This window comes from Diospyros lotus, chromosome 4 (assembly GCF_014633365.1).
Source record: "Diospyros lotus cultivar Yz01 chromosome 4, ASM1463336v1, whole genome shotgun sequence".
NCBI lineage: Eukaryota > Viridiplantae > Streptophyta > Magnoliopsida > Ericales > Ebenaceae > Diospyros > Diospyros lotus.
In genome coordinates this window covers 5,888,659-6,032,390 of record NC_068341.1, presented here as the reverse complement: position 1 = coordinate 6,032,390, position 143,732 = coordinate 5,888,659, and the positions used below count along the sequence as shown (strand labels likewise).

The 143,732-nt window shown below is 37.0% G+C and overlaps 11 protein-coding genes and 2 non-coding genes across 16 annotated transcripts; 5 read left to right on the top strand and 8 right to left on the bottom strand.

Moving 5' to 3' along the window:
- Positions 1-6,843: 6,843 nt before the first annotated feature.
- LOC127800465 (xyloglucan 6-xylosyltransferase 2-like) lies at positions 6,844-8,832 on the bottom strand. The gene has a single exon (XM_052335082.1). It carries the CDS (start codon positions 8,457-8,459, stop codon positions 7,083-7,085), a length of 1,377 nt encoding a protein of 458 aa, XP_052191042.1. The 5' UTR covers positions 8,460-8,832; the 3' UTR covers positions 6,844-7,082.
- Positions 8,833-9,940: 1,108 nt separating this feature from the next.
- Positions 9,941-10,558, bottom strand: LOC127800676 (translocator protein homolog). The gene has a single exon (XM_052335424.1). It carries the CDS (start codon positions 10,494-10,496, stop codon positions 10,026-10,028), a length of 471 nt encoding a protein of 156 aa, XP_052191384.1. The 5' UTR covers positions 10,497-10,558; the 3' UTR covers positions 9,941-10,025.
- A 4,835-nt stretch (positions 10,559-15,393) lies between these two features.
- On the top strand, positions 15,394-33,943 carry LOC127800823 (heat shock factor-binding protein-like). 2 transcript variants are annotated; one of them, XM_052335659.1, is made up of 5 exons: positions 15,394-15,494; positions 32,366-32,419; positions 32,905-32,928; positions 33,027-33,069; positions 33,632-33,943. In XM_052335659.1, the coding sequence occupies exons 1-5, from the start codon at positions 15,492-15,494 to the stop codon at positions 33,772-33,774; spliced, it is 267 nt and encodes an 88-aa protein (XP_052191619.1). In that variant the 5' UTR covers positions 15,394-15,491; the 3' UTR covers positions 33,775-33,943. The 2 variants fall into 2 exon arrangements, with proteins under 2 accessions (XP_052191619.1, XP_052191617.1); XM_052335657.1 differs by having other exon boundaries at positions 15,410-15,494; positions 32,363-32,419.
- A 1,519-nt stretch (positions 33,944-35,462) lies between these two features.
- LOC127798921 (rapid alkalinization factor-like) lies at positions 35,463-36,206 on the bottom strand. Its single transcript, XM_052332569.1, has one exon. It carries the CDS (start codon positions 36,117-36,119, stop codon positions 35,730-35,732), a length of 390 nt encoding a protein of 129 aa, XP_052188529.1. The 5' UTR covers positions 36,120-36,206; the 3' UTR covers positions 35,463-35,729.
- A 10,655-nt stretch (positions 36,207-46,861) lies between these two features.
- LOC127800158 (monothiol glutaredoxin-S10-like) lies at positions 46,862-47,548 on the bottom strand. Its single transcript, XM_052334614.1, has one exon. The coding sequence runs from the start codon at positions 47,376-47,378 to the stop codon at positions 47,070-47,072; it is 309 nt and encodes a 102-aa protein (XP_052190574.1). The 5' UTR covers positions 47,379-47,548; the 3' UTR covers positions 46,862-47,069.
- A 7,012-nt stretch (positions 47,549-54,560) lies between these two features.
- LOC127800171 (monothiol glutaredoxin-S2) lies at positions 54,561-55,309 on the top strand. Its single transcript, XM_052334627.1, has one exon. It carries the CDS (start codon positions 54,716-54,718, stop codon positions 55,022-55,024), a length of 309 nt encoding a protein of 102 aa, XP_052190587.1. The 5' UTR covers positions 54,561-54,715; the 3' UTR covers positions 55,025-55,309.
- Positions 55,310-56,677: 1,368 nt separating this feature from the next.
- Positions 56,678-68,929, top strand: LOC127799399 (acyl-CoA-binding domain-containing protein 4). Of its 2 annotated transcripts, XM_052333400.1 has the most exons (18): positions 56,686-56,812; positions 56,900-57,049; positions 57,192-57,264; positions 58,116-58,194; positions 58,269-58,418; positions 58,521-58,598; positions 58,818-58,922; positions 60,405-60,471; positions 60,567-60,628; positions 61,113-61,252; positions 61,429-61,555; positions 61,682-61,796; positions 62,589-62,677; positions 66,914-66,997; positions 67,094-67,420; positions 67,910-68,434; positions 68,528-68,587; positions 68,721-68,929. In XM_052333400.1, exons 3-18 carry the CDS (start codon positions 57,227-57,229, stop codon positions 68,799-68,801), a joined length of 2,127 nt encoding a protein of 708 aa, XP_052189360.1. In that variant the 5' UTR covers positions 56,686-56,812; positions 56,900-57,049; positions 57,192-57,226; the 3' UTR covers positions 68,802-68,929. The 2 variants fall into 2 exon arrangements, with proteins under 2 accessions (XP_052189359.1, XP_052189360.1); XM_052333399.1 differs by having other exon boundaries at positions 56,678-57,049.
- A 477-nt stretch (positions 68,930-69,406) lies between these two features.
- On the bottom strand, positions 69,407-89,284 carry LOC127799398 (anaphase-promoting complex subunit 7). The gene is made up of 18 exons (XM_052333398.1): positions 89,103-89,284; positions 88,899-88,967; positions 88,766-88,816; positions 86,746-86,880; positions 86,551-86,613; positions 86,142-86,257; positions 84,153-84,237; positions 74,461-74,520; positions 73,784-73,829; positions 72,941-73,014; positions 72,187-72,237; positions 71,914-72,114; positions 71,787-71,831; positions 71,554-71,647; positions 71,240-71,385; positions 70,388-70,617; positions 70,148-70,208; positions 69,407-69,967 (listed from the first exon to the last, which is right to left on the bottom strand). The coding sequence occupies exons 1-18, from the start codon at positions 89,169-89,171 to the stop codon at positions 69,881-69,883; spliced, it is 1,683 nt and encodes a 560-aa protein (XP_052189358.1). The 5' UTR covers positions 89,172-89,284; the 3' UTR covers positions 69,407-69,880.
- A 3,096-nt stretch (positions 89,285-92,380) lies between these two features.
- Positions 92,381-99,685, top strand: LOC127799148 (uncharacterized). Of its 2 annotated transcripts, none has more exons than XM_052332898.1 (5): positions 92,381-92,782; positions 97,735-97,872; positions 98,076-98,133; positions 98,907-99,160; positions 99,338-99,685. In XM_052332898.1, the coding sequence occupies exons 1-5, from the start codon at positions 92,409-92,411 to the stop codon at positions 99,363-99,365; spliced, it is 852 nt and encodes a 283-aa protein (XP_052188858.1). In that variant the 5' UTR covers positions 92,381-92,408; the 3' UTR covers positions 99,366-99,685. The 2 variants fall into 2 exon arrangements, with proteins under 2 accessions (XP_052188858.1, XP_052188857.1); XM_052332897.1 differs by having other exon boundaries at positions 92,382-92,782; positions 99,327-99,685.
- Positions 99,686-100,066: 381 nt separating this feature from the next.
- LOC127799146 (probable serine/threonine-protein phosphatase 2A regulatory subunit B'' subunit TON2) lies at positions 100,067-125,964 on the bottom strand. The gene is made up of 12 exons (XM_052332896.1): positions 125,474-125,964; positions 120,172-120,263; positions 119,814-119,876; positions 119,366-119,464; positions 118,853-119,011; positions 116,492-116,563; positions 116,231-116,363; positions 114,258-114,322; positions 113,884-113,959; positions 102,115-102,216; positions 101,134-101,326; positions 100,067-100,528 (listed from the first exon to the last, which is right to left on the bottom strand). Exons 1-12 carry the CDS (start codon positions 125,613-125,615, stop codon positions 100,291-100,293), a joined length of 1,434 nt encoding a protein of 477 aa, XP_052188856.1. The 5' UTR covers positions 125,616-125,964; the 3' UTR covers positions 100,067-100,290.
- Positions 100,679-100,796, bottom strand: LOC127800876 (small nucleolar RNA snoR104). Its single transcript, XR_008022894.1, has one exon. It is a non-coding gene; the product is annotated as a small nucleolar RNA snoR104 (small nucleolar RNA).
- Positions 125,965-127,438: 1,474 nt separating the features above from the next.
- Positions 127,439-141,693, top strand: LOC127800736 (GTP-binding protein OBGC, chloroplastic). Its single transcript, XM_052335523.1, has 7 exons — positions 127,439-128,799; positions 130,534-130,807; positions 131,069-131,357; positions 138,812-138,971; positions 140,454-140,562; positions 141,002-141,187; positions 141,347-141,693. Exons 1-6 carry the CDS (start codon positions 127,799-127,801, stop codon positions 141,092-141,094), a joined length of 1,926 nt encoding a protein of 641 aa, XP_052191483.1. The 5' UTR covers positions 127,439-127,798; the 3' UTR covers positions 141,095-141,187; positions 141,347-141,693.
- LOC127800925 (U12 minor spliceosomal RNA) lies at positions 127,441-127,594 on the bottom strand. Its single transcript, XR_008022910.1, has one exon. It is a non-coding gene; the product is annotated as a U12 minor spliceosomal RNA (small nuclear RNA).
- Positions 141,694-143,732: the final 2,039 nt, after the last annotated feature.

Here is a 143,732-nt window from a genome sequence, read left to right as displayed (position 1 = left end):
TCAACACAATTAAATGAGATGGAGATGTGGCGCCTCACCCTCCCTCGAAACCAACATGGATAGAAAGAACATATCTGTATGTATTAAATTATTTAAGTTTGTAAGAAGTCAGTTTTTGCAAATTTAGAAAATTTATTCATGCGGTACAAGATGAAAACAAGTGACGATACTAGGGGGTTTAGTTGTGAATCAAGTTTGGAGAACACTAAAATTAATTTTTTTTAACTTCAATTCAATTTGCAATGAATGAATTTTACAAAATTTTGTTGAATGTACTTATAATTTTTTAACTTTTTATGTTTTAAATAATATATATATATATATATAGAGAGAGAGAGAGAGAGTTAAACACTACTTAGTCAAATTCCATCCAGATAGATGATAAAATTTAAAAATAAATTATACCTTGAAGGGGTTTGGAGTGTCGTGGCCTCCTGGGCCCTAACATAGGTACAACATTCGTGGACGGTAGCTTTGCACAAATGCATGCATGAAATATCACAATTCTCACACGGTTGAAGCATAGTAATTGACCCCAGGGAGGAGGTTTAAACCTCCTTTGGCGAGGCTACACGTATGATGTGCTTACCAGAACAAGGGAGAGAATATATATATATATAGCGCAGGTACATAGATCTAAAATTTTGTCATCTGTAAGGAAAGAATTGCATGGAACATGGCAATTATCATATACCTAAAAGAGCACAAAACACCTTGCTCAAGCACATACTTGCGAAGCTTAATCTAAATTTTGATGAAATCAAGGTCCATAGGCATGCTTCATGCCATCTCATTTCAGGCATTCTGAGTGGATTTCTCAGAGCTATGTATCAAAGTTCACAGAATCAATAGCATCGGATGTATGCCAATGTTGCTGGACCACGCTGGTACAATAAAATGCTTTTGAGGTTGGCATTTCTAATACCGAGTTGTATGCATTGGAAGGGGATGAAAGACACAATGGCAATGGCACAGAAAGAGCAGGTTTAAGGCAGGATCCCCGTTAAATGAATTTCTCTAGCCAAAAAAAAAGGCATGATTCGTTTATCAAGTAGAGTCTGATGACAGGGAATCTAATAAGTAAATCAACCTGACATATAAGTTGTTAAGTAACACGCTCTCAAAAAATAAGAAAAATCCCCAATATTTAAGTCTGAAGCTCTCTGTGTATTAAACAGAATAATTGAGCTCTCTACATTGGTGAAAAAAATAAATACTCCTACCCCCCTATTTATACAAAGGGTCATCTAGGTCTATCAGATTGATGCAAAATAATTTAAATAACCAAATAAATAACTTTAAATTATCTGAAGTTAAATCTATCCAATATTTCACATCTATCTGAGATTCTGATCCATCCCAACTTAACTGTTGTCTCCATCTTCGCATAAATATATATAGTTTTTATCTCACTAATCTGATTTATCCCTAAAAAAAACCAGCTTGATAAATTTAACATAAGCGCCCTCAGCACTCCTATCAAGCTCTCAGTTTTACCTGGCATTACTTAGAATGTTTTGGTACCCTTAGCCCAAGATCCAATCCAAGTATATGGGGCTGTTGTTTTTTTTCCCAATTAGGCCCAAGGCTATGACGAATTTTTTCGAGTTTATCTTCATAGGCTTCGGCCCTGGATTGAAATATCGTCCATAGTTCGTATCACCCATTGGCAGCCCATTAAAAAAGTCGGGCCATAAGCCCTTTATTTTGGAGGAGAAATGGGTTAAGCCCATTTGCTCAAGGCTTAAGGAAGCCCAAGCCCAAGCCAAATTGCTCCCCAACCGTGCCCTAGTTGTGTCATATAAAAGGGTGCTTACCTCTTCTGGTTGCCCTTATTGTCGGCTAATTCTCTCTCTCTCTCTTTACTCACCCGATAGCTTCCATGTATGAGTGATTCGATGTGTTCCCTTTTCTTTCTCGGTCTAATCCTTCTTTCCTTGCTGATGTTCGCGTCTTTCCTTGTAAATGACTTGGACGATCCTCGAATGTCCCGTGTAGTGACAAGTGAGCTAGGGCCGCTGCATCGGCGCCCGGATGTAGTGATAAATGAGCAAGGGTTCCCACATTTGCTTGGACGGATGTAGATAAAGAAGCTAGTCCAAAATCAAAATCAAAAACAAAATCAAATTCAAAGTCAAGGCCAAAAACAAAATCAAATCCAAAGTCAAGGCCAAAAACAAAATCATAGATTAAGAATTGGGTCATGGAACATAGGAAGAACATTAACAGGCAAAGCTATGGAAGTGGTGGATGTGATCATTAGGAGAAAAATTAATATTATGTGCCTTCAAGAGACGAGATGGGTAGGGAAAAAAGCAAAAATTTTATCAGAAACTGGATATAAAATATGGCACACAAGAACTGATCGAGCGAAAAATGGAGTGGGGATTATTATGGATAAAAGCTTAATAGATGAGGTAGTGGATGTAAAGAGAATAGGGGATAGAATTATTATGGTGAAGATTAGTCTAGGAAGAATGACTATGAATATCTTTAGTACATATGAACCACAAGCAAGGTTAGGTGATGAGATAAAAGCAAAATTTTGGGAGGACCTAGAGGGACTCATACAAATGATACCAAGAGGAGAGAAAGTGATTATAGGAGGTGACTTAAATGGGCACGTGGGTAGAGACGGAAACGGATATAGAGAGGTACACGGAGGGTATGGATTCGGGAAAATTAATAATGAGAGTAAATCTATCCTAGATTTTGCTATGGCATATGGGCTCATTATAACCAATACTAGGTTCAAAAAACGGGACTAACACTTAATCAAATATAAAAATATCACCTCAAGCACCCAAATAGATTACTTCCTCATGAGACAAGAGGATCGGTTATATTGTAGGAATTGTAAGGTGATACCGGGAGAGTGTTTGACTACTCAACATAGACTTCTAATACTTGACGTCCAAGTAAGAAATTGGAAGAGAAAAAATCACATAAAACAAAATCCAAGAATCAGGTGGTGGAATTTAAAAGGGGAAAAACAACTAATCTTCAAAGAAAAATTAAGGGGTAGAAGGGAATGGAATGGAGAAAGACAGACAAACCAAATGTGGAAAGAAATAGCTAATGCTCTGAGAAGCACGGCAAAAATAGTCCTTGGAGAGACAAATGGTAGAGCCCCTAACCTTAAGGAGTCTTGGTGGTGGAATGAAGAGGTACAATTGAAAATTAAAAATAAGAAAACTTGCTATAAGGCGATATATCAATGCAACAATGAAGAAAATCAAAAAAATTATAAAGAAACAAAAAAGGCAGCAAAAAAAGCTGTTAGTGAAGCAAGGTCAAAAGCATACGAGAATCTATATAAACGACTTGATACAAAAGATGGAGAAAGGGATATATATAAATTAGCTAAAGCAAAAGAAAGAAAAACACGAGATTTAAATCAAGTGAAATGCATAAAAGATGACAATCAAAATGTTTTAGTAAATGAGGGAACAATTAAGGAGAGATGGAAGGAGTATTTCACAAAATTATTCAATGATGGTGGTGACACAAGAGTTAGGTTCGGACATCTTAGTATCTCCGAAGGGAATGTGAGCTACACATTCTATCGACGCATAAGTTCAAATGAAATAAGGCAAGCTTTAAAAAAGATGAAAAATCATAAGGCAGTGGGACCAGATAATATACCAATAGAAGCATGGAAATACATGGGAGAAGAGGGCATCTCCTGGCTAACGCAACTATTTAACGCCATCCTTAAATCAAAAAAGATGCCAGATGAGTGGAGGAAGAGTACTTTGGTTCCTATATACAAGAACAAATGAGATGTTCAAAACTGTGAAAATTATAGAGGAATTAAGTTAATGAGTCATACCATGAAACTCTGGGAGAGAGTAATAGAACAGAGGCTCAGAAAGGAAACAAAGGTGTCAGAAAATCAGTTTGGTTTCATGCCTGGTAGGTCCACAATGGAAGCTATATATTTACTGAGATGTCTAATGGAAAGGTATCGAGATCATCAGAAGGACCTACATATGGTGTTTATAGATCTAGAAAAGGCCTATGATAGGGTCCCTAGAGAAGTATTATGGAGGGTTTTAGAGAAGAAATGAGTCAAAATAGCCTATATACAAGCCCTTAAGGACATGTATCATGGTGTAGAGACAAGGGTCAGAACATGTGGAGGGGATACTGAACCATTTACAACTACAATAGGACTGCATCAAGGTTCTGCACTAAGTCCATACTTATTTGCCCTAGTAATGGATGAACTCACTAAAGATATTCAGACATATGTGCCATGGTGTATGCTATTTGCAGACGACATAGTGTTGGTGGATGAAACAAAAGAATGAGTTAACAGTAAGCTTGAGTTATGGAGAAACAATTTAGAATCTAAGGGATTTAAATTAAGTAGAAAGAAAACAGAATATATGGAATGCAAATTTAGTAAAAATGCAAGAGTGGATGATGTTATAATAAAATTAGAAGACCAAATCTTACAAAGAAAAGACCATTTTCGATATTTGGAATCAGTGATTCAAAAAGATGGAGAAATCCATGAGGATGTCGCACATAGAATTAAGACAGATTGGCTAAAATGGATAAATGCATCGGGGGTGTTATGTGATGGTAAAATCCCATTAAAATTGAAAGAAAAATTTTATAGAACAGCTATAAGACGAGTCATGCTGTATGGCTCAGAATGTTGGGCAGTCAAATACCAGCATGAGCAAAAGACGAGTGTAGCGGAGATGAGGATGTTAAGATGGATGTGCGGACATACAAGAAATGATAAAATTAGAAATGAAGTTATTCGTAATAAGGTAGGAGTAGTGCCAATCGAGGAGAAGATGAGAGAAACTAGACTAAGATGGTTTGGTCATGTGAGAAGGAGACTAAGAGATGCTCCTGTGAGGAGAGTTGATGAAATGGAACAATTAGTCACAAAAAGAGGTAGAGGTAGACCCAAGAAGACTTTGGGAGAGACATTAAAATTTGATATGAAATATATGAATCTAAATGAGGATATGACAAAAGACAGAAATACATGGAAGTCTAGAATTCATGTAGCCGACCCCACATAGTGGGATAAAGGCTGGATATGCTGTTGTTGTTGTTGATGGTCTCCCTCAGAAGTAAGCTTTCGATCACTGCTATTTGACCTATATCTTAGTGATTGCTCTTATTCCTTGATGGATCTTGTTGTGAGCGTAACCAGTGTGGTTTGGGTAAGAGAGTTTGCATTCTGGCCGAGAGGGTTTGGGGGTCCGATTTGGGGGTTCTCTTAGCTTGGTTCTTGTGTGTTTTCGTGAGGCTTGGTGTCCCTATTCCTTGGAGTTACCTAGGTGGTACACACTAGACAGATATCTGAGCCTTGAAAAGATATTTTATAAGGAGTTCTCTTTGTTTACTCTTTTGTGATCTTGATTGTTTCAATATTTCTTTTGTTTTGCTTATATTTTGTTCTAACCCTCTATTTTGATAAGTGTTCTTCCGCAAGAAGGGCTAGGTTGGCTGTTTATTAGCATGCAACCCTCTCATATAGTGCTCTTACAAAGAAAACAACCATAGATAGAGATGACTGGGAAGCTAAAATCCATATAATTAACGCTTCCACAAAATTTGGTCGTAGATAGAGTCAAATGGTGAGACATAATCGATATACCTAATCCCATTTAGTGTGATAAAGGTTTGATATATTGTAATTGTTAAAGGAAAGTGTATTTAATTGATTGAGATATGACAATTTATATCCACTACATTAAGCAGGTTTAATAAGAGGTCAACACAATCACCAGTGATTTGTTAGCAGTTGTTTCTATCATCTTTAATATTTATTTCAGGCAAATCATAGGTCAACGGGATTGGATCCACCAATAACCTCTTTGCACAACAAACTAACAGTTAACCTTTTCCTATTGTCCAACTGTAATAATAAGAACTAGATCTCCCAAGATTCTACAAGTAGCTCACTCTGTCATTATGACTCAATAAATCCATTCAACTGAAAAAAGGACCATGCAAAAAGTCAGTCAACAATCTAAACTGCAAGTAACATAAATGCATATCCTGAATGACAAGAAAGAACTTTCAAATGTTCTCTCTCCATGGAACCCAATTTCTCTATAATGACCTCCAAACAGAAGATGAAACGTGTAGCATCTAGTGGAAACTGCTCCTCAAGGATTGCAATTAAATGGATTCTGGATATGTTACACCTCACACTATCAGAGACCAACTAATTCTTAAGAAGGGGTTGAGTTGTCTGCCTTTTCATAGGTAACGTTGAAAAACAGTACTGAATCTAATTAGAGCTGCAAAAGAGTATCAATGCGGGTAAGGGTAACACTTGATCATTCTTCAGTTCCGCCCACCCACTCCCTAAAATAGAAATGAAACCGGGAAAAGTGACTCAGTTCCTCATTCCCTAAAATTAAAAGGCTAACCAACGGTGCTTAGTACCATTACTGCAGGGATTGCAATTTTTATGGTGAAATAAATGCATCTTAACAAATAAAAGCTGCACCCGCAAGGAGGACTGAGCAGTTTTGACAAATTTCTATAATAATTAAAACAAGAAGAGGGCGTAATGTATAGTTCAACACTCTCCTCTCTATGTTTGGCCTCTCTTTTAATTGGGGTTGCCACCTAATTAAATCAAATATTGAAAAGCAGACATTAAACTGGAACAAAAACAATTTCATGCTAGTCTCTCAAGGGCACCCTATGGATTTAGGCTGCAATATGCTGATAAATAGACTCAACTATGAGTCAATTAAGAAACCAAAAAGAAAACGATAAAAGAAAAGGGCATACCTATTGGCATTGCAACAGACAAAGTATGTTAATAATCAAGAATTAACAATTTGGAAAAACCCAACAAAAATGAAACCTTGCCTTCCATTCAAAACAGATTTTCTTTTTTGTTTAGTCAAAAATAAATATTATTCAAAGACTAGTAACACAAAAGGATTGGGATAAGTGAGATATAAATAACAAGGGCTATCACAAATTACAAGTAGTACCAAAATATAAAGTAACACGTATATAAGTGCACAAAAGAATCTTAATGTGGAAGAGTGTCTCAAACTTGATTTGAAGTTAATCACCTTCACGTGTCCTCAAGAAGATGACACCTGTTCAGCTTTGAATTCTGGGTGAAGCAAACCCAGCTCGTCCTTGACTTCAAGAGGATTGCCGGTCTCATTTCTTGTCCTCTTGACCCTCCTGCTTGCCAGCGACTTGTGTGTAAACCCATAAATCTGCAGAACCTGATTGTCCCCAAAGTTGAATGCACGGTCCATCTGTTTCAAGCATCTCTCTACTGGATAATCCCCAAACTTCCCACACGGCTTGCAGCCGACAAAGTGGGTAACAAGCGGCCACCTGTGGTCGCCAAGACCCGGGTGGTAATTCTCGATCATTTCCTCATACCTATCCACCAAAATACCCCAATAACCATGCAAATAATATCCACTCTCAAGATACACCTTCTCACCCCACTTATCCCTCTGAGTTGCCAGCAGATAGACCATGGCTGACTGATCATCAGCTTCAAAAACCGGCCTATCCTTAAGCTCCCTAGTCAGTATCTTCCCTGCTTCCTCCCTAATCTTCCCTTTCGGACCCATTGGAGCCCAAGCATCAAGAATGTCCAAAGACCACTGACAATTCCTCAGCAAGAAACTTCCAGTGTTCAATCCAATCCAATTCTTCTGATCATAAACCATCTCATTCCACCCGTGCATCACAAAATTGTGATCCTTGTACCTCTCCCACGGCACCTCGTACGCCATATCTGTAAACATAGCATCACTATCCATCCACCAGAGGAATTCAACCTCCGGGTGGGATAACAAAAGCTTCCGAATTAAGGGAAGCTTCGCCCAAAAGCCAGCCATTTCAGCATCAAGCAAGGCCAGGTTGTAAAAGATTTCAATCCCATGTAGCCTACAATAATCAATCTTGTTCTTAATTGACTTCAACAAGTAATGATCGCCAACCGGGTTTTCACATGGTTTGGGCGATGAGCCGGTAACCAATAGAACTCTCGGTTTATTGGGCCGGAGAAAATTAGGGAAGTTCGGATTTTGGCGGAGCCATTCGGCTCGCTGCTCGTCCCAGTCCGAGATCTTTGGTCCCAGACTGTACGGTTTTTTCGGATCGGGCTTTTCGTCCTCACCTTCGTCCACCAAGATCTTGCTGATGTCAAACGTGGCGTAGTTGTTGTCCGATGTTGACCCCGAGTTAGTAGTGGCGGAGGCTGTGGTAGTTTGAGCTTCCTCCAGTACTCGACGCGGCTCTGCCCGGCGGCCGGAGAAGGAGAAGTGGTCGCGGATCTCCGTCAAGTCGTGCTGCGGCGTGCCGAACTTGCCGGCACCGAGGTTGCTGCGGATGACGAGCACGGTGAGCGCAAAGCAGAGCAGCGTGAGCTTGCCCTTCCGGACGACTCGCTTGATCTTCAAGAGCCTCCGAGCGCCCAGCCACCCCTCTAGCATTGTCAAAGTCGCCGGTTCACTGATTCCGAGCTGAATCGGCGAATCTGAGCAAGCAAAGAGTGAGAAGATCGGCGAGATTCGAGTACGTGGGAATGGGAGAGAAGTCAAAGAGAACAATCGGACTCGATCGACCAAAACTCGACGGCGAAGAGCAGAGCCTCGGGATTAGGATTGGGATTGGGGAAGTGGGAGTGGATTTGGATTTCCAAATCAGACGAGGGATTAAGGGATTTTAGGGTTTGCTTTTAGAGACTTTCTCAGCGTGCGTCGGTGGGCAGAGAAACAGTGAAAGAATAAACTCAGAGTCAGAGATACCCAAATGAAAAAAAAAAAAAAACAAAAAACAATAGCGAGAAACAGAAGAGAAGAAGGGGAGAGAGAGAGTGTGTCCGCGTTCCGACGCATAATTTATTCTTCGTCATCGTTTCCGCCTGTTTGCACGTATTCGAAAATTATTTGGCTGCGCTACATGCGGACGTCCACCTATGGGCCCCATCCCTCATTGCAAATTTTATTTTATTTTGCAAGAAAAAATATATTGAATAAAAACATAGTAATATTATTATTATTATTAAAATATCTTTCTCAAAATGCAAATGCGTCCCCCCAGCTTACATGTATGTATGTATGTATGTAATCATGACTTTCATGCTTTGAGATGAAAAATAAATATTTTTGTCTTATCCCTTTCCTTCCCTCCCTGTACTGAGGAAAAGAAAATTAGAAAGTGGAGTCAATTCGGTAACCAACACCAACAGGTCATGTGTGTTCACATGCAACAGCGTTGCGATGGGGCCGGCTGGCATTTATTAGGATCACGTGGACGAGGAGGTGTCTGTGACCAAGGACTGGGACACCCCCCGTGCCGCTAGCCCCCATTACTTGTCTTCAATGCAAAAAGAAGTTTTAACCGGTTTTTGAGAGAAACCAACGAAATTACGGCGAGATCTTGGCCCAAGCCAACTTGACCTCGTCCACGTGGCAGGAAGGCACTTCCTCGGATCTTTCCGGAGATCACAGCGCATTTGCTAGTTGTCTACAGCTTCTTATTCTTTGCCTGGAAGGAAGGCGGCAAGTGAATCAACCGATGTTTGTTTATTAAAATTTACGCTTAAGATTATGTTTGTTTTTTTTTAATGAAAGACTCGGTGATTAAATTAAATCAACAAATTTATAACACAATATTGCTAAAGTCAATAACAATCGCAATCACAACTTTGTGTTCAAATCCATAGGCCTTCTTATTCCTAACAACAATAATCAAATCAAATCCTCACATGTGATGCGACATGCCAACCAAACCTACTATGTTCATTTTAGCATGCCCATCATTAAACTTTTGACTCATCAAATATTAATATTATTAAATTTTAAAAAATATTTATTATACTTGTATATATACACCTGTATATGTATACATAATTACCGGTGCCCTTTTGTGCGAAGAGAGGGAGTCCTCTATTTATTGGTTGGTAGTTTGGAATTAATATTTTTATTCTAAACAAATTATTGGCTAATAAATAGTCATGCTTATGCATGCCACCGAACAAACACGAAATAGCAATTTCAGGTGAAAATAAGCTTGAAGTTTGTAAACGTGAGGAATGCCACCCAAGCCAAACAGGGCATAACGAGATCTCCGGCGACGGGGTGCACCGCCAGGAACTTCCGGTGGCAGGCCACCAAGGTCCCAAAATGAAGCAGACAAAACACCAAGCCCAAATGGGCTGCGCCAATCCTGAGCACAAGCGGATCCCATATCAGGCTGAGCGAGAGCTGAGCAATGTAAAGTGGCAGCGCGTCGGGGTGGCCGAGGAAGCCGCGCTCCGCCCACACCAGCCAGGCCGCGAGACCCATGGCTAACGACGACCCCAGCGCCGCCACGTGCACCAAGAGCAGTGGTGGCAGCCACGACGGCTTGGTCAGGGCTCGGGCTCGGTACTTCCGGCCAGAGCCGAAGAGCAAAATCACGGCGGCCGTCAGGGACATCGGCACCACCAGCGCAAGCACCAGCGACCGGATTGCTCGCTTGGCCATCAACGCCAATTGGAATTCTATTGTTGCGTAGAAGGATTGGAAACATGAGAGGAGTTGGGAGAAATTAAATGGCGAAATTGAGAGGAAAGCGTTACGAAGGAGAGGAGATGAGCGTTTTATCAGGTATATGGATTGAGCGGATTTGAGTGACATTTTTCGGCTTTAAGTTAGGCCGTTGCCTTTTCAACTGTCGCCCATGTTATGACACGTACACTTGTACGCTTAAGTTAAGTTTACTGTACGTACAATCCATTTGGCCGAATGAATTCTAACTAAAAAGACACTTTGCCCACGTCTTCATGCATCTTCTAACTCAAAACGTTGAGCTGCAGACTTCATCTTTAACATATTTTTAGAGTTGGGAGAAATGGCGAACAGCTGCAGACGCCTCTCCTAGCCGCCACCCTCCTTCGCACCGATCTCTCTCTCTCTCTCTCTCTCTCTCTCTCTCCATGGCAAGACTATATAATTGCATAACCACCATTGTATACAATACGAACAAAATATCAGGAAGCAAAGCTGCGAGGTGCTAGATAACTTGTGAAGAACACGTACGTTCTTCACAACATGTACGGAACCCATACTTAATCGGCACCATCACTTTCCACAGGCATTAATTTCAGCTCCAACCTCAACTACATATAATTAACTTCCATCGCTAAGGCCGTCAACCCTCTCGGCGCAGCTACATATCCACTAGTTGGACTCTCCGACTCGCTCAACCTGGCCACCCGTCCTGGTTGACTAGGGACCCAATGAAAGCCGTCCTCGATCCATTGAATAGCAGGCCTCTTTGCTTCAAGCTCTCGAAGAACTGGGCGACGACCTAGACCTTGCGTCCTGTCCGAATCCCAGGTGGTCCATATTGTTGGGAGCTCGAGGCTGGAGTTGAGACCGCTGGATGTAGACCTCGCAGTGGTTCGTAGTTGTACGGATGAGACATATTTAGTGTAACATTTTAAATACTGTATCTTACATCTTAAATTCTACCCTTTCAGCGTATTATTGTCTTAAAATTTTAATTTTTAAAAAAATTACATTTATGTTTACCAATTTTCATGAATTTTTCTTTTAATTCCTGGACAATAATTATGACGACCAATTAAAATTCTATAAAGAATATTGCAATTTAGACCAAACTTTATCAAAATGTAATATAAATAATTAAATATCAACTTAATAAGTCAATCTTTGCATCTCATGCTTCAATATTTGAACAATTTAATTAAATTAAACATAACAACAAGAAAATATTCTAAATATGAAATTAAAAAAAAAACTATTTTTAATTGTCCATACTTTCTTCGCACTTAAATTATCCTTGATATGTTTGAATATGTCAAATTATGTGATGAATCATCTATTGACAAGCATGATGAAATATTTATTTATTATTTATCAAGTGAAGTTGTTGGGATGAAATGCCAATCATCACCTACGTGATAATGCATTCCCTTATTCATATGTTAAATCATAAAAAACAACGATACTCCTATCTATACTTGCGCGTAATTCAAAACAAGTGTTAATGTGTAATTATAAACTTCACATTTCTGGATAAATTTGAAGGATAATAATGTAATTTAGTTAATTATACAGTATCGTGCATAACAAATATTAATTGCAAAGTGTTAGTGCAATTTAAACAAAATCGGATGGCATATGCAAAATAAACAGAAAATAGCGAATCTAAGGTGGTATTCTTTTTGTTGTTTTTAACTCATTTTGAGTTTTCAATTTTTCAAAATACTGAAAACACGTTATATTTTTTTGTTTTCAAAAACGCATTTTTAAAAACAAATCAAAAATTTGTAAAGAAAACCTGAAAACAACATTTTGTTATTTTGGGTATTTTCTGTGAAAAAACACACAAAACACCAAAACACAAAAAATGCACACAACTGACGAGGGGTTAATGTTTTCTAAATCTTAATGAATTATATCTCTATTTTGGTTTTATATTTATGCTTAAAATAAATAATTATACGTATTAAATATTATTTTCAGAATGAAGTAAGTAAATTGACTTCTACAATTAATTAAGGGCATAAATCGAAGACGTTTGATGACCCATTATTGCTGCTCAAATTCAAGGGTCAATTATTGAGTTTAGAATATGTTTTAAATGCACTTGGATCAACTATTTAATGAATCTAACACAAGGAAGGTCCAAGCATTTTAATCATAAGAAATGCCCAAACATTTTAATCACATAGAAGGCTTAAGACCAAGCAAAGGCCCAACAAAGCCCAATTTGTAGAAGATTTTTCTTTATTTTGTATTTTTATTAGTGTTTTCACCTAAAGTCTGTTATATTTTGTGTCTTTTAGCTATTTTTTTCCCACTAGTTAAATGAATGTTTTGTAAGTACTCATTAAATATAATTATGTCTAGTTTTATAATTTTAAATTGTGTAATTTATATTGCATCTTGTGAGTTATAAATAATTCACTTTGGTGCACTTGTGAATGAGCCATTATTATTCTTAAATTGAAATCTTAGTTATATTCTTAAAGTTTATATTTGATAATTGTTCTTGTTTTATCTTCTTTTATTTCTTATATTTCTCTGTGATATTTATTCTTTTATTTCTTCTATTAAATTCTCATGTTATTTATTGTTACTTTATTATTCACTGTCTAAATGGTCGAGTAATTTATGCCATTAAATTTCTGTAATTTTTAAATCACGTCGTTTTATTATCTACCGCCTAAATGGCGGATTAATTTATGTTGTTTTAATTATTGTCATTTAAATTACGCCATTTAAATTTCTATCAATTAATTTTCAAATAAAAATAAGTACCTAAATCTAATATTAGGTTAAGGTAAGGACAATGTCCAACGTCAATGATTTCCAAATAAAGCTGTGTTTTAAATGAGTGACATTAATTTAAATTTCAGTATGAGTGTGTATTAACTATTGAGAAATCACTAGGTTTGGAGTTGAGCGTAAGTCTAACTTAGAGCTTTCATGCCACGTATGGGAGTTACTAAAACTAGAAACGCTATCATATTCAAATTCGGATGATTAATTTAGTTATTTTGTGTATTAATTGCAATTAAATTTATGGTAGTTGCTTGAACTATAATCCCGTATATCATGTATGAGGATTGCTTAAACTATAACCATTATCATCTCTAATTACATTTAATAACAAACCCTCATATCTGAAATTAAATTAATGTTGTTAATCTTTCATGCTAAAAATTAGGGATCAGGGGTTGGTGCTAAAATTGTCTTAACTCAAGTGTTATTCAATTCTATAATCTCAAATTCAATATCTATTTTAATTTATGCCTTGTTTTATTTCCTAACATCTGTTATCTAAAAATCCACAGAAAATGTTGTGTTGCCAATTCATCTAGATGCATGTGTTTGTGTGTGACATTCTTTTTCTTTTACCATAAATAAATCTCTCAGTGGATGAGTTGGACTCATCTAGAAAATATAAATTTAAATTTGGACTACAATTGCACTTGTACACTGGCGAGTATAAATCTCTCACCAAAATAAAAGAAAAAAAAATATAATATAAATTTTGTTATATTTTAATTACAGGGTGAGAGTGCAGTCAACACCCTTCCCCATACCCCCAACCCAACCTCCATTCTTGCATATATTTTCTCTCTCTTCTTTCTCTTTCTCAAGCATCGGCCAAACACAGCGCCCCCCATCTTTATCGCTGCCATGAGCCGTTGTCGACCTCGTCCACCATCGCCGAAAGTCACCATTAACCCCCCATCTCCCCCCCAAATCTGGTAGACCCCATATTTCATCTATCTCTCATCTCTTTTCTCCAAAACACCCAAATTTACAAACCTAAAAACACAGTATCGTTCGCCATCCGCCATCGACCGTATCCGCCATTGCCACTGCGACCACCACCGTTGACCACGCCCACCACTGGCCGTGCGAGTTGCCGTCGATCGCCCACCATCACTCATCTTGCATTGCATCCACCATCATCCCCTCTCATCTGTTCAACTGTCGAACGACCATTGCACTCCTCTCTGTTTGACTGTCGAACAACCATCGCGCCTGCCACTGCCCACCGCTGTCGACGGATAACCCCAGCCACAACTTACCACTGTCGAAGGACAACCCCAGCCACTGCCTACCGCTGTCGACAGACAACCCCAGCTACCGCTCACAGCCTCTCCTTCACCGATCGTTACTTCCATCGCGATTGATTTATGCTGTGGCTACTCATCTTCTGTCTTTTGTGTTTTTATATATTTTTTTGTTTTCTTTTATTTGATTACGAATTTGTAATGTGATATGTAATATAATTTTTTTGTATTAATTTTTTAATAATTTATAATTTTTAATAATTATTTATATTTTAAATTAAATTTATTAAATAAAATATTTTAAAATGATGTTTTTCAAAATTTCAAAGCAAATACGTTTTCTAATTTTTTGTTTTAAGAAACAGTTTTTTCAAAATGACAAAAAGAACAAGTTTTCAAAAATATCAAAACAAACATTCAAAACAAAAAATTAAAAATAAATTTAAAATTTAAAATAAAAAATTGAAATACGAAGACATTACCACCTAAATTTACTGCAAAAAGTTTAAATTTATTTAAAAATTGCACACGCCCCCCACTGGCTTCTTCGTTAGTCTCGCAACTGCTAATGAATAGTCAATTGCCTTGCAACAACCCTAAAACATCTAGAAATCTCTTACCAGCACCAGCCACTCATTGTAACCAAAAAAATATAGAAAGTCAAAATCATAATTTCATCCACTTAAAGAAAAAAAAAAAAAAGGATTTTACCAAGCAACAATCTCATGCTTGCAATCGGTGATGTAACTTGGCTGGGAAGGTAAAACTTCAGCCGTTTGAGGGGTAGATGGGTAATTGTGCTCATCGCACAACAAATAGGAACGGCAATTTCAGTCGCCCCCGCCCTATGAATTCAGTTCAGGCTTGTCGTTTCTCCTTGTTGGAACTTGGGAAACAAGCGCGCCATTAACTGCGCCAAACAATGGTACTCTCTCTCCCTCTATCCCGCAGCATGCGTATTCGTATTTGCTTGCATTACCTGTTCGATGAATCTCGGTTCAGTGTCGTCTGTTGCCTTTCCTTAGGGTTTGAGTAATTTCATTACGCTGGATCTGGACTCGTCTCTGCATCCATGATTGGAGACACCTGAATCTGATCCGATTTCGACGTTATATCTGCAAATGACAGTGCTAATTAGGTTGATTATTGTCGTTTTCTTTCCGTTTGATTAAGCAGAACGAGTAGAGGAATTACTAATCGAGCTATGTCCGACTGTGGAAAACGAACCTCTACCTTGCTATTTGGCTTTGTGTGGTGAACTTTGAGGACTAGTTTGAAAATGATCGTTTCTGTACCTTCCAGTTTTAACCACTCACGAAGGAAGGATAGGTGTTGAGTTGGGGTATGGTTTCAGATTGCGTTTCTTACTCCGCACTTTATCAATGGATTTGGACATTCGGAAATGCCTTGCCCAATTTCCGAAATTAAAACAGTTAGTCAATTAATTGACAAATTATATGTCATAGAAAAATCCGAAATCAATGTTTTTTTTTTTTTTTTTTGTTGGGTAAGGTTGCAAGAGATATTATCATATATTCGCTTGTCTAAGCATTTATAAAATTATTAAATGAAGTTAGGATTTTGTTTTGCTTTCCCTTGTTTTAAGTGAGCAGTGCGGCCTTGTGAAATTATTTGTCTCAATAAGAAAGATGTCTATACGAAATTAAGAACAACAGTTTTGGGAGATAAATTCCTGTCACTGCCACGTGTATAAGCAATGATGTGGAAGTGTGTTGATGTTTGACTAAGGCAATATAGCGTAATGGCTAGTTAAAGCGGCCAGCTATATATGATTTATGTTGACAAGCACTTCTAATACATTGTGAGGTAGTGAGACACAATAATGGCCTGCATGACAGAATTTATTGGAAGCAACGGGCCAATTTGAACTCCTGGCTGAACACATGAAGTATTAAGTATAAATATCTCTAACATAAATCTCTTATAGCTGCATGCCTTAAATAGCCATAACAGGGGATTTCATAATTTCTGTAGTTTTGTTAAAAACTCAAGTGCTAAATGCATCTACAGTTACTTAATACCTTCGATGTCTTGCTGGAACATTTTGAGAAATAAATCATACCCGATTAAGTGCATAACATTTTTGGATTGATCCACTGTAGTATTCGCTGCATAGAAGGTATTAGTAATGGTTCCATTCAGAGATTTGCAGAGATTCCATCTTCACTTCAATCCAGGATTGGCCATATTGTTCTTATTGATTACCGGGTCAGTTTTATGATGTCGTCCTTGTTTTCTAGTATATGGATGCCTCACGCATATGCCCATAGTTCGTTCTACAATTTAACCAAAGTCCACTGCTTCTCTTCTGTCAGTACTGGAGGCACTGACAAGGCAATTTGGCAGAATTCCAGGTGGAATTCTTGGGTTATCGGGGAGGGGGAGAGAGAGAGAGAGAGAGAGAGAGAGAGAGAGAGAGAGAAATTTAGAATATTCTCATTGCTTGCCTGCTGTGGACGTGGCCCTTACATATGTATAAGCAGTTGGGGTCCTTCTAGAAGGTGGCCCCACCATAGTACAGCCTTCTAACGGCTGCTAACGCCTAATTGCATGCAAAAATACATAAATGAAATATAGAATTTTAAGGGCCTTGACCAAACTACCCTTGGTTGTGTGACAATATGAGCCCTTAGAGACATTTCTTGTCCACAAGAAATTTATGGTAGCCTGGTTACTTGGGGAAATTAAGTGAGCAGCTTCGAAAGGTATTCTCATGAAGTGTTGTCCAGGTGACAGTTGGTCCATTGTGCCAATACCTATGTGATTGGCATAGAATTATGATGAAGTACCCTTTTATCTAGCATGGCCAAGGGTTCTGTCTCCTTTGGAAGGTCTTCCTCTAACACTGGCAAATCTGAGCTAATTGAGTTATGGGGTCCTACTGAATTCTACTGACCGTTTCAGTAGCGACACATGGAAGACAGGGTGGATTCCCATCCCTTTTGGGAGTTGCAATCTGTAAGCAACCTTCCTTATCTTGGCCAACACTTTAAACGGCCCAAAATACTTTGGGCCTAGTTTGGATGGGGTCTGTCCAGTGAATAGATGCTGTTGGAATCTTCTCACCTTTAGATACATCATATCCCTTTCCTCAAAACTCCTCTCGCTTCTTTTCCAATCTTCCATCTATTTCATTCTATTTTGTGCCACTGTAAACTCCTTCCTTATGATTTGCAGGGCTTTCTGTCTTTGCGTTAGGTGCTGGTCTACTATTAACTCCACATGTGAGTAGTGCATCACTGCTGGGATCAGTGGGGGTTTGTAACCGAATAGCGTCTCAAAAGGGGACCTTTTGAGGGAGCTATGGTAATTAGAATTGTAGCACCACCGGTCTAGGGGCAGCCATTGGTTCCAGCTATCGAGTTTGGAGAAACATACACACCTTAGGTAGGTCTCAAGACATTGGTTAACACGTTCGGTTTACCCATCTGTCTCAGGGTGGTATGCTAAAGACACGTGCAACCCTATCCCCAATTGTTTGAACAATTCCCTTCAGAAGTTGCTAGAGAACACCTTATCCCTATTCGAGGTGATGGACATTAGTAGACCATGCACCCTAATCACAAGATCCAACAATAGTCGAGCCACCTCCTGGGTTGTAAAAGGGTGGGCCAGGCTTAGGAAGTAGCTGAATTTAGTCTGCCTGTCCACCACCACTAGGATAGTGCTCTTCCCTTCAGACCTAGGAAGCCCCTCCACAAAGTCCATTGAGATTTGTTGCTAGGCTTGCTCTGGTATTTTCAGGGGTTGAAGCAAGCCAGGGTTTGGAACCTGTTCATGCTTACATTTTTGGCAAATAGTACATCCCAACACGAAAGAAGTAACATCCTTTTTCATTTGTCGCCAATAAAATAGTTGTCTGACCTTGTTGTAGATAACGTTCAAGCCGGAGTGTCCTCCAATGGGTGATGAGTGTAGAGCTTGTAGGATCCTTGTTCTGAGTTGGTTGTCCTCCCCAATTACCAATCTCCCCTCTTACCTTAACAACCTTGCCTTCAAGGTATAATCCTTGTGTTCTAGTGGTCCAACTGCTAATTGAGTCATCAGGTCCCTAGCCCATGGTGTATGTTCATAACTACCAGACACCTCCTTGACCTAATCTGGAACTTTTGCTGATATTGCTTGGCACTCCCTCTTTTCCTCCCTTCTTGACAGTGCATCAGTCACGATATTCTCCTTCCCCCATTTCCTATATTGAATTGTATAATCCAATCCCAACAACTTTGTCACTCATTTCCTCTGTAGTTGAGTGTGCAGCCTTTGCTCCCCTAGGAACTTGAGGCTCTCATGATCGGTTTTGATAATAAATGGACTTCCCTCCAAATAATATTGCCATTTCTCTACGGCCTTGAGGACTGCTATCAATTCCTTGTCATAAATGCTTAGTCCCAAGTGTTTGGGAGCTAAGGCTTGGCTGAGGAAAGCAATTGCCCTCCCCTCTTGGACTAGGACTACTCCCACTCCTGTGTCACATGCATCCGTTTCCAAGATGAAAGACTTGGTGAAATTTGGTAGGGCTGATATGGGTGCTTGGGTCCTTGCCTCCTTGAGAGCATTGAAGGCTGTCTCAACCCTGTCACTCCATTCAAATTCGTTCTTCTTAAGCAGTTTTGTTAAAGGTTTGCTAATCACCCTATATCCTTTAACAAATTTCCTATAATACCCTGTCAAACCAAGAAATCCCTTGAGCTCCTTGATTGTTTTGGGTGTTGGCCACTCCACCATTGCCATGATCTTCTTGGGGTCTATAGTGACTCCTCATGTTATTACGTGCCCTAAGTATTCCACCTTTCTTTCAGCAAAGGTACACTTAGATTTCTTTACAAACAACTTGTTAGACTTGAGGACTTGAAAGGTGGTTTGGAGATGGGTTAGGTATTGTTCCATGGTAGGACTATATACCAAGATGTCATCGAAGAAGACTAAAATGAATTTTTTGAGGTAGGGATTGAAAACATGGTTCATTAGTGCCTGAAAAGTCGCAGTAGCATTAGTTAGGCCGAAGGGCATAACCAAGAATTCGTATGGCCCTTGATGGGTGCGGAATGCGATTTTAGGTATATCTGGGCAGCCCATTCAGATCTGAGGTCCAACTTTGAAAATATAGTTGCACCAGTTAATTCATCTAACAAATTGTCTATGATTGGGATAGGAAATTTGTTTTTAATGGTGTTGGAATTGAGTTGCCTATAGTCTATACTGAATCTCCAGCTCCCATCCTACTTCTTAACAAGAAAAATAGGGGATGCAAAAGGGCTTTGACTTGGTTGGATGATGTTTTTGGAAAGCATGTCCTTAACTAAACGTTCAATCTACGCCTTTTGGAAAGGAGAGTATCTGTAAGAATGGACATTCACAGGCTCTGTATTAGGTTTAAGGTGAATGGTGTGCTTTAGGGGACGGTTAGGGGGCATAGATGAAGGTTCAATGAACAAGTCCTCAAATTCAACCTAGAGAGTTTGTAAGGAATCATTAAGAGTTACCTCGCTTGAAGAATCAATGAGGGCTTCTATCTTGAACCACTAGTTATCCTTTCCCCTGGATTTGCCTCGCTTCTTGCACCCATTTTCCACCTCCACCGCATACACCAAGTGCAACTGAGCTATGGCTTCCTCTTCTTGTTCAAATAGTTTTTGCAGGTGACCCCCTGAAATGGCCTTGCAGTCCCTTTCTTCCATGTAATTGGCCAACGTTAACCTCCTTCCTTATTTTTCGAACGTCACCTCTAAAGTATTGAAATCAAATATCAAGGACTCACAATTCTCATCCAGTCAAGACCCTACACTATATGGCACCCCCCAAGCTGTAGAATCCTTAGGTCTACAAAAAACTGATACCCCTGTATTCTCCAAGTGAATCCTTGGCATCTATACCTTCTGATCATTCTGTGGCTGCTGGCAACAGTCACTGATAGGGGTATAGTGGCTTGCAGCTCACATACAAGTTCCTTGGCTGTGTTTTCATCCAAGAAACTATGTGTGCTCCCGCTATCGATGAGAATCACTAGTCTCTTCCTTCCCACAGTTCCTTTAATCTTGATCACCTTCTCCGAGGGTTACCCTTCGAAAGCATGGAGGGAAATCTGTCCCCCTTCCTCTCCTTCATTAACCTCACCCTCGGCCTCATTCTCCTTTAAGTCCTCTTCTAGTTTGTCCTTTTCCTCATCATTTTCTCTTTCCATTTGCATCAGGTGTTTTCGGCATTGGTGTCCTGGGGTGTACTTCTCACCACACCTGAAGTAAAGTCCCATTTGTCTTTTTTGGTCTAGGGTGAGGGACCTTATTGGGGTAGCTTGGATTGGAGCTCTTGGTGCGTAACCTCCTCTATTCACTTGCAGGCTGTTTCCTTTGTACCCTTCTCTCGTAGAGCTATGCTAGCCCCATCCCGATCCCTTTTGAGAGATCTTGTGCTTCTTCACGAAAGCCTCCAAAGACAACTCATGTAAACATGCCTTCTTTGCTGCTTGCCTCACCGTTGCTGGCTGCAACATCTTCACCATTGGCCTAAGCTCGTCATTCAATCCGCTGAGGAAGCTCAATACAAAGTATTGCTCATCTAAGGTTGGATGAGCATGACTAAGTGTCAATAAGGAAGCTCAATACAAAGTATTGACTAAGGCCTTCTTTGCTGCTTGCCTCATTGTAGCTGCCTGCAACATCTTCACCATTGGCCTAAGCTCGTTATTCAATCCGCTAAGGAAGCTCAATACAAAGTATTGCTCATCTAAGGTTGGATGAGCATGACTAAGTGTCGATTTGAGCTCCTCAAAGCGGGTCTGGTATTCTTCCACCGTTCCTTCTTACTTTAGCTTATTGAACTGCTCCACCACATTTGTCAAACTGCTTTCACCAAATCGGGGACAAAATTCCTCCACAAACTCTAGCCCTGTCCACTCATTCCTCCTCCCTCTCCAACTCTGGAACTAGGAATCTGCTATGTCGTTGAGGTAAGCAGTCGCCATATTCACCTTGTTCTCTTCCACCACCCTGTAGTGGTAGAAGAAGCGTTTGCATCTTCTAATCCACCACCTGGGTTTCTCCCATTCGAACACTAGAATCTCCAACTTCGGCATGGGAGAATTGGGCTGATTAATCACATTGTCTCTCAACGTTGCTTTCGCTACAAGCTCCTCCCGTTCCTTCCTCTCTTGTCTTCCCCTCACTTCGGGAATGATTGGCACCACAACTGCCCTTAGTGGGAAATCCATCGGCAAGCTGGCATTTGGTTGCCTAGAGAAGATGGCTAGCGCAGCATTCAATTGCTGGCTTAGCCCGAAGAACTCCTCTCTTAGATGTGAGAAGTCCTCCCTGATGTCTCTTTTGACCTCCAATACGTAAGCTCGGATGCGGCTCACATCCTCCTGGGTATTTCGAACTCCCACTTCAATAGTCTCTAGCCTCTCATCCACTTGTTCGTGGCTATGCCTCAAACCAGCTTTGATAACGTCCAACCTCGATTCCATCTGCTTCATGCGGGTTCCTTCCGCCATGTTTTCCGGCCAGTGATCGGTGGTTCTGATACCAATTGTTAGTACCGGAGGCACTGACAAGGCTATTTGGCAAAATTTCGAGAGGAATTCTTGTGTTATCGGAGAGAGAGAGAGAGAGAGAGAGAGAGAGAGAGAGAGAGAAATTCAAACTATTCTCATTGCATGCTTGTTGTGGGCATGGCCCTTACATATATATATATATATATATATATAAGCAGTTGGGGTCCTTCTAAAAGGTGGCCCCACCATAGTACAGCCTTCTAACGGCTGCTAATGCCTAATTGCATGCAAAAATACATAAATGAATTATAGAATTTTAAGGGCCTTGACCAAACTACCCTTGGTTTTGTGACATCTTCATTGGAGTTAATGGCCTACTTTAAGCTTGCACATACCTCCAAACCACCATGGGTAATGCCTTGCGTTGAGGCTTAAAGATGTAGGCAGCTTTCTCATAGACTGGGTTGGTACTCTGAGTTTTGCTTGACTGATATTAAGCTCTAGGTCTTAATCTGATCTGGTATTTACTGAACGTCTGTCATTAATAATCCTCCGTCTCTACCTCTTTTGTGCCTGCCTGTTTATCTGTCTCTATTTTGCAATGACTTCAAGACATAATACTGTCTCCACCTTCTATGATATTTTGCTGCTAACTAACTTGCAAGTGAGGGTAATTTCAAATGTCTAGAATTTCAACTCTAATAAGGATGACTGTTAAATAATTACTTGATCAGCTATTTCATTCAGTACTATCAAATTAGATTGTGTTACTTGCCAAAAGGAACTTTATTTGCTGTGCTATATTACTAAGTTTCTTGTTGCATATTTCTATTACTAAATAAGTAACAGTTTATGAAGGTTGTTTTTGTCAGTAGCTATTAGGAACTTAATACTTGTATGAGGCCACAGTTAGATCAAGGTCTAGAATTGGAAGGCTGCTGTTAGTAGCAATTCAGGATTGTTGATTTCTCAATTTCTGGCACTCTCAGCTTGAAGGCGAAGTAGGAGGTTGACTATTGGTTGTTAATTTTTGTTGTCGATCTAGCAAAAATAGAGCTGGCAAATTCTGGTGAACTAGGCAAGCCGTCAGGAAGGAATTTACATCAGAGCTGGTGGACCTTAGCTGCGGAATTGAGGTTGAGGCGAGAAGAAAGGCGAGGTCGGAAGCGGATCTTGAGCGATCACTAAACAATAGTGAGTGCTATTTAGGATGGTGACTCAGATTACAGGCGCTATAATCCAGGTGATTATCTAGAGGCGATACTTACAAGTCGAGTCTCGACTGAAATTCTAGGCATTCAAAACTGTAGAGAGGCGGACTAGTTTTACTGATTTCAGGTTTCGGTGAATTTAGGTTGCTGAAGTTAGGAGGCAAATTTTCAAAGGAATTGAACTCTGGAGATGGAGTACAGGTTTGAGACGGAATTTGCTATATTCGACCAAAGATGGACGACTTACCGGGTTTGATGTCAAAGATCTTTCAAGTTAGAATACCAGTGGATCTTTATTCAAGATCCACTGCAGAACAGATTTCAGCTGGAGGTGGAATCCTTCCTAGGACCTCTAGTTAGCAAGAAGTGGATGAACTACCTGCAAAGGATCAGGTTGATAATGAGAGTTGCGATGAGGAGTTCAACAAGTGGGCTTGGTTATGGATTACCAGGTTAGATTTGAGGAATTGAAGTCGCTTATGCTCAATTCTCACCTAACCTTGACGAAGTCTTATTTTGTATCAAGTTTCATTAGAGGACTTAATGATGAGCTACGATCTACGGTGAAAATGATGCATCCTGTCACTGTAAAACAGGTTGCGGAGAAGGCTAGGCTGCAAGAATCAGCGCTGGAAGCCATTTTTAGAGAGCATGGGCTGCAGCTTAAAAATTATTCTAAAAGTAGCCAGCCAACAGACTGATGGTACTTCTAAGACTGCCAATCAAGTAGTGCAGGTAGGAGTGTTCAAAAAAACCAGTGCATCGCGGAAACCGGCCAAACCAAACCAAACCAAACTGGTTGTTTTTTTTTTTTTGGCGGTTCAAAACGGTTTGGTGGTTGTTCAAACTGCATGGTTTGCGGTTTGTATAGTTGGCGGTTCGGTTTTAAACCGAACCGCTCAAGAAAATATAAAAAATATATTATTATAAAAATCACCCCAACAACCCCTACAACCTTTACTATTATAAAAATCACCCTATATTTTTATAAAAATATATAACAAGTTTATAATAATATATAACATTATAATTACCAACAGATTATAATAGTTTATAATAATATATAATTATTCTATCTAATATTTTTATAATATATTATATGTTGTCAATAGTTATTTTCAAATCGCGATAAACCGCACCAAATCAGATCGCAAATGCGGTGCGGTTTGGCCGCACCCAAACCAGACCGCGGTCTGGTTTGATTGGAAAATCGCACCAGCGGTTTGGCTTGCTGAAAATGGTTCAGACCGGCCAAACCGCACCGAGCACACCCCTAAGTGCAGGAAGCTGATGAAGTAGCATTGGAAGAGGAGGATTGCGAGAAAGATAGCTTTCATGCAGCTGATGAGAGGTATGCCTGCGACAGCTATCCTAGGCCAGATCAAATTTTTGACTCTCCATATACTGTCAAAGAAGTTCCGATTGAGAATTTGGATCGAAACAACCTTATATTGGCCCTAAAGAAATTGCTCATAAATAAGGCTGATGAGGTCCTAAGAATGGGGATAGTAGTTGCAAGGAATGAGGAGAAACCTAAATTGGATTAGGCAATTCAAGATAACAAGAAAGGAATGGTAATTGCTAAAGAAGTTATTGAGGTTCCACTGGAGGGAAAATCTGCTGAAAGTGAACCTTTAGTGTACACAACAATTAGGAAGTAAAAGATGTTGGGAACAAGACTTTTGCTGTCTCGATTATTCATATTTCAGTTGGAGAGCTGCAACGTCAAATCAGGTTTTTGCCTGCAAAGAAGTTTGAATTCCTTTATATGATTGGAAATGATATGGTTGAAGGAATGATATGTCAATTGGAACTATTTTCAATTGCAATAGGGAATAGGTGGATGGCTGGACTTGGTGTTGCAATAAATTATAATATGTTACTGTTGAGGAAAAAGAAAAGGAAAAGCAAAAGAAAAGGAAAGTAAGAGAAAAGAACAAAAAAGGTAAAGGAATAAATTTGATAGAGAAAATAGGGATTGGATGAAGAGACCAGTGGCCAGTCGCTATAAGTTCTTGGGGACAAGAACTCTCTCAAGGAGGGGGGAATTGTCTCTCCCCCAAGGATCCCTCAAGGATATAATAGTAATATTATATTATATGTAATTCTCTTTTGGTTGTACTCTTTTGTTGTAGCTATTAGTACCTTTAATGTAAAGCCTATAAATAGGCTACGTAGGTTAGAGAAGACGGAGGTTTTGAATGATAATTGATTTCCAAAATTTTCTCTCAGATTCTCTCTCAAGTTCCCTCTTGTTTCCCTCGGATTTCTCCCTAAATCTCTCTCTCTCTCTCTGCAATTCTCCCTATATCCTTGATGTTAACTCCCTCTTTCTATCTAATTCTCCCTCCAAATTCTCTATATTCTCGATTTCTACCTAAAATACCCTAGCTTAAACCCTAGGAACATGACAAGGATCTAACATTTTGATATCAGGACAAGTCCTTGGCTATTGATACAGTGTTTGTCAGAAAATTGCCATGGCTGACAGAACTCCGATGAAGCAATTCGAGGATAGTTGCAACAAGTTAATGTGACTGTTTCTGATCTCCAGGCTTGAGTTGATTTGCTGGAATCTGGATCCAGTCGAAATCATGATGCGAGTCTTGTGCTGGACAGGAAATTTAAGGCTTCCATGGACGGATTAGCAAGAAGATTGGACAGCTTCATGCTTATGTTCTCCAAACTGCCTCAGGTGAGTTTTCCAAATGATTTTCCTCTTAAGGAATGGCCTGATCCAATCCTCCAAGGAAATGGAACAGTTCCTAGGACAGCTGGTTCTTTGTAGTTCGAAATTGAACATGCTGTAATAAGAGAAACTATAGTTGAGAGAGCTGTTGAAAGAAGGCAGGAAGTACAGGTTGCATCTAATCAGCCTTATTTTCCATTGTCAAGGCTGGAGATACCAATGTTTGACTGCTGAAACCCTAGGTGGTGGATTAGGCATTGTCAAAAGCTTTTCATCTTGTATAATATTTCGTATCAGCAGATAATTACTTTAGCCTCTGCTTTTTCGAATGATGTTGCGGATGCTTGGTTTCAAGGATGGATTCGGTTACGAGATAACTGCTGATGTACAGATTTTGTGGAGGATTTTTGTGAAAGGTTTGGGGACAGAAATATGACGGATGTTGTGGAGGAATTCAACAAATTGAGGCGGGAGAATTATGTCCAGAATTATCAGGTGAAGTTTGAGGAGCTTAAGTCCTTAATGTTGAATCTCAATCCTTTTTTATCTGAGCCATATTTGGTCTCAAGCTTTATTAGTGGCTTGAGCAAAGAATTGAGGCCTACAGTTAAGATGATGCAGCCTAAGATTGTGAAACCGGCAGGTGAAAGTGCCAGGTTACAGGAGCTTACTGTAGAAGCTTTGATTAAGAAGCAGAGAATTCATGTGAGAGGAACAAATTCATATGCCAGTCAGCAGGGGAATCATTTAGTGGCAGTGAATTGCAGATCTAATCGAGAAGCAGCCAAAAACAACCAGAATTACAGGGATATAACAGTTCATCTGACTGTTACTTCAAATCAGCCTACAGGGGGGAAAATTTGGTAGTGTTGAACAATGTAGGCAAGTCGGTTTGTGTTATAAGTATAGAGATAAATACATGCCAGGACATCAATGTAAAAGACAATTGTTATTGTTGGAAGGAGAAGAGGAAATGGAGGAAATTCCAGTGGCTGCAACTGAAATCGAAGAAGAAGATAATGGAGAAATATCACTGCATGCTTTAAGAGGATTAGCAAACAGCAAGATAATAAAGGTAAAGGGAAGGTTCACAATCATAAACTAATGGTGCTGATTGACAGTGGAAGCACCTATAGTTTCTTGGATGAAAATACAACCAAGAATCTAGGTTGCATGCTTACAAGCACCCAACCTCTATCAGTAATTGTGGCTAATGGCAGTATGGTGCTCAGCAAGTTCTCTTGTATCGACTTTCAGTGGGAAATGCAAGTGGAAAGATTTGCAGCCGATTTGAGGTTGTTAAAACTTGGTGGCTGTGATATAGTATTGGGCATAGATTGGATGAAAATAGTCAGTCCAATCAGTTTTGACTTCAACAAATTGGAAGTCACCTTTGAGAAAGATGGGAGGAAGTTGACTCTTGCAGGCAGCCTGCTGCCTAGACACAGGCTTATGCAAGATTATCACAGGAAAAAGACTGCAGAAGATGCTGAAGAACAAGCTGGCACAGTTATTCTCCATGCAAGCCTTTGAAGAAATGGAGTTGCAGGAGAAATCCTGTGAATTTTATGTGACTGTCAGCAGCCATTCTCTGCAAAAATGGGAGGTACATGAGCTTGATTCTTTACACATGCTTTTAGTTGAGTATGAGGACCTCTTTGTAGAAACCCTACCGCCTAAAAGATTGTTTGATCATGCTATTCCACTTAAACCTCATACTGAACCTATCAATATTCGGTCCTATCATTATCCACCAACACAAAAGACCGAAATTGGGAAATTAGTAAAGGACATGTTACAAAAATCCATCATCCAACCCAGCCGTAACCCTTTTGCCTCACTAGTGTTACTTGTAAAAAAGAAAGAAGGCTTTTGGCAATTTTGCATAGTCGTCAATTAAATGCCATAACAATCAAAGACAAGTTTCCCATTCATATTATTGAGGACCTTTTGGATGAACTCAAACATGCCACTATTTTTACCAATCTTGATTTAAGATTCAGTTATCATCAAATTAGAATGAGATCGGAAGACATTCCTAAAAGAGCCTTTCACACCCACCAAGGTCATTTTGAGTTCAAAGTGATGTCCTTCAGGCTAACTAATGCTCCAGCCACTTTTCAAGCCCTTACGAACCAAACTTTTGAGCCCTATTTATGAGATTTCATCATAGTTTTCTTTGATGATATTCTTGTATATAGCCCCTACTTTTGTTCAACACCTTGACCACCTTAAAACTACGTTTGAGGTTCTTAGACTTAACTAATTGTATATGAAAAAGTCAAAGTGTGCTTTTTCTCAAAGGCAGGTGGAATATTTGGGGCATATAATTTTTGATCAAGGGGTGAGCGCTTACCCTAAAGAGGTGGTTGCAATGCTTTCTTGGCCGAGACTTACCAATGTAAAGTCTGTAAGGGGATTTTTGGGCTTATTTGTTAGAGATTATGGAATTATAAGTAAGCCTTTCACAGAATTGCTAAGGAAGGACAATTTTAATTGGAATCCTCAGGCAGAAGAAGCTTTTGAAAAGCTGAAAACAGCCATGAGTCCTGGCCCTACCAGATTTTAATAAACCATTTGTATTGGAGACTGATGCGAGTAAACTGGGAGTGGGGGCTGTTCTTATGCAGGAAGGTCAGCCAATAGCTTTTATAGGCGTAGACTTAGCCCCTAAACATTTGGGGTTAAGCATTTGTGATAAGGAATTGTTGGCTGTCTTAATAGCTGTGGACAAGTGGAGACACTATTTGGAAGGAAGTCATTTTATTATGAGGATTGATCATGAAAGTTTAAAATACTTATTACAGCAAAAACTGTATACTCAATTACAAAAGAAGGGGATGACTAAGTTGTTGGGCCTTAATTATATTATTCAATATAGACGGGGAAAGGGGAACATGGCTGCTGATTCTCTATTCCGATGTTTTGAAGAAGGGACCAATGCTGCCATTACTACCATTGTTCTTGACTGGTTACAGGAGGTGACTGCTAGTTATGAGTTAGCTGACTGGTCTAGGGACTTACTGGAGCAATTGAATATTGATTCTTCTAGTAGACCAGTTTACACATTGGTTAATGGCTTAATCAGGTTTCATGGCAGATTGGTGATAGGAGATTGTGATCAACTCAAGGATAAAATTCTGCAAGCATTGCATGGATCACCTTTGGGAGGACATTAAAGTATTAGAAATACTTATCATAAGGTGAAACAACTATTTTATTTCCCACATCTAAAGGAAAATGTGATGGATTTTGTGTTGGCTTGTGATGTTTACCAACGTTGTAAGCATGAAACAGTGGCAGTCCTGGATTATTACAGCCATTGGCGACACCTGTACAAGCTTGGACAAGTATATCCATGGATTTGGTGGACCAATTTGCTAAATTTGCCCACTTTCTCAGTCTCTCACATACAGCCCAGGAAGTGGCCAGTATGTTCTTGGATCATATTGTCAAGTTACATGGAATTCCCCATTCCATGGTTTATGATAGGGATAAGGTTTTTACAAGCTTATTGTGGCTGGAGCTCTTTAAATCTTTGGGCACAAGGTTGCATTTGTCTACTGCCTATCATAAAGAATCTGATGGACAAAAGGAAAGGGTCAACGAATGTTAGGAGACTTACCTCCATTGTCTCTATTTTCTACTGCCGCGGGTTTGGCACAAATGGCTTTCTTTGGTTCATTGGTGGTACAATTCTTGCTACCATAGCTCCGTTAAAATGTTCCCTTTTGAAGCTCTATATGGTTATAAGTCTCCCCATCTACCTACTACTTTGGAACCAACCTCAGTTGCCGCTGTTGCAGTTGACATGCAGGGAATTAGCAACTGCTCAAAATAGAATGAAGCAGTTTGCTGACTGGAAAAGCAGTGCAAGGGAGTTTGCAGTTGGAGATATTGTTTATCGTAAGTTGAAACACTCCCATTAATGGGCTCTTTCTCATGGGCAAGTTTCCAATTTAAGTCCTAAATTTTATGGCCCTTTTCCCATTTTAGCTAAGTTTGAGACTCTGGATTACAAACTCCAGCTGCCTCTTGACACTCATATTCATCCGATATTTCATGTGTCACTGCTTAAAAAATCAGTGGGAACACAGCCGGTTAGTCTGTCTTTGCCCTCATTTGCATTTGATGCTTCTCCTGCAGGGGAACCTGCCTTAATTGTGGACAAAAGGGTGATATACAGACATGGTTCTCCTTTAACACAAGTTTTGGTTCAATGGACACATTGTCATCCTGACAACAATATTTGGGAATATATCATTCAGTTCCCTCAAGCTGCCTGCCTTCTCTCCATTTCTAGAGGACAAGAAATTTGGGGGGGGGGGAATTGTCAGGAACTTAATATTTGTATGAGGGGTATTTGGCTTGGTAGTTATAGTAGTTGTACTGTAGTAAGCTACTAAAGGTTGTATATTTGACATGGCAGCCTCATTAGTGCCAAATCTTTAACTACCACCTATGTTGAACTTAACTGAATGCAAGCATTATCGGAGTACATTTTCAAAGAACATTCTGTCTTTCTCTCTTGATTCTCTCTCGCCAATCTCTGCTCTTTCTCGTTTTCCGATTCTCTCTCCAAGTTCTTGCTAATTTCTGCCCTAAATTCTCTCAATTAGCAGAGAATTTACCTGTCAGATCTGAGTACCTGACATTAGCATCAACAATGTTCCTTATTCATTGGGTTAGCAAGCCTATTTCTTTGAATTGGGTTTATAAAGATTTTAATTAATGTTTTTAAACTAGAATGAAGAATATAAAATAAATGAATATTGGGATAGAGAGAGAAAACATGGTGATTTATAATGGTTTGGCAAATCCCTAATCTGTGTTTACTCTTCTATCTCCAACTACATATTTCAATGCATTATCTTGAAACCACGAGATACAACCGCCAGTTAATCTGGTGTTGACTCACCAACAATAGTTTTTCTATCCCAAAAACTCTCCAAAAATATACCCAAGAGTTTCATCACAGAAATGCTTAAAAAATCCTTGCTAGTTGATTTGTTGCTAGCACTTGCAAAAATCCTCCCAATGAACTCTCACACTACTAGGAGTAAAGAATACAGATGAATGGTCTCCCAAAAGATCTAATAAAAATAATGAAGCTCACTCAATATAAGGATATTGTAGAAGAGCCTAGGAATATGAAAACAATAAAAATGAAGAACTTGAATGTTTAGAATTTTCTCTTAATCTTTTTGTTTGATTTATTGTGATTTTGCTTGTAAATCATCAGCTAAGAATGGTTTGTTTATAGCTAGAATTTATTGGATATGCTCCTCTAGTCATTGCCCAACATTTCCGTTAAAAATCAGTAATTTTTGGCTTCTGGTCTAAATTGGAAAAAAAAAAAATGTAACATTAGAGTCTGATAGCTGACTGACTGCTGTCCACTTGGAGAATCGATTGTAGGGATCTACTAAAGGCTTCAGAATGCTTGAGATTTTAATCTAGTTTGTCTATCTACTGTTTCATTCTTATTTACATGTAGGTCTTAAGTAACATTACTTAAGTCATACATGTAAATAAGGAAGTGCCCCCATTTGAATTCAATAAAATATCAAAAAATTAAAATCCTTAAGAATAGGATTCAAATATGTTTCAATGTACAAACTTACAAACTTTATGCAGTTTAGCTTCTATCTTCATCACCAAGATGAGAGGATGTGTTTCCAAAAAAAATCATTAAACATTGTTTTAAGAGAAATCCATACTAAATAATAAAAATCCAGAAAATATTTTCCTCACATGAAATCATTTTCTACCTCTTGTTGTATGGATCACTCTCCCAGATTTAGAAAATGTTCAGGACCTTCCAAATATGTCCTGTTTTCACTGTTTCATTCTTATTTCATTCATGTTTGGTTGTTCACGATATGTTTTAGCATATCAAAACCAAACTAGTCAGAACTCTTGAATTTTCTGCTATAAAGGTCTTGAACTGTAACTTTTCCACTGCAAGATGTCAACAGGGTGTTAAGAAGCTGCAAATAAGTACTTTTTCCTTGATTTGATTTACTTGAAAGCTTTAACTTGTGTACTGATCTGAGTTTTTTCAATTGACTGAGAATGAAGTTTTTAACAAGAAGCGTGTGCTCATCCAGTAGTTGTATACATGTTGCAACATTTGACTTCTATTGTGTGTGCGCGTTTTAACAAGAAGTATGCGCACATCCCAGTAGTTGTATACATGCTGCAACATTTGACTTTTATTGTGTGTGTGTTTTAACAACAAGAAGTGCATATCACATCCAGTAGTTGTATACATGTTGCAACATTTGACTTTTATTGTGTGTATGTTTTAACAAGAAGTATGTGCACATCCAGTAGTTGTATACATGCTGCAACATTTGACTTAATACTCACTTTTTTGTCAGCAGGATGGGCATGATGCAGATGATCCCAAACAGAGTACTGCTGATATGACTATATTCGTAAGTTTCATTGCCATGAGAAAATGCAAAAGTTTTTTGTAGTTTATGTTTCTTACCAATTGTTTCTTATTTAGAATCAACACTACTAAAGAAAACCACCTCTATGCGGCTATAAGAATGGCAAAGTAAAGGGATGTTCCTTTGGTAGGGTGGGAGGTCAAGATTTTCTTGTTCATGTGGTTATGGGTGTCTACATGAATTAACTTGGGGGAAGCTGTGGGCTCGCTGAAGACCTGCTAATGGGAAAACAACTTGAGTTCAACCTACTTTGGTTTGTTTATGGATGAAAATGTAATAAAAAATACATTTGTTCCAAATTTTATAATAGCCATGATTTTCCTTTTTTTCACAACAATAACGATCACAAACCTTAATTCGACTATGTGGGGTCTCTTTTTTCTTTCTCCTTTTTCCAAGTTGTTGCTGCATAATTAAAGATAATAAGCCACAGCACTAAGTGAATTTTTTTTTATTGCTTCTTTCAGGTGCAAAATCTTCTGCAGCAAATGGTAAGTATGTTACTTCTCAAAATTTTGAGGCTTTCCATTTGGAATAGTTCCACTTCCATTGAACTCAATTTATTTGCCGACACTTGAACTTAATGCAGCAATCTAGGTTTCAGACAATGTCCGAATCCATCATTTCAAAGAATATCCTTTTTAATCTGTCCATGTTAACTTCATTATAGTAGTGAATTCAGTGCTTGATGACCCCAGGAACTATAATGATTGCTTTGGTGTTTCTACGCATTTAATACTTCGCTTGTCCTTTTCCCCCATTTGTGGCACTTCAGTTCATCTGCTTTAAAAGATTCATAAAATTCTTCCATACTGTGTCTGGGCCACCAAGGGGAACTCATAAAGATCGGTACCCATCACTTAATGTTTTTCCATGACAGATGGAGTACTATTTTTCTGGCAACGACTTCATTTATTTCTATTACAGTTACTATGTGGGGATGGGGATGCTAAATAATTCAAGTGCACTTTCATGTAAATGATACGAGAATATTGTACTCTCTCTCTCTCTCTCTCTCTCTCTCTCTCTCTCATACGAGGTGAACGGGAATGCCAAATGCAAAATAGAAAACTGGCTTCCAACCGGAATATTTCCAAGAGATTGTACGCTTATAATTGCTGGATTACATTTTCTTTTTTGCCCTTATTGATACACAATGATACTGAGGTATTCGATTCCTTAACTGCGATGCACTTGATGAGATGGGGAACAGGATAGACGAGCTGGAGCAGAGCATCAACGAATTGAGGGCAGAGATGGGGCAAGAAGGGTCTCCTTCTCCTTCTGCTCCCCTGAAGACAAAGGAAGATCCCAAGGCAGCTGATGATTCGGCATAAAGATGATTGACAGCATTGTGTGTTGGGTTCTCTGGCCAGATTTGTTTTCTTACAATATTTTTTAAACTTTGGAACTAAATTTCATTCTTGTACTCCGATTGTGGTTGAGGCGTTTGAGCGACTTATATGTTGGTGCCTTTACTCTATAGAGCATTGCCGCTGTTGTGAATGTGTTGCGAGGTTTGGTGATAATTTGCCGTAGTTTTGGTTTCGGGTTCTTAAAACCATCGACTCTGAATGCCAATGAACTGGATCTTCAAATTATGCATTTTTGGTACAAATCACAAGAGGAAATGATGGCAACTTGATCGGATGAATTTCATATTCAATTGAGGATGCAGCTTTGATTTTTCTTTTTATGGTCGGAGTGATGAGATGGGAAAATGGTGGGTGGGTGGGTGTGTTGGGTGTTAGTCTTTTTAAAGAAATGAAATAAGCTGCTGCGTATGCACGCAGCCTTTTGAGTTGATATGAATGTGATGATGATGATGATGATGGAGACGCGTGAGGCGTGGCTTTGCTTGCCTTGAAGATGCTGAAACTGCCAAGTGGTGGTAGGATGCCAATTCATTGGGGGTATTGGCTGTCCGAAATTGATAGATAGAGACACGTCTTGGCAACTCCCAATAAACATTATCAATTATCGTCCCACACAAGAGAAAGAAAATATATATTAATATATTGCCAACTCTTTATGTCAGAATTTGCTGGAATAGGCATGTAACATGAACGGTAGTGAATCGCTTTATTCACCCATTTAATAAATGTTTATGTTCGTACCTTAGAAATTCTGAAACACCAAGTTGTTTCACGTGGGTAAAAAAAAAAATATTGAGCGATCAATTGAAGAAGCATTTATTTTTTAACTCATTATACCAAGTCAATGGATAAAAAGTCAAATTTAACCTTCCCAATTTTCTGTCCTATCTTCTCCTTTTCCACGGAAGCATCCCCCCCCCCCACCCCCCACCGCGTTTTGTAACCCCAAATATCAAATCTCACAACTCATTCCACATTGACAGAACTCATAATTCCTAAATTTGCGCTTGCACATATTACGTTAATTTCCAACACATAAATAAAACAAAGTAAGTTGTTGAATTAGCTAGCAAGACACATCTAGAAATTAACATGACCAAAACAATAATAAAAAAATCAAAGGGATAGAAAAGTTATGTTACGCGAAAATGGAAACCAGAAACGCGTGAAAATAAATATTTTTTTAATAAAATAAACATAAATAGGGTTCAAAACGAAAATAAAAACGTTTTCGAAATAAGAAAACGACTCTTATGAAGTGTTTTCGTGTAACACAGTGGAAACGTGTCTTTAATATGTGATCACAAAAAAGTATTTTTGACATTTAATATGCAACACATAAAAAAAATAAAAAAGAGAATTCTCACCCCTCTTTCACTAAGTGAGACATACATATTTCGAAATCACTGTTATTGTGCACTTTTCAGTGTACGTGCATTATTATGTCAGGGAGGTAAATTGTCGGTTGGGTCATATAGGACGAGGATTGAAGTTGCAATTCACTTACACTGTATATTGCTCATCCAACTATAACTTGAGCCATAGAATAGCCACAGAAAGTAAAAGGAAAGTGTAACACATTCGTTTCTCAAAGCATAAATTTGACGAGATAAATCTACAGTAGTTACAGATTCAGAAAGAAAAAAAAGAACAAGATGCAACAGTAAACTAAACAGTGTTTAGCTTACAGAAAGGGCTTTTATTGATAGCATAGAATCATTAAAATAAAGTAGTTTTGTAGAAGAACATTAAAAACAATATAATAATAATACACTGAAGAACAGTGATGAAATTACAATAAGTATTCGCCCCATTTTTACATAAGACTGATACAATCCCATCGTAGCCCACAAACCAAAACTCAGTAATATTATAATTTTGAAAACAAAAAAAAATTGGCTAAGAAAAAGAAAACCTCAACGCCGGCAGCGAGTGATGGCGCTGCAGCCGCGCTGGTATGGGTTGGCGGAGCCGCCGCGCCGGCAATTGTAGTACGAGGCGCCGCGCCGGGAGCAGGGTACCCTGTTCCTGCTCAGAGCACCGTAGCTGATGTACCGCCTCCCCGCTAGGATGCGCCGGTTGATCTCCGAGTCCATCTGGAACTCCTCCTCCTCCTCCTCCAGCGCCATGCACTCCGCCATTGATCCCCGGCACTCCCCCGTCGCCGGCGCCGGAAACCACCCCACCTGGAACTGGCTGTATCCGCCGTCAGCAGCAGCAGCAGCAAAACTCACACCCGATAACGAAATTGAAATCAGTACTAACAGTGCACAAATCACGAGAGAACCACCCGTCGGCTTCCCCATGTTTTCTATTTTTGATATCTCTCCCTCTCCCTCTCTCTCTCTCTCTCCGCGTTGAATCAAATGAGTTTGGGGCAGTGGGCAGCTTTTGAGGAACCACCACCACCGATATCTTAAGATGGGGATTGGGAATGCCACTGTAATAGCAGTTATTTACGGGGATGCCATTGTGATGTGGCATCATGATGACGAGGAAGAAGAAGGATTTTGCTTGTAACGTCCGCAAGGAAGGGAAAGGAAAGGATGAATGAGTGTTCCCATTTTTTTTTTAATGAATGAGCTGTGACTGTGACTGACTGTGATCATAGCATTTATTTAATGCCCCACATCCCACGTGTTGCTGCAATATTATATATAACCTTAATTTTTATTAGTATTTGAATATCATCCATTTATTATTAATTATTAATTAAGAGAACAGCTGGGCATTGACAAATAAATAATATATATTTTTGAAGATAGACAATGGAAAAAAAAATGTAATAAATAATATCATACATTTAATGTTTTTTTTATATTATTATTATTATATTAAATACCCTGAATGAAGAGGATAAAAATGTAAATTTCAAATAAAGCTGTGTTTGGGTCAATGCTTTCTTATTGGATTGTCGGTGCCAGGAGGCGCCGTTACGTTACTGTGTAACCTAATATATTTAGACATTCATATATAATAATATGTATTTATTATATTTTATTTTTAATAATTAAATAATTTTATTAGTTGATTAAATTATTTAAAGCACGATATATTTTTTATTAATTATTGAAAATAATATAAAATAAATATATTTCTTTTTTTTAAAAGCAAAGTGCATGTATAATTAAGATTATGAAAATATGAGATTTATTTAGAGTTAATGTTAAGGGCAATTATTAACATTATTATTATTATTATTTTAAGTAAAAATATGGGATAGAAAGTGAGTTTAGATGAATCATAAAATTAAATAACATTGTAGAATATGGAATCACTAGCGTATGCCCATGCCCGTAAATAATATTAAAATTAAAATATAATTATAATTGATACGTATTATGTTATAATAATTTTATTTCTATTAAATACTTTACAAAACTCAATATAATATAATGTTCACTAATATTATAAATTAAAATATAATATAAGAGTATGTAAAAAAAATTTGTAAATAGTGAATTAAAAATAGAAATTAAAGTTATTGTATATTTGTTAACGTTTTATAATAAAAAAATTACTAAATCTATAAAATAAAATATATCAGTAAATGTTTTATAATTTGAATAAATTAAATTAAAAATTAAATATTAAACAATACATATCAGCTGTCATCAGTCGTCATGGCCTCGGCCATCAACTAGGGGGAGGGAACCCTAGTTCAGGGTTGGCGAACCTTGGGTTCCTGACCGTGAGTTGTCGAGAACCTTGCGTTCTCCGATCATACGTGGTCGGGAACTCTTTGATTTTTATATTATTTTTGAACCTTGTGTTCTTTGATCATGCATGGTCGAAAACTCTTTGATTTTTATATTATTTTAATTAAAAAATTATTATGTTTAAAATAAAAATAAAATTAAAAAAAATAAATTATTTTTGAATATTTGTATCTTTAAGTAACTCAATAGGATATATAGATTAACCAATTTTACATTTCTTTAAGTCTCAAAGATTCAACACCTAAAGATAAAAATATTAAATTTTGAATTAACCTTCATATTTTGAATAAAGTTTTATACTAAAAATAGCATTTGATCATCAATGATTTAAAAAAGAGATTTTTATGTCTTTTGGAATTTGAATCATCCATGTAAAATTCTTATACATTAAAACTTATACGGTTGTTGTTTTTTTATTTAAAATCAAGTATTAAAACTTATATGATATTTCAAAAAATTTCAAAAACTTAAACTGTTGATATTTAAAAATTTTAAAAATTAAGTATTAAAATACTTTAAAAATTAAAATTAAAAAAATTAAAAAAGTGTCCCTAGTATAAAAAAATTACACTTTGGTGTTTTTTTATTTAAAAATTTTCAAATAAAATTAAGTATTGATATTTAAAAATTAAAAAATTATATATTAATTTTTTTAAAAATTAAAAATTTAAAAATAAATTGGAGTCCCGACCGCCATTGGTCGGGGGCTCCAAGGGTCTCCCATTTTCAAGCTTTTGGCATGTTCTTTAAGGCCCAAATCGATTTTTAAAATCTTTCTTAATTTTTTTTGACATTTTCTCAAATTTTCCTATTTTTTAAATATTTTTCTTTTATTTTTTATTTTTTTCTCCTTCTCCCTTCATCTTTTTCCTCTCGCTTCTTATTCCTGCAACGCACGGCCATCGCCTGCGCACAACACTAGCCACCAGTTGGTCTGGCCTCCGCCGGTCGTCCTAGATCGTTATGCCACTACCGCCATCAATCGTTCACCGCCTTGGGCCAGCTTCTGCGCCTCTGCTTGTGCGCATGGACTGCCATCGCCGTTTGACCCTACTACTTCTGGCCACCAAGCATCTCCGCATTCGACCGACACACCCAGGCGTTGCATCGGCTTTCCATCGCGAGCCCACCTCTGGCCGCTTGCTGCTTTAGACTCCATCGCTGCTGCAATTGACCCCATCGGCCACCGTTCAACCTTCAACTCCCTCGCCCACAGCTTGCTTATATATATATGTATATATAGAAAAAGAGAGAGGGGGTCGGCCATTGTGGGTGGGTGGGTATGTGTGTGTATATATATATGTGTGTGTTGGGGGGATGGCCTGGGTGGGGGTATGTGAGAGAAAGAAAGAAAGAGAGACATTGGGTGAATGAGTGAGTGGGTAGGTCTGTAAGAAAGGGAGGGAGAGAAAGAGAGGCAGTGAGGGAGAATGTGATGGTTTGGGGGGGGGGGGAATATGTTGATATTTGATCTTAGCCATTGATCAACATTCAAAATTCATCTCGACTATAGGATCAAAATGTATCTTAAACATTTTTAAAAATCGTTATGTTTTATTATATAGATTTGTAATTTGTTATGATTTTTTTGTTATACAAATTTATTTTTTTTAAAGCATTTCATGATACAAGAATTTAATTTTTACCACATTTAATATTACTAACCAGTGTTCTAAAAGGCGCTAGGCGCTAGTCAGGCGCCAGGCTGGGGCCTAGCGCCTAGGGGGCCTAGGAAAACTGTTGTTTTTATTTTTTTATTTTTTAACTTTATGATATAATTTGATGTTATTTTCAATTAAATCAAAGTTGAAAAACATCAATAATGCAACATAAACCAATAATACAACAATAATGGAATGACAAGTGAAATATAGAATTAAGCATGAGAAAATAATTGTTGTAGATCAATTCTAGGTTCAAACTTCAATAAGATAAAAGCAACAATAATGCAACATAAACCATATTTGAAGAATCTAAATATCTAATTATCTAATTGGAATTCTTCCTCTCCATATTCTTCCAATACATGATCTTCATTAAACTCAAAATCAAATTCATTGAGCTCTTGCTCATCATCATCTTCTTCTTCTGATTGAAAATCATCTTCATGAAGCTCTCTCATCCTAGAACTTATTCGAGGTTGAAGCATCTTGTCTATTCCGGATGCTTCACCAATCACTTCCCAAGTAAGCCCCGTACCAGGCTCAATTTCTTCATCATCTCATTCTTCAACAATCCATCCTTTTGCATTGCTGGCATCACTAGCAAGTAGCACATCAACATTTCTTTCCTTCTCACTCTTTTGCTTGTTCATCAGTTTGGTATTAAATTGGACATGGACAAGATTGTTCAATCGATGCACATCCAGTCTATTTCTTTTCTTTGTATGTATCTACATAAATAAAATAAAAGTAATATCAATTTAAATGATAGATAAGTTATTGATATTAAAGAAATATAGTTCATATTTTCATATGCACTAACCCCTTCAAAAGTGTTCCAATTTCTTTCACAACCGAATGAACTACTGGTTAACGAGAGCATTCTTGTTGCCATTCGTTGCAAGTTTGGAGTTTGATTTCCATAAGTCATCCACCATGTAACTACATAAGTTAACAAGTATAAAGTAAACAAATTTATACACTAATACACATTAGGAACTAAGAAAAAGATTAAAGGAATTTTATACCTGGATTATAATTGTCATCATTTTTTGCACAGCCTTGAGCTGCCCACACTTTTCCAAAAGCTCATTCTTTACATGTATACTTTGGCAACTCAACATTTATGACATGACCTTGCAATTCAAAATGATTATCACCATGATAAAACTTCTCCACACAATTAAAAAACCCATCCATCACTTCATTATCAAGATATATAGTCTTATTCTTGAAAAGGTAGTAGGGATTCAAAAGGTAAGCCGCCAAATGCAATGGACTATCTAGCCTATCTTTCACCCTTACTTCAATAATCTCTATAACAGGCTGATAGTTTTTCTCAAGATTATTTAGGGCCTCCTTAATATCTTCCTTTGCTTGCTTAATCTCTCCATATAAAAAACCCATAGAAGGCTTTCTATCTGCATCAACAATTCGAAGCACCTTTACTAAAGGTGCAAAAATCTTAAGGCATAAAGTTACACCATTCCAGAAAGCAATGCTCATCACAGTATCATATGCTGCTTTCCCTTTAATATTTTTTGACCATTTACACTCCTCCCATTCAGAGCTGGTAAACATTGACTTCAATTAGGCATTTTTCTCCATCAAACTCTGCAAAGTAAGAAAAGAAGAAGCAAATCTAGTGACTGTCGGTCTCACTATATCCCTCTTCTTCGTAAATGACCTCATTAAGGACAAGGTCTTATGGTGTGCATAAATGAAGATTGTCAAACTTTTTGCCTGATCAATGACTTTCTTATATCTTGGCATTTTTTCAATACTTTCAAGCATCAAATTGATGGTGTGAGTAGCACATGATGTCCAAAAGATATTTGGCCTCTTCAACTTTAATAATTTTGCCGCTCCCATATTGTTGGCAGCATTGTTGGTTACTACTTGGACGACATTTTGTGGCCCAACTTGCTCAATGCACTTGTCCACATACTCATATATGAGTTCATTTGTATGTGTTTCGTCTGATGCTTCTTTTGAAGAAAGAAAAACAGTACCCATGCTAGAATTAACACATAGGTTCATGATGCTCCTTCTTTTTCTGTCTGTCCAAGCGTCTGTCATAATAGAGCACCTATTTTGTGCCCACTCTTCTTCATGCTTCTTCAGTAAGTCTTTCATTCTGTCAACCTCTTCCTTTAATAACGGTTCCCTCAACTGGTATTGACTAGGAGGTTTGAACCTCGGCCCAAATTGACCAACCGCCTCAACAAACAATTTGAAGCTATCATGATCAATAGCATTGAAAGGTATACCAGCTTCGTACACCCACCTAGCACAATATCCTTGTACAGTCTGTGTTCTCTCTTTAAACAATGCTTCACTAATATTTTGTTGCCTTTGCGTCATTCTTGAACTCAAACAAATTTCAGGACTAATGGAGCTTGCAAAACTTATCTATAGGGCCAAGAGTACGAGGCGCTTTTTTACTCCCTAACTCTTCCAATTCATCTTCATTATCCACCCCTTTCCCCTTGTCAGAAATATTAACCGAGGATCTCATCATATCTTCCTCTTGCTTCTTATTCTTCTTCTTACTCTTTGCCTCAGCAATAACATTCTTGCATTTAGCTTTCTCATCCGGAGAAGATTTTGGACATGCAGAAACATTTCCAGAAATGTGGCCGATATGTTCTTTGACTCTATAAACTCCTCCAGACATAACTTTACCACACAACTTGCATTTAACTTTATCCATGTTCTTTGGATTAATTAACATTCCATACTCCCATCCAACGTCATCTGATTTCTTTTTAAGAACTGAGGCGGCATCGAACGATGCTTCCGTACTCCCAATTCCATCCGACATGACTTTTTTTTTCTTGAGTAAATTGACATTGAATGATTGAATTAAAATAGATAATTAGGCTAACTAGCTAACAAACAAAGCCAAAAACTAACAATATATAGTCCAAGCAGCACCAGCACCAGTAAGCAGCAATAAAGGCAGCTTGCTACATTTGTTGCTTGCTTGCAAGTTGCAAATGTTAATTTTTTAAATACATTAATAATAATAATTAATAAATATTTGAATAACAAATAATCAGATATTAATATAAATACTAAATTAAATAACAGAAAAATAAAAATAAAAACAAAACAGGGAGAGGCAACAGTAAGCAGGCTGCTGCTTGCTTATTGCTGGCTACTACTTACTGAAGGAGGCGAAGGCCCGAAGGGTGAGTGAAGATTGAAGAAGATGAAGGCTGAAGCTGCTGCAAGAGCAAGAGACAACCGTCAACCGTCAACCAGGGGGTGGCGGTGTGTTAGCAGTGAGCACGAGACGGTGGCGACGGCGAGTGAAGAAGGTGAAGCTGCAAGAGAGAAGAGACAACCAGAGTGTGGCATGGCGGTGTGCGAGAACGAAACGGTGGCGACTGGTCGACGACGACTCTGCAACTACAAGAGACGGTGGCGGAGTGTGAACACGAGAGAGGCGACGGTGACGACGATTCAACAATAGACTGTCGGTGGCGATGTGCGCGAGAGAGAAGGGGAAATCGACGAGAGAAAGGGGTAACGTGTAAGGAAACAAAACCCTAATCAATTTATACTAAATGCTTCACGCTGCCCAGCAGTCGATTTGGCCGCCTTGGCCAGGCGATTCACGCGGCTAGGCGCCGCCCGATACCGACTAGCCGGTGCCTAAGGTGGCCGATTTGGCCATAATCGCGGCGGCCAACAGCCGCCTAGCGCCTCGGCTCCACCTAAGCGGCCGCCTAGGTCGCGTTTTTGTTCACTGTTATTGACTAGATGCATTGTGTGACTTGGCTTGGACTAAAGTTGTGGTTTTTATTTTTTGTTTTATTCTTTTACACAACAAATAATTAATGTCCATACATATTAAGTGATCTGAGAATGTTTAAACTGATAATTTTATACCAACTTACCATTTCAGTTGTTTTTGAAGATTGGGTGCTCTCTATTTGATGATGTTATTTGTTTACATTAAGTAAGCCAGAAGGTACGTTCAAAATAGTCAAAATTCAGTTAGTTAGTTAGTAGTAATCGTAATTGTCATCTAATGGTTACTAAGTTGAGTACATTATAAAATTTGCATCTACTTTCTATAAATAAATGTCAGGTCTTTGCCTATTGGTGACATAAAATTATAAAATTTGCATCTACTTTCTATAAATAAATGTCAGGTCTTTGCCTATTGGTGACATAAAAACAAACGAGTGAATCAAGAGAGGAAAACCTATAAAGTGATAGTCTTTGTAATCTCTATGAGCGTGCTCGTGTGATGCTCTGTGTATTGTTTGTTCAAGAATAATGGAAGAATTGCTCTCGGTTGAAAGGCTAGACATAGGGTCATCATTCATATAATGATTTGAAGCAGGATAATCTATTGTGTCTTGTGAGTTCTTGTTTTGTTCTTAATTTTTTTATTGTTTTGTTTTTTATATTTTATAACATTTATGTGTATGGGTGTAAATTTGAGAGCTTTATTCGAGTGATTATAGCATACAACATTAACATGTGACGTACAATCATAATAAATAATTGATCTAAATATTTCAGATGTTGTGCACACAATAATTTTTTATTATATGAATGTGACCACAAAACAAAATTATCGAAAATGAGTTTTTTTTTTTTTGTTGAGTAAATTGAAGAAGAAGTTCAAAATTGATAGGAAGCCCAATTATCTTGATATATATATATATTAATGAATTAATTGGACCAATATATAGTGTAAATTACTTAAGTTAGCTATGGATGGTAAGGTAAGCTATATATATAATTTATCTTCCAAGATAGATAGATAGATATATGCATGCCATTGCTTGCATGTCATTCCCAATTAATGCTTGACGAACACCCTTTACCCTTTGCCCTTTGCCCTAGCCTGCAGATGCAATAAAAGGCAGCACCCCTTCAGGGAACCTTTTATGTTATGCCTTCTTCTAGGGTTGAATTTATGCGTGAGCTATCCTAGGCGCAGGATAACCCACAATAAAATTTAAATTTTAAAAATAAAAATTTTAATTTTTTAATAATAACCCAGTCTAATTTTAATCCAACCCAGCTCAATTTTTTTTCAGCCCACCCCACCCTAGATTGCTGGATCCACCCCTTCTGTTCTCTAGGCTGCACCATGCACATCCACTTAGTGCATATCAGATGGTATAATATTTGTTGTTATTGGGCTTCATGAACTGTATCTACCAGAAAATTAATTAAGGTTAATTGTATCGATTAAGAGAATCAATCAATCGCATATATACAAAAGTATATATATATATATATATGCATGTTCTATCAACTTAATTAGTTAATCACACTACTACTGTTACTGTGCCTCAAATCCATAATTTCTATATATTTCATTGATCCTAAATAACCCACAAGATGATAACTAGAGATCCATGTAGAAACCCATAAGGATGATAGCATGTTATGTGGGTGTTCTTCGTTTAAGTAGCAATGAGAGGGGTAAAATAATAATTTTATGCACTCGGGTTGGGATCAAGACAAATTTAAATGCCTAAAATATTTTTGAAGGAAATTAAAAAAATTTCAAATAATTCTCAAGAATACAAAAATGAAAATATTTTAAGGAAAAAGGTCCAGTTTTTTATATATATGGAGTGACAACAAACCCTGCAGAATGAACATTTGAATTGTTGCAAAAGCTAGAGAATGAATGGACAAGACCTTCATGGCCTTGTGCATGGTTGTAGTGGGCTAGAAAACAATCCTATTATTCTTTCTGAGATTATTAGATCCAAACCTAATTCAAGCCCATAAAATTAGACAAAGACAAGGTCAAGCATGTTCACACAAGTAGACATCAACTTAATAATTAGATGTTTCTTGTACGAGCTCTATACAACTTGGCTTGTCATATAAAGAGAAGTACAGAAAGAGTTGTGAAAGATGAATAATGGATTAATTTTTGCTCGGCAAACTGTATATATCATATGGAGTTCCCAAATCACCCGAAAAGATGTTTAATGTATAGAATAATGCCCTTTTATTTAATTAAAAACTACTATATATAAATGTATATATATTGGGGCTGTAGGATACCATAAAAGTAGAACATTCTGAAACGGTGGCAAGATTCTCCCATGTTTTCACCATCCTCTCCTTTACATTAATTCTCGCTTAGAATTCAGAGAAAACATGTAATTTACCAGAGGGCATATATATATATAATATAATACACACACACACACACACACACACACAATATAGCTTTCGGTGGAATGTGATACTCTACGCTGGTCTGCCACTCCTTGCTTGCATCTATGGAAGTAGTCTCGAATTCAATTCTATTGCAACGGCCAAGGTCATGTATGCCATGATTCCATGGCTTCTTGACCTTCTTAAGGGACAAAATCCGTACATATTCCACATAATCATCTTCAGTCTACAACTACATATATATCGATCCAACACACACACACACACACGCATGCACACATAGATAATCACTAGAATTTTGGATAATAGACAACATTGTTGGTTTGATATAATTGTGAAGTTTGTGTCTTTAAATTGCTTAGTTAATTAGTTTGCAAAAACTCTAGGAGAAGGCAGGAAAACTTGGACGTGGCAAGAACTCTTTTGGGAATATATAATAAGTCGGCCAATTACATATTTTAATTGTTTGATCCACCGGATACCTAATACAACTCTCCTCCTTTAATCGGGCAGCTGTAATATATAGAATTGGAAGGCAACGTTTGGGATTAGGAGATATAGATAAAAAGGATTTAGTTAGTTAATTTGTGCTAACCAATGCAATATATATATATATATATATATGAAGAGTTTAGTTACTATAGTTTTCCTGTTTTAATAATTAGAAACTTGAAATGCAATGGAAAACCTGAGATGGTGACCATATATATAATCCTTGTATGATGAATAACCTTTTAAAACAAAATCTGCTAATTTCCAGTTTTGTTCAAAGCTAGTGGCATCAATTCACAGTATTGGATGATAAAGTAAGGATGCATACTTGATATACGGATGATACTATATAGGACAATGGCAGGCTTACTTTATCTGCAGATTTGGTTCCTTCCGCAACTAATTAGGGAGCTAAACGTAATGCAAGAACCAGCACCAGAGTGAGTGCTGAAGAGACAAGTTCTTAAAAATTAAATTGATCAGGCCGATCACTAAAATAAGCTCTAGGGAGCCTTAAAAGTTCATCCAAGATTGAACAACACTAAGAAGAATAAGATCCAAAGTAATTTTGGTATTTAGTGATTGAAGAATATATGCAATCCAAACCTGAAATGACGCTGCCACATAAACTCGTTGACAGGCCGTCGCGTCAACGTCACTACTAGTGCGTCCAGAGGAACTTCAAAGTTTATTCCGCAGCATGTGTGTGGAATTCTTTCAGGTTATCCAGAATCTTCATTGTCACCTCATTCCTCAATTAGTGCTCATTTTTACAGGCGGCCATTGATCCAAGCTGTTCATTTAATCAGCAATTCGAGCCAATGGTTAGGACTGCCCAGTGTGGATTAATTATGCTAATTAATTCCTGAATTGTGATCTTTTACATAGCGAAATTAATTAGAGCTTGTTTGTTTGAAAGATGATCATCCTTAAGCTAACTTTACATATAAAACGTTATGAAGTTAATAATTAACAAAGTGAAAAGGGAGGAAAGAAAGGTCAAAACCCTTTGTTGGTTAATGTTAGTTATATATAGCTCTCTCTTTATAGAATCATGGTAAACTCCATAGATAATACATTTCAACACAAGGTATACATTCGTGCCGCCAGTACTAAATTAAGGAGGGGGGGAGATTTAATATTTCGGTATAATTGATCATCATTTGGTCTCATTTATTACGCAAAATATTTCAGGGCTTTGTGGTTAATTAACTAACTAAAGCCATAGAGCTCCAGCATCTTTGAGCATCTTCTTTAGTGAGCCATTGAGTTGAAGGGTCATGACAGTGTTAGCAGATCCCACAAATTTGCCCCCAACGAACACAGCCGGCACAGCCGGGTTGCACCCGAGCCTCATGAGCGCCAACTCCATTTCCCGCCCCCTTGGATCCTCATCGAGCTCGTGAATCATCGGGCTCACGCCTTGATCATAGAAGAGTCTCTTGATGGCATGGCACATGCAGCACGAACTCTTGCTGAAGATCACCACAGCCTTCTGTGATGCCAATTTTGCTACGCGATCCATCCCCGTCTTCACAAGCTTATCGATGTCGATGAGCGAAAAATGTGCGCTCTCTCTCGATATATATATATGTATATATGCAACAACAACTCGCAAAAAAGTTTTTGGTTAAAATGTTGAGCTTTAATTCGATGTATTAATTGGGTGTTGTGATATATGGTGCTGGAAGAGTATTGAGGAGCTAGCTATATATATACAGAGGAAAGTGAAGGTGGTGGTGATTCACATATTCCCATTTGTAATTTAATGCAAAGCAAAGGAAAAGAAGATGAAAAGGTGAAGGTTCCTTCAGATATTTGGATAGATGCTAAAAACACATAGCCTTCTTGATTTGATAGAGACTTGTGTGGCTTGCTACATACCATTTCCCTATTGTGCTGGGAATCTATGGAACTATGTATATATATTGGTAATCCAAAATGCAGCCGAAAGCAAAGTCACATAAAATCGAATGTGGCCTTGTACGGATCACTAGCTCGATCGCACTGAACAAGAAATGCATAACTCGTACGTGGTTGGCTTGAAAGATTATGCAAGGAGTGGATAGGGAATGTCAACTTAAGATGATATAGGGTGAGAACGAGAGTGAGAACATAAGTATGAATGGTTAGTTCATGAAGATAAAAGAGACTATTCGAAATCAATATAGCTGGCTGTGTCACATAGTTGAACTTGCGAAGCATGGAATAATTAACAATTATCTGCTTAAAGTTTGATGCGATTACTGGATTTGGATGGAACAGCTGCAAAATCAATCTAGATTTTGGTCACTATTAAAGGAAAACATCGCATTGAAGTAGAATAAAGTACTCTGAAAATTCTGAACCTTGAGGGAAATTAAAACATTGAGTGGCCTCTAATTAATTGTATAGTCCCTTCTGGTTTTGAAAGCAAAAAGGTCAACCTAAAAGTAGAACTAATTTAACAGATTATCCCTAAAAATAGTATCACTAAATCTGTGAACTCATGTAATTACTGATTAAAGAAGAATAAATATAAGCCTGCTTTAATAGGAATTAGGAAATAAATTAATTCATGGATGTTAATTATTTGATGGCAACGTATATAAAGACTGATCTTCAGTGTGCATCTCTATTACGCATTCTCAATAGCCTTTTCTATTTTATTTATTTTATTATTATTTTTCCTTTTTTTTTTCTTGAAAAAGCCAGCCGCCTATTCCAAAAACAAAGTTGAGCATTAATTCTTCACAATTGACAGGAGCAACCTGTTTCCTTGTGATCATCTTGTGATATATATATGTTATATATATATATATTGTCTTTCTTCAACGTATCCATCCATATCTTAGTGATTTTACTTTCCTTCTTGCATTATGCAAACACTTTTTCTTTCTTCTTTTTTTTCTCTCTCTTTAACTTTGAATGAATTTAATTATTGGGTGCATAGGAACTTGGTTGATTATTAGGTCTTGTATCATCTAAATTACTTAATTAGGAGAAGAGAAACGTAATTAAATACTTTATAGATACTATATCACTCTGAATAATAAGGGTTAGTTTCTATCCTGATGACTCCAAAAATTGAAATCATCTCGTCACATCATCAAGTTTGCTACATATATACATATAGTCAATTTTTTTGTGACTGCCTCCAATTCTTTACTTAATTTGAATTTGAAGCATGCATTCAAAACCTTAGGAAATGTGATCAATATATATATATATATACATATGTGATACATACATATATAGATTATTGGAGTGCTTTCTAGGTATCTGTCACATGAGTTGATACCCGGAATTTACATACATCCATATGAAAAAAGCATTCCACTTCTAGATAATGTTGTGATAAACATCAATCCAGAGGAACCAAATTGCCAAGATTAGGAGAACTCTAAGTTCATGCATGTGATACACAAGAGGATCTAAGGCTGACATAACTGGGATTTTATGCAAATGCCCGAATCACGTAGGCAAACTTCAATCATTGTTACTAAGATTTTCAACCCTAAAGCGGGTGGAAATTAGGGCTGGCTACATGCATATGGCATTTTGTTGGGAAACTAAAACGATAGGGCACTAATATGGCAGAATTTTTTGTTCTTTGGCTAGCTTTTGTAGTTTTGGACGGAGGTGTTCTTTCTCTATCACATTTGCAAAAGCAAGAGAGGTGCATGCAAGAAGGTAAAATATTCCTTCGCTTTTGCATTCTCTTTTGTAAGAAGGAATATTATATATATATATATATATATACATATGTGTGTGTGTGGGTGTAATTAGAGAGAAAGTGTGTATATATACATACATATATATATATAATAGCATGGATAGATGATGGATGCAAAATTGTACATTCCCTGTACCTCACCAACTCAAACTGCAATATGTGTGATGCCAAGAACCGCCCTCGCCTCCTCCTTTAATTCTTGTATCTTATTTGCCTAAAGCTTCCATTCTTTCTCCAAGTAGGCCAGTCCCACTCTCCTGGTTTTTTCTTTCCATGGACCTTATCCCCTCTCTCTCTCTCTCTCTCTCTCTCTCTCCCTCTCCATACTAATGTAGATGCATCTATCTAGCTAGCTAGGCTCACTTTTTTCCTTGTACCTCCTATAAGTTTTCATGCATGTATGCTAGTTAATTAACTGCCATAAATGACTATATATAGATACATATTCGTCATATCCATGCATCCATCGTAAGTGGAAAGTGGTCATTTTTCTTTCCTTTTGCCAAATAATTTTTGTATGAAAATACAATTAACCATAATAATGTGATACTGTAATATTTTTGTATAAGTTATAAAAATACGACCATAAAATTTCGTGATAATAATATTTTTATAAAAATATACCATAATAGTTAGAATCTAGTATTGTGATTTTTTTCCCTTTCAATACTTTATCATAAAAAGAAATTATATAATATCTTTTACAACAAAATAAAAAAAATAAACAAAACACTATTTTTCTATGACATGGCACCTGTGCCATCTTGTGATCTTTATGGCATTTCAAGTAACGGTATGACCTTGGGATCCAAGAGTGGCACCTGTGCAATCCTGCGGTCTTTATATATAGGACTTCAATTAAGTAAGGTACAACATTGGGATCCAAGAAGATTTTACTGGGTTTACGATAAGAGAACTCTTTCTTAACCCTAGCTATTTGGTGACTCATTGGTCCATGATTTTGTTCTATAAATGTCAATGGAGTTGCATTTGGAGGCATGATTGATCTCTTCCCATTAGCTAATTGAGTGTTGGCTCTTGGTTACTCCATTCTTGACTTTTGTTGTACCATTACAACGAAAGTAAAAAATGAGAGATTTAGATCCGGTTCTTTTTATTGTTTTTAGATTATTTTTATTTTCTTAAAATAGTAAAAATATATTTATTTTTATATTTTTAAAAACAAAAAAATATAGAAAAAAATTCAAAACAACAAAAAGCCGTTTTAGTTATTTTCATCGCAAATACATTCAAAATTTTCAAAATGGGAAAAACTCTTCAAATAAAAAGAATGCATTTTCAACAATCTCAAAATATATTCAAAATAAAAAGTTAAAAATAATTTCAAAATCCAAAACTGAAAACTAAAACAGGAGGAGAACAACCTTAGCTTTCCTATTTCTATTGGTTTTTTTTTTTTTTTTGAGTTGTTTTTTTTTATTATATACTTATTTTTCTTATTTGACATCTTGCCTTGTATATATCTAACTAGGACTATGGTTCACTAAGTATTGGGTCTTGAGCTTGTGTCTTATCTATAAAAAAGAAAAGTAAAGAAAATATTATTTTTAATTTCTATAACTTTTTATACCTTTTGAGTTTTTGGTGCATTTTTATGTCCAAAAAATTTACTTTTCTTAAACAACAAAGCTACCAACTAAACCCTTTTGACTTCTTTTTCAACAAAAAATCTGAAAGATTTAGTGTCAAGCAAACCCTAAGCGTGACATAAAATGTTATGCTTAGAGTCATGGTTAATGGGGATTTTATGATGTTAGTGCAGTGTATATATCAACATTTTTGAAGCATGTATTTATCAAGAATGCATGTGATAACCATAGCTGAAGCAACCATGCATGCATATACATATATATATATGTATGTATATATATTTATGTTTATTATAAGGTCAAGTAACCCTCCTATATATGTTATGAACTGGCTCTTCGGTTCTATCTGAGCCAATAATGGGCACTCATCATTCCTACACAAAATTCTTAGAGGTCAGTCAGTACTGCCCTTTTCTAGCTACTTGATAATACACACACACACACACACACACACACACATATATACGAGACTAAAGTTCCATTACAGAAGGGCACATGCACATATATATGTGTGTATATGTATAGGCATGCATGTTTATCAAGATATGTATATATACTTTTGTATAGGCAGCATGCATGCATGCAATAGATTCGAATTGGTGACGACAAGCCCAGAAAAAGTGAAGTAGCTTTCAACTGAATGCAACTTTCCCAGCATTCCCATGTGATCGATCTCGAGCTTTCCAACAACTATCCACATTTATTATTATTATTATTATTGCCACTCTATAATTCTTTAAAATTTCAAAGACAAATTCTATTTTACGGCATAAAATATTAATTTTATTACATCATCGAGATAAAGAGTACTGTATAAACAAAAATGTGCATAAATATGTGGTCATAAAAAAAATAAAGTTAGAAATGAGATTATTTATAATTAATAAAGTTGAAGTGTACCATTTATTATAAATAATAAAAATGTGATTAACGATATGTGACAAAAAAAAGATAAATAGATGAGATATAAGGCGGGGAAAATTTATAGCAAAATAAGTAGAAGAAAACTAAAGAACAATTGATGGGATAATTGTTTATGTTCATAATAGTAATGGATAAATAAGATTATTAGTCTTAAATTTTATACTTTGTAATAAATTAATCCTTATATTTCAATTTGTCTTATAGTAACTATTAAATTTTTAGTTGTTATTTTTTAATCTCTTATTAAAAATTTAATTAAAAAATTATGATATAACATATATATAAAATAATAAAATAAAAAACAAAAAACAAAGAAGTAGCGATTGTCAGTCATCGTTGTGGATAACCATTGCTACAAACCCAGCGCAATGGAAGAAGGCGTCGCTGGGTTCTTTCTTCTTCTTTAGAAATGATTGGGTTTTCTTTCAAATCTGTTTTCCTTTAATTTCTTGAAATTTTTTTGCTAAAATTAAAGAGATTCTTCTTGTCTATCAAAATTTTTCTACAAATTTCATATATATGTGGAATTAAGTGTAAATATATTTGTAAATAATCTTCAAAAATTTTAAGCAACAACAGTTGGCAATCATTGTTTTTTTATTTTTATTTATTTTATCTATATATTGACAAAGTGATAATTTTATGATGAATTTATACAAATTTTTTAAAAAGAGACAAAATTGTAACAAGATTGAAAAGTTAATTGTTGCTATTTTGTTATAGAGCATATGTTGAAGGACCAAAACTGTACTGTTATTTATACCCTAATATCAGCCTTATAAAAATAATATATAGTCACAAATAAAGATATAATTTGATGGTGTTATTATAAACATATTCACAATTTAATTTAATGGTAATTCCAACAACTTAAGGAGAAAAGGAGCTGCGAAAGCATTTTTCATTTAGGTTTTGCAACAACAATTTTTCATGTCTTAAGTAGAACTGAAAAATTTAGAAAAATAAAACCTTAAAACACCTTATATACAACTTAATTCAATTTAATTAGTAAAGCATAAAGTTGATGTTACAAATCTTGCAAGAATTATTCGTTTTATATCAGAATCTGGTGGATTTGCAAGTAATCAACGTCAATCTTATCAGAATGATTTGTTTTGGTAGTAAATCAAAAATGTACTTAGCATAAAGTGGAGAAGATAATGCTACCTTGTAAGGATAGGTGTCCTTTCCATGTACGGTTGATCATGTTTGCATGGGCTATATAGGGTTTTTGATTGAACCATATATATATATTTAATTTTTTTGGTATTAAATAATGTATCAAATTGTTACACAAAGTAGAATGCAGCTTGGATTATAATTAGGATGCGTGTAGGGTTAGTTGACATGTTTTAGAGTGATTATCTTCAATTAGAGTTATATGAACAGTCAAAAACTCATAAAATAATACAGACGACTCATTTACTTTTAAAACTGTGCTTAAGAACAACTTCAACCATTTGCATGATGAATTGTGATTGAGCAGGTGTAGATCCATAATCATTATGGATAAGACTTGGGATAATATATATGTTGTGCCAATTATTCCACATGAATAATGTATCAAATTGTTCTTTGCTTTCTTAATTCCTCTTTTTTCTTCTTTACAGGAAACCCAAGGAAAAGATGGGATCGAAAATCATATTATTCTCCTGATCAAACAGTATTAGCATGCGTTTATGTGTTATCAAAATCAAGAAAAATTTTATCCACATTATTCCGATCATCGGTTATATATATCCTTTTTGGGTTTCCCATTTTCAATGTGAATAGGATGCGAATCTTGTTGCAGAAAAAAGGAGGTCCCAATTGGATAAATCCATCTCCTTTCTCCAACTCAGCAAGATGCCCCCCCAGCCCGGCCCCTAGAGGGAAAGATACATCCGAAGGTTCCCAGTAAGCAAAACAATGAGCTGATCAACTCCACCATGCCTTGCAATTTGTTATCTATATCTGTATATTATCGATCTGTTTATTTTTTATATACCCAAAATTTTTTGATGTTATTATTTTCTTATTTTTCACACATATAAACCCTAATTTTCTTTTCTTAGAGTAGATGACTTGGAGATGGATCCAATCCGACATTTTATGAAAATGGTTTAATGTTAAGGGAAATCGTACGTGGAATTTCGTAAAAAGCAGAAGGAGAAAAGAAGACGAAGGAAGAAGAAGAAGAAGCAGCGAAACGTGATTGTAACTTTTCCACATGAAGCCGTACCATCGGACACGTCGCGATTTCCGTATGCCAAAGATTCCTGCAACTTTAATTCTGTGTGCAACACTGCATTGATCGCTATCAAATAATGATCAAAGTGGTAACTTCAAATCAGGAAGAAGAACAAAAAATATCTAATGGAATTTTTTCTTTTTACCCCCACCTTTATTTTTGCTCTTGAAAAGTCGCTTCATGAACAATCCACCACACCCTATATAAGTGCACCCACACCAGCTCATCCTCTCCACAGCAAAACCAAGTCTTCTCACATTCCACTAAGCTCAAAGCTCAAAGCTCAAATCTCAAATCTCAAATTTGCTCCATTTTCATCCCTTCCCTTGTTTCAAACTTCCATTCTCACTTCAGCAGTCGATTTTATAACGATATATATATATATGGACAGGATCAGGAGCATGGTGGCTGAGAGGCCGGTGGTGGTGTTCAGCAAAACCACTTGCTGCCTCTGCCACACCATCAAGACCTTCTTCTGCGATATGGGCGTGAACGCGTCTGTTCACGAGCTCGATGAGATACCACGTGGCCGGGAGATCGAGCAGGCTCTATCGCGGTTTGGCTGCAACCCTACCGTGCCCACTGTGTTCATCGGGGGCGAGTTCGTGGGGGGACTTAGTGAGGTTAACAGTCTTCATCTTAAGCGGGACTTGAAACCGATGCTTAAACAGGCTGGAGCTTTATGGGTTTGATCTTACGTACGTACCGACTATGCATGTTATCCGAATAATAAACATCTACTTTAAGTAGCTGCTTGGCATGCATTTGACATTAGGGTTTGAGTTTAGTATCTTATAGGGCTTGCATGCATGACTGTACGTCTTAGTGTCGTTAATAACCCTACCTAAATAACTATATATTTATGTCGCCAATATCGAGTCTTTTTCTGTAACGTGTGTCATCTCCTCGCGCGGGTTTCGTTTTTTCCTAATAAAAAGATGAGTTTATAATATTATACACTCTTTGTTTCTTGTTAATTTCTCAGTCAGAAATCATCGTCTAGGGTTTATATTCCTGTTCATGAATCAACAACTTAATTAGCACATTAAAAGCTCTCCGAATAGATATATCCTTCAAATTTAATCTAATTTGTTCATGAGAGAACTAAAAGCTCATAAGACCAAATTGATCGATCGATGGATACTGCACTGCAGCAAAAGAAAATGCGGAAATCTTGACTCAATGGCAGCGCACGCACCCTAAAGACATCGATCAATGTCGGAATTATATATTCAAAGAGCATATATATGATCGAACTCCTCCTCCTTTATTAATAGAAAAGAGAAAAAGAAAAAGAAAAATGTTGCATGGATTCTATCAAGCTTCATGCAAAAGCTAAATATAAAGTAATGGCGGCTCATAAGTAGTCAACTAGATCGCACATATATAGTACATAAGCCCGAGCTAGAAGTACTTCAGTTGTTTAATAAATTAATTAATTAATGGTTTTAATTTAAAGAGTAACCCTTCACTGCCCGTACGTACGTGTGCATATGGTACATTACCATCAGTAGATCATCATTTTAGTGTTCCAGACTGTTCATAGAGAAAAGAAAAATACGTACGATATTTTTTTAAATAAAAGTATTACCATGAAAATGCAATAATTGCAAAAAATTGAAAGCTGTGGCAGCAGTTCATAAAATTAATAAAGAATACATTAACTGAAGCAACCAAAAACAAAGATTAATTAACTAAATCAATGGCAAATCAATCGAAAGAGTAACAAGTTCTAAAATTTGTTTAAGTGAGAAAGCAACCAACCACCTTTACATGATCAAATATTAATAATTCTTCTTTTGGGCCCAAGTGGAGGCCATACAAAATTAATTAGACTTAAAGGGTCTATTGGCACTGCCTTTCGGCTTAAAAGGGCAAATATTTTGGATGGATTAAAAAAATATAAAAAGGCTCAAAAAGTTAAAAGAAAAAGGGCATTATTTTAGGGATATATTATTATCATTTTCTAAAAGCCAACTTTTTTCTTTTCTAAGTTAATTTTTTATTGTTCTTAATAATGGACTCTATTAGAAGACCCATTAGCTCAACCAGGCCCAAACCCAGCCCAGATGAATTACGCACGCATTGAGTGGTCTCCCAACGCTTCAGAAACTGAAATCGGAGCAGCCATTGATATTGGGCCTATTGGGCTAAAAACCGTCTGCAAATGGGCCGAATCAAGAGGCCATTTTTTTATTTTGAGTTTCACACGTGAGTGAGTGAGAGAGAGAGAGAGGGAGAGACTCTGGCTGGCCACATCAAGTCCCAAGGAAAAAGCGGGCCCATCTGCCGGCCCACCTTTGCCGCGCGCAATAAATGCCTCCCAATCTCGAACGAATCACCAACGGTCATCTCCTCACTGCCAAAGCAGACGGTGCGCACCCCGCTCCACGGCGCACCTTAGACCCTCCCTGGCCTCGCTGTCAGCTACGTACGCCATGTGACCCGGACAGCAACAAGAAACCGACAAAGGGCCTATCGTGCGCACCCCCCACTGTTACTGTGCGCACCTTCTATGAAAACTACTGCTCGCTTTCACGGTAATTATCGTTTACGCATTCGTACAGGTTTGGAGTGTAATTGTCAAGTGTTCTGCGTCGCTTTCGATTTCGCAGTGGAGGCGTCTTGTTGTTCTTGGATAGATGGATTGCTTTGACACTTCAATGCATTTTGCTGCGGTGAAACCCTAACTGTTGCTTTCAGATTTCGCTTCGTAGGTAATGATAATGTGTATTTGGTCTTCTTCGGGACTTTCAGAGAGAGGGGGAGAGTTTTTTAGGCTCTTTTGTTGAGGACATTGTAGCTGCATTTCTTCCTTGTTTGATGTGTGAGTGTGACTCACTCTTGTGAATGCTATAGAGGCTTTGAGCTGAGGAAGCTTTGTTTGGAAGAATATGTTTGGATTCTCTCGGAGACGGATGAAGCTTGGGAGGTAAATATTCCTACACATGAACACGGACATATGTTAACACACATCTACGTATATACAAAGGTATGGAATTTGGAATTTTGTATACTACGGAGTTGAAGAATTAGAAACTCTACGAATTTTGACCCAGTTAAATTAGTTGGAATAGGACATTCTTCACTTCTCATGAACTTTGACATTGCCACTGTTCCCCTTGTGTCCTATTCTGTTTAGATTTTTCTTAAAATTCTGTTTCTCAGAGGAACAACCCCATATGTTCTAGTAGTTTTTTTTGGGGAACTTGATACTTTTACGGTATGGTTGGTTTCCATAGGTCAGAGTTCAAGGGTTTACTTGTGGATATACACATAACGTTGGAACGTAAATTGAGACCTGGGCATTAGCGGCCTAGAGGAGTATTCAACTATTCATAATTCATTGATTGGCAGCACCTTATTAAGGGTTTGTTTTACCTTACCAAAGCATGGTTTGGCAGTTGCTGCAGTGATGTGGGAACGGTTGGAAAGAACTGATAAGAGTGGGTGTGCTGGAAGTGTGTAGGCAGTAATGAAATTATGATTGTGGTGGCATTTATGATTATTGGCTTAACTGCCCCCTCCCCCCTTAAAGTTTCCTATTGGGATGTGCTTCATTTTTGCTTTGCAGGAATTCTGCTTGTGGAAGAGATTATACATTCTTAATCGATAATTGCATAAGAAATTATAGATTTTTGACCTGATTGAGAAACTAGATTTTTGACCTGATTGAGAAACTAGATTATTGAATAAGTCTTTGGATTTCTGGTTGGCAGATGAGACTGCAAATTATAAGTTATTTCAAATGCCACTTTTATGATGAAATTTGTCTTGCCACAGATTGAAGGTTCAGCTTTCAGACACTGCCCAGGGAACTAGAAGTCCAATAAGACATCCAAGACGCAGCAGCACTTCCAACGTAATGATTCCAAACCACTTGCATTATGGTGCTGTATCTTTAACTATGCATGTTAAATGCCTCATATATTACAGGGTGATGCTGCTCCTTCAGTCAGTAATGCTGATAAACTCAATGGTCAATGTCCATCTGCTGCACCGGAGCTTAACCACTGCACTTCTGGAAACGCTGAGAACTGGATGGTGCTGTCAATTTCTGGGGACAAGCCTACGCCTCGCTTTAATGTAAATCATTATTCACTTTCAGTGCTGTGTGGGATTTTATGAGTTGTTACATTTAATAGGATCAGGGTTTATCAAAAGAAGCTTTACTATTTCCTTAAATAGCATGCAGCAGCTGTAACTGGAAACAAGATGGTCATAGTTGGTGGTGAATCTGCAAATGGACTCTTAGAAGATGTGCAGGTAGTTCTTTGAATATAATAATGTTAATTCCTAGGAATACTAGTTGTTTTAGTTTCTTTGCTACTCTTGGTAGCAATCATGTGCAAGCATTGTTTTGAAGATGAGAATCCTAGCTTATAGCATCAAAATAGCGTATTATGCTGCATGAATCTATATGTTGAAATAATGTGGCCTCCATATTCTAACTTTATTTTTCTTTTTTTTTATTTCTCTTTGCAGGTGCTGAACTTTGACGGATTCTCATGGACCACAGCTTCATCAAAGCTTTACCTTTCGCCAAGGAGCCTACCACTGAAGATTCCTGCATGCAAGGGTCATTGTTTGGTGTGACTTTGAATCATAACTCTGTTTTATATTTTTCTGCACAATGCTTGTCTGAAACTGGAACTGATATGCTGAATTAGAGTTTGTCCGCCTAACTTAGGAGTATAGATATTCAGTCAAGTCTTCAGATAAGGATGTTGGCTAAACTGATTTGCAAGAAATTATAAGTTTGGTTCTAACAATAAGATTATTAATCCTTGGTGCTGGAATTGGTTGTGTGTTTATTGACTCTTCTCCTAAGAAAAATTTATGGTCCATATAGCGTTGATATACAAGAATTACATGCAGGCAGGGACATTACAAGATGGCAATGAAAGATACCAAGTTGCCATGGCCAGTGTATTTATGAATTGAAACTCCCATTTTCTGGCACAAAATGCATCTATATGTAGCCTAGGAGTCCTGTGGTCAGATTTTCAAGTAGCGAAAAATCTAAATATACCATTAAAAGTTATATAATTTAGAAAAAATTTCAACCATAAAGATTTGAAATCTGTTATTACAATCAAGTTGATTATAATTTACAAGTTAAAACGCATAGATTTTTTAATTTTATATTTTTATGAATTGTATTTTATAATGTTCATACCCCTAATTTTGGCAATTGAAGATGGTATTGAAAGGAAAAAAATAAGAAAAAAGGTGTGCAACGAAATGGATAGTTATTTTATGCAAGTGCCATCTTCTCTTGAGTAGGATCTTTAATTGCTTAAACCTAGAGTGGTGAGATTGTTTGGAAAAAGGGTCACGTAAGCACAAAAGAGCTGTGAGCTGTTGAATGTGATCTTTAATCATTTGAAAGTTGAGAGGACTTCAATGATAGTTGGGAGTGCTTAAAACTTGAATGCTAAATTACTAAGTTTGCTCTTACTACTTATTGGGATTCCATCTTGTTGGTTCCCGGAAAAGAAATAAGGAAACTTTAGCTGGCATCTCAAAGGGAGTTGTTAGTCAAACTATCTTTAGTTTAGAAGCCAATCATATCTTCAGTTTTTTGAAAATTTCTAAATCAGTGTTTGGGAAACTTTCCTATAGTGTTTAGGAAACTTCCTCTTTGTGTATGGTCAAATCTTTCCCATTGTTTAGCTTTTGTAATCTTTCCTATGTTGTACATTTCTCATCTCTATAAGAGGACTTGTATTTTGTATGTATGAAGTAATGAAGAATACTTTCAGTTTTCATACATCTAATTGCATTTGGATCAACTAAATAATTATGTGTATGCTTATTTAAATTTCTTCTTGAATGTAAGGGAACACTTGATGATGCACCTTTTATGAATTCTAATGTCATTTTGTTTAATTGTTAGAACCAGAATGTAATATAGGATATTGGAACATCCCCCATTCCCATGTTACTTATCTCAAAATCATTGTTTGTTAAGCTAAGCCTAGTGATATGTTGTTTTACGTTTTAGTTATGGTGAATGGGAACTCCATTCTATAGACATGCTGGAAATTATATTTGTTGCCTGTGCTCCAGGTTTCTTGGGGGAAAAAGGTGCTCCTTGTTGGAGGGAAAACTGACCCAGCAAGCGACAAAATTTCAGGTTGCAGTTCTATTTGATAATCATGTTTATAGTTGTTTTACTTCTTCTATTGCTCTCTTACACAACCTAAATTTTTCAAACTTTGCTTTTGGCAGTTTGGGCATTTGACACAGAATCTCAGTGCTGGTCACTTATGGAAGCAAAGGGAGATATTCCGGTACTCTTTTTGGTTTAACAAGGATTTCAAAATACGAGCAACTTCTTGTCATTGGGTTCCTGAGACATTAAATGTGAAATTATCTCCTGAGATGGGGAAGGGTGATTTTAAGGTTTAGGGTTTAGGGAAATCCTTAAAAGGAAATCCTTTGTGTCTTGATGGCCTTAGAATTCTTTTAAATGAAACAATATTTTAAGTCACATGTGATGTGAGCAATTTCTGCCTATTGGATTAGAAATTGGTTTGGAGCTCATGCTCATCATAATATGATTTCTCCCCTTTGTCATATAATATGACTTCTTTCTCTTACTTTTTGCTTTCATTAACCTAGTTTACTCATTTCTTAATGCTGGGAAAGAAAAATTGTTAATATGTTTCCTCTTCTGAAGATTCTAACGTCAGGTTATTTTATTGTACTTTGTGCACCTTCAGAAACCAGAATTTTGATTTAACCTAGTTTAAACCAAGATGACGTACATTGCAGGTTGCTCGCAGTGGTCATACCGTAGTCAGGGCAAGCTCTGTTTTGATCCTTTTTGGAGGCGAGGGTGCTAAAAGGAGGAAACTCAATGATTTACATATGTTTGATCTAAAGTCTTTGACTTGGCTCCCTCTTCATTGCACGTGAGTAGTCTCTGGATATCATTTCAAAATTCGCCAATTAATTTTTTTAAACACTTGATTTTTCAAACCATTGCCCAGATAATATAAATGAACAATTTTATTGTTTATGAGTTCTGTATCACATTGAATTCAGAAGCTATTAACAGGGTGCCCTGGTGCACCATGCATGTGTGCAGAGGACCAGGACCATCACCAAGATCTAACCATGTGGGAGCTCTTTACGATGATAAAACGCTTCTAATTTTTGGGGGAGTATCAAAGTCCAGGACTTTGAATGACTTATACTCACTCGACTTTGAGACAGTATGTTTTGCTTTTGAAGTATTGTAATTTGTACAACACTATGTGACCAACGTTTATTTATGTAGTAATACAAAATTGTATCTTAGCTGCAGTGTTCTGATGCATGAATATGGATGTTCTCTTCAGATGGAATGGTCAAGAATTAAGAATCGAGGTTTCCATCCATCACCAAGAGCTGGCTGCTGTGGAGTTTTGTGTGGAACTAAATGGTATATTGCTGGGGGTGGTAGCAGGAAAAGACGTATGTCACTATGTCTCACAATCTGAGAACACAATCAAATATATATCTATTTCTTCCACAACTCAACCGTGACAAGGAATCTCGCCATTGCCCAACATTCTTAATTTGACCCCTTTTTAAACTAGAACAAGGGGAGGGTGAGAGGAAAATTTTCATCCCTAGTACATTAGGCTCCTTACTTCACAAGGGTCAGGAGAGGATCACTTTTGTGCACAACCTTAACCTTACTTTGCAAAGAGATTGTTTCCACAACTCAAACCTAGGAATGGAAATCACAAAGGAGCAACCTTAGCGTTGTTACCAAAGCTTTGCTCTCAAGATGTTCACCAACATCTCCCCCCCCCCCCCCCCCCCCCCCCCCCCGGGCCTCTTTTTATATATCAATTCCACTTTTAAAGGGCCCATCATTGAAGAAAACTAGTAACTTACAAACTCTTATTTTCTCAGTGAACTTTATTCAAGGGAAAAGCTATAGTCAATAGTGACAAACATTTTTTATTATTAAAATTTGGTAAATCAATCCCATTTTTAAATTGACTGAAGTTAGTAGTTTTTGGTGCTAAATCTGGAATGGCATGGTTCCAATATTGGTGGTATAGTTTGTTTGGATGGATTGGGGGCTCTCTTCTCTATCGTTTAATCTTTATTTAGACATATAGGGAATCGTGAGAACAATTTTGTAGGCTAATGAATCATGGACTGGCCTTTCTTCTAATATAAGTTCCACACTTCTATTTGCTCTCAGGAGTGACTACTGACTTCTCATTGTACTGTATTTTCCATGCTTTTCAGGGCATGCTGAAACTCTGATATTTGATGTTTTAAAGCATGAGTGGTCTGTTGCTGTTGCATCACCTCCATCATCTGTCACCACCAACAAGGTGCAGTTTGTTGATTTTGTTGCTTGTTAAGAGGCCAAATTCATCTTTACAACAAAGTGTATAGACTTTCTTATTTACATCACTGACAAGGACCTGTTTGTCTTTGCCATTCATTAGGAAATGACAAAAATATAAATCCCCGTAATGTTAAATCTAAGGCTACTGATTTAGGCTATTGATTTGCATTATTTGCATGATTGAGTTTCAATTCTTATTTAACAATATTCAACAGTGCTGTAGGCAATATATTTCTGTTATTTAACTAAAGTATTTTTTGATCATCATATATTTATATTTTCCTTTGCTTCTCTAAGCAGCTTCCTGTCTTATTCCCATGACAAATTGCTCACACGTGCATGGGTAATAGCAAGTATAGTTAGCCATATACCCAAGTCATTTGTGGATACTTTTCAAGTTCTGATCTATTGCATGTCTGTTTTTTTCCCCCCTTTTTTTGTGTTGGGTGCCCCAGGGGTTGGGGGGGTAATTGTTCATAATATTTTGTTATCCTCATCTTAGCCTATAGATAAATCCATTATGCAATGGTTTGTGCATCATTTTTCATTTATTTAACACTAATTTTCATTAATGTGATGTTGCCTATTTGATTTCTGTTCTCATCTAAGGGAGCAAGTTATCAGACACTAAAATACAGCAGCTAAAATCCATACAGGCAGCATGAGTCAGCTGCATGCACACATTCTAGAATTCTCTAAAATTTTCTTGGTATATGAAAGGAGCTGTCGGATTGATTAGATTCTAGCCTTCGGTTAAGGAGTTGGATGGCTATATATGCCTTCCTTCCCCCCATTAATCATTCTCTAGAGTTTAAAGTGTTCTCTAAGATAATAGAATGATCGTTCCCCCCCCCCCCCCCCTCTTCTCTCTCTGATGCGGTCACCGATCAAGACCTAGCCCAAAGCCGACCCGACCACGCCGGAATAATATTTTAATACTTCATAAGTTTTAGAATTTTACTTGATTTAGGATTCTACTTCATGTTTGATTAGGGTTTTATTTTTATTAGGATTCTAGTTGACTTTTACTTGGGGTTTATTTCTATTAGGATTTTAGTTGGATTTTGTTTACAAATGGTAAATGGATTTGGATTAGTCAAATACTATAAATATGCCTAGGATCTAGAGTTTGTAATTAAGTTTTTCTGAATCAAATTTCAGCAACCTATTTGGGTTCTTAGCAAAACAGTCTTGTTTTTGTGTCTTCTTAAAAGTCAAGTTTCGGCCATTGAAGTTTGCTCTTTCAAAGGTTTATTTTGGTGTGTTTTTTCACACGCACTACACGCTGCGTCAGGTGGTATCAGAGCGGTTCATCAACCAATCTTGAAAGTAACAGTAGCAACCAACCTCATGACGGTGATTGGGGGCTGCCTACGGTTTGGAGAGCAATTGAAGAACAACGGGAAATAACTCGTACAATGCAGCAACAATTGGAGCGAATTCGCAACCAATTGAGAGTTTTACAACGAGTTAGGATAATCGAAACTGGACTAATAGTGTGAATCAAGCCGGCTATGTTAACCGGGAAGACCAACCATTAATCCTGTCCTCGTCAATCCTAAAAGACCAATGATGGATGATAGCGATGATGAGGATAATCTTGGTAGAGGGGTTAAGAGGAATGCACAACAACACAACCATTGGGGAAACGATGAGTATAAACTAAAGAATGGATTTTCGGTGAGTTTGGAGCTTGATCTCGAACATTATGTTGTCCTAGCAACCTCCACGTTTGCAAACTCAAGTCTGGTTTATGCTGCTAATATGACAGAAACTCCAAAGTTGTTGACTCATACTAGGGTATTTTCCAATCCCGAGGGGTCAGGCATTGCTTTGCTATCCAAGGATGGTGGTGTTTCTTTTGATCGATGTGCGACTATAAAGGAGATGGAGGCCATGGTAGCAGATCCTTCTACAGTTTATTCAGGCTCTGGCATGGTTGAATCGAAGGCAATAGAACATATTCACCTTTGCGATTGCAAAAGCAAGATGATCACAGGGGTCTCTGTGGAAAGGGGTGTTGAATCTCCCATGATTGTTAACTCGGGTAGTGTAACTATTTTCGGTATTGATCTGAAATTAGATTCTGAAACTAAGAATACTTTAGCAGCAGCTGCTATAGCTAATCAAGTGCTTAGACCAAATGAGGATTCAAGCATCAATATTTTAAGTGATGGAGAGACTGCTGGTAGTCATGAAATAAACCTTAAATCGAAACAGTTGCAAAAGAATGTTTCTGCAAGCAAGAAAAATCTACAGATGAATTTGGAAGCTGTTGAGGAGTCAAAATCAAGAAAACTGATGAAAGGGGGATTTGTGATAAGATCTACCAGATTAGAGAAGCGTTCAAGATGGAATGTTCAACGTCCTCAATCTAACAGTAATAATACAATGGAGGCAGAGGACAACAAACACGGCGATGGTTGGACCCATGCCAACGTAGATATGGCTAAGAAGGGGAGGAATGTCGTTGCTCATGTTCCCTTACCAGAAAAGTTCAAGCGGTTCAGGAAGATGTCAAGCAAAAGTTGCACAAATAAGAAGTATAAGGCGACAACTGACAAGTATAGGAAGTACAAAGTATTTGAGATTGGAGATGAAGTCATGATATTCTTGAAGAAAGAACGGATTCTAGCAAGACAACAGAACAAGCTCAAGCAAAAGAAGTATGATCCTTACAAGATTACAAAGAAGATCAATAATAATGCTTATGTTGTGGATTTGCCTAATCATATGGGTATTTCCAAACATTTAATGTGGCTAATCTCTCTTTGTACTTACCTGAACGTGGATTTGTCCTACCTGAATCAAAATTCGAGGTCGAATTTTTTCTCAAGTGGAGGTGAATGATGCGGTCACCGATCAAGACCCAGTCCAAAGCCGACCCGACCACGCCAGAACAATATTTTAATACTTCTTAAGTTTTAGAATTCTACTTGATTTAGGATTCTACTTTATGTTTCTACTTAATTTAGGATTCTACTTCATGTTTGATTAGGGTTTTGTTTTTATTAGGATCCTAGTTGACTTTTACTTAAGGTTTATTTCTATTAGGATTTTAGTTGGATTTTGTTTACAAATAGTAGATGGATTTGGATTAGTCAAATACTATAAATATGTTTAGGATTTAGAGTTTGTAATTAAGTTTTTCTCAATCAAATTTCAGCAACCTATTTGGGTTCTTAGCAAAACAGTCTTGTTTTTGCGTTTTCTTAAAAGTCAAGTTTCGGCCATTGAAGTTTGCTCTTTCAAGGATTTATTTTAGTGTGTTTTTTCACAGACGCGCTACACGCTGCGTCACTCTCTCTCTCTCTCTCGCTTGGTTACTTTCTCTTTTGGTTATTCTTTAAAGACGCACAAAGTTTAGGCTGGCTTAACTACCATGGGGGCTTGGCTTGTGTAAGTACCGTATGACCTACTTGGGGGAGTGACCTTCCTCAGGTCCTGACAAAGTGATGCTCTTTTTCCTGAACATACTCAATTTATATTTGTATGGATTGGACATGGGGAATCTGCTGGCATTTACGATGGGAGCGATGGCTAGTGCCAAGTTGTCAGGACAATGTGATTTAACTTTGAACAGGGAAGTGCCAACATTGTCATGACCTTCCTCAGGTCATGACAAAGTGATGCTCTTTTTTCTGAACATACTCAATTTATATTTGTATGGATTAGACATGGGGAATCTGCTGGCATTTACGATGGGAGCGATGGCTAGTGCCAAGTTGTCAGGACAATGTGATTTAACTTTGAACAGGGAAGTGCCAACCCTACTTAGAAGGATTAATGCTAGATATGTTGTTGTTTTGAGAAGGGAAACATGTTAATGTCTGCAATTTTAAGCAACATCACACAATACAAACTTATTTTCCCATGTCGTTGGGTGTGAGAGAAATACGGAACTACTGCTGATTATCTGCATTATGATTTATTAGTGCAAATGTGCTTGAATGTCAAATCTTCATATTCTTTAGAGTTGTATAACTGCGTAGCAGATGATATGGGTGTGATTGACTGATTGTTGTTGACCTGTATGTTGTAGAGGAGATGTTGTATGTTTACATCCCGTAGAACTTTGACAGCAACTATTCAACATATTTATGTTTATATAAGACAATTCTTCCCTCAATTTCAGAATCTTAATTGATACTCTGCTTGCACTATATCAATAATTGTTTCCCCTATTCTTTTGCAAATTTGCTGAAATGTTATTTCACAGGGCTTTAGCCTTGTTCTGGTCCCACACAAGGAAAGGGATTTCCTTTTAGCATTTGGCGGATCCAAGAAGGAACCTTCAAATCAGGTAAAAAATAAAACTCAAATGTTTCTTGTTAATGCATCAGTTCATACTTGATGTTACATTTTACAAAAAAAAAAAAAAATTCCCTGTTTGGTGCAGGTTGAGGTGCTGGTTATGGAAAAGAATGAATCATCAATGAGCAGGAGACTAGTTCCCATTAAAGGCTCACTACTTTCAGTCTCTGATAACCGCATGTCACAACTAAGTAATAGTGTCCTCCCTGATGCAGTTGACACTGCTATAAAACAGAATCTGGCATCTGCAATTGAGCATCATGGATCTGGTAGGAGATCTTTGTCTGAGTCCTTGCTTGCAGATCCAAATCCTGCCTCTGGTAATATCTTGCTCCGCAAGCAATTTCATAGTGACGAATACAATATGAATCCGAAGATGGCAAAGAGTTCGGAAGATGGAAGTCCTATACAGGTGAAATGCAAAATTCCCTATCACTGGATATGGCATTTCAACTTTAATTGAATCCTAATTTTAGATATCCCTTAATAGATCTAACTTTCAGCAATTGTATATGTAGGAGAATGGAAGTTCAATCTGCATGTTCTTTGTCGTGTAATTGCTCAATGCTGACTAAATTGGGCTGCATGCCTTGAATTTCACACACTAGGATATTCTCTAGATTGTTGAGGGGACAGTAGGAGCTGTTTCCCTAGAATTTTCAGCAGGGGTCACTTTTCCCAGTTATCCATCTTTAGAAACCAAAATGTCTGATGGACAAACTAATTTTAGTAAAAAAGATTTCATTTATGATGATCCGTCCTAAGACCAAACATCAGCACACAGCTAATTATCTGTTGTTAAAGACCTAGTCTCAGTCTTTCAACCACCTCGTTCCAGGTTTTATTTGATGGCCAATGGAGAGTTATAAGTCATTGAGCAAGATATGCCATTTTTTTTCAGGTAGTGGAGCTGCGAACAAAACAGCTTGATATGGGTATTCATACTAACAATAATGGAGTCAAAGCCAATGCTGAAGAAACACCAGCACTTGAGTCTGAAACTATGAGTGCTCATGATAAACAAGTAAATGTAGATCTTGCACCTGATGGTGATGATGTAGTTGTGTTACTGGAAACTGATAAGTCTGTAGGGCAGTCAGCTCCTTCGAGTTTCTATCAACTGTATGAAGCAAAAATGTCCGCCTTAATTAAAAAGAACGGAATTCTGGAAGGGCAGCTGGCAGCTGCGTTGGCTAGCCGTGAAGCTACAGAGAGGAACTTATCTTCTGTTATCAAAAGCAGACAAGAGACGGAGAAAAAACTCTCTGACAGCATGAAGGAGATGGAATTGCTGAAAGAAAAATTGGCCGGAGTTGAGCTGGCGCAGGAAGAGGCCAACAACCTGTCAAATATGGTCCACTCTGACAATGTACGACTTGAGCACGATGTTGCTTTCCTCAAGGCAGTTTTGGATGATACGCAGAAGGTGTTGCACAATCTGATATGTGTACAATTTATAGCAAGTTTGAATCGGTCATCAGATAGCGTCAAATGCTCATCTAATCCTTGATTTTTGTAGGAGTTGCATTCTACTAGAGGAGTACTTGCAGGAGAAAGGGCAAGAGCATTCCAACTACAGGTATATATGCCTGGCAATTCCGTTATATCTGTTATTTCAGAACTTGCCTGTGATGTGCTGGCCAAATTATTAGTATTATTTTGTTAGTATCCTGAACATATATATATGTGCACCATGATGAAACAAATTGCAGGTTGAAGTTTTCCATCTGAAACAAAGATTGCAATCACTGGAAAACCGGGCACCAACCCCGAGGAAACCTTTTCATGTATAGGCGTCCATTGTGTCTGATGTTTCTGTACATGTATATGCGTTAGCATCATTATGTTGAGACTTACTCTTTTGTATGTGTATTTACGATTTACCTACCACTCAAATCATCTATCTTTAGCTTTTCAGTCTCTTTTGTAGAATATAGATCTGTATACTGTCATTGATCCTCGCACCACCAAGCTCCTGTTCTAACCTCAGATGTAATTGGTTCAATTTGGGAAAATCAGAAAAAAGACTTTTATTGGATTTTACCCTTGTCACACAAAATTAGTTGTTCGTTTATATCTAAATAGCTTGAAGTTTAAAGAAAATGAAAAAATGAAGATCTGAAAATAATTCAGTTATTTCTCTAAATCATCTTACTCAATTTTTGTTTTACAAACATTATTGATGTGCACTTCGAGATGGGGTGCCAAAATTTTGGTGAACTGCTAAAATGACCGCAACTACCTTGCCCAGTGAACATGGTAATTTCAACAGTTTGGCCTCCCAACTTTGAACCAAATATCGTTATCCTATTTGTGTTTATAATTAATTTCTATTAATTAAATATAAATAATTACATAGTGATTCATGTTTGTAAGTTATTTTAATATTTTATTAAACGTGAACTATTATTCGTATACAACCTAAAAATGATCTTATTACAGTTCATATATAAATTTTTAAACCAATGAACCAATACGAAGTGCATGTTTTCTAAGAATACAATACACGTGAACTAACCGTCAAGATTACAGTCTCAGTTTTCAGAGTCACAGATCCGAAGGAAACTAACTTGTACAACAATAAGAATTGGATGATGATACATTTCCATTGAAGCTGCATACTTGCAGAAGGCTGATATGTTATTTGCTCCTTGTAACCGTCATCAGCATCAGCATCAATCAACATCAAGAATATGTCATTGCTCCACAACACCACGTCGAATAAGATAGAAGAAGAGGGCAGCTGATTTTCTGCTTTACAAAGCAATCAATCCACCAGAAAATAGGCCGCACCCAAATAGACCAGAATAATTTCTAAAGCTGTACTCAGGCGGTCTAGCCCCAGGAAATGGTATTCTTCCACCTGAGCACATCACAAAAGCTCAACCTCTATCTGGTCTCCATCAGCATCCTCAACCTCATTTTCTTCATCTTCTTCAGGTGCATCGGGATCCACTCCCTAAAAAACCAACATTATAAACAAGCACTATGATTCTACACTGTATGTCTTACCAATCAAAAAATAGATCGGAGAAAAGAAGATTCTATACCAAAAGGATGCAAAGTTCTTGACACGTAGAAGCGGGGTAGGGAAAACGAGGCAAAGGGCAAATATGAAGCATATGAGAAAAAGACCGACCTTCATTTGTTTTTCCAAGCGGTCCAATCCTTTCTTGGCAGCTTCATTCTGTGGGTTTATCCTGAAGCAAGCATTTACAATTACAATGAGAGTGCCATGAAATTACGAGGAAAAGATGATGGCACGAAAGCAGCATATTGTGCACATTCAGGCCATGGTTATAATCCACCACCGGACTGATTTGTCAGTTAATAGAGGGAAAAACAAGGGTGCAAAAACAGTTTGAAAATATAAAATAACCTTAGTGCAGCCTGATAATGTGACAAGGCCTCTTGCAACATATTTGTGGCTGCAAATACTTGAGCCAGCTTAACATGAAGAGAATCATCAGCCCAATCTTTGAGATATCGCTCAAGGAGAGTAACAGCATCTCCATTGCGTCCCTCAATGACATGGAGCTCAGCCAATGCCAATGCAGCTCCAAGGTAACCAGGTTCCAGCCTGAGGGCTGACTCATAGAACTTTTTTGCCTGCAAAGAAAAAAAGAAAGTTTATATACCTACATACGATACAGCTCAGCAAGCAGTCATCTAGACTTCCACTAAATAATGACAGATGTAAAAGTAGTGTCATCATAAGAATATAATTTTATCTTTGTCAAAAAAAAGAATATAATTTTAGGATGATTATAAAAAAATAATAATAATTTTAGGACATAGCCATCTTTTCAGTTATTTAGCAATCCTACTCATCTTGAAGCAACAACAATACAACAAGCGCAAGCCTTTTCTCTCCATGGCATACCCTCCAACCATGGAGAGAAAAGGCTTACATGAATTCTAGCCCTCCAGCCATTTCTCTCGATGGAATACCCTCTGCAAGGCAAACAATATCCGAAGTCATGTTTTAGAGTTTCCCACCAAATTTTCTTTTTAAGTCTTCCTCTCCATCTTGTGCTACAAACTTCTCTTGTCATCTTGAACCAAACAACAACATATTCATCATTTTTTTAATAGCACTACCCATTCTCACTTATCATTTCTGTATTCGAAATTTGATATAGTATGGTGCTCAAAGATGAATTAAATAGTTAAATGGATGTTTATAACCCAAAAATACACAGTGCAAAATTGGTGATATTTACAAACTTACCTTCTCTCTTCCACCAGAGTTACTAGCATGTACATCACCAACTAATTTTAAAGCTTTCGCTGATTGAGGCATGGCTTTCATTGCCTCTCTTGCAGAATGTAATGCCTCCTTGATTTTTGAAAGTGCCAAATAAGAACGAACTAAACCTGGAATTATATATAGTCCCAGTCACATAATGCTTCTCCTCATCTTGTTACTATAAATTTCAATTGCAGATTATTTGCATCACAAGTAGCAGCAGCTAAGGTGAATCTACGAGGGTGTATGTCTTTGAAATCAGAACTGACCATGTGCCTAGCCCTTCTAATACTCACCTTGATAAGAACGAAGATCCGATCTCAATTCTTGGGCTCCCCTAAAAGCAACTACAGCTGCTTCTGGCCGATTCATTGATAAGAACAAGTTACCCTGAAAGCTCGAGAGAATATCTAGGCTTACACCAATTTGCCATGAATTTCATCAGAAAACTGAGACAACATTTAGATTGAAATACCAGTATCAATATAAGCTACATCCAAGTTTAACTACAAATAAGACTTTACAGTACCTTCATTATATGACCCAATAGGTGCCTTTCATCGATTCGGATGCTCTGGTCAAAGAAATGCTGGAACAGTAAGATAACACTCAAAAAGGGGTAAAATCTGGTCCAACCAAATGTAATAAAACCAAACCTTCTCAGCATAAGATAAAGCTCCCCTCTCATCTTTCCTCTCCCATAAAACAGACAAAGCCACAAATAATTCTGGCCTAGAAGGATCAATGCTCAGCAAATCATGCACTAATTTGTTCAACTTTGAATGATCAGACTTCAGCTTTAGAAGCATTGCATACTCATCCATGTAGGTGATAACATACGGATCAATTGATCGAACCTGCCAACAAATCAACAAATTTGTTTCTTCCAAATTATAGATTACAGAATCAACTGTAATAATGAACAATACCTTTTCAAAATTCATGATGGCTTCATCATTTTTACCAATAATGGCTTCAACCTTCAGAAGATGATATAAAGTGCAAGTTAAACACAGAAATAGATTAAGACCACAAGTCTGCAAGCAGCATTCTTTGAAGAATCTTGCAATCATTTCAACACAAAATTAACACCTTCTTCAGGTCAATAAAGGATTGTTAGCAAATGGTAACTGTGTCATACAACATTATTTTATAAATAAAGCAATTTGATTTTTTAGTCCAACCTGGTCCCTGCCAGAAGGGGATAAAAAGGAAACAAGATTTATAAGAACCTCTTCAACAAAATCCCAAATAAGCCTACGGTGGTACCTTCCATTTTATAAGGTAGCTACTATATTTCCCTAATGTCACCATTCAGTAGCACAGAACCAGGACACCACTTCAGGACTGATTCAAGTATGAAGGAAACTAGATCCTGTGTATCTTTGCATATAAGTGAAACTAACTAATTTCTTTTGTCACCTTTCCTTGCAGTTACTATATTTCCCAGTTTCAGCATTCATTCTAGTATTGCACAGATGTAATGTGGAACTAGGACAGTAGTTCATGACTAGTTCAAGTACACAGGCAACTACATCTCATCTTTGTATATAAGTGAAAGTGAAACTAACTTGCACCAGCCCCACCATTTAACAAAACCAGATTTTGTGCAAACTAGCCCTCAAGACATCTTTTGCACATGCATAATAAGCTTGACTTCACTCAAGAACAACCATTCCTAACCTTTGCTACTTCAAGCAATAAGTGTATGTTATTAGGAAAACGTTGTAGAAGTTCTGTGAAAAGCTCCAAACTACCTGCCAGTCAGAAACAAACATGCATGTTAAGAACCATTAAATAAAACCAAACATTCAGAACCAAAACTAATGACATGGAAAGCACAGTCAAGTAGCATAAACCTTGAAACAATGTATTAATCTAGAAGAAGCAATGGTTGTTGAAGGTCTTCATATGTTGTTTTTTACATGACATAAGTAAGAACTAATTCTTGATTCTGAGTACTATATCCAGATATGATTCAATGGCAATTGAGATTTTACTTTTTCTATTTCCCTCCTTCCAGTTAGTTCTGAATTGATGCTGACCCCTGAAACAACTAGAGGTGATGCTCCACAAGCAACAGCCAATAGCATTCAGCAATTATAAAGTAGAGATCAGCTGCCAGATTATGGGCATTGCATACTAGAAGAAAGACCAGATATCTCTCGTTATCTATCTATAGAGAGCCTCATGGATATTCTAAACCATATGCATGCCATAATGTCATGCGGTACCATGCATTCACTGTGCCATCTTGCAGTTCAGAGAATAAGAGGCTCAAAGCAATTGGATTTCAACTTTTCCCTGGCAGATCAGCATCACAAAGCTAGTTTAGATCATCTACGTGCTCCAGGTTGATATTTTCATAATCCTACTGAGGATAATAGACATATGCATGTTTTTGCATTCGGCCCACTAAATAAGATGAATGATCCTCAAATATACATGCACGTGCAAAAGTGGCTGCAGAGAAATAACAACACTAAATTTATACATGTTCAGAACTTTCACCAAAAGAGTTAGCACCTTTGTAATCATTTGAAGCAATGCAACACTGGGCCTCAACATAACGCTGCACAGAGAAAACAAATAATTAAGGTACTGCTCGGTAGAGAACAGCATTCTTACCACAGAAAAAGGAAACGGGGAAGTGTGGCTTGCAGCAGCGAAAACAAGAAACAGAAAGTATTTTGTAGTGAAAAACACTCAGGAAAGCCGCAACTTCAAAATATTGAGTTTTTGTCCCTTCCACCTTCCATTCCATCAGAGGATCTCTCAAGATCATTCCTCAAACACGCCCCTTGCTCCCTCCCCTTCTTTGCTAAAATAACAGGAATGCAGGGAGTCCCTTCTTCACAATCCATGTTTTTACCATTATCACTCTAAAACCTACTGTGAGAAGCACCTCTACTTTATTTTGTGAGTAAACGAATGGTTATATTGATTATCAAAAGGCACCAGCAACCATCTATTGGATGTGCACAGAAAAAGAAAGCCTAGAGCAACCAAACAAATGCTAGTTGACAGTCTGAGCAGTCTACAAGGAGAATTTGGAACCATTGAAACAAGCTAACTAGGTACAAAAGACGTGTATGCTTGGGCGTGACAATTGATCTTGATGCAGACAAGTCATGAAGCAAAATATAGCATAACATAGCAAAGGATGTAAAAATAAGAACCTCATCATAACATCAATCAGTTACCTGCAACCAACGGCTTGAGTCAAAGTGATCAAATGGAGGTCTCCCACTTCTATTTGGCGTCTGTAACACCATCCAAGATCATCAAAATTATATTCAAAAGAAATCAAATTGCAAATCTCAAATCATATTATATATAAGAAATGAAAGCATAGAGAATGGAGTAACATTTTTTGTCCATTCTATCGTTCGCTAAAGAGTAGAATTGTTGCAAAAGAGTTTAATTTTCTATAATTATTTTTTTATTTTTCAATGCAATTTATAAAATGTTAACTGTAAAGCATTATTATTAAAGAATGTTAATGAATTGCAATTAGTGTCCATATAACAGCTAATTAGTTTTTTTATTTACTTTGAAATTTGTAAAATTTTAACTATAAATCATTATCATTTAAAAAATGTTAAATGAATTTTAATTATTTTTTATTTTCTATTTTTAATAAAATTTGTAAAATTTTAACATTACAAAATCCAAAATTAGACAATGTGATATGTGAATCAAGTGAGCTAGGGCCGCTGCATCGGCGCCCGGATGTAGTGACAAATAAGCAAGGGTCTCCGCATTTGCTTGGATAGATGTGGGTAAAGAAGTTAGTCCAAAACTAAAATCAAAATCAAATTCAAAGTCAAGGCCAAAGCCAAATTCATAGATTAAGGATTGGGTCATGGAACATAGGAACATCAACAGGCAAATCTATGGAAGGGGTAGATATGATTATTAGGAGAAAAATTAATATTATGTGCTTTCAAAAGACGAGATGGGTAGGGAAAAAAACAAAAACTTTATCAGAAACTAGATATAAAATATGGTACACAAGAAATGATTGAGCGAAAAATAGAGTGGGGATTATTATGGATAAAAGCTTAGTAGATGAGGTAGTGGATATAAAGAGAATAGGGGATAAGTTTATGATGGTGAAGGTTGGTCTAGGAACAATGACTATGAATATCTTTAGTACATATACACCACAAGCGGGGTTATGTGAGGAGAGATAAAAGCAAAATTCTAGGAGAACCTAGAGAGATTCATACAAATGATACCAAAATGAGAGAAAGTGATTATAGAAAGTGACTTAAATGGTCATGTGGGTAAAGACGAAAACGGCTATAGAGAGGTACATGGAGATATGGTTTCAAGGAAATTAATAATGAGAGTAAATCTATTCTAAATTTTTCTATGGCATATGGGCTCATCATAACCAATACTAGGTTCAAAAAACGGGACGAACATTTAATCACATATAAAAATGTCACATCAAGCACCCGAATAGATTACTTCCTCATAAGACAAGAGGATCGGTTATGTTGTAGGGATTGTAAGGTGATACCGGGGGAGTGTTTCACTACTCAACATAGACTTTTGGTACTTGACGTCCAAGTAAGAAATTGGAAGAGAAAAAATCACATAAAACAAAATCCAAGAATTAGGTGGTGGGATTTAAAAGAGGAGAAACAACTAATCTTAAAAAAAAATTAAGGGATAGAAGGGAATGGAATGGAGAAGAACAGACAAACCAAATGTGGAGGGAAATGGCTACTGCCCTGAGAAGCACGTCAAAGGTAGTACTTGGAGAGACAAATGATAGAACCCCAAACCTTAATAAGTCTTGGTGGTGGAATGAAGAGGTACAATTAAAAATTAAAAATAAGAAAACTTGTTATAAGGCTGTATATCAATGCAACAATGAAGAAAACCTAAAAAATTATAAAGAAACAAAAAAGGCAGCAAAAAGAGCTATTAGTGAAGCAAGATCAAAAGTATATGAGAATCTATATAAACGACTTGATACAAAAGATGGAGAAAAGGATATATATAAATTAGCTAAAACAAGAGAAAGAAAAACAAGGGATCTAAACCAAGTGAAATACATAAAAGATGAAAACCAAAATGTATTAGTGAATGAGAGAGCGATCAAGGAGAGATGGAATGAGTATTTCACAAAATTATTCAATGATGGTGAGGACACAAGAGTTAAGTTGGGACGTCTTAGTAACTCCGAAGGGAACGTGAGCTATACATTTTATCGACGCATAAGTTCAAATGAAATAAGCCAAGTATTAAAAAAGATAAAAATCATAAGGCGGTGGGACTGGATAATATATCAATAGAAGTATGGAAATGCATGGGAAAAGAGGGCATCTCTTGGCTAACAAAATTATTTAACGCGATCCTTAAATCAAAAAAGATGTCAGATAAGTGGAGGAAGAGTACTTTGGTTCCTATATACAAGAACAAATAAGAGGTTCAAAATTATGAAAATTACAGAGGAATTAAGTTAATGAACCATACTATGAAACTTTGAGAGAAAGTAATAGAGCAAAGGCTCAAAAAAGAAACAAATGTCTCGGAAAATCAGTTTGGTTTCATGCCTGATAGGTCAACAATGGAAGCTATATACCTATTGAGGTGCCTAATGGAAAGGTATCGGGATCAGCAGAAGGACCTGCATATGGTGTTTATAGATCTAGAAAAGGCCTATGATAGGGTCCCTAGAGAAGTATTATGGAGAGTTTTAGAGAAGAAAGGAGTCCGAATAGCCTATATACAAGCATTTAAGGACATATATCACGGTGTAGAGACAAGAGTTAAAACATGCGAGGGGATACTGAACCGTTTAAAATTACGATGGGACTGCACCAAGGTTCTACACTAAGTCCATATTTATTTGCTTTAGTAATGGATGATCTCACTAAACACATTCAAACAAAGGTGCCATGGTATATGCTATTTGCAAATGACATAGTGTTGGTGGATGAAATAAAAGAGGAAGTGAACACTAAGCTTGAGTTGTAGAGAAACAATTTAGAATCTAAGGGATTTAAATTAAGTAGAAGGAAAACAGAATATATGGAATGTAAATTTAGTAAGAATGCAAGAGTGGAGGATGTTATAGTAAAATTAGAAAACCAAATCTTACAAATAAAAGACCATTTTCGATATTTGGGATCAATGATTCAAAAAGATGGAAAAATTCACGAGGATGTCACTCATAGAATTAAGGTAAGTTGGCTAAAATGGAGAAATGTATCATGGGTGTTATGTGATGGTAAAATCCCATTAAAACTGAAAGAAAAATTTCTATGTGATAGCTATAAGACCATTCTTGTTACATGGCTCAGAATGTTAGGCAGTCAAATACCAGCATGAGCAAAAGACAAGCATAGTAGAGATAAGGATGCTAAGATGGATGTGCGGCCGTACAAGAAAAGATAAAATTAAAAATGAGGTTATTTGTAAAAAAAGTAGTAGTGCCAATCGAGGAGAAGATGAGAGAGACTAGACTAAGATAGTTTGGTCATGTGAGAAGGAGACCAAGAGACCCTCATGTGAGGAGAGTTGATGAAATAGAATAATTAGTCAAAAAAAGAGGTAGAGACAGACCCAAGAAGACTTTGGAAGAGACATTAAAGTTTGATATGAAGTGTATGGGCCTAAATGAAAATATGACAAAAGAGATAAATACATGGAAGTCTAGAATTCAAGTAGCCGACCCCACATAGTGGGATAAAGGCTGGATATGTTGTTGTTGATAATTATTTATTTTTCTTTTTGTCATTTACATGATTAAAAGTATTGAGTTTATATCTATTTGATACTCAATTACACTGATAAGGTTTTTTCCACATGACATTACCATTTAATGAATTATAATTAATTTTTTCTAAACTCATTCCAGACAAAGAAAAAATTAGAGATAAGTGATTTATAATAAAGTTGGAGTGATTCCTACTGAAGATACAATGCATAAGACACAAGTAAGATAATATGGTCATGTAAAGAGAAGACCAATAAAGGCCCAAGTGAGAAGAACAATATAATGGAACAACTCTTTAGCAAAAAAGATAGAGGAAACTCAAGAAAAATTTGGTGGGAGACTCTTAAATCAATACTATAACAACCAGTGTTCTAAAACGCGCCGGGCTATTTTACAATAAAAGAGATATGTTATTGTAATTAATTTTTTATTTTTAGTTTCCTATATAAAAAATGGAAGCTTAGAGAAATAAAGAACGACAACGACATAATTACAAAAGCAATCCTACTATTAATGACATGTTAAATTATGTTTTAAATTTGAATCAAGAACACAGTATATGTTTTTGTACAAAAGAGTAATTTTGTATGTTCTAATCTAAGCATCAATTATATCATATCATATTTTTATATATAAACATACAAATAAAAGCATACAACAAAAGAGTTAAGGTGTTTTGTTTACATGACATGTGATTTAAATGAGTATTCTATTATTTTCCCATTCCTATTATTCAATGAAATTTGTAAAGTTTAAATAAATTCATTTAATAGTTTTAATGAGTATAAATAAATTCATCAAACTGAGTTTTAAAATGTTCTAATAAATCAAAGGATACAATAATCGTGTCAATATAGCATGTGGTTTAAAATTAAATATGTGTCCTTTTACTTTTTCCATTTCTACTAGAAGAATTCATATGGTTTAAATAAATTCAAAATAATTTGTAGAGTTTTAATAAATATTAACAAATTTATTTCAAAGAGTTTTAAAAAGGAATAGAACATAATAGATTTGAGTTTTGGAAATTTACAAGGTTTAGGTTCTTTAAATAATTTGAACTACAAATTAAACATTTAATAAGAATCAAAAAGAAAATCAGCATAATATAAAGAAATTGGAAACACAGCAACATTATTTTTTACATGGTATATGAGTTTAAATGAATTTTCATTTATTTTTCTATTTCTGTTATTCAAAGGAACTTATAGGGTTGAAAAAAATTCGTTTAATTTAAAAAATTTTAACGACTGCATATAAATTCATCTGAAGGACTTTAAATGAGTTTAATAAATAAATTGGAGCATAAAGCAACTACGTCAATATGGCATGTGGGTTTAAATATATGTCTTTTTATTTTCTAAATTTAGCCAAGGGCATTTGTAGGGTTAGAGAAGTTTAAAGGAATTTGTAAAGTTTTTAATGAAGATTAATAAATTTATTTGAATATATATAAATAAATAAAGGGTAATGCTAATCATTGCCCTAAGGGCAATAGTTAAGGAGCAATAAATGCACCTTGTTTTTAGACAAGGCACATTCATTACATTTGCACCACCTTGTTTTTAATATTTAAACACTCTTATTGGTTGATGATAAATGCAATTTCGAAAAACAAAGTGCATTTATCACCCTTAGGGCAATTGTTAGCATTACCCATAAATAAAACAAAATATTTTCTGTTCATGTGATATGTGAGTTTAAATGAGTTTTTATTTATTTTTCAATTTTTGTTATTGAAAGGAATTGTAGGGTTTAAATAAATTTATTTAAATAAGTTTTAATAAGTTTAAATAAATTTATTCGAAGGAGTTTAAATGAGTTTAGACCCATAGATAAAACACAATAAATTTGAGTTTTGAGAATACATAAGGTTTTAACACCAATAGGAGCCTGTACTCTTCAAGGAGAGAGATGGCCATTTTCAATCTCTCATCATGGCCCATCTTTACAATTCTTTCTTCATTCTCTGCCATGTGTATCGATGCTATTCTCCATTGCATAGGGGGGCAGATCACCTAGACATCCGTTTGACTGCCTAGTTTACCTAAACACCACCCCATTTTTTCCACTAGACCAGTTACCAGTTTTACAGATTTAACCAGCCAGTCAACTTTAATTCTATGTAAGGTCTCTGATTTTAAATTTTGTACTCGAAGAGGATTAATGAGATAACTATAATGTGTTATATAAATTTTTAAAATTTGTCTACAATTATAAAAATTATAAGATCATATATAGAAAAAGATTATTAACTTAATAGAAGAAAAAATCTAGACAGCCATTAAATATAGTGTATTAAATTATGTTCCTTGGAATGGCAACTTTTTAAGAATATTACCTAAAAGGTCCACTAAAGCTAATAAAACAAACTTCTTTTAAAACAACTATTATTTATGAAAAAAAAAAATACTAAACTACCACTACTCTAAAAGTATTTAACAAATTACTTGACGCAACGTGTAGCGCGTGTGTAAAAAAACACACCAAAATAAACCCTTGAAAGAGCAAACTTCAATGGCCGAAACTTGGTTTTCAAGAAGACGCAAAAACAAGACTGTTTTGCTAAGAAAACCCAAATAGGTTGCTGAAATTTGATTAAGAAATACTTGATTACAAACTCTAGATTCTAGGTATATTTATAGTGTTTGGCTAATCCAAATCCATCTAATATTTGGAAAACAAAATCCAACTAGAATTCTAATAAAAATAAATCCTAAATAAAAGTCAACTAGAATCCTAATAAAAATAAAATCCTAATCAAACATGAAGTAGAATCCTAAATAAAGTAGAAACATGAAATGGAATCCTAAATCAAGTAGAAATATAAAGTAGAATCCTAAATCAAGTAGAATTCTAAAACTTAAGAAGTATTAAAATAACATTATGGCACTACTATTTTGGTGATACTATTTCGATTTGGTTGGGTCGGCCTTGGGTTGGGTCTTGATTGGTGACCGCATCATTCACCTTCACTTGAGAAAAAATTTAACCTCGAATTTTGATCTTCTTTGGCTTGAACTTGTTTTGCTTTCCTGCTGGAATCCGTTCATTCTTCAAGAATATCACGACTTCATCTTCAAGCTCAAATATCTTGTGCTTTCTATGCTTGTCAGCTGTCGCCTTGTACTTTTTATTTGTGCAACTTTTGTTTGATATCTTCCTGAACCGCTTGAACTTTTCTGCTAAGGGAACATGAGCAAAGACATTCCTTCCCCTCTTAGCCCTATCTTCGTTGGCATGAGTCCAACCATCACCATGTTTGTTGCCCTTTTCCTCCATTGTATTATTATTGTTAGATTGAGGACGTTGATCATTCCATTTTGAGCGTTTCTCTAATCTGGTAGATCTTATCACAGGCCCTTCTTCTATCATAAGCTTTCTTGATTTTGACTCCTCAACGGTTTCTGAATTCATTCGTAGATTTTTCTTGTCAGGAGAAGCATTCTTGTGCAACTGTTTCGAATAAAAGCTTATTCCATGACTACCAGCAGTCTCTCCATCACTTAAAATATTGATGCTTGAATCCTCCTTTGGTCTAAACACTTGATCAACTATAGCAGCAGTTGAGTTAACTAGCCTAAGAGATCCAACACCCCTATCCACAAAGAGACCCATGTGACCATCTTGCTTTTACAATTGCGAAGGTGAATATGTTCTTATTGCCTTAGATTCAACCATGCCAGAACTTGAATAAACTGTAGAAGGATCTGCTACCATGACCTCCATCTCCTTTACAATCGCAAGTCAATCAGAAGAAACGCCACCATCATTGGGTTGCGAAACAATGCCTGAGCCCTCGGGACTGGAAAATACCCAGTATGAGTCAATAACCTTGGAGTTTCTGTCATGTTAGCAGCATAAATCAGACCTGAGTTTGTAGACGTTGAGGTTGCTGGGACAACATAATCTTCGAAATCAAGCTCCAAACTCATCGAAAAGCCATTCTTTAGTTTATACTCATTGTTTCCCCAATAGTTGTGTTGCTGCGCATTCTTCCTAACCCCTTTACCACTAGGGTTGGCTATCATACGACCAAGATCATCCTCATCGTCGCTATCATCCATCATTGGTCTTCTAGGATTAATGAGGACAGGATTAATGACTGGTCTTCCCGGTTTAACATAATCGGCTTGATTCATGCCATTAATCCGATTTCGATTATCCTTAACTCATTGTAAAATGCCCAATTGGTTGCGGATTCGCTCCAATTGCTGTTCCATTGTACGAGTTATTTTCCGTTGTTCTTCGATTGCTCTCCAAACCGCGGGCAGCCCCCAATCACCGTCACGAGGCTGGTTGCTATCGTTACCTTCAAGATTGGCCATCTGATTGGTTGATGAACAGCTCTGATACCACCTGACGTAGCGTGTAGCGCGTGTGTGAAAACACACACCAAAATAAACCCTTAAAAGAGTAAATTTCAATGGCCGAAACTTGGCTTTCAAGAAGACGCAAAAACAAGACTGTTTTGCTAAGAAAACCCAAATAGGTTGCTGAAATTTGATTAAGAAAAACTTGATTACAAACTCTAGATCCTAGGTATATTTATAGTGTTTGGCTAATCCAAATCCATCTAATATTTGGAAAACAAAATCCAACTAGAATTCTAATAGAAATAAATCCTAAATAAAAGTCAACTAGAATCCTAATAAAAATAAAACCCTAATCAAACATGAAGTAGAGTCCTAAATCAAGTAGAAACATGAAATAGAATCATAAATCAAGTAGAAATATAAAATATAATCCTAAATCAAGTAGAATTCTAAAACTTAAGAAGTATTAAAATAACATTATGGCACTACTATTTTGGTGATACTATTCCGGTTTGGTTGGGTTGGCCTTGGGCCAAGTCTTGATTGGTGACCGCATCATTACTACTCGTTGTTCCACATCAGCATAAATCTGGTGCTTGAATCATTGCTTCTTGAAAGAACCATTAGCTCAACCAACAGCTCTTTCGAAAAAAAAAAAAGGCAAAAGAATGTTTGTTCAACCAGCACTTGCTGCTTGGAGTAGTAGATTGCTAATTAATTTGGTTTAATTAATAATTTAGTTTTTATTTTATTTTATAGATAGTAGTAGTTTAAAAAATAATCCTAATATTCTTTCTTAAATTATTATCTGTGGCAACGATAGGAATGGCAAAGACTGTCTAAATGAAAGTATCATGACCTAAGACATGGACAAACTACATCATGCCACACACAATGCTGCAGTCCAAATCTAATGCTGATTCAAGGACCAGGTTCAAGGATGTCCAAGCGAGCTGGGATGGATCTGATGAGTCAAAAAGATTGGCTTGACTCAAGCCTGTCTTACAAAATCACAGGCTAAGAGATACAGAGAAACATCAATATCTATTTCTTTTCAATACGTGAACCAAAACCAACCACCTCGAGTTGAGTAGATCATCAACCCCCCTATAAAATAATTTATGAAAGACACAACTACGTTGAAGAACTGATAAAGAAGAAAACATTATAACCAATCAAAAGAACTTAAATTTTTTTAAGTTATCAAAAATAGAAAATAATTATTTTATGAATAAAATTTTATTAATTGTCAAAAGACAGTAATTAATACAGTATTGATATCATTTATAAACCCTTAAACATGAGATGAGGTATAACAGCCTTACAAAAGATATGGTCATGAATAGTAATGATTGGAAAGCTAAAACTCGTGTATCTAACTCTACCTAGTAGGATTATGGCATACGATTTTTATTGTTGTTATGGCAATGATATCATTGAGACTTGAGAGTAAAAATAGTAATATAAAAGATAAAGTAAATCTTCCGTCTAATCGTTTAACCTTTTAGATGAGATGGTAGTTAACAAAATTTAATAGATATCATTCGAATATTTCATCTAGAATGAGGTTGGTTTCAAGTGTCAACCTCAACCTTGACACTTCAGGTGGTTTTAGCACAAGAATGTTAGCAAACTGAACTTTTTTTGGAGTCCCCTTTTTCAGCTTTTCCAAAAGCTTCCATAGTGTTAAATTAACAAGTACCAACAAAGCATGATACTTTAAATTTATATCAAAACATAAATACTTCTCAGAAAACATAATGATGGTAGAGCACCATATTCACATGCACTTTGAATGAATGAAGCAGACATTTGATTTTGATATTACCAAATACTAACAAACCTGAGGAAATAAGGAAATAATATCCTTGGCACCAACTCCCAGTTCAGATAGAGCTATGATAGCCTCAATAACACAAGGACAATTTCTGCCACAAGCAAAGCATATGAAATATGAGCATGGAATAAGAAACTAAAATATGCCATCAATAATGATAAAAAGAATAACAAAAATAATATGGTGATAGCAGTGCTGCTATAATGATCAATATGTTGTTATATAACAACAGTAATAATAATAGAAGCCCTACAGGTAATATTGGTATTCTGATTTGAATCTATGACGTAATCACATTTTGACATTTAGTTCAGACAGAATTATAATTCAAGTTCAGTCACAGAGAGTAGAAATAATTTTTTTCATCCCCTACTAGTCCAAGCGAGAACCAATTGGCTTGACTCCCAACAAGGAAGGATGCTTTCCTTTTCTTTTCTTTTTCTTTTTTTTTTGGCTAAGGAAGGAAAGGGGGTTTTCTGTTTGCTTGTTTACAGGTCACTTGAGGGAGTCTCACTTCACTCAGAAAGATATCTAAAAGGTAAGGCACCTTACAGGGTCTTTGGTTGCCTTCTCTCAATACTATTTTCACAGCTGACAACTTGAGAAAAAAGAGACAAGTTAGACTTTGGTGCTATATGGGCAGAAGGAGGGGGAAGTCAATCGATCATCATCTTCTTTACAGTTAAGTAGCCAAAAATGGGGCTCTTATTCTTTTCTCTGGAGTTCAATGCGTCATTGTCAGACCCGATACACTCTTGGTCTAATGGGTGTTTGATATGCTGATTTAGTAGGATCTGGCAAGCCATTATTCTTTTTGTGATGTGGTCTATTTTGAAGGAGTGCAAAACATATGGATTGTAAATCTTTAGTTAAAGCATCTATTAGCTATTATGAAGGTACCATTCTCAATTCCCTTTTTGGTTGTTGAGAACCAAGAGACCTTTCTCTTTGGAGTACATCTATTAGCTATTATGAAGGTACCATTCTCAATTCCCTTTTTGGTTGTTGAGAACCAAGAGACCTTTCTCTTTGGAGTCTTGGTCTGTCTTTTAGTTCTATCAGATGGAGTTCTTTTGTACAAGCTTTGCCTCCTTAATTCAATTCTTTTCCTTTTTTCTATTAAACATTTTTATTTATCTGCACTGTGGTGGTGGTGGTTTTTTTTTTTTTTTTAGGGGTGGGGAGCACTGGAGAACTAGACAACAATCATAGAAGATAAATAGTCAAGTAAGCTACCAACTGTAGAGTGGTTAACAAAATTATTTACAATAAGTCTAGCGCCCATATATAGATAAACAGGTTAGACATGTTTGAAGGAGGTAACAAGTTTTTCTCTCTTTTTTTTTTGGACTTTTTTAATTACTTCAGCTGTTATTTGGCAGCTGGACTGGTGTGCCTCAATTATTATTGCTATGACAGCCCATTGATTCTTCATTATCATTGTTGGGCTCAGACAATTATTGCAGTAACTACATTATTTAGGGGCATTTGATAATTTTTTTAGTTTCAGTTTTCAAATTTTTTTCTGTATTTAGTTTTTGTTTTTATCAAAAAAAAAAAAATGCAAAACTAACATGATAACTACAGCATATATCAGCTTCTAGAAATATCCCTTGCCATTGCCTAGTATCAGCTTATGTACAACTGCCATGCTCTTCTTCAACCTTGCTGTACTTTTTCTTCATTATACTACTGCCATACTTCAGGTTATATCGGCAATTCTCTCATCCACAACCATCATTCTTGAGTGCTTCTTTTAATTACATAATTTGTATACCAGAAATTTCATATACCCTCACCATGCATACAAGATGTTTGAATATTTCACGTTCAGGCTCATAGACAGCACCAAAACAGCTCACTTTCAGTTGCCACGTGGAGAATGAAATCATAGAAACACATGCATGATAGAGAAAGGAAAAAAGTTGCAATGCCCAAATTGAAATTATTATCCAAGGAATGACAATTGGCATTGAGAAATCCAACATGACAAACCTTAAACACTCTTTATAACAAGAAACAGCAGCACGAGTATGTCGAGAAATTCGACAAAGCTTTCCCATCAATAGATTCATTTGTAAATTTCTAGATTTGCTTGGAATTCCCTCCATCTGTAGACACAGGATAAGTGTGTCCTTAAAATGATAGAAACTACAAAATAAACCCAAGTTGCTCAGAACCATTATCCTACAATATGCAGATACAGTAAATCCAAAATATATAACAGTAACATACAAAACAAATATGATCAAAATCTTTCCTACAAAATCTACAACCCAGAAATGAAAATGCACGTTTTGTAACCACAATAATATACCAAAGTAATACGTCATCAAAAAGTATCTTACAGCTGACAACTTGATAAAAGAAACAACAATAAGAATAGAAAGTTGGGAAACGAAACCTCAACAAGGGCAGCTCTGTTCTCATTGAGAGAACAGTGACAAGATGCAATCTTGAATTTCACCTGCACCAAGATGTAGGAGAAACAACTACAAGAAATTACATATCCAAGATCTCAGGTGAAAAACAAAAACCTCTTGCTACAATTTAACTAAACAAAAAATGAAAAAAGGATAAGGTAACATTGTCAAATTACCTCGTTTTCATTAACCCCTGAAACATTAAAGGAATTTGGAGAAGATGACCTGTTCGATGCAGATAACGAATTTCTAGTCATTGTACTCTGTTTAGGAATAATCTTGCACTGTTGCAATGCTTGCTTGTATGTATGCTGTCACGCAACAGAAAAATAAGCTAAACAAGCAGTGAATAAATGAAGCACTAGTACCAGCCATTCCATGATATGGCAAAGGTCAAGACAGAAAAACAGTATATAACAAGGAAGGGAGATTAATTGTATCTTGATTATGCACTTTCAATGGTAGCTAACAAAATGACTAGATTAAGAAGCTTTACAACAACATCCAAACGATATTCAATGTCCCAAACAATAATTTTATAGAACAGAAGGACAAGTACAAGCTGACCCAAAGCCAAATTGGCCCCTCAACTTTTTGATTTGGTCAGTTTAGCCCCTGAACTTTTTTTTTTTTTTTTTTGGGGGGGGGGGGTGTGGGGGGGGCTCAATAAATAAATAAATATGTTCCAGGGCCAGATTGACCAATACTGAAAAGTTCAAGGACAAATTGGCCTTTTTTCCTTCACAACTATGTGAATTAATTTGGATTTTATCTCAGTTCTTATATTCTAGAACTAGATCTTAGAGTTGGTTCCAAAAACTGTCTCGTGTTGCCGAAAACAGTTTTGGCAAATTTTATCACAAGTTTAGGAGACAGAATCCAAGAATCACACATTTGGTTGTATTGGTTTTTGAACCAAAAATTCCAGAAACAACGTTTTTTAAAACTAGTATTGAAGTTAATTATGCATCGTTAAGAAAACTAATGCCTTTGACTTCTTTTTCTGTTACAAGAAGTAATGAATATTCACTTAACACCAACAAAAATAAATGTAAATACATCCCTAGCTGGTTGATAGCTTTATATTTTTGCAAGTTTTTCCTCCATGGACTTTTTAAGCACTTAAAAGCCACTATCAGCAATTTAGAGCTTCCAACAATAACCAATGTTTCTAAAGAACCTGACATGGAGACAGAGAGTCCAAAACAGTTAAGAAAAAGAAAAAACCAAAAGAAAGAAAAAAAAATCCAATTCTCCACCACAATTTCCTTCCATCAAATAATTTCCATTTTTTTTTTCTTTTTTGATGCTTCCAGAGATACCGTGTAGTCTATTAATTGCAATGCAATGTTCTTACTGGCACTCTATTGACACAAAACATTATATTAAATTTGGTAAAGATGTATCCTGAAGATTATATTGGCCCTTCTCGTCATGCACTTCCATTGGACATTTACAAGATATATTCCTTGCCTTCAGCCTATTAGATTCAATAGATAATCTATGGTAAAATTTCCTCAAGTGTGTAAGCTTCATGACATCGCAGAACTGGGATCAAGAGGAAAAAGCACGCCTTCCCTGTCACCTACTTGAGATTGCTTCTCATCCATGGTGTTGGAGCCAAAATTGCGGCAGTGGCACCGGTTCATCATACCCCTTCCCCACTCCCTCCCTCTCTCTCTTCCATATTCAACATCTACAAAACCCAACTTGGTCTTCTTGGCAAGTCCTACACCACCCGGATGGAGACCCTAAAGGCCCACAAGGAGCAAAGCATGCCCATGGTGGGGCTAAGCTACATGTGCATAGAGCAAGCAAGTAGGGAAAAGTAACAAGAACAGAGAGACCCAGCACTTATAAAGATTTGTGTTTCATCCTTATGTTCAGACAAATTTATAATGGCAATGGCTTAGCATCCCAGAAACTGCACTTCACAGTAATCACCAATATGGCCAAATCTTCACACTAAACACCCATCAGAACCACCAACAAACCCCATTTTAATTGCCAATTGAGTAACTTCAATTAAAAATTATTTTGATTTTACAATAATATAAAGTCAGAAGTAACAAGAACTGGAATCCAACAGAAATAAAAAGCAGTACATTCATCAGTTGCAATTATCTGTTCATAAACAAGGCTGAAAGGTGGATCTATGTCAATTGTCATATCTGTATGCATGTGAATTGATCTTACAATTGCCCTGCGATACTCCTTCTCTCGGAACAGGGCATCGCCAAGGAGGACCTGAAAGAACAAAAAACGACTCATGAGCAATCAGTTTTAGAAGGGAGGCCACATAAATAAATTTAACTTGAGACTCGCATACCAAGTTTTCGGCTTTGAGTTGTGGACTGGTCTCACCATTTACGGCGGAAGACGATACAAGAAAACAACCCTGTTGGATCCAAATTAATGAGCGAAAACAAAAGACAAACCCTAGTGACAATTAGGAGGGTACTAATCCGCGCTTTGTGTTCAATAGCAAATACAGCAACGTGGTGAAATGAAGTTAAGTGACGTAGAGACTTACGAGCATCTGAGCAGAGTTGTAGAGTCCATTGTCAAGAAGCGTAGAGATTTGGTCTCTGGGGACGTCCATTCCTGCGTTGCAGGTGCTCGAAGAAATGCCACTGATCAACAGTAGTGAAAGTGAAACCTCCTCCAACCCGCTCTCTATTTCAAAAAAAAGAAACCCTCCGCCCTCGTAGATCTCCGCTATTATTGTGTCCTTAAGGGCGTGTTTGGATGTTAGGTATGTCATACTAGTCTATATCTATATATATATTATAACAAAACAGCCGTCAATTTTTTTCCCGCCCATTTTCAGTTACTATTTTGATATTTTATTATATTTTTTTAATTTTTTTGCTTACCCAAAATAGAATTTTTATAGGTCATTAATTAAGTCTATATTTGTGAAAAACATGTAGTTCTTGGAACATGTAAATGGTTTTTTTCATGATTGAATAATGTTTTGAAGAATATGTAAGCATGTTGGTATATGAAAAGACAAGATAAATATTATTAATTTATTTATATTATTAATTTTCAAATATTAACATAAAATTTTAATTAAAATAAATTACAAAAAAATGAGACTTTTTTAAATCGGGAGAAATCTTGATATATTAGGTTATACCGTCGAATACCGACTGCCAAGTAAATTTTTTTTATTTTTATTTATATATAATTTAATTTTTTTTTTTTTTTTTTATAATTTTAAATGTTATAATTTTTTATATAACTTAAATATTATAATTTTATTTTTTAACTTTATTTTTTTGTTATCTTTTAAAAAATGTGATTTGTCTTAAATGTGATAATTGATTGTTAGGAGAAATATGTAAAGTCATGTATGGATAATCAATTTTAAAATTTTGATTATTATAATTAATTAATTATTTAAATTATCTTTATTTTATATATAGTTTCATTATTTTAAATTTATTTTGTAAACCATTTACATGTTCCAAGAACTACATGTTTTTCACAAATATAGACTTAATTAATGACCTATAAAAATTCTATTTTGGGTAAGCAAACAAATTAAAAAAATATAATAAAATATCAAAATAGTAACTGAAAATGGGCGGGAAAAAAATTGACGGCTGTTTTGTTATAATATATATATAGATTATTTAAATTATCTTTATTTTATATATAGTTTCATTATTTTAAATTTATTTTGTATAATTTTAAACGTTATAATTTTATATAAAACTTTATTTTTGTTTGTTGTTTTTTTAAAAATGTGACATGTCTTAAATGTGGTAATTGATTGTCAGGAGAAATATGTAAAGTCATGTGTGTATAATTAATTTTAAAAATTTGATTATTATCATTTATATAATTAATTAATTATTTAAATTATCTTTATTTTATATAGTTTAATTAATTTAGATTTATTTTATTATAATTTTAAATGTTATAATTTTATATATAACTTAAATGTTATAATTTTATTTTTTAACTTTATTTTTTTTGTTGCTTTCTTAAAAATTTGATCCATCTTAAATATAGTAATTGATTGTCAGGAGAAATATGTAAAGCCATGTATGAATAATCAATTTTGAAAATTTAATTATTATCATTTATATAATTAATTATTTAAATTATTCTTATTTTATATATAGTTTAATTAATTTAAATTTATTTTTTATATTTTTAAATGTTATATATAATTTAAATATTATAATTTTATTTTTTAACTTTTTTTTATTATATTTTAAAAATTTGACCAGTCTTAAATATGGTTATTAATTGCGAGAAGAAATATGTAAAGTCATGGATAATCAATTTTGAAAATTTGATTATTATCATTTATATAATTAATTGATTATTTAAATTATCTTTATTTTATATATAGTTTAATTAATTTAAATTAATTTTTTTATAATTTTAAATATTATAATTTTATATATAACTTAAATGTTATAATTTTCTTTTTTAACTTCTTTTTTTTTTTTTGCTTCCTTAAAAATTTGACCAGTCTTAAATGTGGTAATTAATTGTTAGGAGAAATATGTAAAGTCATGTATGGATAATCAATTTAGAAAATTTGATTATTATTATTCATATAATTAATTGATTATTTAAATTATCTTTATTTTACTTACAATTTAATTAATTTAAATTTATTTTTTATAATTTTAAATGTCATAATTTTATTTTTCAACTTAATTGATTATTGTCATTTATTTAATTCTCATTTTTCCCCTTAGTCTACTCTGAAGATATGCTATATGTTGGAATTAGAGAAATTAAATGCAAATTAAATTTGTGTTTTGAAAATTTTGTTAAGTAAGTAAGATTCGAATTGTGTAGCAAAGCGTGGGAAAAAAGAGAAATTTAATGGTTGCATGTAATTTGATAAATTAAGAGAAATAGGATAACTTAAAGAAAGATAAATTAATAAAAGAAAGCAAATATCTCATTCTTCTTTCTCTCAATTCCCGTTCAACCCTTCCATTTCCTCTCTTCTCATTTCTCGATTCTTTTTCTCAAATTTTCTATTATTCTTTACTTTTATTTAGTAAAAATTAACCGTATTTTTTTACTTAATTTGGTCTTCTGGTGTAACATAGCACCATTATTCTATCAAGTGAGTGATGTAAATGCAACTAAGAAAAATTAGGCCTTGAGGGTTTGTATGGTAAGCACATATGAGACAAATACACGTGAAAATCTAAAAAAAAAAAAAATATCTATCATTGAATACATATTTTAGAATAAATAGGTTGGTTATCGTTTATTTCTTTTTTTTTTCCTGTTATTGTATAATTTTTTTATTTTTTATGCATTATTTATTATATTACATGTTAATTTAAGTTTATTTTTTATATGGTTTCAAAATAGAGTTATGTGCTTTTAATTGTTCGTCTACCCTTGAATGCATATAAGGAAATCTTTCAAAATATGTGATCATTTTGTTGTATTTTCATGATTATAATATGATTATTTTATTTATTTTTTACTTTTTTATTGTAATATTTATTTATTGTAACTACCAAATAAATTATATAACTTTCACTTTAATAATTATTTTTTTTTTACAATACCCATGCATCGCATGGGTGAACCACTAGTTAAATTAAATGTTCTAAAAAATGTTCTTTTTTCCGATAATTCTATTAAGCATTAACTTTACACGAAATAATAAATTAGTTATTATATTTAATCATTATAATTATTTATTCGCTTTATCATAGTTCTGGTCCTTCACTCCTTCTGGACTCCAAATTGAATCGGGTCGAACCCGTATAGAACCGACAATCCAACATATATAAAATGCTCCCATTTCTCTCCTCCTTTCTCCCTTCTTGTTAAAGAACTGTCGATGGAGTCTGCGTCTTCGCGAAGATCATTACTCCCACGTGCGAGTGGAACCAGTAGCCGGAAATCTTTACTGAAGCGAATCGAACCAGCAATTTGGGACAAATCGTGCCCGATATGCCTGGGCCGCATCGACCATCGCAGAGCGGCGGTGATCACGGCGTGCCTGCATCCTTATTGCGTCGATTGCATTCGAAGATGGAGCGATTTGAAGCGGAAGTGCCCTGTGTGCAACGCGAAATTCGATGCTTGGTTCTTCAAGATCGATCTCCGGTTTGGAACTTTTGTCAAGCAGCGATTGCCAGCTCTAGCCGATAATAGAAAGGTCCAAATAGAAGGTTCCCGCGGGATAGGAAGATGTCCTCTTTCGGAACGAAGGTGAGGTTCTGTTTTTCCTTTCTTTTCTTTTTTTTTGGTTTTTTGTTTTGGAGAAACTGTACAGTAAGTAGAGATATCCGCTTGTTTGGTTTGCAAAGAGAAAAGGGTCTAAATTGAAGCCCAGAGCTTCAAGGTCGGACAGAAAAGAAAAATCGAGATGAATAAGACCTGGAGAGAAAAATGTTAATTGAAGGATAGAGAAATTGTTTTATCAAAACAACTAAGGATTTGACTGTCCTTATATACAAACCGAATTATAAACTTCCGCCTTAACTGATAGCCAACCACAACAGTAAATAAGAAACAAAAGACAGAAACAATATCAGCTACTCTTCCACACTCCCCCTCAAATCAGGCTCCCTTGGCAGCATCAAGCCTGCTGAACCACCTGCAGCTGTTGTAGATAACAACTATACTTCAGGATCAACACAAACAACAGGCTGAGAGGGACTCAGGTGACTGTTGAAGCCTTAGCTTGTTGCGCAGAAATACAAACTGATCTCTTGATAAACCCTTTGTAAAAATATTAGCCACCTGATGAAGAGTAGGTACATACCGAACATCAACATCTCCATTTTCAATTTTCTCACAGACAAAATGCACATCAATTTCAATGTGCTTTGTCCTAGAGTGAAAAACAGGGTTCTCAGCCATACTCTTATTTTCCAGGTTGTCACACCACAAGATAGAAGTCTTCTCACAAGGATATCCCAGCTCTGACATTAACGACTTCAGCCACAAGATTTCTGTAACTCCTTGGGCCACTGCTCGATACTCTGCTTCTCTTACTAATCAAGCCACCACCGATTACTTTCTAGAACCCCAGACCAGTAAATTACAACCAAGAAACACACACAGCCCACTGGTGGACTTGCGGGTCACCTTACACCCGGCATGATCCTCATCTGTAAAAATAGTTAGAGACATATCTTGAGAAGAAGGTGTAAACATCAGCCCCAGATGAGGAGTTCCCTTAAGATACTGTAATTGTCTTTTGCAAGCCTGCCAGTGTTGAACTTTCGGAGCTAAAAGAAACTAGCTCAACTTATTTACTGTGAATGCAATATCCAACCAAGTGTAAGTCAAATACTATAGGGAGTCTATTATGGTTCGATAAAATGAAGGCTCAAAAAAGAGAACACCTTCATCAGTCAAAGATAGGCCTGAAGTCATAGGTGTCAGACAAGGTTTACAGTTATCCATCACTGCTTTCTTTAACAAATCCATGGTGTACTTGGATTGTGTGAGATAGAGACCACTGGAGTTTCTATACACTTCAAACCCAAGAAAGTAGTTAACCGACCCAAGAGTTTCAAGTGCAAAATTCTTGTCCAAATCATGAATACACTCCTGAAGAGCCAAGGAGTCTGAACTAGTCACCAAAATATCATCAACATATACTAGGACAAACAACACATAACGAGAAGTCCTTTTAATGAAAAGAGAGGCATCAGAAACTGCCTTCTTAAAACCCCACTGCTGTAAGACTCCCTTCAGCTTATTATACCAAGCACGAGGGGCTTGGCGCAGTCCATATAAGGACTTTTTCAACCTACAAACGTGGGTAGGAAACTCAGGGCTAACAAACCCTTTTGGTTGCCTCATAAAAACAACCTCATCAAGATCACCATTCAAAAAGACATCGTTGACGTCAACTTGCTGAATATCCCAACTGAAGGTGTCAAGGAGAACAAAACCCTAATAGTAGGAGCCTTAACCACCGGACTAAAGGTCTCACTGTAATCAACACCAGGGTTTTGAAGAAAACCTTTTGCAACCAGCCGAGCCTTATGTTTTAAAACAGATCCATCAGAATTATATTTCACCCGAAACACCCATTTGCAATCAATCAGGTTCATATCAAAAGAAAATGGGACCAAAACCCATGTCTGATTGCGTTGAAGAGCAGTATATTCTTCATTCATAGCTCTAACCCACTTAGGATCTAAGAAAGCCTCTTGAACTGAATTTGGTTATGAGGTGCTTACTAAAGCATATGGAGAGGAAACTGGAAGATGTTTGGCCTTGGATCAGGTGATCATAGGATGAATGGATGGAGCAGGACTAGGCTTAGATTTAGAAGGTTTAGGGTGACCAAGTTGAAGAGAAGATGGAGTAGATCTCAAACACTCTAGAGTTCTAGGTAAGGGTTGAGCAGAAGGATTATCAGGTATAAAAGAAGGAACAACAGAGGACAAATGAGAGGACTGTGTTGCTTGAGGATATACCGAAGAGAAAGGACGGACAGGAAAAGAAGACATGGAATGAAGAGTAGAAGTAGATTGACCAGAACAAACATTTGAAACAGAAGACAGAGCGGTACAATTTGAGGAGGAAGTCCACAATGTAGAATAAGGAAATTCCTCTGACTTAAACTTGACATGACGAGAAATATAGACTCTGAGGGATGCAAACACTTGAAACCAGCATGCACGTGGCTATAGCCTAGAAATACACATTTGGTTGAATGAAATTGAAATTTGTGTTTGTTATAGGGTCGAATGAAGGGAAAACAAGCACAGTCAAATAGTTGTAATTGCATATAATCAGGCTCTTTATGGTGAATGACTAAAAATGGGGACTAGAATTTTAAGGTATAAGCCGGCAAAAGATTAATTATATGGACAATAGTAGTAAACGCTTCTACCCAAAATTTTAAGGGCATTTGAGCATGAGCTAATAAGGTAAGGTCCACTTCAACTATGTGGCGATGTTTACGCTCAACCACACCATTATGTTGGTGTGTATGAGGACAAATGAATCTAAGTTGAATGGCACAAGCAGTAATATAAGATATAGGCTTTGAACTCGCCACCATTATTAGTTTGAAGAGTTTTGAGTTTGGCATTATACTGAAGTTCTGCAAGCTTGTAAATGTTTTAAAAATGGCTAAGGCATCAGATTTTAATTGAGGGGCAGAAAATGAAGAGGAAATGTTTGAAGGTGAGGGCAAGCTGCCATGGTAAGCCTCAGAACTATCAGCTAAGTTGGCTTCATTAGAGCCGATGGGATGAGCCACAAATGACTGAGGATTATGTACAAAAGAATCACTGCCTCTATCAAACTGAGAACCAAAATTAGGACTAGAAGATAATGATGAGCTCCTCTGAAAGTTCCGATCAAACCGATGGTAACAACGGTCAGCCAAATGACCAGGGCTTCCACAAAGCTGACAATACATTCTATGTCCAAAGGACTAGCGACGTCCTCATCCTCTATAATTTCCACCTCTAAAAAGCATACCTCTAGAACCAACACCACCTCTAGACACTCCAGAATCATCTTTTGTCCATTGTGAGGTCAAATTAACACTGGCAGATCCAATGTTATAGACAAAAGAAACACTAGAGGCATTCTTAGTAGCAAGCCGTTGTTCATGCATTAATAGAAGGTATTGGACTTTGTCTATGTCAATATCATCCATCTGGTATATAATTAGACTTACGATAGTCTCAAAATCACTATCCAAGCCATACAAAATGGCCATCAACAGTTCTCTATCACTTAACGGCTCTCCGATAGCAGTTAGGGCGTGTCCAATACTTTTAAGTTTCAGAATGTAATCATTGACTGATAGATCATTCTTCTTCATAGATCTTAATTACTGTTTTAATTGAAATGATTTTGCAACAGTTTGTTGTGAGTATAAGTTTTCAAGCACACTCCAAACTTCAAATAAAGACTCACAGTGAATAACTTGCGCTAAAACATTCTTCTCCATAGTCGAAAATAACTAGCCTAAGAGAAATTAATCTGACCTGATCCAACTGAGATAATCGGGATTGAGCACCTAAGCATCGCAAACTGGATTTTCTGGATCGCGAATGTATTGCGTAGGTGTTGGAGCCTTGTTTATGTACTGTTGCAAATCGAACGCTCTAATCGTCATTGAAACCTGAGCTTTCTAGAACAGATAGTTGTTGGAATCCAATTTGATCGGAACAAAATTAAACGCATTCGCTATTGCTGTAAAGTCTGACTGTGATGTCGATGACAGTACAAAATTGGAGTGAGGCAATGAAGAGGAGCTAACGGTGTGAAGAGAAGCCATCAACACGAGTCAAATTGGTTTTGATACCATGAAAGTCGGACAGAAAAGAAAAATCGAGATGAATAAGACCTCGAGAGAAAAATGTTATTGAAGGATAGAGAAATTGTTTTATCAAAACAACTAAGGACTTGACTGTCCTTATATACAAACCAAATTATAAACTACCTCCTTAACTGATAGCCAACCACAACAGTAAATAAGAAACAAAAGATAGAAACAATATCGGCTACTCTTCCACATAAATAAGAAGAGAATATATTTGTTCCGTGTTTGATTTTGGTTTCGAGAGGAGAGGAGGAAAGAAGCTAAAGAAAATGAGAAGAAGTGACGTCTGCTATTTCCTTCCCTTTATTTTCCTCCATGGAACCAGACGGGAAGGAGTAAATTTTTTCATTTTTATGTTATTTTATGGTTTGGTTTGTTCTGCTGGTAAACAAATTAAAGATTTGTAGCTCCTTGTTTGAACTGGGTTGAACGGAGGATAATAAACCAAACGAAGCGTTACACAAGGGCCATAGAGATGCTTCTGCTCAGTGAAGTTGATTTTTGATACTATTGTCTGTTTGTTTGGTTAATGACAGTTTTCAGAAAAAGGAGAAAATTTGTAGTTTGTAAATCTAGAAAATATGAAGCAATAAGAGGCAAAACTGGCATAGAAAGGTAAACGATGGAGCTCCACTCAGCTGCCACAGGCACACTTCACTGGGCAGAAGTGAGGTGCGTGCTTATATTTTAGTCTCATTTGTTCGCTTGGTGAGAAATTGTAGCTTGAGAAAGGAAAGCCTGGCTGGCTCATCTAAACAAGAATATGTAAACTAAAAGTTGGGTTCCTGATATCTTTAGGCCTCGGATAGTTTTGTATATACTTCAGGTTATGATTTTAAATTTAATTTGTTCGTAGGATTTTGAGAAGATCAAGAGAGGAATTTAATTGTGGAAGTTGGCAAACAAGACCGTTGCCTAGACGAAGATGGTTTAGAAGGTCGGAATCAGAGCCTTCCGATGCTGTTGCTGAGAGAGTTCTTCAGTGGCGTGTTAGGTAAAACCTTTCAGGTTTCCAAGTTCTATTTGATTTGTCATCTGTAAATACGTAAATATTGTTTGCAGTTCTTTTCTTATTAATGTCTTTAGCTGTTCAATTTTGAAACCACTATTTATTGTTACTATTTGGTATGTTCACGTACTGTCTATAAGTTATGATTTGGTTAAACGATTATGCTAATGTGAACTTTTACCTTGCAGCATATACGAGCAGCAGTTGCAGGCTGTTCCATGTTTTCCTCAAAGTTGTCTTGGAAAGGTACATTTGTTAAGTGTTAAGAGCAATGGACATAAATGTTCGTTCATGTATTCTCAAAGTTCTTGGTACAAATGTATATAGGTGTGTATCTTGTATCATGTATTTGAAAAACACAAAGGTTTTACAGATGTGCAGTCCCAAAAAGTAAGCTGCATGCCGAGGTTTTGCCTCATTTTTCTTTTTTATGTTTACCATTTACGCCCTTCTTTGCCACTGACGACAGTTGAATTGTTGCCAGTTGTCATAAAACAATTGCAACTAATATTTATATAGATTTCTGTCTGTGGAGGTGGAGCCCCTTCATTTGAGATTACAAGCGTGCAAAATCTGTCTTGTAAGTGGGTTCTTGTTGTGGAATCTCTGACAAGTTTTTGTCCCTTGGATGCTTCATGAACGAGGTTATATTATGGATACATAATTCCCTTGTAATGTTAATGCACAAACACCCATAATTAGTGTCCCATGTCAGAAAGACACTGACTCTAAATGTGTCATGCGCTTAATTGATGTGCTCTTGCAATTTGTACGGTAATGTCTTCCCCACATATGCTGTGGGAAGGCTCCTCGAATTCCCATGGCGCAGGGAGCTCTTGGAAAATGTTCTATATGGCACACGTTTTTATTAACTTCTGTACATCATTTATGAACCCCCCAAGTGCTAAATGTTAACTTTGTAATGTGAACTTGCATTTGATTTCAGGATTGGAGGAAGAAAAAGAATTTGATTTTTAAGAAGTTATTTTTTAGAGTTTACTCGTGATTTTGATTCTCAGAACATAACAGCAAATAATGTTGCCAGAGAAAGGATACTCCAAAAAATAGAGCCATGGATTCGCAGGGAACTGCAAGCAATCCTTGGGGATCCCGATCCATCTATAATTGTGCATGTAGCTTCCTCTCTGTTCCTGTCAAGCCTTGAAGAGAAGCATGGGTTCCCTGCTCAACAGGCTGTTCTTGAGGATAACTATCTTGAACCTTTGCAACGATTCCTGCATGAAAGGACCCATATGTTTTGGCATGAACTTAGGTATATCATCTTACACTCAAATGTGATTAGATTGCCATTGCCAAAATAAGAAAATCCTATATGCATTTCTTCAATAGATTTGCATTTTTTTAGGTGATAATGATCTAATTATTTTGTTTACTGGCATATCACTTGTTTAACGAGCAGGTAACTTTGTTTTCATTAGATGTTTTGCAGAAAGTCAATTCAACATGGAGGCATATGACACAATAGTTGAATATAAAAGGCAAGAATAAATCAACCTTGTTCCTTTGTTGTATCAAGGAGGCGCTATGTTGGCTGAGCCGGAACTTGAGGAGTCCATGTTCTTCATAACAGAATCCAGCTGCAAGGATGTTGCAGTAAATATGTAATGTTTCGAATCTCTCCTGCTGTGAATGTAACAAGGTCGTCATCTTTACCTGTCGAGAGAATCGAAGTCAATGATCTTAGCCTGGTGCCTTAAACATTAAAATGGATGTTGCTGTTGTATTCATATGCAGCATGAAACAATGAGATCAACCCAATGTTTTGGGGAGTTCATGATGTTGCTATATTGCAAAATTGAGTTTTGGCAATTGAACCAACCCCTGATACATGTTGAAGTCAATTTCAATGAGTAAAGTGACAGATTCAAACCAAAGGGATAAAACCCTTGATATGTACTTGCCATCTCTCCCCCTGTTAAATGAATTATAATGAACACTTTGTTGTGGTAGAAAGAATGTGCGAAGTTGGCTTATTCTTCAAAATGTTGGATGTTCATTCAGCCTGCAGATGCTGGATGTTCATTCAGCTGCTCTTAGACGCTATTGTTAATCATTGATTCCATCATATGACATGAGACCGGTTATACCAAAGCGCACAACAGCTTATTTTCATGCTAAAGAGAAATGGAATCATTTGCAGGTTATTCGGAAGATGAAATGGCTAGAAGGCAAGCATTTCTATTTACTAGTTGAACCATTCAGTACAGGGTTTACAAAATCTGTCAAACACAACCTGCTGCATCATGTTTTTGAAAAGGATCCAATCTGACCCCCGACCATTGCCACTGTTAAGGACATTCAGGACACAACAGCTACCAAAAACACACAATAAACAAGGAAAATTCATCACAGTTAGTGGCCAATTCCATCTCCATGTATATATCATTCTTCTTCTGGCTCTTCCTCTTCTTGAAGAAGATTCTCTCTATTGTCATGGGCCCAGAAACCGCGAACGTCTATAAGCATGCTGGCAACGGTCCCACCTTGTTTGCAAGCGAGTAGGTCAGCTAGGGTGACCTTTAGTGGATCAACTGGTTTCACCATATCCCAAATTTCATCTCTTACATCCTCGATGCATAGCTCATAGTTCCCTCCTTCAATCCATTTCTGGTGAACATCTCTGTATCACACCCAGAGAAGAGAGTTCTGTCAGCTGATAAAAATGTGCATTGAGGTTGCATAAAGAGCTCAAAAGCTCATTAGTTCCCATGTTTGCATACTTTTTCCCAAGTCTAAAAGCTTTCAACAAGGTCCCCAGACATGGTTTGATTCATGTATCTTGTAATTTGAGACTTGTAGAATTTACTGGAGTAGCACAAGCAGGAAATTACAGGAGTTTTCTATAGGAAGATTCTATCAGGAAACATCTCAGTTTATGGATGCTCCCCCTCTTTTCTTCCATTTCATGTAAGGTTACCACCTTGCTGTTGCCAAGCAGGGGCAAGGAAATCCAAATTTCTAATGTTTGTTTTAAAAAGGGCATCCCCCGTGCACAAGGTTCTGTTCTCCACTTTACAAGGATGAAGGGAGAGAGAATTGAACGCAGCCCTCCTTTTGCTTTTTTTGCAAAGAGGCTGTTTCCACAATTTGAACCTGTGTGCCCTTCTGGTCACAAAGGAGCACCCTTCCTATTATTACCACAGCCACCAAACTATGGCTCGAAGAAAGTTTGGGCATGAAGAAACTTGCCAAATGATTCAAGTTGAATAATATAATAGTTTTCACCTGAAAAGCGTGTGAATATCAGCAGTAGTGAGGAATCCTCTTCCTTGGAGGTCGAGACATCGGAACAAATAAGTTAAACCCTCTGGAGTGTCTTTGTTTTCCAGGGCCAAGACAAAATCTAAGAAGCTTTCAAAATCCATCTCCCGAGCATTACCTCCTCCAGTTTTGCCACGACGAACATGCTCATCAAATGCTGTTAGTGAAACAAAGCAGAAAATGAACAAAAGCTTAAACAAACAATATGCTAGAAAACAATTTAATCTAATCCAATTATCATCAGGTATAAGGAATTTCCATATTAAAACGAAGCTGGTGAACCAGGGAATGAGGTTTTTGGGTTGGTACTTTGGAGCAATGTAAATGGCATTCTATTTTATATTGTAATAAAAGAAAAGTACCTACCAATACCTAAGGTTGGTAAACATTCAAAATAGTAAAAGCAACGCAAGAAATATTACAATGACAACCAGTATATCTTTAAGATGAAAGCATTTAGGAATACAGACAAACAACATAGCTTGCATGATTTAGAAGAGGAAGATATAAATTTAAATAGAGACCAGCATTGTGGTCAAACATAATTAAATAGCAAAGTTAATATGTGCAACAAAAACGTGAGTAGCATGAGCCAACAATTGAAGCAATATTTATAAGAATCAATTAGAGAATGGGGGCTATTGCTTAGTGAGATAGCAAAAGCTTTGACGGCCAAGGGAAACAGAGGTACAACAAATCCAAGAGAAGCCAGTATATGAAAATAAAGTGGGAGTCTTTGCTGTTAGCTCTGTCATGCAACCTGCATGTCCTACCATTCCAAATACAGAGAAATACCTCAGAAAATGCCTAATGGCATTTGAGATAGAACTGGTCTACACTGGAAAGTGCTAGTGTTGAGAGAGAGAGAGAGAGAGAGAAGAGAGAAGGGGGTTGAGGAAATAATTCGAGTAATCACAAAAGGAAATACAGAGATAGAGAGCTAACCCCTCTCAATGAAAATATCTGTGAGAGTTCCATCTGCATATTCTCGAAGTTCCTGCTTGCTCAAAGTTCCATTCATATCTTTATCAAGTGCAAGAAACATATCTGCAAAACTAACATGATCGCCATAAATATGACAATAATGAAGACATTAATTATAAGCTAGGTATAGAAATCAGAATCATTTCTTTAACTTCGCAGTGAAGAAATAAGTGCATAACAAAATACTTGAAGAGAAGAGAAGCGAAAAAAACAAAATACCCCAAAGCTTGACAAAGAACTAATGTACACTGAAATGAGCAGCCCAACCTATCAGGAATGACAAGTGTCCACCCTATCTTCCTTATCCTTCTCTTTTCATTGGTCTTTTCTTCATATTGTGCAAAAAGCCAAAACATGTTCCCCCCCCCCCCCCCCCCACAACAGCATAGGAAATAGACATGCCACTTTCTCAAGAATAGACTATGATTTGTAGTCATTCCCATCAACTTTTGCGGGAAATTGCATAAAGTCTTAGGGTACAAACATTGGTTTTTCTTTCCTTCTTTAGGTGGCTATTTCTCCCTTATTCTTTTTTTTTTTTTTTTTTTTTTTGGGGGGGGGGGGTGTGGGGTGGAATCTCAGGGAGCTAAAATTATGCAGGGGGGGGAGGAAAGTCGCCAAATTCACAATTGAATTTCTAAATGAACCATAGATGGAGAAAGCTTCCTGTCAAAATCCTATCATCCATAGAACTCAGGTACTTACGAATTGGAAAATATAAATACAGTAACAATAAACAGTATTCACCAATATAATTAATTACTTCTGCACGTATATTTCTCAGATCTACTCTCTTACGAACTTCAATAAACCAATAACTTTTTCGGTCCATCCAATCTAAGCATTTGTTCTTGTTAAAAGGAACTTTGAAGAGAATAGAATTCCTTGATTCTTCCATTCCGAATGTAAGCTAATAAATATACAAGAAATCTCCTAATAACTCTCCTAGAAACTAGGAACAGATTGCAATCGTAATTAGTAGGACTAGATAACTATACAATTTACAGATTTACATAAGAGATTAAAAACTAAAAAATAAATAAGGTTTTAACTTTTAATTGTCTCCAATCTTCTCAGCTCCTTATCGTTTTCTATTTGTTAGCCAGTCATCCAGCTTAACTTCATTCGTTGACACTCCCCCTAATGGATATCATCCATTCCAAACTTGCTAGTCATCTTTTGATAAATGGCTATGGGTAACCCTTTAGTTAGAATATCTGCAAACTGTTCACAAGATGATATATATGGGGTACAAATCAAGCCACTATCCAATTTTTCTTTAATAAAATGTTTGTCCACTTCAACATACTTAGTTCTATCGTGTTGGACTGGATTGTGAGCAATACTTATTGCTAATTTGTTGTCACAATAGTCTCATAAGTGCTACCAAAGTGATTTTCAAGTCATCTAATAGTATTTTCAACCAAAGCAACTCACAAACTCCTAGAGCCATGGATCTGAATTCTGTCTCTGCATTTGACTGGGCCACTACACCTTGTTTCTTACTTTTCCAAGTCACAAGGTTACCCCCTATGAAGGTACAATACCTAGATGTAGATCTCCTATCCACCACTAACCCTGCATAATCTGCAAGTGTCATGCATTCTCCCTTTTTGAATATAATGCCTTTTCCTAGTGTTCTTTTCAAATAATGTAATATTCCATAAACTACCCTTTGGTGAGTTTCTTTTGGATTATACATGAATTGGCTAACCACCCCCACTGCATATGCAATATTTGGCCAAGTATTAGCTAGGTAAATTAGTGTCATGTACCTAGGGTTTAGCTTACTTTGAAGTTCCGATCACTTTGTTTGCGATCTGCGACTTGCTTCATCCTGTTGTTAGCGGTAGCCAACTCTTGTTTGAGTAGTGAAATCATCTCTTGTCGGTCTTGCAAATACTCAGCTGCGTTAGTTCGCGCCCTGTTAGTACCTGTCGTGGCAGGCATTGTAAGTGTCTGGTAACCGAATAAAGCCTCAAAGGGAATCTTCTTGATAATGCTGTGGTAAGTTGTGTTATACCACCACTGAGCTAAAGAGAGCCACTTACCCCAACTCTTAGGTCGAGCAAAACACATACATCGCAAGTAAGATTCTAAGCACTAATTGACTCTTTCGGTCTGCCCATCTAACTCAAGATGGTATGTTGATGACATGTGTAGACTCACCCCTAGGTTCTTGAACAATTCCTACCAGAAGTGACTGGTAAATATTTTGTCTCGATCCAAGACGATGGATTTAGGTAGTCCATGCAATTTGGCCACTGTATCAATGAACACTCGGGCAATCTCTTGGGCTGTGAATGGGTGAGTGAGGCCAATGAAGTGAGCAAATTTGGTCAGCCTGTGGACCACAACTAGAATCGCGTTTCGGCCTTCTGATTTGGGTAAGCCCTCGATGAAATCCATGGATATCTCCTCCCATGCTCTGTCCGGTATAGCCAGTGGCTGTAACAATCCTGGATAAGCCACTTGTTCATGCTTGCAGCGTTGGCAAGTCATGCAAGCTACCACAAACTCCATAACTTCTTTTTTGAGGCCAAGCCAAAAGAACATCTGTCGAACCCGGTAATAAGTAGCTCTAACCCCCGAGTGTCCGCCGAGTGGAGAGCTATGTAGTGCCTGTAAGATCTTGCCTTTTAGTTCCTTGTCATTGCCTACGACCAATCTGCCCTTAACCTTGATCAACCCATTAGACATAGAATACCCTTGCTCATTGGTGTGCCGAACGGCCAATTGAGTTTGTAGGGACTTAGTCCACTCAGACTTTTCATAGCTTTCAGTAACTTCTTTGACCCAATCAGGCACCACTGCGGTGATAGCCTTACATTCCCCTGTTTCTGATCTTCATGACAAAGCATCTGCCACAATGTTCTCCTTTCCCCTCTTATACTATATCACATAATTCAAGCCCAACAATTTGGATATTCCCTTCCTTTGCAGGTGTGTATGCAACTTCTGTTGTAGGAAATGTTTTAGGCTATCATGGTCGGTCCGTATTATGAAGGGAGCTCCTTCCAAATAATGTCTCCACTTGTCGATAGCTATGATCATGGCTAATAGTTCTTTTTCATACACACTTAGCCCTCGGTGTCGAGCAGCCAGTTCTTGGCTAATGTAAGCTAGGGGTTTCCCTTCTTGTGTCAGCACTGCTCCTACCCCGATGTCGCATGCATTAGTCTCCACCATAAAAGCCTTAGAGAAATCCAGCAAAGCCAGAACCAGGGCTTGTGTCATTGCATTTTTAAGAGTGTTGAAAGCATTCTCAACCTAGGAATTCCATCCAAAATTGTCCTTCTTGAGTAATTCAGTCAATGGCTTACTGATCACTCCATAATTCTGTATAAATCTTCTATAATACCCTGTTAAGCCAAGAAATCCCCTTAGCTCCCTTATAGTCGAAGGCTTAGGCCATTCCAACATTGCTACAACTTTACTAGGATCTGTACTGACTCCTTGGCCAGAAATGATATGCCCTAAATAATCCACCTCATTCTTTGCAAAGGAACACTTGGAGAGTTTAACAAACAATTGATTAAATTTCAGGATTTCAAATGTGGTTTGAAGGTGGGCTAGGTGTTGTTTGAGATTGGGGCTGTAAACTAAAATCTCATCAAAGAATACCAGGATAAATTTCCGCAAGTATGGGGCAAATAGGTGGTTCATAAGGGCTTAGAAAGTGGCTGGGGCATTGGTGAGTCCAAATGGCATCACCCGAAATTCATAGAGGCCTTGGTGTGTTCGGAAGGCTGTTTTATGGATGTCGGCAGGGTTCATCCTGATTTGATGATACCCTGCCCTCATGTTTAGTTTAGTAAAGATGACAGCCCCATTTAACTCATCTAATAGGTCTTCAATCAAGGGAATGGGGAATTTGTTTTTCACAGTAAGGTTGTTTAACTGCCTATAGTCTATGCAAAAGCACTAAGTACCATCCTTCTTTTTGACGAGAAGAACGGGAGAGGCGAAAGGGCTTTGACTCGGTTGGATAATGGACGTTTGGAGCATACTTTTGACCTGTCTTTCAATTTCAGCCTTCTAGTAAGGGGGATAACAGTAGGCTCAGACGTTTACTGGCTCAGAATTGGGTTTCAAAGGTATAGTATGATTAAACAAGCGGTTTGGGAGTAGGGTGTGTGGTTCCACAAATAATTCCTGAAATTCCATAAGCAATGGACGTAATACAGTAGGGAAGGTTACCTTTGCAAAGAGGTCTGTGGTGAGAGGGCTCTCCTACTCACCTTTTTCCATCGTTTGAATGGAAAATAGCTGGGATATCTGCCCTTTTCCCTTCTTCAACAGCTTCTATAATTTTTTCCCTATAATCATCTTGCATTCCCCTGCCTCGAGGCACCCTTTTAAAATCAGCTTCCGTCCCTTCAAATCCAGTGTGACTTCCAATTTATTGAAGTCGAAAGTCAGAGGACTAACTGTCCTCATCCAATCCACCCCAAGGACGATGTCACAGCCTCCTAGCTCCAGAATTCTTAGATCTGTAGAGAACTCTTCCCCTTGCATCAACCATTTAAACCCTACACTCTTATAATTGTTGTACATTTTACTATCGTTAGCTACAGTTACAGATAAGGGAGAAGTATTCACTAAGGCACAACCTAATTCAGTGGCAGTTGCTTCATTGAGGAAGCTGTGGGTGCTACCACTGTCAATCAGCACCATCATCCTTCTCTTGCCCACTCTCCCTTCAACCTTAATGATTTGCCCCACATGTTCCCCTTTCAGTGCATGAAATGAAATTTCCCCTCCTTCACCGGCAGAATCACCTTGAGGAACCTCCTTCTCTGTTTCTTCGAGGTCTTCTTGCTCCTTCTCTAGTATTTGCTCCTCACCACCCTCCATGTTCAGTAGTTGCCTTCTACATTGGTGACCAGGACTATAAGGGTCTCCACATCTGAAACAAAGCCTCATATGTCTCCTCTGTTCCATAGTGGGATTTCTAATCGCTAAGGCTTGCTGACTTCCTCTCGATGGACCTGTACCCCCTGTCGCTCCTATCTCCCTCGCATGACCACTAGGAGGTAAACTGATTAATGGTCCTGTTCAAGAGGAGGCCCTATTCCTTTTGTAGATGGCTTCTAACGTCAATTCTTGTAATCTGGGATTTTATGCTGCCTGCCTAACCGTAATTGGCATCATCATCTTCACCATGGATCCCAACTCATCCTTAAGCCCACTAATAAAGCTGGACACAAAATATTGCTCAGTAAGTGTTGGTTGAGCGTTCCACATTAAAGCTCCTAACTCTTCGAATTTCTCCAAATACTCCGTTACAATCCCTTCTTGCCGAAGTTTATTGAATTCTTCTATCACATCTGCCATATTCTTCTCTCCAAATCGCCTACACAATTCTTCGGCAAATTCAATCCATCTCACCCCAATTCCTTGGTACTTAAACCATCCTTGAAACCAAGAATCAGCCGTATCATTAAGATAGGTTGTGGCCAATGTAATTCGCTGTGTCTCAGCCACATTATAGTATTGGAAGAAACGTTCACTCCGACGGACCCACCACCCTGGCCTTGTCCCATCAAATAATGGTATCTCCAGCCTTGGCATTGGCGTGTGAGTACCAAATTGTAATTGAAATTCCCTTACCTGAGGGTCCGTGTCAATTCCTTACACTCCTTCCGACTCCGCTTCTCCTGGAGGTCTCGAAAATATTCAAGATCCATTCAAGTTTGGTCTAGCTCCAGATCGCGGGGGAAATTCCATTGGCAAACGGAATTGCGGTAAGGATGATAGCATATTAAACATGCTATTGATCCTTTGACCAAACTGATCCATCGTTTCTCCATGCCTTTCCAGCTCGCGATGCATATCCTCACGAGAAGTCGCCAGTTCCTCTCACATTCCTTCTCGCATTGCAGCCACATCTTCCCTACTTTGGGTGATAGCTTCGTGTGTCTGCGACATTCCGAACTCCAACGCTTCCATTCTGGTTTCCAATTGTTTGAGTCTCGTTCCTTCCGCCATCGTCTGCTTCGAAATTCCTTCCACAAACACTGCCGAGGCCGCTAGCTCTGATACCAATTGTCAAGCCTCGAGTGTGAGGCTTGGGAAATTCTGGAAGAGTCGGGAAATTTGAGAAAGAGAAAGGCAGGGAGGATTTGAATTAAGAAGAGGGAGAGAGAAAAAGAGAGAGAAATTAGAGAGAGAAAGATCCAAATGTATTCATTGATAGATCCCATCCTCACATACACTGCCTTTTATAGGCTCACCCATCTGGTTGTTATTGCCACTAATTTCCTACAAGTGGCTTAGGCGGAACCGCCCATCACATGCATTATGTTATTACATTCTGCTATTACCTCTTATACCTATGCATCTATAGTTTATTACACTTAAGCCATTAGGCTTGTGACAAGGGAGAATGGAGAGAAATCTTAAAGAGAATCAGAGTTTCATTCATTCAATTCAAGCATGAAAATTCCATCCGTTTACATAGCCTTATATAAGCATATTTGCTCCTAACTAACTACATAACAACACCTATGTGTTTCTAACCAAATGCTAAAATATCTTCTAACAACTATTATCAACATATTACTGTATTGCCCTTCTATAGATCCTTAGATCATGACAATTCCCCCCTCCTTAAGAGAGTTCTTGTCCCCAAGAACTTGTAACAAGTGGCCATGGCTCTTCATTCAATTCCAACCTTAACTATCTGGTTCATCCTTCTTTCCTTCTTCCTCCTTCTAGGTCTCTTTTTCTTCATTTTTAGGTTCTCAATTGAAACAAAAATGATAATCATTGCAGACAAGGCTACATCTTCCTCCAAAGAGTAACACACTATTTCCTTTGGGTTTGCAATAGCTACCAAATTAAGGTCGCTAGTACCCTTAGTCTGGGGATCTAATATAATGCCAAAACCTGTCAATGTGTCCACATCAAATGCCTTCAATGAATTTAACCGCTCCTTGTCGTAGGTAGTAGCTAAAATCTGTAACCCTACAGCCTTCAAATGTTGATCATTCTGAAACTACCACATATGTTCCCCTCTTCTCATCATCTTCGTTGTGTGTTGTTTTGAATACAGAGGGTTGACTAACTAGTTCTCCAGCCATCTATTCGTCCTTCAATGTAATAGACAAGCATTCGGATTTGCCAACTAGAGGAAGAACCAAGACAGCAATGGAAGTTTTATTCCCTTTGACAAAACCTTTGACTTCTTCAGCTGCCTCCTTTAGCTTTTCCCTAGCTACAACCGGTTTCAAGAATTTCTCACCACTTTGAATTTGTTGCTGGTGGATAGAACTACTATCAAGGTCATAATTCGCAGAAAACTTCCCTTGGCTGGAAGAGAAATCAGCATCTTCTGCAATCTGGCTTAACCCTTCTAAAATGGCAGCAACACCATCATATTGTTCAATGCTAGAGTCTTTTATGTCGATGGTAAGATATCCTCCAACTAGTGCTGTCTCCACCTTCTCGCTGCCTATTTTAACCCAAACCAAGGAATCCTTAGCTTTCCCCGCAATCGCATTCCCCACATTAGCTGATTCTCCATATAATGGGCTCGTCACCACAATAATGTAAGGGGCCTTGCTTCTTTTGTAAATCCCTTCATTGACCCTTCATTTCTTTCCTGTCAACCCTTATTCAGCACATTCAAGTATATTAACTCTTGCCTTGGCTGCTCCATTTTAAGGAAGTCCTCTTTGTTAAACTACATTATCTTGGGTAGTTGGACTATATCCAGGTGATAAATCCATGTAAACTTCCTCTTCTAGATCTCCAAGCAAGAAGGCATTTTTTACATCATACTGCAGCAATGGCCAGCCTAGATTAACAGCTAGAGATAGGAGAACTCAAACTGTGTTTAGCTTTGCAACAGGGCCAAATGTGTCTAGGTAATCTATGCCATATACTTGAGTGTATCACTTGGCCACTAGCATGGCCTTATATCTGTCTAATGTCCCATTAAAATTATATTTGACTATGTAAACCCATTTACATCCCATCGGGTGTTTTCCTTTAGGTAATTGAACTAGCTCCCAAGTTTGATTTTTTTCGAGGGCTACCATCTCGACTTCCATGGCATTCCTCCAATTCTCATCCCTTATAGCTTCGGTAAAGTGTTTGGGAATAGGTATGGTATATAGGCTGGTCAGGAAGGTTTTTTGTGAGTTAGATAATTTGGAATAGCATAAAAACAAATGCAATGGATGCTTAGTACAAGTCCTAGTGCCTTTTCTAAGGGCAATAGGCCATTCAAGATCACTTTAAGAGATGTCAGGCTCACTCACATGTTTAATAGGTTTGGTTATAAGAGATTTACCGGATGAGATTTCAAGGAGACTGTCAATGCTCTTAGCAGCAGGTTCAAGAGATGAATTGGATTTTTGGACATGCACAGGGCTAGAGACCAGCTACTTCCATCTTGAATAGACCTGTAGAGGAGGAGTACTTGAAGTAGGGTCCTCCTGAGTCATATTTGATGAATCATTAGGATTAACCAGATCATAATAAGGCAAAAAATAAGAAAAATCTAGATCAGGCAGAGGTGAAATTGGGTCCTTGTCTGTGACTATTTAGCTGTTATAAGAATGGTCAAAAAGGAATGTTTTCCACAAAAGTCACATCAGCTGACACAGAGAATTTTTTTGAAGGGAGATGGTAACATCTATAGCCTTTTTGGGTAGATGAGTATCCGATGAAGATGCATTTTAGAGCCCTAGGACCTAACTTGCCTCTATGAGGATTATGAATATGGACAAATGATATACACCCAAAAATTTTTGGTTTCCAGCAACTAGGAATATGAATATTAGGGAAGTGTTTGGTTAGGAGTTGCATGGGGCAGGGAGAGTCAAGCGTTTGGGAAGGCAACCGATTGATAAGGTGGCAATTAGAACTGCTTCTCCCCAATATTGTTTAGGAACATTGTGGTGAAAAAGAAGTGCTCTAGTAATAGCCAATAGATGCTCATTTTTCCTCTTGACTACCCCATTTTGTTGAGAAGTATAGGGACAAGATGACTCATGGATAATCCCTTTTTGTTGGAAAAAATTTGATAGAGTTTGGTTAAAGAAATCTTTGGCATTATCAGATCTTAATCTCTTGATTTTCACTCCAAATTGAGTACTAATCTTGTTATAAAGTTAGGAAAAATAGTGCTCACTTCAGATTTATTTTTCATAAGGAATAACCACATCACTCGGGTGCAATCACCCACAAACACTAAAAACCACCGTGCTCCAAAAATATTGGGAACGGTTACAGGACCCCAAACATTACTGTGAATGAGAGAGAATGGCATAGAAGTTCTTTTATTCGATGAAGGATAAGTCACCCTCTTATGTTTAGCAAATTCACAAACTGAACACTGAAAATTTTTAACATCAAGACCCCTAAATAAAGCTAGAAACATGACCCTAAGAGTAAAAAAATGATAGGTGACCAAGGCAATAGTGATGTAACCAGATCTGATCTCTACTAGATTGCACCAAACACGACACAAAATTCACCTTTTTCCTTTTTCTCCTGCTCATTTGGTCCCTCAAGATAGTATAGACCAACCCTAGACTTAACAAGCCCAATCATCTTCTTCGATTATTGTCTTTGAATTTCACAAAAAGTAGGATAAAAGTTAGCACTGCAATTGTTGTCCAGGACCAGTTTTTGAATGGAAATAAGGCTAATGAATAATTTAGGAACATGGAGAACATTCTTGAGTGTAAGATACTCATTGAGAATGATATCTCCTTGGATGGTAACGGTGGTTAAAGACCTATCCGCCAAGGTTATTTTCTTAAAACTTGAACACAGGCTGTAGGTAATGAAATAATGGGAAAGAGGGGTCATGTGATATGTTACCCTAGAGTTTAGGATCCAAGAGTTAGGTTGGGTTATTCCCGAAGCATGTAGGGTAAGAGAATGGGAGGAAATACCTATAAGTGTAAGAAAACAGGTACATTTTTCTTTCTTGTCAAGAAATTCTAGAAAATTCCTTAACTTCTCGATTTTTGCCCCATTGAGATCCAAGCATTCTCCTTGTTCTAATCCTTTTGTTCTGCTTGATGTTGGCTGCTAGTCATATTAGCCATATAGGCTTGGCTTTAGCCCCCTGAACTATCCTCCTTTGGCCCCTAGTTGTCCTCCTTTGGATGGTTTTCCATATAACTTCCAACATCTCTCTATGGTATGCCTAGTTTTTTACAAAAAGTACACCATAGAGAGTCGACTCCCAGCTTTCTTTTCTTCTTTAGGACCCCTATTAGGAGCCTTGAGTGATACTAGTGCTGATCTCTCTATTGGAGAGTCGTCTAGCATCACTCCCATTTTTCCTTCTTCAACCTGGATTATAGAAATTACTTCATTTAAAGGGGGTAAATCTTCCTTACCAAGAACTTGAACTCTTACTGCATCAAACTCCATATTAAGTCCAGCCAAAAAATCGTAGGTTCTTTCTTTTTCCACAAACCTTTTTTGTAATGCTGCATCTTCACCGCATTTCATCTTGAGGCATTGGTAATGATCCAATTCTTGCCATAAAGTTTACAGTGTATTAGCATACTCAATGATAAATCTTACCCCTTGTTTGGTAGTAGCAATCTTGGTCCTTACTTCATAAATATGTGCAACATCTTTCACCTTGGAATAGGTGAGCTTGACTGCCTCTCATATGTCTCTCCCAGTTGTTAAAAACATCACCGTATCACTTATCTCTGGTACCATTGAATTCCATAGCCATGACACCACTAAGGAATCCTCCTCATTCCATGCTGCAAATATAGAATCTTCCTCCTTAGGACCAGTCCCCAAGAGATGACTTAGTTTCCCTTTTCCCTTGAGAAAAGTACATATCAACTAGGACCACTTCAAATAATTTTTCCCATTCAACAGGTAGGCCGCTTGGAGATTTTGCAACTCTCCTCCATTCCCTGTACTACCTGTTCCAGCAAACAGAACCTCCGTGGTGCTGCTGGTTTCCATCGTCTCCGGTGTTGGATTCGTGTTAGAGGTAATAGACATCCTATCCTATTGGATGAAGGGATAAAAGATCAAAGATCGGGTAAGAAAAGGAAGCCAAAGAGGTCTTATCGGGTGAAAAACAGAGGTAAAGGGGGCACTGGAGGCCAGAAAAAGAAGCCCATTAGAAGGCCGGCTCTGATACCATGTTAAAAGGAACTTTGAAGAGAATAGAATTCCTTGATTCTTTCATTCCATGTGTAAGCTAATAAATATACAAGAAATCTCCTAATAACTCTCCTAGAAACTAGGAACAGATTGCAATCCTAATTAGTAGGACTAGATAACTTTACAATTTACAGATTTACATAAGAGATTAAAAACTTAAAAATAAATAAGGCTTTATCTTCTAATCGGCTCCAATCTTCTTGGCTCCTTATCCTTTTCTATTTGTTAGCCAATCATCTAGCTTTAAACTTCATTCGTTGACATCCTTACCAGTCAATTAGTTTTATATCCAATGTTCTCTATCTTCATTTTCAAATTTCAGTTTGCATTTCTATTGTCTCAGGCTGACATTAGTATTCTCACACAATACTAACCAAAGAGAAAAATAAGTCAGCTCCTACAGAAGGCTGAAATTATCGGAGTTGCACTTCAATGCTAGCAGTGTGGTACAAGCTTTTTTTGATAAATGAAAATATATTGCATAGATTAAGATCAACCCAAATAACACCACACCATGAGAATTAGGAAAAAAAATAAAAGAAAGAGAACTCAAGACATTTAAGTACCCACCACAAATACGCTGTGCTGACGTCAACGAAAACCAGTTTTCTGCTTGTTCAGTGTCAGTGACTTCTTCCTCACTTTCCTAACATAGATAAAAGGGAAGTTCCAAAGTCAACTATTATTCCATGTGTACAAACAATAATGCACATAATGCTTCATACATCATAGATGATTAGTTTACAAGCATGAAAATCAATAGCATATGTGATTATTTTAAGTCTATAATAAATCAGAAAATAGCAATACAGTCACAAGTCCGGACAAGGTTAACACATTTGCCGAGGATACCAGAAAAGTAACCTAAAGATGATGTAATACTTTCTATTGCAGATGGCTGCTCGTGGTTGGAGGCAATTAGGAAACAAGCACACACAAATTACCTGGTGTAGTTCCATTAGCTCCTGGAGACAGTTACTAAGAAGAATCTTCTTTATGCATGCTTTTCCTGAAAGGTAGATTTAAAACTAAACATGTGAACATCCAAGGGTCAAATAGAAAGCTGAGAATCCTAACAAGAGAGTTGCTCATCTATCAAAAAAAGCCAGATTGTTCTGAAGCTATGCCGTCCATAGAACATTCAAGAATTGAAGCTAAAGCTCTACATAAAAGGGATCACAAAATAGCATTCCCGTTGCCTGAACCAAATAGTTTTGGCACAAGACTTTGTTGAATAGAGTTGATTAATAGCCAGTTTATATAAATTTGGTTTTAGCAAATTTTAAGAATAAACTGTTTTGATATTGATTTGTTCACTTCTTGAAACATTAATTTTAGTAGACATATATAGGTATCTAGAGAGGAGGCAACCATGTAGAAATGTGACCTACCAGGACTAGTGCAAACTGGGTTTGGAAAGTATAATTTCTGCTGTAGATGTCTGCTCATGCCCTCCAAAAATAAATGACATCAAGTCACAGTTGAAAGAAATGAGCACAGCAGTTGTCACTAGGCATCCCAAGTTGGCGTTAGTTTAGGGCCCAGGATCTCAGAGTTTACTATCTAAACTGCAACTTGATGTCCTAGAAGCATCAATAGAGTTACTGATTTGTGCGGCCGAAGTTCCTTTTCTTATGATAAGTAAATAGAGTTAGGTAATGAGTAGATAGAGGTTAAATATGCTATTAAACCCTTCAATTTGCTTGAAACTAGGCATGTCTTAGGTCTAAGTAGGAGGGGAGCGAAATTTGAACTAACTGCTGGCAAGTTGCAGCCCATCTGCATTGTTTACCCAAAACTGCATGTCAATTCAGATATACACTCCTCACGTCACCATATCAGAGTAAAACCATTCTACAAGGGGCAACATTAAACCTCAAAACCAAATCCACCAACATAAGTAGCCTAATGCTGCTACTAGACCAGCCTGCTCCACCTAAGCCCATATCTCCAAGTCATTCCAGTAAATATTATTTTACCTAGATAAACAATGATACCCTTAAGGATAGCCAACAAGCAGTTCAAATGAAAAGGTTGAAACTTAATTACAACAAAGATATTTTATACAAAAAGCTCTTGGAATGCTCTCAGCCCAGGTAGCAATGGTAAGATTGCTCCTTTGTGACTAGAAAGTCAAGGGTTTAAGTTGTGAAAACACAGTCTATTTGCAAAACAAGAGTACGTTTGTGTAAAGAAATGACCCTCCCTCAACCCTGGCAAAGAGGTGAGCCTTGTGCATCGTGGACGCCCTCCTTTTGACTCTTGGCCATCTCACCAGTCCCTGGACTCCCTACCCCAGCAACAAAAAGGAAAATTCTTAAATAATACCACCCATAAAACAATCACCTCCCTAACAAGATTTCTCCTTGCTTAAAAAAAAATGAAAAAAGAACTCAATGATAGCAACAAATTCAACCTTTCAGTATTCAGATTAGGCAATAAATCAGCATACCATCCTTCAAAGCCTAAGTTCTTTTTCTGCAGCTAAAGGAGGCACATAGATATGGTTGCTGGAAGCCCTTGAACCAGCAGGACAGACAAAAAGGTCAGATGAAATGCTTCTTGGAACAAATGCAAGCAACATATAACAAAACAAAGTATAAAAAAAAATGCAGCTAGCAGAAAACAATATGTTAACAGTATAGCATCATCAAATCAAAGATAAATATTGAGCAGAACCACCGATTCTAAGTAAAGCATGCCAAGACAGAGTTCTAATAGTTCTGACGGTAAGTTGAGAAAAGAGGTGATATTAAGCACAATAACATATGCGTACATCCATACTGGCACAAACTCATTTAAATGAGAAGTGAAAAGCTGTGCAAAACTACAACTTCCATTTAAACCTTGCCATAAAAAATCAACTCTTTTTCTTTTCTTTCTAAGCACAGTAAATAACATCTAGAACATTACAAACCTCGTCTATGAGGATCACAGAAGAAGAAAAATTTGTGCGCAGCTATGCGGCAGTACATTTGAACAAAGGCTGCAGGCATGTCCCGAAGTTGAGCTAAATTAGGAATAAGACCTCGTATATAGGCCTCCATTTCCTGCAAGCATTAAAATGCATTTTTTACATGCAAATACGTGCAGTATATTAATTATATTTGGGGGCCGGGGAACAAAGGACCTACTCTCTAATTTTGGACAAGGGAACTAGAACAGTAAAGAACCATACATGAGGTTGTAGGAAACCATCAGAATCCTCATCGAGCTCACTCATATCAATTCTGGCCTGTGTAAGTGAAACCTGAACAAAAATAGAAGTAGCATTGCATGACAACAAGAGAGAGTGAGAGAAAGAGAGATTAGCACCATCAATCTAATGTTTACTATTAAGACTGCCATTGGCAAATCAAAATATCCAACTGCAGTACCAAAAATGTTACACTATCAACAACATTACTGCAGTGAGTCGGTTCTAATTTAATCAGGGAAAATTCAATTCTCTTAATCAGTTTTTAGTCATATAAGCTCAATCAAACTCCTAACACACAGTGGAGTAGCAACTGTTCCCATCACCTGCTACATGAATTCTCGCCCTTTTTCACACTTCTACCTTCCCATAAGTAGAAATTTTCATAGAATTTTTTTTTCTTTCCATAAGCAGAAATTCATCAAGAAAAGATTGTCAAAATTGGATTCAACCATATATAAAAAAACAAAATACACCAAAGCAAAATTCAAATGAAAAACAAAATATGCTCGTGCATCTCTAAAGAAAAACAAAATTCAAATGTTGTTCCAGGTTTAAAGGTATTTCGTGAAACCCAGCAGCAAAAAGAAAAAAGAAAGAAAAAAAAGGTGTCAATTTAAATAAAAAATCCCCACTCTACATATTCTTTGTTCTGCTCTGCCAAAATCATCCATGTATGGCAAATGGCAGCTAAAGGGTGTTCCATTCTCCTCTTTCTCAATGACCCACTATGGCAATGTAGAACATAATAATTTGAAGGGAACTACCCAGGATAAATTACTAGAATGAAGACCATGAGATCTCTCACCGTCTTAAGCTATATGAGAAGATAAGAGCCACATATCATGCTTACAAGAAGCACAATCAATTATTACTTTATGCATTATAATCAAACGGCTGATAGAAGAATTATCTTATGAGTAACATCCACAGACAGATGTGCTCGAAAATGGGGGACTAGGAAGGTTTGATGCCACAAGACAAGTTATTAACAGTGAAAATCTTCTCTTGATTCATATTTGAAAAAGCTCTTCCTTTCCAAGGTGAAAGCAATCCCTCAATCTATAGAATATCAAAGATCCACAAAAGATTTCACCTCAAACAGCCCCTTCCCAAAATAGGCCAACAAGAAGATCCCTGGTGACAATCTAGATTCTTCACATCATAAGAAGCACCAATTTGAGTGACAGCAAAATTACTCTCTCAAACAGCCTGTTTTTACCCATTTATCAAATCCCTCCTTTTTACTATGAAATCCTTTCTGGCACATCCTTCCTGCTATCGCCTATGGTGGCAAAATTTGCCCTGCCACATCATATTAGAGTAGCTTGCTGGCAAGTAGGGGCCAGTTAAAAATTCATTCCACATGAAAGCAGTTCCCTATGTTGCAATACTTCTGCAACTGTGACTAATAAGTCATCCACGCTATCTTATCTAACTTATTCCTTCATTTTTTTTTTAAAATAGCATTACCTTTACATTAAATGAAATCCTACTTGTGACAAATCTATCCTTGGTCTCATAGTAACCATGATTCTAGAAACTTGACAGCACTGTCTGTGCCTTCCACATTGCTCAAACAAAATTGAGAGATAGTTACTTTTGGCCAGCATTATTTTTATTATGTGCTGTTATCATCATTGGTATAGTTACTGATACTAATAAAAAAAGAGGTTATTGAGGTTATTGTCTGAGCAACAATTACAAATGGCCAGCATTATTGTTATTATGTAAGATTGTTGTCATTGCTATAGTTACTTATACTAATCAAATATTAAAATAACTATTTGCATTAAACAGGCAATAATTATAGTATGAACAAACAGCGAGTATGAAGGATAAATCCACTTCATGCTGGACACTTATAAAGGAAAAGGACAGGACAGAAAATGATGTGATTACTATTAGTAGTAGGCAGTGTATTTCCAGTTGCCGATGTGGCTAGGTAGTTTTAGTTCTGTTTCAACAAACAGCAATGTTTGCTCAGGTTGTTACTGCCAGCTGTCAGTACCAGTTAGTTTGTTAGAGATTCTGTTGAATAGTACATAAAGTCAATAGGTCTCATTGTATCTTTTGAGATTCAGTCTTCAATCCTAAATTTTTCTCTCGATTTTCTCTTATTTTCTTTCTTCTCCTTCCTTTTACAGCAGGAAATGTAAATTTCAAAAAACAAGCAAATACTTAGCCCAAAAAAACAAGCAAATACTTAGCAAAAAAAATTTAAAAAAAAAAAAAAAACAAGCAAACAGCAGCACAGCATATAAACACAAATCCCATGAGAAAAATATAAAAGACTCATAAAAAGAAAACAAATACTTGTGAACATAGAAAAGCAAGACCTACCGTGCGCATCACATAAAGGTAAAAGGGAAGAATGGCAATTCTTCCTGATTCATCTTTCTCAAACTTCATGAAGTTTGATGGACTGAAGAAGCGTCGACATTTAGGGCCTATTTGTTCTGTACATACAGAGGCAATGTGGCAAAAGTCTTCATAATTCATCTAAAAAGACACAAGTAAAATATGTTTTAGCATCATTACATTTAGCATGCACTAACTAAAAGAGCAGTTATAATCATAAGAATAACTATACTAGACACATAACATAATCAGAGATGTTAAAGGAAAGAAAATGAGAGCCACATGACAGAAATATTAAATTTCTAAAAAACAAGATCAGATGGACCTAACAGTAACTTCAAGACCTAGCTAGTTAAGCTTCAGGATCAACACCAGTAGAAAATGTCAGATAATTCAATTAACAAAAAGATATTGAATTTCATTAAGAATGACCAAAGAAAATGTAGAAGAAAAATTAAAAATAAAAATAAGAATAAAAAATAATAGTTCACAGACCTTTTCAGCTCCAGTGGCATCATCAATGACACAATTTTCTCTTAAACAAACCCACATGGCATCCAAATCATCGGCATTTAGCAAAAGATCAGATTGTTTCTGCAAAATTACAACTAGAAGTAATTATTTCAAATTTTGCCAAAATATAAAACCAAATTACCAATCGCATTATAGCTACAAAAACAATTGAATTTCCAATAGAACCCAGTAAGTTATTACACTATCTAGGTAAGACAAACAAGATGCAGTTCTAATATACAACAAACAAAATAAAAAGCTACTGTAGTTGCTACTGTGAACTTTAAATCAAGTCAATCTCCAAAAGAAGGTGACATGCAACATGATGATAACTAATGACAGTATTATGAGCCCCCCCCCCCCCCCCTCTCAAAAAAAAAAAAGATAACTAATGGAAATAACGGACGAGGAAAGGAAGCACAAGTAGTACCTTAAGAAAGCGATATTTAGCCAGCCTCTGGACACGGTGACTGATAGACCCTTCTTCAGGTTTCTAGAAACAGAAAATTTGGAAGCCAACAAAATAATGGTTAGTTACAAGTTCCAATAAGCAAAAAATTAACACAATAGAAACAACAAACAAACAAAACATCCCGCCTTAGAAATTGTAGTAGCTTCTATTGCAGTTAAATATCAGGCAGGGAGAGGGAGGAAGGGGGGGAGGGGCTTTAGGAAGAAAAAACAGCATCAAGGAAGACAGTGGCAAAATCATAAGTGTACCATTTCTGTCAGGCTGTCAGCACAAAAGACCTATGCTCAAATACCTAAGCGGCTACGATAATGCTTACCTTCTTATAAAAGCTTGGAATTGTGCCAGCTTCAGCACTCTTTTGCTGCTTCTCTTTAAAAATGTCAAGCAATATTCTCTTGGTCTCAAGCTCTGTAAATGAAAATACAACATGTATAGCTATATTTTAAAAGAAAACATATACTATGATAGTGTTACATATGCACACAGTGCTTACATAAACTGCCAAGACACCCCCCCCCCCCCCCCCCAAAAAAAAAAAAAAAAAGAACTAATAGAAGAGAAAAAGAAAGCTCAGGAAAGAAGCATGGCATGATGAGAAAAGGATTCTAAAAGTCAAGTATGGGCTTTGCTAGGTCATACAAATCATGAAGGTTGTTTTTTTAGACATGAAAAAGGGTACAGCAAGATGGGAAAAACTAATTTTACTAGTAAGACAATTATGCCACTTACCTGAGCTTTCTTCCTCTTCTATTAGTCCCTTTTCTTTTTTGTGTAACAATTTTATTTTTGCGGTATCTATCATTCTCTTTTGTTTTGAGGCTGCTTATGGTCACAGAAATAACCTTCTCAAGAAAGTTATTATTCCAATTGAGGAGGTGCTGAAAATATTAAAAATTTTGTTGATCCCTTAGGATCTGGTATTGATTCTCTTCTTTCTTCTTATCTTGGGCTTGTGTTGGGAGTGAGATACAATATAAAAGCAGTTTGGGATGAGATTATTCAGAGAAGTCACGCCTAGCCTCATGGAAACATTGGTATTCTTCTGAAGGAGGTAGAACTGCACTTACTAAAATTCCCTAAGTTGTATTCCAGCCTATTTCTGAAAGTATATGTTGTCCATCTAACAACCATGCCAACAAGACTTGGCCAATAGAGTGCACCCATGGGCTCAGAGCAGTATTTTGAGCCTAAACCTACTTAATTGCTAACACAATGATTCAAGGATCATTGATATTTGGGATCAGTGATTCAAAAAGATGGAAAAATTTACGAGAATGTCACACATAGAATTAAGGCAGGTTGGCTAAAATGGAGAAATGCATCGGGGGTGTTATGTGATGGTAAAATCTCATTAAAATTGAAAGAAAAATTCTATAGGACAGCTATAAGACCAGTTTTGTTGTACGGCTCAGAATGTTGGGCAGTCAAATACCAGCATGAACAAAAGACGAGCGTAGCGAAGATGAGGATGTTAAGATGGATGTGCGGCCATACAAGAAAAGATAAAATTAGAAATGAAGTTATTCATAATAAGGTAGGAGTAGTACCAATAGAGGAGAATATGAGAGAGACTAGACTAAGATGGTTTGGTCATGTGAATAGGAGACCAAGAGACGCTCTTGTGAGGAAAGTTGATGAAATGGAACAATTAGTCAAAAAAAGAGGTAGAGGCAGACCTAAGAAGACTTTGGGAGAGACATTAAAGTTTGATATGAAGTATATGGACCTCAATGAAGATATGACAAAAGACAGAAATACATGGAAGTCTAGAATTCATGTAGCCGACCCCACATAGTGAGATAAAGGCTGGATATGTTGTTGTTGGTTGGATTAGGTAATGATAAAAACCAGTGTTCGAAAATTCGGCCTAGGCGGCCGCCTAGGCGCTGAGCGGCAACCGACCGCAACGATTTAGGGCTACTCAGTAGCCCTATGCGCCATGGCCGACTAATCGGGCCGCGGCGCCGCCTAGGCGGACCAGGCGGCACCTAACCGCCTGGGCGGCCGCCTGGGTCGCGCACGACCTGGGCCACCTAGGTCGTGTGCGTCTTGGGCCGACCTTTTTTCCCCCTCCCTTTCTCTATTTCCCGATCCCCTTTCCCTTTCTCTCTCTGGTTGTGTTCATCGCGGCTCCTCTCTCTCTCTCTCGCCTTCGATCTCCTCTTGGTTGTTCGCCACCGCCATTGATCTCTTCTTTTGGTCTTGCTCTCTCGTTGCTGCCGACCTCACCTGTTGCCTGTTGGTCGTTCTCTCTCGTCGCCGTTCGCGTCTTGCTGCGATATGTATCCAACCATCCATCTTCCTCCGCCAACGCAAGCTTGCCTTTCTGTAGCAACTCAGCAGCAACGCAAAGCTGCTCGTGGCTCGCTTGCGTATTGCTTGCTTGCTGCTTCAAGCAGGCTTGCTGCGTCAACTTGCTGCTTCAAGCAACAGCTATTGATTTCATTTCATTAGATGAGTTTTAATTAAATTTTAATGTATATTATTGAAATTATTCAATACTCAGGGAAAAACAGGAAGTGAAATTAATGATTTGGATAGGACTGGAAGTACGGGAGCATCGTCCGAGGCCTCCTCAATTCTTAAAAGGAAGTCAAATGATGTCGGATGGGAGTATGGAATGTTAATTGATCCGAAGAATATGGATAAAATTAAATGTAAGTCGTGTGGTAAAATTATGTCTGGAGGTGTTTACAGAGTAAAAGAACATATTGGCCACATTTCTGGAAATATTTTTGCATGTCCAAAATCTTCTCCAACTGATCAAGCCAAATGTAAGAACGCTATTGCCAAGGCAAAGAATAAGAGGAAAAATAAGAAGGAGGAGGAAGATTTGATGAGATCAACTGTTAATATCTCCGAAAGAGTGGAAGGGGATGATGAAGATGAATTGCAAGAGTTAGGTAGTAGAAAAACGTCCCGTACTCTTGGCCCTATGGATAAGTTTGCAAGTTCCATCAGTCCTGAAACTTGTTTGAGTGCGAGAATGACCCAAAGGCAACAAACTATTAGTGAAGCACTATTTAAAGAGAGAACACAGTCTGTTCGTGAATATTGTGCTAGATGGGTGTATGAAGCTGGTATACCTTTCAATGCGATTGACAATGATAGCTTCAAATTGTTTGTTGAGGCGGTTGGTTAATTTGGGCCGGGCTTCAAACCTCCCAGTCAATACCAATTAAAGGAACCACTATTAAAAGGGGAAGTTGACAGAAAAAAAGAGTTATTGAAGAAGCATGAAGAAGAGTGGGCACGAACTGGGTGCTCCATTATGACAGATGCTTGGACAGATAGAAAAAGGAGGAGCATCATGAACCTATGTGTTAATTCTAATGCAGGTACTGCTTTCCTTTCTTCTAGAGAGTCTTCAGATGAAGCACATACAAGTGAACTTATCTTTGAGTATGTGGATAAATGCATTGAGCAAGTTGGGCCACAAAACGCCATCCAAGTAGTAACTGACAATGCTGCCAATAATATGGGAGCGGCAAAATTATTGAAGGTGAAGAGGCCAAATATCTTTTGGACCTCATGTGCTACTCACACCATCAATTTGATGCTTGAAAGTATTGGAAATCTGTCGAAGTATAAGAAAGTCATTGATCAGGCCAAGAGTTTCACAATCTTCATTTATGCACACCATAAGACCTTATCCTTAATGAGGTCATTTACAAAGAAGAGGGATATAGTGAGACCAGGAGTCACTAGATTCGCTTCTGCTTTCTTGACTTTACAAAGTTTGATGGAGAAAAAGGCCCAACTGAGGGCAATGTTTACCAACTCTGAATGGGAGAAGTGCAAATGGTCAAAGATTGTTAAAGGGAAAGCAGCCTATGCTACTGTGATGAGCATTGCTTTTTGGAATGGTGTGACTATATGCCTTAAAGTTTTTGCACCTTTGGTGAAAGTGCTTCGAATTGTTGATGCGGATAGAAAGCCTTCTATGGGCTTTTTATGTGGAAAGATTAAGCAAGCAAAGGAAGATATTAAGGAGGCCTTAAATAATCTTGAAAAGAACTATAAGCCTATTATGGAGATTATTGAAGCAAGGGTAAAAGATAGGCTAGATAGTCCACTACATTTTGCAACTTACCTTTTGAATCCCTACTACTTTTTCAAGGATATGGATATACAACTTGATAATGAAGTGATGGATAGGCTTTTTAATTGTGTGGAGATGTTTTATCATTATGATGGTGAATTGCAAGGCCATGTTATAAATGTTGGGTTGCCAAAGTATACTCGTAAAGATGGAGCTTTTGGAAAATCGTGGGCAACTCAAGGGTGTGTGAAAAATGATGACAATTATAATCCAGGTATAAAATTCTTTTAATTCTTTCTATTGTGTATTAGTGTATAAATTAAATTTGTTTACTTTATACTTGTTTGACCTATGTAGTTACATGGTGGATGACTTATGGAAATCAAACTCCAAACTTGCAACGAATGGCAAGAAAGATTCTCTCATTAACCGCTAGTTCATCCGATTGTGAAAGAAATTGGAGCACTTTTGAAGGGGTTAGTGTATATATGAATTATATTTATTTACTATCAATTAGTTATCCTTATTCAGTTATCATTTATATTGATATTGCTTTTGTTTTATTTATGTAGATACATACGAAGAAAGAAATAGACTAGACGTGAATCGATTGAACAATCTAGTCTATGTTCAATTTAATGCGAAATTGATGAACAAGCACAAAAGGGAGAAGGAAAGGAATGTTGATGTGTTACTTGCTAGTGATGCTAGTAATGCACAAGGATGGATCGTTGATGGAGAAGATGATGAAGAAGTTGAGCCTGGTACGGGACTCACTTGGGAAGTGGTTGGTGAAGCATCGGGAGCAGACGAGATGCTTCAAGCTCGAAGAAGTTCTAGGATGAGAGAGCTTCATGAAGATGATTTTCAATCAGAAGAAGAAGATGAGCAAGAAATCAATAAATTTGATTTTGAGTCCGATGAAGATCGTGTATTGGAAGAATATGGAGAGGAAGAAGACCAATTAGATAGTTAGACTTAGATTCTTCAGATATGGTTTATGATGTATTATTGCTACTTCTACCTTCTTGAACTTATAACTAATATAATAGTTTATTTTCTGAGTCTTAATTCCATTATTTCACTTGTCTTTTCAACTTTGATTTACCTGAAAATAATATCAAATTACATCAAAAGGTTTTTAGAAAAAAAAAAAATCATTTTTCCTAATCGCCGCCTAGGCGCTAGGCCCCAGCCTGGCGCCCGCCTAGCGCGTTTTTGAACACTGATAAAAACCAAAATTGTTCGCTCATCCATGAAGAGTTTATACACATAAGTAACTCTATTTCACTTTAAAATTACTAATGTTTCTGGCACGATAAAATTCATGCATTGGATTTTGAATTGGAGACTACCTTCCTAATATTCCAAATCTATGGCGTTCCGTATGCTAATCAAACTTAAACAAGTAAAGTGTTTTGTCTTTGGCGTTTATCCCCAGATAAATCAGAGCAACGAACGCAATTACAAACTGGTAAAACAGCCAATTTCACGAAGCCGCGGCCAATTTCAGGAACTTAAAACTACAAAATGCACGCAAATAAAAAAAGGAGAAGTAAGCGGAGAAAATACGAACCCATCAGGGCTTCGGAGCCAAGGCCGGCGCCGGATCCGATGTAGCGGCGGAGGTTTCGCACCCACAACATGGACGACGCCGGCGGAATCTTCCTAGGCGCCGATGTTTCGTGGCCTTCGCCGTCGCTCGATCCACTGTACATTGCTCGAAAAAGCCTTTAAACTTGGCCTCCGATCCCAATCTTGCGCGCTTAAACCCTCAGAAATGGCCGGATCTCTTCTCCAAAACCCCTATATCCAGACACATTTCTCCACAATTTCAAAACCCTAGCTCCTTCCCGGATGCTGGTGGAGGGGTTGAACAGGTAACAACTATTTTTCACAGCATTTGGGATTGGAAAGAGAAGAAGTGTGAAATTGCACCCACAATTTTACTACTCTCCTCTTTCAGACCATTTTCACTCTTCTGAATCTGATAAAAAGGGATACTTTCTAAGACGCGGACCTGCCCACCAGCTCTGCTCTTGTCGTCAACACCCTCCTTCCTTCGTCGCTTAAAAAACATATTTATTTCACATCTCATGAGTCATGACTCGTTTCATTTAACTTCAAATTTTACATATTTATTTAATTATATTTTAAATTGTGATAACAATTTAATTATACAGTGTCTTTTATAATTTATTTCATTCCGGAGCCACGGCCTACAGTCAGTGGGCAATTGGTGAGTAAATGATAAATTTAAAATTTTAGCTAAGCGAACGAAATAAGTTAATTTAATGTAATTTACCATTTGTTAATTCTGCTTATCATTTAAATAGTGAAATTCAAAATTTTTATTGTCTTTAATTATTGTCATCACTAATTATAATTTTTACTATCTTTTTTTACAACGATCATCGTCACAACAATGGCAATCATCATTATTCAGAACAAAGTTCTGTCGAAAAAGATGAAACACATTGCAGTTGATTTGTCATCTACTTTGAAAACAACTATTAAATCAAATAGTTGAACATAACAACAAAAATAAAAAGATATTCGTAATTAGATAAAACGAAAAATCATTATAGATGAGGAGACAAATTGACGCAAGTAAGACACTTAATCATCCTAACATCTCCATCTTCAAGGTATTGTTTTGTATTTTTATAATTTTTTTTCGTATTTCACTCAGTGGTTGTTATTTTGTTTTCCTGCAAATTTTTATTATTATGGAATTAATTTTAAAAAGTTTGTTAAATAATTTTATTTAAAATATTAATAAATTGACTTTAAAAAAATATTAAAATTTTATAGAAGTGAAAATTACAAGTAAAGTAACAAAATCAAAATTAAAGTTTATTAATATATAAATAAAACAAGAAATTAAATAGATAACAGAATAAGGAACAAGGAATGTAATTAGAGTAAGCATAATTTTAGAAATAAAAAAGATTTGAGAGTGAATTATTTATAATATATAATAGAGAATAAAATAGAAAGTATATTTAAAGATAAACTTAGACATGCAATTCTTAAAATTAATGAACTCTTATTATTAGGGCATGAAAGATTATTAGGGCATGAAAGATTGATGTGCAATTTTGAAAATTAGGTGGTTGTCAACAACGATTTTTCACCTCCCACAATTATGGAACTCGTAACTTAATGTTTCTTATTAAGTTTTGTTGTAATCTTATTATTATTATATTATAAATTAAGAAATTAAATTGATAAAAAAGATTATCTCTTAAATTGTTTGCATGATTTGGCCAAGTGCATTTTGTTCACCCCTTTTACCCTTTTAACGAGGTGAACAAAATAAAATAATAAATGTAAGAAGAAGAACGAAGGAATTACATTTCCAAAATCACACACAATTTCCAAGCCACGGACAGCTTAAAAATTCTTCAACGATATCGTGAAATTGAGTGTCGAGATCTCTTTAAGCATTGAAGAAAAACTAACAAATAAGAACCACATTTCCAATTGATTTAGTGGTTTTGACCTGAATTGTTAGCACTCAGACTTGGGGGCGGGTGGGCTGGGAGGCCCGCGCGAGCGAGTTCTGCAAAGTAAGCAGCGTCAACGCTCGGCCAGCCTATCACCCCTCCATAAATTCTTGCGCACCTTACGGTTCGGGCGCCGCGGCCGGCTCTCACCGCCCGCTTTGTTTTCCTTACTCATTAGTTTAAGGCAACGTTTCCGGTTGTCCTTTCTCCGGATTTATACTGCTTCTGTTGGAACCATACATCTTACGGCTACCGATGTGGGACAACTGAGAGTCTGATAAGCTCTCAGATAGAATTTTTTATCTTCATTCATAAAGGACACGTGACGTGGCTCCTTATCCTTCCCAATTGCCAGGATCAAGGTCTCTCTCTGGTTCGGCTGCAACTCGACAATGGCTTCGTCAGTATCTATATGCTTCTCGCCGCAAGCCTTAGCTCGCCCAAACAGTAGAAACCCTCGGAAGCCTTTCCCCAGAAAGATCTCTACTAAGACCAACTCGAAACGCAGGCTCCCTGACAACTGCACGATTCGCACCACATTCGATGACCTCCCGGCGACGCCGCTATCCGGCGGCGAGGCCACCACCTACACCCGCCTTCCTCCCAAAGACGACTTCTACCTTCCTTTGTTCGACTCTTCCTATCAACCTTCGGCCGAGGTCAAGCTTTCCGAGTTGAACGAGGCGGATCAGAAGGCCTCTAATTACGCCGTTGAGCGCGAGGCTGTGGAGGAAGTGTTTAATGTAAGGTCAGGGTTCGATAGCGGAAAGTATGAGTTGTTTGAGGTGGATTCTGATTCCGATTGGGGGGAGGACGAGGACGAAGATGATGATGGATTTGGTGATGAGGTGGTAGGGATTGAGAAAGTTTTTGGCGGTGATGGGATTGAGGAAGGAGAAGTGATGGAGAAGGAGAAGGGAGTGCCGGCGGTGATGCGTTGCTTCGACAGGGCGAAGATTTATGCGAAGGCCGGGGATGGCGGGAACGGCGTGGTGGCGTTTCGCCGCGAGAAGTACGTGCCGTTGGGTGGGCCGTCGGGCGGCGACGGAGGGAGGGGAGGGAATGTGTATGTGGAGGTGGATGGATCGATGAATTCACTGTTGCCGTTCAGGCAGAGCATCCATTTCCGGGCTGGGAGGGGGCGGCACGGGCAGGGGAGGAAGCAGGCTGGGGCAAAGGGGGAGGATGTGGTGGTGAAGGTGGCGCCGGGAACGGTTGTGAGGGAGGCCGGGGAGGATGGAGAGCAAGGGGAGGTGCTGTTGGAGATGTTATATCCGGGGCAAAGGGCTTTGTTGTTGCCTGGAGGAAGAGGGGGGAGAGGCAATGCATCTTTCAAGTCTGGGTCGAATAAGGTGCCTAAGATTGCAGAGAATGGAGAGGAAGGTCCAGAAATGTGAGTGTTCCCTGTTCTTAATTGGGCTAATGATATGGTTTTTCTTTTAATTATCTTTAACAATTAAGTTGCATGTATGGATTGGACCATTTTGAAATAGTTGCTACTCGCATTTGGTATTTTCATTTGCATCCATTGAAACGGAACAAATTTTTGGTGTCATCTTTTGAATGCTTAAAACTCCCATCTCGAAACTTAAAATGCCATTGGAAACAACTTCTACACTGTAACTTTAGCTCACTTCTTTACAGCCATTAGATCAGTTCTACTCTGTAACTTTAGTTCTCAACTCATAGACAACTTCTTTCGCCTATACAACTATCTAAGGCTTCCAAAATAGCCACTCTTGCAACCCTAATCATCTCCAGGTTTTTTGGGGTATTCTAGACCTTGGCCTCTCCTATGAGTAGGCTGTTTCCTAGATTGACAATCTCACTTAATTGTTAACAATTCACTCTAAACTGTAGACAGTTAATCCAGTCTATCTAACTTTCGACTGTTCCTCCTAAACTGTTGACAGTCTGGCAAAGACTGTCGACCATTACTCATGACAATTTGACGGTTTAGACTTTTTTTATGCATTCCATCAAACACCTTGAAATATTTCAAATTCTGGCACTTCAAACTTCAAAGCCTCAGTTGAAGTTAAATACATTTCTGGGGCCTTCCTTGGTCAGTATAGGGCATTTTCGAACCTCTCTATCACATATCCTGTCCAGGCAGGTGTAAAAACACCATTTTGCCCCAAGGGCCTTTTTTTAACCTTTTACCCCTCTATTTCCTTCCTGGGGTCCTCAATTCATATTGTTTGACCCAATTAGCTTATTTTGGTTCTATAATTCTTCGGGGTGTCACAGTAAGCATTACAAAATGTGGCAAGTCCATCAAGATATTTTAAATTCTTTCTTGTAGTTTTCTTATTTAATTTTTTTTTAGTACACAAGTTCGGGGATGAAGCCAATAAATCTGTTCAAGAGGCACAAATCATAGAAAAATAATAGTTGACTTCAGGTTAGACAGGTTAGATCATCTACGATCTTCTTTTAAAATTAATCATGATTGTACAACAATTCTTATTAGACTTGTAGAACTCAAGTAGTAGACAGCAAAGGCGCTTTGAATAGAAAACTTTCAGGGCTGTAATCATTATATAGTAAAGCAGCTTGAAGAATTTTGCTTGGTTGAGGAATGGAGGAAGTATAGCCCATGTTTGATCCTGATCTATTTCAGTGGCAATAGATTTTTGTTTAGATTTTTTTTTTTAATTTCAAGTATTTAACATAGATAGTTATAAGAGTGATACTTGTCCAGTCTGTTGAATAAATTGGAAAGCCCCATGAAAGAAATGCCAAGTGATGGGGGACATGATAGGAAATATTTTTGAAGATATTATTAATATATTTTGTTATTTGTTTTATAATATTTTTGTTTATTTATTTCCTAATTAGTTTTGGAAATATAGCATTTCCAAGATTTAGGGTGCTAATTAGTATAGAATTTTGATCCTTGATATATTTCCTAATAGCTAGGATCTATAGTCTATATAAATCCTTTTTAGATGTATTATTATTAAGTAGCCTTGATTATTGATATTGATTTGTGTTTTCGAGTTTATTCTCATATTCTTTCTTTTGGGTTCTGCATCACTATGTCTAGCAATGTCTTTCGATTAATCATTAATACTATGTGCATTCTGCTTCTATGCTCATCTGAAATAGTGGTGACTTTGATCAGGTGGTTGGAGTTGGAGCTAAAATTGGTGGCAGATGTTGGAATTGTTGGTGCTCCAAATGCGGGAAAAAGCACATTTCTTAGTGTTATTAGTGCTGCTCAGCCAGCTATTGCGAATTATCCATTTACAACTTTACTTCCAAATCTTGGTATTGTATCATTTGACTATGATAGTACAATGGTCATAGCAGATCTCCCAGGTTTACTTGAAGGAGCACACCGTGGTTATGGTTTAGGCCATGAGTTTCTCCGGCACACTGAAAGATGTTCTGCTCTGGTATAAGCCTTCTCAAAGCTCTGCCTGCTTTGATTAATGTCACAGAAATTTTCATGTGGTTGGCATTTTAGAGTAGTTACAGAGAGAGATGTGAACTGTGGTTATTGTTTCTTGTCTATAAATTTTCTTTGAAACTGGGACCTGTATTCTTACTTAAGATGTAGAGGAAGAATACCTTTGTCCTTTTTCTACTATATTTCTGGATTGGATTGGGCCAAGGTCTTGTAGACTGATAGAACCATAATTGATATGAAATCATAGGTGCATGTTGTTGATGGTTCATCAGAGCAACCAGAATATGAATTTGATGCTGTTCGTCTTGAGCTTGAATTGTTTAGTCCTGAACTTTCCAAGAAGCCTTATTTAGTTGCCTTCAATAAAATGGATCTTCCAGAGGCATCTGAAAGGTGGAGATCTTTCCAGGAAAGGCTGCAAGCTCGCGGCATTGATATTTTTTGTATGAGTGCTGTGAAGAGAGAGGGTACTAATGAAGTGATCTGTGCTGCATATGAGCTTGTGCGGAAGAGAATGGAGGACAAAAAGGAAGAAGGTAATTTATCTTAGTTTTTTCATTAAATTCATCTTGGAATCTTTTATTTAGTTGGAGTAGCATGTGTCTTGGTCTTGCTTCTGTGTACATTGCCATGCATGGAGGAGTTGCCAGCCTTCTGATTGTACCAATTGAGTGCATGAATGTGCATTATAGTAGTCTTTACATTTATCTTCAGTAACTCTCTTGAAATTGTGGTTTCCATGCTCTACTTCCTTTAACGATTGTTTTTTCTAGTAGATTTCAATGATTACATTTGGCAATTTAATCTTGTATTTTCTTTGTTTTTCCCCTCTCTTATTTAACTTCTACCATGTTATGCATCTGACCATTAAATTCAATGCTGATGGTCGTATCAGTGCCGGATTAAGGCATAGGCCACTAAGGTTTATGCCTACGGCTCCAAAAAAATAGGGGGCCCAAAATCATTAATTTTGATACTTAATTATTTAAAATTTATTTTTTTATTTTTTGAAATGCAAAATCACTAATTTTATTTTATGACAGTTTTTTGTTTGAATTCATGTTCTATTTATTTTGTTATTCCATTTGAATGAGAAGGCCCCCCAACTCTCCAACTTCATAAATCATTTTCTAATATTAGGCAATGAATAGTAAGGTGTCATTAGGACAAGGAGGCGCCCTAACTCCTTAAGTCTATGGATCACTTTCCACTGTTAAGCAATAAATAATGAGGTGTCATTTAAATAAGGAGGCCTCCCAACTCCCCAATCCATGGATCATTTTCCAATGTTAGGTAATGAATAGTGATGTGTAAATCACTAATTAATACAATAACAAAAATGCAAGAAATGGCGTTATTTTATGAGAACAATTTGATAAAATACTTCTTTGGACGACAGAAATTTCATATAGAGAATCCACACTAATCTAAACATTAAAGAAAAGAAGCAAAAGCAAATCAATGACTTTTTAATTTGCAGGATTTGGTCGTGCACTCTCCACATTTTTTGCTTATTCAACTCTTACGTTTCCAGATCTTTTCCTTTTGTCTATATTGTCAATTGAAAAAAAAAAAAATTGCTTTATAAATTTGAATACAAAAAAATAATTAGTGATTATGCATCTCAAAAAGTAAAGAAAATTCATTTTAAATAATTTTTAATATTTATTTATATTATTAAGAGGCCACCAAAATAACTTTTATCTAGGGCCACAAATATTCTTAAGACGGCCCTAGGTCTTATTCAACTGTTAATGGGAATGTTCCATTATCTCAAACCATAGTTGATTAACAACATATTTACATTTTTTTTATTTTCTTATAAAAAAGGAAATTAGAGAAAAGGAAATATTCAAATTTGTATTACTTTACAAGATTATGCATTGAGCACACTGAAACAAACTTCAAAGTCCCTTGCAGGTATGATAAAAGTTAAGAACATGGTGGTCATTGTAATCTTAATTTTACTCACGACTTGTAATTTAACTATAGTTGGTTAAGGCTTGTTAACAAGTCATCAACTTTGTTTGTACTCTACAATAGCAATCTCAAGCCTTATAGCCCACTAGGTGAAGTTGGCTTCAAAAAGTTTAGCTTTCCAACTATCTATATCCATGTTGATATCTTTTGTAAGGCCATTATACCTTATATCATGTTTAACCATTCCCTACTAAGTTTTCTTTGGTTGTCTTCCTTTTTTTTTTTCCCTACAAATTTCTTCCATTCTATCAACTTGCCTCACAGGTGCATCTTGGTCTTCTTATCACATGCTCAGACTATCATCATCACATCTTTTGCATCTTATTTTCAATAGACACCACTCTGACCTTATCATGTATAAAAGCCTATTTGTAGTTGTAATTAGCTGATTGTTAGAATAAGCGGGAATGTTGGTTAGGTAGTTAAGCAAGTTGAATTCAAATATTTGTAAATTGGGCAAGTGGCCTTTGGCACCTAAGGGTGAGCGGGAGCAATATATATAGCTCTAGTGCCACCCTCTCGAGCTATCGAGTGAATTATCAATACATACATTCTCTCTCTCTTTCTCTCTCTCTCTCTCTCTCACACACACACACACACACTTCTCTCTTTCTCTCCCTCCAGTTCTTTCTTGTTCTTCCTAAATATTCCCCAATTCTTCTCGGATTGAGGAGAACTAGGGGAAGGTTTGCAGAACAGAGGAGGAGAGCAGGGCTCTACTTTTGTTGCAGGGATCGGTACACCCCTAAACACTAGCGTAGAAGGCAACTCCTACTCATAGAAGAAGATGAAGAGATGGAGGAACGAGAGGAAGGATCGCTTCCCCAAGGTAGTGAAGAAGGGGAAGAAAGCGTAGAGATATCCTTCCATGCCCTCCGAGAACTTGCTAACAGCAAAATCATACAAGTGGAAGGGAAATCCAAGGATCATCGGCTAATGGTCTTAATAGATAGTGGAAGTACTCATAGCTTTCTCGATGAAGAAACGACCAAGAGGTTAAAGTGTGAACTCACAGGGACTCACCCTCTGTCAGTAACAGTAGCAAACAGTAACAAGGTGATGTGTTGATCTGCATGTGAAGGGTTCTCTTGGGAGATGCATGGGGAGCCATTTGAAGCTGTCCTGAGATTGTTAAAGTTAGGGGGCTATGATATAGTCCTAGGAGTGGATTGGATGAAGGGTGTGAGCCCTATCAACTTTAACTTCAATACAATGGAAGTTACATTTGAAAATGATGGCAGGAGAATGACCCTTACTAGAAGTCCTGAAACGAAAGTTTGTAAGATGATCACTGGGAGAAAGTTATAGAAAGTCCTAAAGCCCAAATGGACTCAAGTAGCCTAGTAGTTTTCAATAGAGGCAGTGGAACATGGAGAAGGAGATACAGAGCAAGTAGAAGCAGAGAATATCACCCAACCACAACAATGGCAAGTACACGAAATAGACTCCCTTAATAAACTATTGCTTGAATTTAAGGACCTTTTTGATGAACCCCAATCACTGCCACTTTACAGACATTTTGATCATTCTATTGTTCTAAAACCAAACACCGAACCTATCAATGTCTGAGCCTATAGATATCCCCCTAAACAGAAAGTAGAGATTGAGAACTTGATCAAAGATACGTTGGCAAGGTCAATTGTTCGACCAAGTCAAAGTCCCTACTCCCCACCCATACTATTAGTCAAGAAAAAAGACTGGAGCTGGCGTTTTTGCATAGATTACCGCCAACTCAATTCCCAAACCATAAAAAATAAATTCCCTATTCCTATAATCGAAGACCTCCTTGATGAGATAAAACATGCCAAGGTATTCACCAAATTGGACCTAAGATCAGGGTATCATCAAATTCGGATGAACCCTAATGATGTCTCCAAAACAACCTTCTCTACTCATCAAGGACATTATGAATTTTTGGTAATGCCCTTCGGCCTAATCAATGCCCCTGCTACATTCCAAGCCTTAATGAATCACATCTTTGAACCCTACCTCCGTAAATTTGTGTTAGTCTTTTTTGATGATATTCTTATATACAACCCTTCATTCTCACAACACCTAGACCATCTGAAAATTGCCCTTGAGGTCCTGAGATTCAATCAACTATTTATTAAGAATTCTTAAGTGTTCTTTTGCCTAATCAAGGGTGAAATATTTGGGATATGTCATATCTAGTGCAGGAGTTAGCATTGATTCCAAAAAGGTAGCTGCAATGTTATCATGGTCGAGGCCTACATCAGTAAAGGCCCTGAGAGGGTTCCTAGGCGTCACAGGTACTACAGGAGGTTTACAAGGGATTATAGAGCAATCAGTAGGCCCCTCACCAATTTGCTGAAGAAGGAAGAGTTATGGTGGGATGAGAAGGAAAAAGAGGCGTTTGGGAGGCTCAAGAAGGTGATGAGTGAAGTCCCTACCCTAGGGCTCCCTGACTTTTCCAAGCCTTTCACTCTGAAGACTGACACTAGCAACACTAGGATAGGAGCAGTGCTATCCCAAGAAAGGAGACCCCAGACTTTTATTAGCCAAGCTTTGAGCCCTAGGCATCAAGGGCTCAGTGTCTATAACAAGGAGTTAATGGCAGTATTAATTGCAGTTGATAAATGGCGTCACTACTTGGAAGGCGGACAATTCATCATCAAAACAGACTGTGAGAGCCTCAAATTTCTCTTGCAACAGAGGCTACACACACATCTCCAGAAAAAAAGGGATGGCGAGATTAATAGGGTTGGACTACATTATCCAATATCGAAAAAGAAAGGAGAACAAGGCAGTGGATGCACTGTCCAGATGCATTGAAGAAGCAATAGTGACCACCATCACAATAATTGTACCTGACTGGTATCAAGAGGTCAGTCCTAGCTATGAATGGGATGCATGGGCTAAGGGAATAATGGAGCAGCTTACCTTAAGCCCTACCTCAAGACTTGGGTTCACTTTGAAGAATGGAATACTGAGATATCAAGGAAGGCTGGTAGTGGGAGATCATGAGGAGTTAAAAGGTAAGATTTTGGAGACACTGCATGGCTCTCCACTTGGAGGCCATTCCAAGGTGCAAGGCACTTATCAAAGGGTAAGACAGATGTTTTTCTAGCCTAAGTTGAAGAAGTACGTTATGGAGTTTGTGTTGAAGTGTGATACATGCAGGAGATGCAAGCACGAAACAGTAGCCAAACCCGAGCTACTCCAACCGCTTCCCATCCCCACCCAAGCATGGACCAATATATCCATGGACTTTGTGGAGGGATTACCAAAGTCTGAAGGCCGGGATTGCATCTTAGTGGTAGTTAACAGATTCACTAAATTCTCCCATTTCATTGGCCTAACTCGCCCTTTCACAGCTCAAAAGGTGGCCCGTCTCTTCCTTGACAGAGTGGTGCAACATGGCATTCCCCGATCTATAGTCTCGGACAGGGATAAAGTCTTTACCAGCCTTTTCTGGAAAGAGTTGTTCAAGAGTTTGGGAGCTAAGTTACACATGTCCTCAGCATATCACACGGAATCAGATGGCAGACTAAAAGGGTGAACCAATGCCTAGAGATGTATTTGAGATGCCTATGTTTCCTATAGCTTAAGGGGTGGCATCGCTAGCTATCTTTGGCCCAGTGGTGGTACAATTCTTGCCACCACAGTGCCATCAAGATGACCCCATTCGAGGCCTTATATGGGTATAAACCCCCTCTACTGCTGGCCATAGTAGGGGAAGTCATGGTGGAGACAGTGGAATCCTATTTGCAACAAAGGCAACAAGTGATGTGTCTGTTGCAAAAGGAATTGGCTAATGCTCAAAATTGCACAAAGCAATTTGCTGATCGAAAGAGGACTGACCGAGAATTTGAAGTAGGGGATATGGTCTATCTAAAGTTCAAAAAGACCCACAAGCAAACCTTGGCTCCAGGTCAACACTCCAAACTGACTCCAAAATACTTTGACCCTTATCCTATTGTGGCGAGGATAGGCAAGGTAGCATACAAACTACAATTACCTTCGGAGTCCCAAGTACATCTCGTGTTCCATGTCTCTCAACTGAAGAGGTCTACAAGAGCTCATGCAACCAACACAACCCTACCAACCCTCTTAATAGATCCTACATAGGCTTCGGAGCCTGTGGCTTTTGTGGATAGGCGGATCATACACCGACACGGGGCCTTGTTGATGCAAGCCTTGGTTTGATAGTCCAATCTCCATCCGGAGAATAACACTTGGGAGTACCTTCCCAACTTACTTAATTAGTTTCCGAAGGTGGTTGGCCTACCGTGAACTTCTTGAGGACAAGAAGTTGCTGAAGGGGAGGGTAGTTGTCACAGGAATGATTGAAATAAGGGGGCTCAATTGTAATTAGTTGATTGTTAGAATAAGCAGGAATGTTGGTTAGGTAGTTAGGCAAGTTGAATTCAAATATTTGTAAATTGAGCAAGTGGCCTTTGGCACCTAAGGGTGAGCAAGAGCAATATATATAGCTCTAATGCCACCATCCCGAGCTATCGAGGGAATTATCAATACATTCATTCTCTCTCTCCCGCCAATTCTCTCTCTCTCTCTCACTTCTCTCTTTCTCTCCCTCCAATTCTTTCTTGTTCTTCCTAAATATATTCCCCAATTCTTCTCGGATTGAGGAGAACTATCGCCTGTCAGAATCAGAATCTGGGAGTACTCTTTAACATAAAATTTCTATAGTTTTGTGGTTCACATAATCTTTTCTAGAAACTGCAGTTTTAAAAAGTTCATGTTCTGAAATCTAGTGTTACAGTAAGGATTATAGGACTTGCTCAAGATGCTTTCGATCTTGATTATTGCATAAGCGATACAACTTAAATATGGTCTCCTAATGTAGGACACATAAAATGTGATTCGATAGTGGTGGATTGAAAAGTAGTGTAGAAACATAGCCTAGGGTAAAATGGTCATTTGGAAGGGCGTGCTTGGAACGGGTTGAAATTTAGTGGCTCAATCCAAGGTGGACTAACAAACAAGCTTACCTTTTTAGTAGTAAAAACTATGGTTTTTTAACCCTTTTTTTAGCCAAAAAAATGAATTTTTGGTTTATCCAAAAAAAGAAAACAGATTTTAGCCAAATTCTTCATTTTAGGGCCTCGATAGGAAATTGACATTTTTGGCAATTCTTATTTTAGGGGTTTCTTATCTTAGAGAATCCAATTTTGGTTGTATTTTCTTTTTTCGCAGGCTTCTTTTCAATTCTAGAAGGGAAGATCTAGTCTCAATACAAATCTTTTCATTTTTGTATTTTTTTTTTTATCTTTTTTCTATTTTTGTTTGGTAATATTTTGTCATCTAATCCTATATTAAAGATGCAATGTGCATTCAGAAGCACAGAACAATAACAGCATTTCTATTTTTTAGCGGATGCAAGTGTTTTTCTTCCCTAACATGATAGAATTTTCAGTTTCCAGTGCTGTGTTTTTTCTACATCACTAAGGAAGTTGAATTATTGAACCTCTCCTTTTTTATTTTCTCCCTCTCTCTCCCTTCTAGATTTATATAGCTCTTCAAAACAATTAGGGGACCTAATTATTTGCATTTGGTTTGGGCTCGGCTGCATATTTTTCTTGTCACTCCACTGCCTTGGCATATATCTTAGTTCTAATTTATGCCTTTTGATCATCCTGCATTAAAATTTGTCCTTTTGTCAGCCTTTCGTGTCCATCACCTCCATGTTAAGTTGATTTGTGTTCTCATTGATGTTGATCTTGTCTTTCTTTATTTCCTTCATGAAAGAAATCGTGACCTATCTTCTGAATCTTCCATGCTATTATCACCTCATGTTTATGGTGGGAGAGAGTTACAGAATTACATGACAAAAGAGATGGAAAAAAATACTAGATAGAAATAGAATAAAGTAAGAATGAAATGAGATGGGTAAGGAGGGGGACACCTATATACTGGAAATTAATAAATCAGAGCCTTAAATTTGAACTATATATGTGTATATTTGTTTATACACACTTTCTTCTACTTCTTTTCTATGATGGGTGCTGACAATTTCCATCTGCCTCAGGTTGGATTGATCCAGTAAGCTTAAATCATGTGGCTGATATGGTGCAGAGGCAGCGAACAGCCCCCATTAATGAATTTGAGATATCTCATGACAGCAGTACTAACACATGGCATGTTGTTGGCTCTGGGTTACAACGTTTTGTTCAAATGACAAATTGGCGGTATGCTGTCTTTGGCAGTTGTCTTTATCCCTTTCCTTTATTTTACTGCCATTCTGTTGTGGGGAGTCCTCCTTTCTTGTTTTGTCAGATATATGTTATATATACATATATGTGGATTATGAATCACAGGCGCAGAGATAGTAATTCCAAAGATTTGATATTCATATTCCTTATGTTTGGGTGTCTCCATCCCAGATTTTTGACAAAAATATGCCATTTGGATCATGCCAAAATGCTTATTTGATTTAGTTACAAATTGACAAATAATCTTTGGTGTAATTTTTCTTTTTTTTCAAAACAAAGTTATTATGTTAGGAAGTTAATTATGTGAACTTTCCATGTTCAGTCCTGAATGGGAATTTTAGGCAGGAATTCTAGGTAAACCTTGTTTTTCTCTGTTTGGAATCAGTGATTCAAAAAAATGGAGAAATTCATGAGAATGTCACGCATAGAATTAAGGCAGGTTGACTAAAATAGAGAAATGCATCGGGGGTGTTATGTGATGGTAAAATCCTATTAAAACTAAAAGGAAAATTCTATAGGACAGCTATAAGACCAGTTTTGTTGTATGGCTCAGAATGTTGGACAGTCAAATACCGGCATGAGCAAAAGACAAGCATAGCGAATATGAGGATATTAAGATAACTGTGTAGCCATACAAGAAAAGATAAAATTAGAAATGAGGTTATTCGTAATAAGGTAGGAGTAGTTTCAATTGAGGAGAAGATGAGAGAGACTAGACTAAGATGGTTTGGTCATGTGAGAAGAAAACCAATAGACGCTCATGTGAGGAGAGTTGATGAAATTGAACAATTAGTCAAAAAAAGAGATAAATGCAGACTCAAGAAGACTTTGGGAGAGACATTAAAGTTTAATATGAAGTATATGGACCTAAATGAAGATATAACAAAAGACATAAATACATGGAAGTCTAAAATTATGTAGCCGACCCCAAATAGTGGAATAAAGGTTGGATATGTTGTTGTTGTTGTTATAATTTTTATATTTTTCCCCCGATGACCCTCCATAAACCTAGCTATTTATAAGTAAAGCTTGGCAGCATGTGTGGACAGTTTAAATGCCCCTAACTAGGCTTGGTTACCATTAGACTATCACTTTGTTGTTCTGAATTTTATCCTGCGCAGCAGATGCTGGTCTTTCACAATTTCTTTTTCTTGTAAGACAGACAGCTCTAACTCAACTTTTATTCTGTCAGGACTTACTTCTGAGAGTTATCATTTCCTTTGTTTTTAAAATTGTATCATAATTCGGCCAAAACCTGGAATTACCATTGAGTTGATTCTTTGATGTCCATTTGCAAGTTATGGTTCCCCATCTATTTGGACAAGTTAAACTAGTAAAATATCATGGAGTTTGAATTGGCTACAAGCCCTCTGATTCACCACTGTTTCCAGCCAGAAATTGTGTTTGTTGCATTTGAGTTGCAACATCCAGCTAGTTACATGTATATTTTTGCAACAGGTACATAGATTCTGAGAGAAGATTCCAGCATGTTTTGGAGGCATGTGGTGTATACAAGTCTCTCGTTAGACTTGGTGTCAAGGAGGGCGACACTGTTATTGTTGGTGAGGTACATTTACATCAGATCAACTTTCTTCCTCTCTCTATCTGGTCTCTCTCCTAATCGTCATTGGCTCCGACTTTCTTCTCTTACATTTCCTGATTCATTATTTTTCCTGACCAAAACTTAAAGGAACAAAGACGAAACACATGAGAATATATGCATAGAGCTTTGATAGTCTAACACAATGCAAACCACGCCATATGATTCCTATCTTTTGGTAGAGCTGAACATATACTGGTAACCTTGTTTGGAGGTCTCTGTGATGATCAATCTTGATAAAACTTCTGCATGCGCCTCCCAGAATAGATAGACCGATTGAGAGATCCCATATCTCACATGCACAATGTTTATCAACAGCTCATCTATCTTTTGCCAATCAATTGCTGTTTACCACAAATATGTAGTTTCAATAACACGCTTTGCTGCGTCTTTCCGTGCCCACCAGATGGAGATGGTCTGGCACGATTCTGCAGACCCCTCGGCATCAGCTTTGAGGAAGGGCTCAGCTGGTTCATTTAAATGGCCGCGGTGGACATAATGCAACCATGCTGTTCAACTGCCAATTCCTCGTTGCCCTCGGAAGATGAACTCAAGTCATCTAACTTAAAGGAGTGCCATTTTAACAATCTTGGTATTGTAACTTTCTCAACTTACCTCTATAACTTATCAAGCCTTAATTCCATTATCTAGGATCGGCTTAGAATTCATGCTTATCAATTTATCAAGTCCCACAATCTTCACTATGTCTAAACAACTACATAGTTTCAAAATTTGCCTCTATTTTGTGCAGTTTTCCTGGCGAAGGCATGTGCTTTTGTACGTTCACGGGGTGCCAATGCGTGGAGCTTCTATAACTATATCGGTATACCACACATTTATGAGAACTTTGGTTTGTAGTCGAGCCAAAGGCATAGACATAGATAGAGATAATTGTCGAGTTAGAATTCGTGTAATTCATCTAGTCCAATTTTTTTTTATAATAATTGACTAAGGAGTGTGTTTCTCCTTTCTCATTTTAGTTTCTTTTCCACCAGCCAAACAGTTGTTTGTGTGCTGAGAAGGATCAAATGTCATCCTTTGTGAGAACAAAATCATGGATAACGAGTCTTCGTTCAATTTTAGTTGTCAATTATAAGGAAATCATGAAAAATGAGTTTTTGATCAATTTTAACCGTTAATCTTATAATTAGAGAAATCATATATCTGTTTGCACTTTGACCAACTTTGAGAAGTTATCGAGTAAATTTGCTTTTATTCTACTTGCTATAGTTATTGCATCATATCTACATTCTCCCGCCATATCCAAGCCCAACAGTGAGTTTGAGACCTTGACCTGGAATCATCATTTAACCACACGCCATGATGCTTCATGGTTCCGCTTTTTGACATGTACATCCTCCTTTGTGAAATTCATTTGGATTTCAGTTATAAGAATTTAATTTCATAGAATACATATTAGGAGGAATTTGTAAATGAATTTCAATTAAATTTCATATTCTAATAAGATGCTTCAATTGAATGTCACATTTCAAATTCATTAATTCCGAACATAGCAGTAGCCTATATGAATTTTAGATTATTGATTGTTGATGTAACAACACTTTATTTGGTTGACACCCAGTGATTAATAGTATGATAGTTGATTGTAACATTCAGCATGTCTTTGCCTTGGATTGAATTGTAGTCCCCTTATTGGGGAGGTGAGGGGGCTTAGAATCAGAATCAGATATTGAAACAACAGAACAGAAGATTGACAAATGAAGTGGAGTGGTAAGACAAAATCAATTCATAGTGTAGTGTTTAAGATTTTTTTTTTTTAAATTTTTCTATCCAACTTATTATTAACTTGAGTAAATTTGTATATAAGTTGTGACCTAATAATTGTTTCTAAATTATGCGTATTTTAATAAATAATTTATGTTAAAGTTAAGGATGAACATTCAGACAGTTTGAATCGAATTGATCGAATTGGTCAAACTGAATAAATCAAACTTATGTCAAAAATTGAACCAAGCAAATTGAATAAATTTTTTCAAACTGAACAATTTAAAAAAATTAAAAAATTGAAATAAAAAAGTATAAAAATGATATTGTTTTTGCATATTTTTAATAGATTAGATTATTTTGATTTTTTTTAATATAAAAATCAAATCAAACCGAAATTATCAAATTTTGAAACTACATCGAATCGACTTATAAGTTAAAAAAAATTAAATCGACAATTTTAACCAATTCAATTTAGCTATTTTAATTTAATTGACATATTACTCACCCCTAATAATAAAGACTAAAATATATTTTTTTATTTAAATAAAAACAAAATGGTGAATTTAGTGCAAGAAATATTAATATTTTGATTTATTATTGGCACACTTAATTAATTAGACTACCAATTCCTTTATTTTATGTGAATAATAAAAATAATATTAAAAAGAGATTTTGGAAAGAACCACTCTTTATCTTATTAAATCCCTTTTCTCTATTTTCTATAAATTTTTAACTATTTCTTTTATATATTTTTCCCTCTTTTTCTATTTTCTTTCCTTTCCTTTTCTTCTACCTTCTTCTCCGGCGAGAAGTTCGCCGCTGCACCGCCGCCGCCTATTCCCTCTTCTTCTATTTCCCTCTTTATTTCTTCTCCACTCCAGTTGCCGCTGCTGCGTCCTTGTTCAAGCCCGCTGGTTCCCCGGCGAGAGCTTTCTCTCCCTTGCTCACTCTCCTCTCTTCTTCTCCAGTTCTCTTCTGGCTCACTCCCTCTCGCTGCTCTCATCTCCACCTGCTCCCGTCACACCCATCTCCTCCATCAACTACTGCCACGACCCTTCCGTGCACGGCAAGGAAAAACAAAGGCCTTCCTTCCAATTTTCCGGCCACCAATCATGGGTATATACACCGTATATACATATGCTCTCACACATATAAATACGCGAAATTTCTGTATTCTTGTTCCAACGTTCCTTCAACTTCTCATCCCAAATCACTCAAATATTTATTCAATTTCTGATTCACTGATCTGACTGGATGGAAGCCCAGTTTAAGGAATCGAATTATATTAAAAAAAATTAGAAGAATCGAACTGTTCTTGACCTCCATTCACCTCAGTGCCATCTACCAAACCCGTCAATCGGTTTGATCCGATTTAAGACTGATTGGACTAAAATTGAGCTGAGAGTGAG

Excerpts from the sequence above, each read along its gene's own strand:
- LOC127800823 (XM_052335657.1), top strand. Across the intron at positions 32,420-32,904 it reads CTGCTGATATGACTATATTC|GTGCAAAATCTTCTGCAGCA; the intron begins GTAAGTTTCATT and ends TGCTTCTTTCAG. Across the intron at positions 32,929-33,026 it reads AAAATCTTCTGCAGCAAATG|CAATCTAGGTTTCAGACAAT; the intron begins GTAAGTATGTTA and ends AACTTAATGCAG.
- LOC127800736 (XM_052335523.1), top strand. The coding sequence starts at position 127,799 with ATGGCTTCGTCAGTATCTATATGCTTCTCGCCGCAAGCCTTAGCTCGC. Across the intron at positions 128,800-130,533 it reads GGAGAGGAAGGTCCAGAAAT|GTGGTTGGAGTTGGAGCTAA; the intron begins GTGAGTGTTCCC and ends GACTTTGATCAG. Across the intron at positions 131,358-138,811 it reads GGAGGACAAAAAGGAAGAAG|GTTGGATTGATCCAGTAAGC; the intron begins GTAATTTATCTT and ends CATCTGCCTCAG.
- LOC127799399 (XM_052333399.1), top strand. The coding sequence starts at position 57,227 with ATGTTTGGATTCTCTCGGAGACGGATGAAGCTTGGGAG. Across the intron at positions 58,419-58,520 it reads AGCCTACGCCTCGCTTTAAT|CATGCAGCAGCTGTAACTGG; the intron begins GTAAATCATTAT and ends TTCCTTAAATAG. Across the intron at positions 67,421-67,909 it reads AAGATGGAAGTCCTATACAG|GTAGTGGAGCTGCGAACAAA; the intron begins GTGAAATGCAAA and ends ATTTTTTTTCAG.
- LOC127800676 (XM_052335424.1), bottom strand. The coding sequence starts at position 10,496 with ATGGCCAAGCGAGCAATCCGGTCGCTGGTGCTTGCGCTGGTGGTGCCG.
- LOC127800158 (XM_052334614.1), bottom strand. The coding sequence starts at position 47,378 with ATGGATCGCGTAGCAAAATTGGCATCACAGAAGGCTGTGGTGATCTTC.
- LOC127799398 (XM_052333398.1), bottom strand. The coding sequence starts at position 89,171 with ATGGACGTCCCCAGAGACCAAATCTCTACGCTTCTTGACAATGGACTC. Across the intron at positions 86,881-88,765 it reads AGGAGTATCGCAGGGCAATT|CATACATACAAGCAAGCATT; the intron begins GTAAGATCAATT and ends GTTGCGTGACAG. Across the intron at positions 73,830-74,460 it reads ACTCAAGCCGTTGGTTGCAG|CGTTATGTTGAGGCCCAGTG; the intron begins GTAACTGATTGA and ends TTCTCTGTGCAG.
- LOC127800465 (XM_052335082.1), bottom strand. The coding sequence starts at position 8,459 with ATGCTAGAGGGGTGGCTGGGCGCTCGGAGGCTCTTGAAGATCAAGCGA.
- LOC127800171 (XM_052334627.1), top strand. The coding sequence starts at position 54,716 with ATGGACAGGATCAGGAGCATGGTGGCTGAGAGGCCGGTGGTGGTGTTC.
- LOC127798921 (XM_052332569.1), bottom strand. The coding sequence starts at position 36,119 with ATGGGGAAGCCGACGGGTGGTTCTCTCGTGATTTGTGCACTGTTAGTA.
- LOC127799148 (XM_052332897.1), top strand. The coding sequence starts at position 92,409 with ATGGAGTCTGCGTCTTCGCGAAGATCATTACTCCCACGTGCGAGTGGA. Across the intron at positions 92,783-97,734 it reads TGTCCTCTTTCGGAACGAAG|GATTTTGAGAAGATCAAGAG; the intron begins GTGAGGTTCTGT and ends ATTTGTTCGTAG. Across the intron at positions 98,134-98,906 it reads CTCAAAGTTGTCTTGGAAAG|AACATAACAGCAAATAATGT; the intron begins GTACATTTGTTA and ends TTTGATTCTCAG.
- LOC127799146 (XM_052332896.1), bottom strand. The coding sequence starts at position 125,615 with ATGTACAGTGGATCGAGCGACGGCGAAGGCCACGAAACATCGGCGCCT. Across the intron at positions 116,564-118,852 it reads ACCTTTATGTGATGCGCACG|GTTTCACTTACACAGGCCAG; the intron begins GTAGGTCTTGCT and ends ATTTTTGTTCAG. Across the intron at positions 113,960-114,257 it reads AGCTAATGGAACTACACCAG|GAAAGTGAGGAAGAAGTCAC; the intron begins GTAATTTGTGTG and ends TATCTATGTTAG.